Source organism: Chiloscyllium punctatum, chromosome 19, assembly GCF_047496795.1.
Source record: "Chiloscyllium punctatum isolate Juve2018m chromosome 19, sChiPun1.3, whole genome shotgun sequence".
Classification (NCBI taxonomy): domain Eukaryota; kingdom Metazoa; phylum Chordata; class Chondrichthyes; order Orectolobiformes; family Hemiscylliidae; genus Chiloscyllium; species Chiloscyllium punctatum.
Genome location: NC_092757.1, coordinates 46,902,688 through 47,024,583, shown reverse-complemented (window position 1 = coordinate 47,024,583; position 121,896 = coordinate 46,902,688). Strand labels below are relative to the sequence as shown.

General features: G+C 42.7%; 3 protein-coding genes across 5 annotated transcripts in view; 2 read left to right on the top strand and 1 right to left on the bottom strand.

The window, feature by feature from the left end:
• Positions 1-422: 422 nt before the first annotated feature.
• ankfy1 (ankyrin repeat and FYVE domain containing 1) lies at positions 423-75,501 on the top strand. Its single transcript, XM_072589326.1, has 25 exons — positions 423-441; positions 6,041-6,233; positions 12,867-12,985; positions 15,468-15,603; positions 24,983-25,106; positions 28,284-28,433; positions 29,225-29,390; positions 40,484-40,688; positions 41,162-41,230; positions 41,334-41,530; positions 45,206-45,303; positions 48,447-48,669; positions 49,410-49,508; positions 49,922-50,075; positions 50,255-50,423; positions 59,314-59,432; positions 60,209-60,365; positions 61,549-61,749; positions 63,529-63,705; positions 65,101-65,248; positions 66,919-67,009; positions 67,658-67,782; positions 69,277-69,423; positions 72,213-72,303; positions 73,740-75,501. The coding sequence occupies exons 1-25, from the start codon at positions 432-434 to the stop codon at positions 73,870-73,872; spliced, it is 3,501 nt and encodes a 1,166-aa protein (XP_072445427.1). The 5' UTR covers positions 423-431; the 3' UTR covers positions 73,873-75,501.
• Positions 75,502-81,932: 6,431 nt separating this feature from the next.
• cyb5d2 (cytochrome b5 domain containing 2) lies at positions 81,933-95,633 on the bottom strand. Its single transcript, XM_072589325.1, has 4 exons — positions 95,326-95,633; positions 87,352-87,492; positions 83,860-84,046; positions 81,933-82,610 (listed from the first exon to the last, which is right to left on the bottom strand). The coding sequence occupies exons 1-4, from the start codon at positions 95,603-95,605 to the stop codon at positions 82,400-82,402; spliced, it is 819 nt and encodes a 272-aa protein (XP_072445426.1). The 5' UTR covers positions 95,606-95,633; the 3' UTR covers positions 81,933-82,399.
• An 11,983-nt stretch (positions 95,634-107,616) lies between these two features.
• The window catches only part of zzef1 (zinc finger, ZZ-type with EF hand domain 1), a 244,983-nt gene continuing 230,703 nt past the window's right edge, over positions 107,617-121,896 (top strand). For all 3 annotated transcript variants that reach the window (XM_072589324.1, XM_072589320.1, XM_072589323.1), the window contains exon 1: positions 107,617-108,118. In XM_072589324.1, coding sequence (XP_072445425.1) covers positions 107,711-108,118 — 408 coding nt within the window. In that variant the 5' untranslated portion in view covers positions 107,617-107,710. The remainder of the gene's footprint in view (positions 108,119-121,896) is intronic.

The window sequence follows — 121,896 nt, the reverse complement described above, 5'->3', positions numbered from 1 at the left end:
ATTTGATGGATTTTGTAATATCCAGTAATGTATGATTCTACTTCTGGCGTTGAATACTTTAATTTTATCCATTAGCAACACAATGAATAAAATAGCATTCTAAAAATTCTCAAAAGAGTTATGTTTGACTGGAAACGTTAACCTTGTTTCTCTAAAACATTCAATTTTATTGTGAACTACTATTTTCAACTGTACAATTTATAATCCTCACTTCATGAATGCAGTGTTTAAAATACAAACAAAAGTGTTAACAAGTTTTATGAGATTAGAAGTGAACAGGAGATGAGCTGCATGGATTAAGGGTGAGAGACTATATTAAGTCAGGGGCAGTCCCGCTTTAAGAGAGGCCCCGCCCCTGACACGGGCGCTACCATTATTACAGGGGGAGGGGGAGGCAGGGGTTGGTTATCGCGAGAGCGGCCGGGGCCAACATGGCGGAAGGTAGGAGCTGTCAGCGCCGCGGCGGCTTCAGGCGGGGACGCGGGTCCTGTGTTGGGCGGCGGGGAGCCAGGGGCCGAGAGATGTAGCCTCTGTGCCCGGACACACCCGAGCGCCCGTGGTCACCGGGCCCGCTCTGCAGCCCCCCCCCCCCCCCCCCCGAGCCGGACCGGAGAGCGACCCCACCCGCAGCCAGTGCCGACCCCCGTTCCCCAGATTCACCCCCAACACCCCCCCCCCCCCCACACACACACACACTGCCCCTCCTCCTCCTCCCCCTCCCCCCTCCTCCCCCTCCTCCCCCTCCCCCCTCCTCCCCCTCCCCTCTCTCCACCTTCTCCCCCCCCCCCACACACACACTGCCCCATCCCCCTCCTCCCCCTCCCCCCTCCTCCCCCTCCCCCCTCCTCCCCCTCCCCTCTCTCCACCTTCCCCCCCCCCCCCCCCCATACACACACACACACACACTGCCCCATCCCCTCCCCACCTCTCCCTTCTTTCTCTCTTTCCCCCCCCCCCCCTCTCTTCCCCCCCCCTCCTCCCCCTGGGGTCATCACCATTGCCCCCCACCATGTGGTAATCTGTGTTTCCTCTCTGTGCCTCTTGCTTGAGGTGAGATGGTTACTACCTGTTGGGCCATTGAGATTGTTGAGTAGGAGGGGGTAATTTAGATTAGATTCTCCACAGTGTGGAAATAAGTCACTGTGTGTCACCCTCCCCGCCCCCGCCCCCACTGTCCACACCAACCCTCCGAAGAGTAACCCACCCAAACCCATTCCCCTACTTTATATTTATCTCTGACTAGCGCACCTAACACTATGGGCAATTTAGCATGGTCAGTTCACCTGGCCTGCACATCTTTGGATTATGGGAGGAAACTGGAGCGAAACTGGAGCAAACCCACGCAGACACTGGGAGAATGGGCAAACTCCACACAGACAGTCACTGGAGGCTGGAATTGATCCCGGATCCCTGGTGCTGTGAGGCAGCAGTGCTAACCACTGAGCCACCATGCCACCCTTTCATCCAAAGGGATGGGTCTGACCTCTATCGTTCTGAGACCGGGGTGAATTATTAGTGTGATTGAGGAGGATTGAAACTAAATTTAGAGGGAGGCTGGGAACCAACAGGTAGAAAAGAGGAATAAGATGCATAAAATGGGAATGTGGTGTTGTAGTATAGAAGGGAACAGTACCATATTAGAAAGGAGCAGACTCGAAAGGGACTCAGGAATACATAAAACAAGGTTAGTGATCTACAAGCGCAAAAAAACGTGGGCATCTGATAAAGTAGCAAAAGCAGAAACATGGTTTTAAAAAATGATTATGTACATCAAGGAGACAGTGTTCATAAATGAGAAAAGGGAGATGGAGTGGGAGTATTGATTATAACATTAGAAAAAATGACTTCCTTTGAAGCATTAGAGTCTGAATCCATCTGTTTAGAGCTGAGAAAAACAAAGGCTATGATCATGCTTCATCCCTGAGTGAGAGGAATAAGGTTGCAGGAAAATCTGATGGAGGGAAAAGGGAACTTTTTAATTACCCAAGTGTTAACTAGGGTTTTGTTGGAGTAAAGGGAAAAGGTTGGGGAGGGATCTCTGAAATGGTTCATCTCAGTCAGAGCAGAAGTGTTTATGGGTGACTGTGAACTGAGGTAGCCAGCAGTCTGTAAGGAGCACTTTGGCATGCATGATCTTTGTAAGGTTCAGGTGAATAATGGTGAGGATGGAAAAACATGAAGTAAACATTTAAATTGGCAATGGGGTGATGTTGTTGGGTGATGTTGGTAGAAGACATTGGTTGACTTGAGGAAAAATGACCAAGAACTAACAGAAAATATGGCCACCTCTTCTGGAGATGTTATAGGTAAGGTACATTCTAATGAAATGGAAAAAGGAGGGAACCAAGTTCAAGGCCATTTACATTGCAAAGGAAATGGCAAATAGAGTAACGAATAGGCTATTTCCCCTCTTGAACTTGTGCAGTCAAGTTGATTAGGAAAGAGATCAACATTACTTTGTTATTGTGCCAGAATTTTGAACTCCTTTCTCAGTGACACTGTGGGTGCAAGGCATATTTTGTTTTGAGGCTCTAGAAGACTCTTGGCCATTTTCTCAAAGGTAGTTCAAGGTGAGCAACAAATATTGGCCCTTGGTGGTGTGCCCTCCCAAGATTGCATATGAAACACACAGGCTCTGACTGATCTCTCATCACTGGTTGTTCTTTCTCTTGCATCAGTAGTGGTGACTAATGACAACAGATTGGAATTTTAACTATCATTGTGTATTTGATTGTATAAACTTACACATACCAGCTATTTGACCAACTGGTCTGTGCTGATAGTGCATTTACATGAGTCTGTGCCCATCTTTTTTCCATCTTACTATCAGCATATCCAAGGGAGAAAGAAAAGGAGGATATCTGGCTTCCCCTTAAGTGCATCTGTACCCTTCACTTCAGCCACTCTCAATGGGTGAAACAAATGTGCCTAAATTCATCATGTAACGAGTGCCTTATCTTTGTAGACCTTAACTTTGGGTTGTGGGTGTTGCCTTGCTGCAATGAAACTTTTAGATAGTGCTCCCTGCTGCCTCATGCACAGTGCGAGGCCAGTAAATGTTTTGAAGTGACAGTTGCGTGTTGATCAAATGGGCTTCTTTGTTCTGAGTCAAGCTTATTGTGGTGTTGGAGCTGTACATATCAGTGCCGATGTCGAATCCATCACACCCTGACCTGTGCCTTGTACATGGTGAATAGGCTTTGGAAATTCTGGACATTGGTTATTTGCTGTGGAATTTCAGCCTCTGACCTGTCCTTGAGCCACAAAACTTATACGGCTAGTCAAATTCAATTCTGGTCAATGGTGACTTCCAGAGAATGGTTAATGGGTGATTGTATTGGGAATGCCATGAATGTCAAAAAATAAGTTTCTTGTTGGAATGGTCACTGTCTCACGCTTGCATTGTAAAGATTACTTGCCACTTATTAGCCCCCAACATGAATGTTGTCCAGACCTTGCAATGTTAAGGAGTGTTTCTGACTCCTTGAGCACAAACTGTACATGTCCACTTCTGCTTCTGACCTTCTGGTGCAGGATAGATAACTGAAGCAGTTGAGGATGATTAGGCTTAGGGCACTATCCTGTGCAGTTCCTGCAGAGATGGAGCTGAAATGATTGACCCTAAACAACCACAACCATCTTCCTATGTGCCAGGTACAGCTCTAACAATGAGTGTTTGTCTCCTAATTCCCATTGACCCTAGTTTTACTAGGACTCCTTGATGCGACACTGTTAAATACACCCGTACTGGTCAAGGGCATTCACGCTTGCCTCCCTTCTGGAATTTGACTGTGTGGTCCATATTCAGACCAAGGTTGTAATGAGGGTCAGGAGCCGAGTGATCTTGGCAGAACTCAACTGGAGTGTCAGTGGGAATGGTCAAAGTTTCACCTGCACATCCACTCTTTTCATTTATTGTATCCGTTGCTCCCGATGCGGTCTCCTCTACATTGGGGAGACTGGGCGCCTCCTAGCAGAGCGCTTTAGGGAGCATCTCCAGGACACCCGCACCAATCAACCACACCGCCCCGTGGCCCAACATTTCAACACCCCCTCCCACTCTGCCGAGGGCATGGAGGTCCTGGGCCTCCTTCACCGCCGCTCCCTCACCACCAGACGCCTGGAGGAAGAACGCCTCATCTTCCGCCTCGGAACCCTTCAACCCCAGGGCATCAATGTGGACTTCAACAGTTTCCTCATTTCCCCTTCCCACACCTCACCCTAGTTCTAAACTTCCAGCTCAGCACTGTCTCCATGACTTGTCTGGACTTGTCCAACCTGCCTATCTCCTTTTCCACCTATCCACTCCACCCTCTCTTCCTTGACCTATCACTTTCATCTCCTCCCCCACTCACCCATTGTACTCATGCTACTCTCTCCCCACCCCCACCCTCCTCTATCTTATCTCTCCATACTTCAGGCTCGTTGCCTTTATTCCTGATGAAGGGCTTTTGCCCGAAACATCGATTTCGAAGCTCCTTGGATGCTGCCTGAACTGCTGTGCTCTTCCAGCACCACTAATCCAGAATCTGGTTTCCAGCATCTGCGATCATTGTTTTTACCTATATGAATAGAAAGAGTTTAGAGGGCAATGTGCTAGCAAATGTGATTAGATTAGGTTAGGATATCTGGTCGGCATGGGCGAGTTGAACTGAAGGGTCTGTTTCTGTGCTGTACATCTCTATGACTCTTACTGTAAATATCTGCTTCTGGGGTTGTGTGAGATGGTGCCTGCTGTCCCTGTGAGAGTCGGAATGCTCATGGGATTTCTGACTCTATAGTGTCCATGTTTGGTTGACTTTTTAATATTGTTTGTCCCAGGGTAGATGTACAGCACCTCTGCTCTGGTTTTGGCATCAAATGGGAATATTAATGAGTGGTTCCATTAATTATTTTCTTACTGGTTCAGCTGCAATAAATGGGTGGTAGGATTAAACATGGTATTCACTGCTCCACTGCAGCCATGAGCAAATCACTGAGCAACAAGCTGAGGGTGCTGAAAATCTTCAACAAACACCATGCTGAAGAAGCTCAGCAGGTCTGGCAGCATCAGTGGAGAGAAAAACCATTTCTCCAGTATTGCCTGTATTTGTGAGTGAATCACCGGCACTAATCTAATCAGTCCCTTGTATGTGGAGGCTGGTGGAGTGGGTGTCATTATACCTGTGGTGTGCTGCATCTCTGATTTCTGCTCTTGAAGCTGAGTGTGGTGTAATGGGGGTGAGTGTACCATTTTCACTCAGTGGTTAGACAGGCTGCCCTCTCTATGATGATAGGATTGTAGAAGCAGGAGGAGTGCAGGCAAAAGAAAATTGACTAAGGTATTGTATCTGAGCAATTATATTACTATATGCTTGGCTTTGTCCATCTGCATTCCCTCCACTCCTGTCAGGATTTTCTAAAACGGTGTGTGTCTCAAGGAGGGCAGTGTGAGTATTCTGTGACAGCCAAGCAGTTTTGTGAATTTCTCCACACCTTGGTATGGACACTTCTATATCTCAGGAGTCCAGTTTTTAAAAAAAAATAAACAGCCAGGCAGGATAAGGGAGTTCACTGGGTAGGATTTGGGTTTGAGGAGGCCATGGGGATTTTGGTAAAAGTCTTTGACTCAGTGAGCAGTAACAATTCCAAATAGACCAGGTTTTTGGTGGGAGAGTTGGGGTAGTGGGGGGGCTTGTAACTGGACTTCCTGTGCTAATTCCTTCTTTAAATTTGCTCATGGGATTAGACTGATAGGATCAACCTAACAAATTAGGGGGCAGATGCTGATTTATGTGGAAACCTCATTCCCTCTATGCCAAAGATTAAAAACCTTTTTACTGACCCTAGGCCCTGGATAGTCTGTAGCAGTAGCGCAACAAATTGGGTATTTTTTAACTTTTTGCAGAATAAACAAAAAAACTGACAATTTGTGAAATGCACGTTAAAACAATTTAGCAAAGGCTTTAAGTTTACTTAGCACTAGGGTCTGAGAGTTACTTGTCACTTATTGTTTTTTGAGTGTTTCATTGTCTGACTGTTCTTGTGTTATTTGATACAGAGGAGGTTGCTAAGCTGCAGAAACACCTGGCACTTCTCCGCCAGGAGTATGTGAAAATGCAACAGAAGCTGGCACAGACGGAGAAGAGATGTACCATGCTTGCAGCCACATCCAACCTAGAGAATTCCAGTGACTCCTTCGTTTGCCGACTGCTGTCTATTGTGTCTGAGCTTTACCAGCAAGAACAGTACAGGTAAATCTTAATGCATTGACTGTGTTAAGAGATTGGATGTTGGGACATAACCAGGTCTGTTAAACTGATAGAAACTACAGACATTATGTTAACTGGTACCTAGGGGAACAGGGAATGTGCAGGTTGATCAAATATTCCAGTTGATCGAGGTCCATGAAATCAATATAAAAGCACACATTAAGTAATAGAAATGTAATGCAAGGGGTATGCACATTGCTATAGTACTTATTTACAGCATAAATCACTTAATAATGCAACTTTACTTGCTTGCAGAGAGTCTTCTCACTCTCTCTCTTACTACAGAGATCCTGATGAAGGGCTCCTGCACAAAATAATATTGGTTTCTTTTTCCTGCTCAGATGCTGCCTGACCTGCTGTGCTTTTCCAGCACCACTCTAGTCTTTACTCTGAGATCGAGATGATAATAGGTAAACATCTGGTATGAGGTGTATAACTTTTGCCAGTTTGAGTGCTGGCTGATAAGATACTGGTTAAAACAAAATTTGCTTTACTATTATAATTGAGCTGTCGACCAGATTTCTTTTTCCATAAAAATTGCAAGTTGATCATTGATGTCAGAATATATGTACTCAAGCAATGGTGCTCTAATCATGTGCCATAAATTAACCTTGAGTGCCTCTTCAGCTTGTCTGCTCTAGTGCCAACCAGTCTGAATGGGACTTCCTGTCTTTTCAGCACACAGCACTTTTACTGAGATGCATCCTTTTTCAGACTGATCCCACAAAATGAACTGCATAATGTGTACTTATTCCTGGATGGCATAGTGATTAAATATTTTTGATTGTAAATGCTTGGATTATGCATTATAATCATGGATTCTAAAAATTGTCTGCATATTTCCTGTGTACCTTTTTAATCATTGCAGTTAGTTTCTACTTAATAGATCAGTCTTCTGTGTTTATAAGGGGACCGTAGGAATGTCCATTTTCTAGGCTGGGAGCAACAGAATGAAGAGAATGCTTTTATCTGTTTTGCGCTGATTTTTCTCATATAGCTTGAAGTAAGATTGGTCAGCAGCTTTTCTATTCTCCTGAATGTGCACTCTGCCAGGAGTCATCAGGCAGCAGTAGTAATACTAGCTTTTTGTTTTAAGATTATTTTACGAACAAAGATTCCGGTTTGGTTTACTAGGTTGTTTTGATTAGATCTATGTTCACAGTTAATATGGAAGACCCCTGACTTGTGAAATAAGTGTTGTCCTGTTACTGCAATGTAGAAAGAGCTTTTTTCTTCTGGATTTAGAAATTCATCATTCATGGCATAATGTTGATTTCAGGAAAAATACATCACCATTGGCTGAAGTGAATGCATAAAGTGGAGTTCCAAACTGGCTGTAGACCAGAATGCCACCTATAATGCACTTTCGCCATACCTGTTTACACTTGCAAACACCTTCACTCTATTAGGTTCTGTCTTTCAGGAAATGGATCCTTAAGTATAGTTGTTTTGTATGATTTAAAAACATGCGCTTTCATTTTACATCTAGCTCTTTACAGCAGAAGTTTTAATTTTGATTTTTGAGGTGTTGATTGCACTGTGTTAGATATGCAGCAATCTAGTTCATCTTTTAATAATTCATAGAATTTCAAGTGTGGAATGAGGCCATTCAGCCCATCAAGTCTGCAGTGACCCAAGGGTGCTTATGATAGGGATTTTTAACTTTCCAAGCATCGACTGGGACTGCCATAGTGTTAAGGGTTTAGTTGGAAAGGAAACTGTTAAGTGTGTACAAGAGAACTTCTTGATTCAGTATGTGGATGAACCTACTAGAAAAGGTGCAAAATCTGACCTACTCTTGGGGAAATAAGGCAGGGCAGGTGACTGAGGTGTCAGTGGGGGAGCACTTTGGGGCCAGTGACCATAATTCTATTAGTTTTAAAATAGTGATGGAAAAGGATGGACCTAATTGTTGAAGTTCTAAATTGGAGAAAGGCCAATTTTGACGGTATTAGGCAAGAACTTTCAAAAGTTGATTGGTGCAGAGGTTTGCAGGTAAAGGGACGGCTGGAAAATGGGAGGATTTGGTTAAGAAGGAAGCATATGTAAGATATAGACAGGATATATAGAGTGAATCCTTGGAGTATAAAGGCAATAGGAGTGTACTTAAGAGGGAAGTCAGGAGGGGGAAGAAAAGGGGACATGCGATAGCTTTGGCAAATACAGTTAAGGAGAATCCAAAGATTTTTTCCAAATAGATTAAGGACAAAAGGGTAACTAGGGAGAGAATAGGGCCCGCTCAAAGATCACAAGGCGTCCTTTGTGTGGAGCTGCAGGAAATGGGGGAGATTTCAGACAAGTATTTTGCATCAGTATTTACTGTGGGAAAGGATATGGAAGATATGGAATGTAGGGAAATAGATGGTGATATCTTGCAAAATGTCCATATTACAGAGGAGAAAGTGCTGGATGTCTTGAAATAGGCGAAGGTGGATAAATCCCCAGGAATACTCTAGGACTCTGTGGGAATCTAGATAAGTATTTGCTGGGCCTCTTGCTGAGATATTTGTATCATTGATAGTCACAGGTGAGATGCCGGAAGACTGGAGGTTGGCTAACATGGTGCCACTGTTTAAGAAGGGCGGTAAGGACAAGCCAGGGAACTGTAGACCGGTGAGCCTGACCTCGGTGGTGGGCAAGTTGTTGGAGGGAATCCTGAAGGACAGGATGTACATGTATTTGGAAAGGCAAGGACTGATCAGGGATAGTCAGCATGGCTTTGTGCGTGGGAAATCATGTCTCTCAAACTCGATTGAGTTTTTTTTTTGATGAAGTAACAAAGAGGATTGAGGGCAGAGCGGTAGATGTGATCAAATGGACTTAAGGCATTCGGCAAGGTTCCCCATGGGAGACTGATTGGCAAGGTTGGATCTCACGGAATACAGGAGCGCTAGACAATTGGATACAGAACTGGCTCCAAGGTAGAAAACAGGGCGGTGGTGGTGGGTTGCTTTTCAGACTGGAGGCCTGTGACCAGTGGAATGCCACAAGAATCAGTGCTGGGTCATCCACTTTGTCATTTACATAAATGATTTGGATGTGAGCATAAGAAGTACAGTTAGTAAGTTTGCAGATGACACCAAAATTGGAGGTGTAGTGGACAGCAAAGAGGGTTACCTCAGATTACAGTGGGATTTTGACCAGATGGGCCAATGGGCTGAGAAGTGGCAGATGGAGGTTAATTTAGATAAATGTGAGGTGCTGCATTTTGGGAAAGCAAATCTTAGCAGGACTTACACACCTTAATGGTAATGTCCTAGAGAGTGTTGCTGAACAAAGAGACCTTGCAGTGCAGGTTCATAGCTTCATGCAAGTGGAGTTGCAGGTGGATAGGATAGTGAAGGTGGCGTTTGGTATGCTTTCCTTTTATTATTGGTCAGAGTATTGAGTACAGGAGTTGGGAGGTCATATTGTGGCTGTACAGGACGTTGGTTAGGCCACTGTTGGAATATTGCATGCAATTCTGGTCTCCTTCCTATCGGAAAGATGTGAAACTTGAAAGGGTTCAGAAAAGATTTACAAGGATGTTGCCAGGATTTGAGCTATAGGGCGAGGCTGAACAAGTTGGGGCTGTTTTCCCTGGAGCATCGGAGGCTGAGGGGTGACCTTGTAGAGGTTTTATAAAATTATGAGGGGCCTAGATAGGATAAATAGGCAAAGTCTTTTCCCTGGGTTGGGGAGTCCAGAATGAGAGGGCATAGATTTAGTGTGAGGGGAAAGATATAAAAGAGACCTAAGGGGCAATGTTTTCACACAGGGTGGTACGTGTATAGAATGAGCTGCCAGAGGAAGTGGTGGAGGCTGGTACAATTGCAACATTTTATAAGGCATTTGGATGGGTATATGAATAGGAACGGTTTGGAGGGGTATGGGGCATGTGCTAGCAGGTGGGACTAGATTGGGTTGGGATATCTGGTCGGCATGAGCAAGTTGGACTGAAGGGTCTGTTTCTGCTCTACATCTCTCTGACTATATAAACAATAAAAAGCTGAAGAGAGTATAAAGTAAAGTCATAACTAACAGAACCCCAGACTTTTATAAATTCAAGCAATGAAAGTGACTACTGGACTAATGTAGGATCATAAAGGAAATTATCAAGAATTAACAAAGGGCATCAATCGGGGCCAAAATTAATTCCTGGGACATATATACTCTACATGAATCTGAGCTTTGTTTTATTTATTAAAGGCTTTTCCTGTTTGTTTCACCTGATTGTGTCTATTTGAAATAATGGGCAACTCATGAGGGTGGTATAGAACAAAGAAAATTACAGCACAGAAACAGGTTCTTTGGCCCACCAAGCCTGTGCTGATCCAGATCCTTTCTCTAAACCTATCAGCTATTTTTGAATGTGTATCCCTTTGCTTGCTGCTCATTCATTTATCCATCTAAATTATGCTCTTGTGCCTGCCTCTACCACATGAGTATTTGGAAGAGAAGTTTAGTCTCTGGGGAAAGCTTTTAATAGGATGAAGTGAATATCTCTAAGAAGTGGGATATGGGTTTTATGCTTTACAAGCCTTGACTTTCCTCTCTCCGGTCATGTAACTGGTGCACATCCAGGACTACTCTTAGATGGATTTAATAGCAGTGGCTCATTTTAAATAAGAGGACAATTGCACTGAAAAATTCTTTTTTTTTTTTTAAAGCCTACATTTTGGAAAACAAATGCTGATTCTGAGCATCTTGGCAATTTTAATACCACTTGATGCCAGAGAAGATGTCCTTGATGAGGTGGTTTACAGTAAGGAGGAGGAAGTCTAATTCTGAGCCAGTGTATAGGGCAGGAAGTTTGACTCATGAGCCTGTCATTATTAATGTGTAATGACTGATGTTTGCACACCACTGAAGTGGCTAAATCCTGCAGAGCCTTTATAATCATTGTGAAACTTTCCAGTTGGGAATTTACTAGTGATTTTGGCTTCAGAAGTTTCAGGCAACTTAAATTGCTTCACACTTATTAAGTATAGCAACAGCTTGGAAGCTAGGAAATGTTAATAAAATGTAACATGGATTTTGTATACATGTGAAATACTGTATGTTGGAAGAGTGAATAAAATGACAATATGAAGTCAGCAACATTTGGAAGATCCAAGAATTTTATTGGTCTGCATTGCAGTCTGTATTCAACAAAGGAAACAAGATGCTGAGTAGCTTTCTAGTTCATGCTTCAGTTGTTCATTGTTAGGATCGGATCGCATCTTGAATACTATGTCCAGTTCTAGTCATTCAGGAACTAAGGGATTGCCCGTGAGAGGAGGTTGTGCAGTACAAGGCCAGGCCTAGTCTTAGAACATAGAACATTACAGCACAATCCAGGCCCTTTGGCCCTCAATGTTGCACTGAGCTGTGGAAACAATCTGAAGCCTATCTAACCTACACTTTTCCATTCTCATCCATATGCCTATCCAATGACCATTTAAATGCCTTTTAAAGTTGGTGAGTCTACTACTGTTGCAGGCAGTGCGTTCCATGCCCCTAATACTGAGTAAAGAAACTACCTTTTGATATTTAAAGCTATATCCCCTTGTGCTAGCCATAGTCATCCAAGGAAAAAGGCTCTGTCCACCCAGTCTAACCCTCTGATTATCTTTTCTCTACATACCTTACATTATCTTTATATGTTAAGTCAGAGTTAACAGGAAGGAAGGATGCAGTAGCCTGGAAAGAAGGTGTCTCCGATATCATCTAGGGTTGCTAACATTGATAAAGATCTAGAATCCTTTGTTAAGAAGGTGAATGTAATGAGCCTGTGAAAGAAACTTAGGATTGATGGCTGTGTATTCACAGTGATCAGTATATTAAGTTAAGTTTTGTGCCAGTATTGCTCCATTAGAAGTGGAATTGCTTGGGATGCAGTTGGGTGCTGCGACTAGCTGGGAGAGGCAAGACAAAGTAAAGACTGATTTTTAACCTTGTGATCTTTTTAGTTGTTTTACTGCAGTGAATCAAAAGGTTTAACTTCTGCTTTGAGATGTTCTGAGTCAGTTGCTTTAACCTATGTGCATCTTTAATAAATTGTCATCTCAACAGTGGGCATGAGTCCACTCCCAGTGGGTCAGTTTTTTTTTTGTTTCTATAACGCTTTGCTGGAGAACCCATTAAGTTAACAGCATGATCCCTGCGAAGCTTTGGTATTTTTCAGTTGATCAATTCTGCATCTAAAACAGTCCGTTTGAATGTTAGATGAACTTATTTCTCATTTAATTTGGTCATTTGCCCTAATTTATTCTTTGGTTTTTTTTGTTGTTGTTGCAATGTCCCCTCCATGTTTGAAGCAACTTCATGCCTTGATTTTCCTAAACCGCTTGGATTGCATCCAGCCCCTCAATTTTGCCATTGTTCATTCTCAATGTTTTCCAACATCTCGTCCTGCTTAGCAGTTTTCAAATAGGGGTTTCTTTACAATCGCTCGTCTTTCTGCAGGAGAAAGTGTGGACTGTCCCAGCCCACGTGCCTCATTCCTGATGAAGGGCTTTTGCCTGAAACGTCGATTCTTCTGTTCCTTGGATGCTGCCTGACCCGCTGTACTTATTTAGCACCACGTGCTTGGCTCATTGCTCTGTAGGCCAGTTTCTGACAAAATGACTAACACCTTTTTTTTTTATCTTGCAGTGACCTGAAAGTGAAGGTTGGAGAAAGATACATCAATGTTCACAAATTTGTGTTGGCAGCACGCAGTGATACCTGGAGCCTGGCAAATCTTGCTTCTGTCAGTGAACTTGACCTGTCAGGTTGGTGTGCAGGATGGATTCAGAAAGTGGTTTTTGGTCTCTTACTCATACTGCATTACTATCCAATTGCTTTCAACATCCTTGATTTTATGTTACAGACTTATAATCTATACCAAGTCTTCATCTTTATGCTTCTAGAACTGCGCCCACTAGTCAAGACTCTTCAAGTATCATCTCTATTATCCTGTCCATGACTCTGGATTCGCTTTATTGTTCAAAAATTCTATTAATCCAACCATAAATATGAGCGCTGAGCAACTGGGACCCTGTGGAGTCATGAATTTGAGTTTCCTGAGCATTTGGGAGAAGGAATTTCTCCTCATTGTCAGCCCCAAACAGATGACCCCTTATCCTGAGATGACCCTTAGCTCTACTCTTTTTTTTTTAGTCCAGAGGAGCAACCTCTTAGGATCTCCCTTGTCAAGCCACCTCAGTATTTTAGTTGCTTCATCTCGTTCTCCTGAAGTCCAGAGAATGTAGGAGAAAGTGAGGACTGCAGAAGCTGGAAATTAGAATAGAGAGTGTGGCGCTGGAAAAGCGCGGTGGGTCAGCCCACATCTGAGGAGCAGGAAAATCAATGTTTCGGGCAAAAGCTTTTGAAGGGCTTTTGCCAGAAATGTTGATTTTTTTTTTTCCTGCTCCTTGGATGCTGCCTGACCTGCTGTGCTTTTCTAGCACCACACTCTTGACTCCAAAGAATATAGGCCCATTTTATTGATTCTGTTTTAAAATGAGTAAACTAACTGAGCTTCATTTCTAGCTGACCTCGTCCATTCAATATCTCTCTTTTTTTTTTTTTCCTTAAATTATAGCACTGATTTTTGGAGTGTTTGTTGAAAAAGTAATCTGTGCTGTTGCAGCTTGGTTAAACAACTATACAAGGAGTGTTTTATATTAAGCACAGCCTGTTCAAATAACTAATCCATAGAGGCCTTAATGTACTGGTTTACTAAAAGAATTGATATTGAGGCATGCCATAAGCATGTGTGGTTTTGAGGAATCCTAGCTAAACTGGAGTCAGTGGGACTCGGTAGAAACGCTCTCCAATGGTTGGAGTCATACCCAGCACAAAAGGAAGATGGTTGTGGTTGTTGGTCAGTCTCTAGGACTTCTCTGCAGGAGTTCCTCAGGATAGTGTCCAAGGCCCAACCAACTGCTCCATCAATGGCCTTCCTTCCATCATAAGTACTGATGGATTGGGGATGTTTGCTCATGACTGCAACACTTAATGAAGATGCTGGCATCAATCTTCATGAGTGTCAGCTGGCAGCCTAATGATGTGGCCACCCATTTGTTTTTAGCAATAATCTGAACTAAGTTTGGGCCTGAGACCTGGGCGATTATGTGTACATCTGTGGCTTGAAGTTCTGACAGCATCTGGCAATGTCACGTTATCTATTGCTGAATTTCTGGCATTTCTTTTTCATGATGCCCAAAGCATGAGTAAGTACCAAACTTGGGTTCTCCTCTGTTTTTACAGGCAAATACCTAAAATATGGGAAGGGTCTATCTCTGGCCACCTTGCAGTTCTAGCCATTAGTTTAGGCAAACTTTAATGCATCTACAAGTTGATGGACCTCTGATCTAATGGTCCACATTAGTTTTTTTTCAAAAATGCAAGTGGTGAATGCTTTTGTCTTGATTTTTGAGAATTCCCTTAATTCTGGAATGATCCCCCATGACAGGAGAAAATGTAAACAGCCATGTTAATATTTGAATGGTGTCGTTATACACAAATTGAAAAAAGTTAACTTGCAAGTTCAACAAGTGGTTTATAAGGCAGCTACTATGTCACAGTTATTGAAAAGCTGTTGAAGTACAAAGATAAAGAATTCATGTTACACTAATACAGGGTTTCAGTGAGACTGTATCTGGAATACTGTGTGCCTTTTTTCTCTTGCCCAAAAGCAGGGCATACCTATCTGAGAGGGTACGACAGAAGTTCACTAGACTGATTATTCTGAAGTAAGAGGGCTGACCTCTGAATAAAGTAGGCCTATATCCTGTGGACTTTAGGAAATGACTGGTTATGTTGGAAGTGACATTTTTAGCTGACGGTAGACTTCACGTGACTAAGAAGCAGGGCTTTGGAAGCTTGTGATTTCAAATAAACCTGTTGGACTATAATCTGGTGTTGTGACTTCCAACTTAATAGAGTAGATGCGAGGAAACTGTTTCCTCTGCCTAAAAGGTAAAGGTCATAGGGCAAGGGGGTCATGCAGTTGGGACTGAAATGAAAAATTTGTTTGGAGGTGTTGGCTTTGGAGTTCTGTCACCCCAGTGGACTGTGGAATGTTTATTTGATGTGTCTGCTCAGGACTGTAATTGATAGACTTTTGGGCCAAGGGTTCGGAGGATAGAACAGAAAAATATTGTTAATGGAAAGGTTCAGTCATGGCCTTGTTGAATGACAGCTTGTCATCCTCATACCTATTACATTCTCTCATTGTATATTGATTTTTTTTTTCTTTCACCTTGTCAGATGCAGATCCAGAAGTAACCATGGCGATGCTCCGATGGATTTACACAGATGAACTTGAACTGAAGGAGGATGATGTATTTCTCACTGAGCTAATGAAATTAGCTAATAGATTTCAGCTATATCTCCTCCGAGAGCGGTAAGATGTTGGGCACTTTTTCACTTGAATAAGGAGATCTTAAAGTTTGTGTCCGGCTTGATGAATATCTATAAATAAACTACACAGATTTTAAATTGATGAAAATCTAATTGCAGCTCAAGTAGAATTTCAATTTGGTTACTACTTTTTGGTATTTGGAGATTTTGGTTTGAACTTGGGATGACAAAGAAACGAGTTTTTTTTTTGCTAAGTGGTTATAAGTGGGGTGAATATGAATCTGGAGAATTTGTTAATCATAAATTTGTGAGATTATGTAGCATTCGTGATTACTGCTTTACTACAACCGTGCACTAATTACAGATGAAGGCCATTTATCCAACCAGGAAGAGCTAATGCTTTGTAGTACTTAATTATAGAGTCATAGGGTCTGTTTCTGTGCTGCACATCTCTATCGATCCAACATGTCCATGCCGACCAGTTATCCCAATCCAATTTAGTCCCACCTGCCAGCTCCTGGCCCATATCCCTCCAAACCCTTCCTATTCATATACCCATCCGAATGGCTTTTAAATGTTGCAATTGTACCAGCCTCCACCACTTGCTCTGGCAGCTCATTCTATACATGCACCACCCTCTGCGTGAAAACGTTGCCCCTTCAATCTCTTTTATATCTTTTCCCTCTCACTCTAAACCTATCCCCTATAGTTCTAGACTCCCTCACCCCAGGGAAAAGACCTTACCATTTAAGTGTCTAAGTCCTGCTAAGATTTGTTTTCCCAAAATGCAGTACCTCGCATTTATCTGAATTAAACTCCATCTGCCACTTAGCCCATTGGCCCATCTGATCAAGATCCTGGTGTAATCTGAGGTAACCTTCTTCACTGTCCACTACACCTCCAATTTTGTTGTCATCTGCAAACTTACTAACTGTACCTCTTGTGCTCGCATCCAAATCATTTATATAAATGACGACAAGTAGTGGACCCAGCACCGATCCTTGTGGCACTCCACTGGTCACAGGCCTCCAGTCTGAAAAACAACCCTTCACCACCATCCTCTGTCTTCTACCTTTGAGCCTGTTCTCCCTGTATTCCATGAGATCTAACCTTGCTCACCAGTCTCTCATGGGGAACCTTGTCGAACACCTTACTGAAGTCCATATAGATCACATCTACTGCTCTGCCCTCATCAATCCTCTTTGTTACTACTTCAAAAAATGCAAACACGTTCCTGAGACATGATTTCCCATGCACAAAGCCATGTTGACTCTCCCTAATCAGTCCTCACCTTTCCAAATACATGTACATCCTGTCCCTCAGGATTCCCTCCAACAACTTGCTCGCCACTGATGTTAGGCTTACTGGTCTATAGTTTCCTGGCTTGTCCTTACCACTACCCTGAAAAGATGGCATCACATTAGCCAACCTCCAGTTTTCCGGCACCTCACCTGTGAATATCGGTGATACAAGTATCTCAGTAAGAGGCCCTGCAATCACTTCCCTAGCTTCCCACAGAGGTCTAGGGTACATCCTGGGGATCAGGTCCTGGGGATTTATCCATCTTTATGCGTTTCAAGACATCCAATACTTCCTCCTCTGTAATATGGACATTTTGCAAGGTGTTACCATCTATTTCTTTTCCACAATAAATGCTGATGCAAAATACTCGTTTAGTATCTCCCCATCTCCTGTGGCTCCACACAAAGGCTGCCTTGCTGATCTTTGAGGGGCCCTACTCTCTCCCTAGTTACCCTTTTGTCCTTAATGTATTTGTAAAAACCCTTTGGCTTCTCCTTTTAATTCTATTTGCCAAAGCTATCTCATGTCCCTGTTTTGCCTTCCTGATTTCCCTCTTCAGTAAACTCCTCCTGCCTTTTATACTCTTCTAAGGATTCACTCGATCTATCCTGTCTATACCTGACATATGCTTCCTTCCTTCTTTTTCTTAACCCAACCCTTAATTTCTTTAGTCATCCAGCATTCCCTACACCTACCGAATTGTTGACTATCCTGCTCCTTTGGAGAAAGTGAGGACTGCAGATGCTGGAGATCAGAGCTGAAAAATGTGTTGCTGGAAAAGCACAGCAGGTCAGGTAGCAACAAAGGAGCAGGAGAGTCAACATTTCGGGCATGAGCCCTACTTCAGGAATGCGGCTCATTCCTGAAGAAGGGCTTATGCCCGAAACATCGATTCTCTTGCTCCTTTGCTGCCTGACCTGCTGTGCTTTTCCAGCAACACATTTTTCAGTCCTATCCTGCTCCTTTGGCCTGTTCCAACAAGCAGCTCCTTCTACACTGATTCCATTTAGCTTCATTTGATATCCCTGATACCCTTTACCAGGAGAAATCTTGCTCTGTTAACTATCTAGTACCCAGTTTCTATTAGTAGAAAAATTCCATATTTCAACAAGTCAGTCCTCCCAGACAAGAAGGGCTTCCTGACTTCACTCTGAACTGGCTTGCCTCTAATCTTAAGATTGTGCTATCTTGTTCTGGATTCTCCTTCCTATCCATCTATTGATTTACTGTGAGGAAGGGTTTGTTTGTTTTTGAGCTATTTGACTCGCTCACATTACAATTATTGGCTTTACGTTACTTTAGTTATCTTTGCTTGGAGTGTGTAATGAATAGCTGGGAAGTATTTTAGCTTCAACTGTTTGGATATTTAACTTATACCTTCATCTGTGGTATGATTTTTTTCAAAATTTATTTATGTCAGGTTTTCAATATTACTACTATTTTCCTGATTGAGACTTAGTTCATATATTGGGCTGTGATTTGAATTCCAGATAATTGTTAAACGTGATGGTGTGGTCACACCTCCAATGTATTTCCATTCCTTCTGCAATGTCAATTTCATGAAGAGAAACTAAGCAAAGTTAAGCAATTCTTCTTGCTATTTCCTGGCTCATGAAGCAGTTTGCGTGGTGTTTATGACTGACTGCGGTCAACAGTAATATGTAGTTATACCTCATCTCTGCAGATTTAGAAATCTGCCTGGATGGGTTTAAACTAGTCTCTGCATAAAATGGCTTCATAACTGCAGTATAACAACAGGACGTCTTCTGCCAGATTTAATAAACATGGAGGGCATGCTGTGTAAAATTCAAATGTGGCCAGATATTTCACTAGCTGTGGTTTTGAATCTAATGTAAAAGTTCTGGTTGTAAATCTGTTGCACCTTAAGGTCTGCAGGTGTCATGTGGGTGAGTTCTGTCTCTTGATGAATTTGATAAAATGCTTGTTTTTTGAAGTTAGGGAGGGCATCTTGAGTATAATGCCCCCGTTTTAATTTTTTTCCTGATGTGACTAAGTTTTATACAGGAGCAAGCTATTTTCCTCAACAGGCCTCTGCAAATGTTGTTCTGTCTTGCTTCAACTTGCCCTGTTATCAAATCCTGGTTTTCTTGTTACTACACATTTTGAACTCAACTGCTTTCTGCATTCAACCTGAGGAGTTTCTGGATTTATCAGTTACTAGAACTATTTGTTTAGTTTTGGAATCTTGTTGCTGAGTGTCCACCCTGAATCATATCTGCAATTTTTGATATACTCCTTCAACTCCAGTTCAAACAAACCATTTGTGTAAATAATGAACAACAGTGCAGATCACCTCTGCCCCAGAAAAGGTCCCAATGATCTAAAAGGCTGAATCCCTGCCCCCATCTCACATCCCTGTAGAATGCTGCTACCTAAAAACCAGGGAGGCAATGGCCATTGGTATTTTTTATAACTAGAGTATTAACCCAGAAACTTAAAATATTTTGGACCAGCGTTCAAAACCTGTCATGGCAGATGGTGGAATTGGAATTCAATTTTTTAAAAAATCCTGGAATTAGAAGGAAGTCTGCCATCCTCACCTATTCTGGCCTGTATGACTCCAGACCCACAGTCAAGCTCAACAGGGTCTTCTTTACCCACTAATTCTGCCAGAGCAGTGTGATTGACTCTCAACTGCTCTCTGAAATGGCCTACCAAGTCATTCAGTCGTATCAATCGCTACAAAGAAATGAAGCCGGACAGATCACCTCGCCAACGTCCTGTATAACTGTAGCATAACTTCCCAACCTCCATATTCAGTGCCCTGACCGATTTGAAGGCCAGTGTGCCAAAAACCACCTTCACTGCCCTGTCTACCTGTGACTCCATTTTCAGAACTGAGAACCTGAGCTCCAAGGTCCCTCTGTTCCACTACACTCCTTAAAGCCCTATCATTCACCATGAAACTTCTACCTTGATTTGACTTTGCAAAATGCAAGACCTCACACTTAACTATATTAAACTCCACTTGCGTTTCCTGGACCACTTCCCAGCTATGTAATGGCTATAATATCCCAGTTCCATGTACCTATCCATGTCCTGAATTCATCAGTCTTGCCTGTTAGCCCTCTTGCATTGAGAGAGATGCAATTTAATCCAACAGGTAGTCTTTGCTCCCTGTCGTATTTCAGCCTGACCTGTCTTTTCACTTTTTTTTTCTGATGACTTTGCAACTCTGAAAGAAGATCTAGTACAGTGTGGTGCTGGAAAAGCGCAACAGGTCAGTCAGCATCCGAGGAGCAGGAAAATCGACGTTTCGGGCATAATTCCTGAAGAAGGGCTTATGCCCGAAATGTGGATTTTTTTTTTTCCCTGCTCCTCTGATGCTGTCTGACCTGCTGTGCTTTTCCAGCACCACACTTTTTCAACTCTGATCTCCAGCATCTGCAGTCCTCACTTTCTCCTAGTGTATCTTCTTTCAGCCTTGTACTTGCCTCCCTGCTGTTGAGGATCCCACCCCCTGTCAATCTAGTTTAAACTTCTCCTGTAGCACTATCAAACCTGGCTGCTAAGATAGTTCAGTTCAGATGCAACCTGTCCCTCTTGAACAGATCAGCTCTGCCTCAGAAAAGATCCCAATGATCTAAAAGGCTGAATCCCTGCCCCCCGCACTAATTCTTTAGCTATGTATTCATCTGTCATAGTCTCCTGTTCTTGCCCTCACTAGCATGTGACACTGCAGGTAATCTGGAGATTATCAGAGGTCCTGATTTCTAATTTTTTTCTTCCTTGCTCTATAATCATGCTACAGGACCTCAGGGGAAGTGGTGGAGGCTGATACAATTGCAACATTTAAGAGGCATGTGGATGGGTATATGAATAGGAAGGGTTTGGAGGGATATGGGCTGGGTGCTGGCAGGTGGGACTAGATTGGGTTGGGGTATCTGGCCGGCATGAATGGGTTGGACCGAAGGGTCTGTTTCTGTGCTGTACATCTCTATGACTCTATTTGTGCCAACATGCACAGTGACTTCTGACTGCTCACCTTCCCGCTTGAGAATGTTCTGCAGCCACTCATATCCTGGACCCTGGCACCTGGGTGGCCACACACACCATCCTGGATTCCCATTTGTGGCACAGAATCTGCAATTTGTCCCCTTAAGTACGGAGTCTCCTATCACTAAGGTTCTGTTTACCTTTACCCTTTCCTGCTGTGCCCCAGAGGCAGTCTTGTGGCCACTGACTACTGTTTTCCCCTGAACAGTCACTGTTTCTTTTCTTCCCCCTGCCCCCCCAAAATAAAGTATCCAAAATGGTATTGAGGGGGAATGGCCACATCCATCTGGTCAGGACCAGGAAATTTATCCACCTTCGTACATTTCTAATATATCCAACGCCACCTCCACTGTGATACGGACTGTCCCCAAAATAGGGGATTCCTGCACTGTCTGCCTACTCCCTTTCCTGGTGGCCACCCAGCTACACTGCCTGCACCTTAGGTGTGACCACCTCACTAAACGTCTTCTCTACAAAGTGCTCACCAGCTCTAATAATATCGAGTGCATGGAGCTGCAGCTGGATGTACTTTCTGCTAGTGTACTCATCAGAGACAACAGAAATCACCCTGAGCTCCAAAACACATGCGACTGCCCTAACTACCATTTCAACTGCTGTAAGACTAAAGAGGAAAGTTAAAAGGACTCTACCTGAGCTGATCTGGCCTTTTTGCTGAGCTGCTACTCTCTGAAGCCCCTCGAGTCAAAGTCTTACTACTTCTATACCAACAAATGTTGCAATAGCATGTCCTGTGATGGGTCCTTAAGCGTGCCTTGATACCAGGCGCATGACAATCCACTCTTCAGTGCAGGTGACTGCTTCCAGACTGTAATGTATGCTGCCAAACAAGATTGGCATGCAAACAGCATAAGCTGCAAGTGATAGAGCTAAGTGGTGCCACGACCAATGGATCTAAGTTGTGCAGTCCTGCCATACTGTTTGTGAATGGTGAACAATTAAACAACTCATTGGAGGAGGCTCCACAATTATCCCCATCCCTGATGTTGGAGAGCTTGGACATCGCTGCAAAAGATAAGGCTTTGTCTGTGTTCCTCAGCATTAGATATCAGCCTTCAGCCAATTCAGTTCATTTCAGGTGATATCAAGAAATGGTTGGAAACACTATAATGTAAAGGCTACAAACTCTAACAACAATATTAAAGTCTTGTACTCCAGAACTTGCTGCTCCCCCCTAGTCAAATTGTTCCAGTACACTGAACATTGGCATCTACCTGACAATGTGAAACATTGCCCAGCTGTGACCTTATGTTTAAAAAGACAAATTCAAACCAGCCAATTTAGTAAAGTGATGGATGGTATCATCAAGTGATGCAAGCAGCACCTGCTCAATGATGCTCAGTTTGGGTCCTGACCTTGTAACAGCCTTGGTTTAAACATGGACAAAAGTTGAATCCGAGAGGTTAGACTGACAGCCCTGGACGTCAAGCCTGCATTTGACTGTTTGGCATCAAGGAGTCCTAGCAAAACTGGAATCGGTGGGTATTGTCATAGAGAATCGCCAGGAGACGCAGAGAGTTCTTCAAGCAGTAGGTCTTTTATTTGCAAACAAAAAACAGTGACACCGGAGAAAGCAGATCCTTGAGTGCCCACGAACCTCCGGGTCCATGGCTTTTAAATTTTTTTTAACATGTTTCTGTTAGCTTATCAGCATGTCCAAGTATATTGATCAAAATACCTCACTCTAGCTACACAATAAATCAGTGTTAGTTCCCATTATCTCTTTAGTTGTGCATTCTACTTAATGTTATCCCAATGTCATAATTAGATATTTAGATCTAGCTCTTGCAGCGATGGTCTTTCATTCCAGACCCTACTTAATAAATATCTAATTGTGACATTAGGAAAATATTATCGCCTCTGCTCCAGTGATCCTCCATTCCAGACTAACCTGTCATGATAGGTATTTAGCTATTCCATCTATTACAATAGTCTCCTGTCTCAAGCTGACTCTACTAACTATTAATTAGATATTTTAATGTCATGTCCCAAATATTTATGGTCCCAATCTTGTCATAATGACACTTAACAATTTATTAGAGGTAGTTTCCCTGCTACCTCCTCTTGATTAAGTTACTTAATGTGAAAACAGGCCCTTCGGCCCAACAAGTCCACACCGACCTGCCGAAGTGCAACCCACCCATACCCCTACATCTACCCCTTACCTAACACTACAGGCAATTTAGCATGGCCAATTCACCTGACTCCCACATCTTTGGACTGTGGGAGGAAACCGGAGCACCCTGAGGAAACCCACGCAGACATGGGGAGAATGTGCAAACTCTATACAGTCAGTCGCCTCAGGCAGGAATTGAACCCGGGTCTCTGGCACTGTGAGGCAGCAGTGCCGCACCGTGCCGCCCACAAGATCACTCTTGCCATAGTGATCTTTCAGCCTTACTCTGCTAATTGGTTTAAGAGCAAGGTTATTCCACTATACTTATCCCATCCTGCATTCCACAGATTGCTAGTGGTCTTCATGCTTTAACCCTTCCCATGTTTTCACACTCTTTATTTTCCATAGTATCAAGGGGCAATCTCTCTGCTGGTTGGCGTTATACATTTAAGAAGATGGTTGTGGTTGCTGGAGGTGAGTCATGTCAGCTCCAGGAAACCTCTGCAGGAGTTCCTCAGGGTAGAGTTTGAAGCCCAGCCATCTTCAGCTGCCTCATTGATGATCTTCTCTCTATCCTAAGTCAAAAGTGGGATGTTCACCAATTGCACAACATTCAGCACCATTCACGCTGAATCAGATTCTGAAGCAGACCATGTTCAAATGCAGCAAGATCTAGACCGTATCCAAGCTTGGACTGACAAATGACAAGTTATACTCCTGTCTCACACATGCCACACTATGACCATCACCAATAAGAAACAATCTAACCACTGCCCTAAGACAGTCAATGATGATTCCATCACTGAATCCCCCATATCAGCATCTTGGGTTACCATTGACCAGAAAGTTACTGGACTCTCCACATAAACAGAGGCGACAAGAGCAGGTCCAAGGCTATGAATACATAATGAGTAATTCTCCTCCCGCTTTCTCCAAAGATTTGCATCATTAGCAAAGCACAGTTCAGGAGTGTGATGAAATAATCCCCACTTGCGTGGATGGGTGCATCTCGAACAACACTTGAAGCTTGACACCATCCAGGACAAAGCCCACTTGATTGGCACTACATCTACTCTTTCCACCAGCGCTCAGCAGCAGTGTACTATCTACTTGATGTACTGCAGAAATTCACTGGGGCTCCTCGGACAGTATATTCCAGGCTTGTGCCAACTTCAGTCTAGAAGGATCAGGGCAGCTGATCCAGGGGAACACGACCACCTTAAGGTTCCCCTCCAAATAACTCGCTATCTTGACTTGGAAACACTGTTGCCATTTCTTCACTGTCACGGAATCAAAATCCTGGAATTCCCTTCCTAAAGGCGTTGTGGATCTACGTACAGCAGCAGGTATTCTGCAGCAGTTCAAGAAGGCAGCTCAGCACCAACCCATGTAATAAGAGATGGATAAATGCTGGCCAGCCAGTGATGCTCTCACCTGACAAAATGAATAAAATCCTTCCTGTTGCTCATCCTGAGTAGTTACTGTTTTAATCCCAACAGTTTAGGTTTGTAATTAATTGACTTTAATTGTATTATTACTTGTCCTCTGACTCTGCATGTGCTGACCTTATGAGTCTACATACAGTTCCTTTTGGGCAAAAATACCTTGAGTTCCTGTATAATGCTTTGATTTCATTTTCTACTCTCATCTAGTCTTTCAACAACAACAAAAAATTATCCTTTTGGGAACCTTAATTGTGTTAGGAATTGCATATATTCTCTGACAGTGACTTTATTTTGTTCAAATGTAAAATGTTTTAGCTGGGCTAAGATGTTGCTATTTGGGGGACTAGGGCACTTTTGATAACTTACTCCTATCTAGTTGTGTACACAAATCCCTGTAACCAGGGGGTTGACCATGAGAATGCTAGCATCCTATTGCTGGTGATAATGCAGCATGTTGAAAGATTTTTGCTATGTATTATGTATGTGTATGATGTGTATTGATTGTTTGTGTTTCCCATTGACAGATGTGAAAAAGGAGTAATGTCATTGGTTAACGTTAGGAACTGTATTCGATTCTATCAGACTGCAGAGGAGCTAAGTGCTGTTACATTGTTGAACTATTGTTCTGAGATTATAGCCAGCCATTGGGTGAGTTACAATTACTTGTGATTATAATAGCAGCTTTTGTAGTGAAATATTCTAAGAACTTCAGAGTTGCATGTACATCAATGTTAACTCCGAGAACCTAAGCTATATTTCATACCACAGCTCTACATCATTATTTTCAAAACTTGCCGCAGGTATTTGACAAATCATGTTTACAGCAAACATTCCAGGTGACTTAGAAATGTTTGTCATTTTCCAAATTTGAGCTGACAGATCAGCTGTTCACTGGTATTGTTACTGCTTTACCTGATCAAGCTGTAGGGATCTGCACGAGGTACAACCAAGGAAGGAAGGATGTTCATTTTGAACGGTTTCTCACCTCCCTCCCCTCCCCCCAAAAAAACCTGAAATCAGATGGGGTCATTTATGGCACCAAAATTATTCCACCCAGGGTTTGACTCCAGCACAGATTGAAGGAACAAGTTCCTTGTTTGCACAACCCTGTAGTATCAAGTGGTCAGTGTGGCACAGGGATTTCCTGCAATTTGGTGTAATTGACTGGGGAAAACCCTGTGGTAAAGATGATCTGTTTTGAGAAAGGCGTTGTGCTGCAACGGAGCTGATCTAGTTAGAAGAAACCCCTGCAGTGTAACTAGTTTTCAGTGCTGTAGCTGAATCTTAGAGTGAAATTTGCCTTTCCTCAGTAGTGATATCACTAGATTTGCTGACTCAAATTCATCCAATACTCACTCTTGAAGTAAAGTTTGTATTTAAATTGTGATAGGTATAAAATGCTCATCTAGACTGTTTTTACCCTTGCTAGTTGGTATTGGAAGGATAATTCATTTTTCTCCCAGAATTAACCAACTACAGAATCCAAGGTGCACATTTAAAAATGGTATGAATGTTAGACATGTCATCGTGCACAGTCTGTGCTGGTTAAAGCGATCAGTAACTGGATCATATCTTTCCAAAGCATTCTTAGTTTGGTCTGCTGCAAGGGTGGATACAATTTTAGTTTCCATACCCCTTCAAGAAAAGGTCTTTTTGGATGGAACATAGAACAGAGATCCTCTCTGGCTATTCAGTCAAATGTTAAAGAGCTTTTGGTTTCTTTTTCAAGATACTCACTCAATATTTCTCCCTCAGCCAGCATCAAAAGGGTTTTATTTTCATGAGGATTGATTGCTTAAACCTGTGAAATGTGTCCCTCTGGTTTGAGCTGAAGAAAAAACTTGTTCTGTTAGCTATTTGCTTCTATTCCAAAAATACATTTTTGTACTCTTCTATAGCAATGCCTAATGGCATTGTGCTGTAACAGAGATGCATGTATTTTGAACATTAATTTGCAGGTCCAAATGCAAATTGATTACATGTCATAGGGTTTTTTTTACAGTCTCCAATCTCCAAGTGGCAGAATTTCAATTTTCATCTTTAGTAGCAATCAAGATACCAAGCATTGCAAAATTTATTTTAAGGAAGTTTCTTCTGAAGGTCTCCAATTTTATAATGTTTCTTTGAAAAAATGCATTTCTTTTATGCCTTTCACCATCACAGGATGCCTAAAAGTGTTTTACAAGCAATTAAAGCCTTTTTGAATTGAACTGTTGGAAGAATGCCTTATTTACAAGTGTAAAGCTGTAACCTACTGGCGCAACAATAACAGTGTAGTTGTGGTAATAGATCAGCAGTCAAGAGGTCTGGAGAATTCAATCAAAAGCATACATTTTAAATCCCACCATGGCTGCAGAAGGATTTAAATACAATTTATTACGGTTAATCTATAATAAAAGTTAGTATCCATATTGGTGGTGATGAAACTACTGAACTGCTATTTAAGTATCTATCTGGTTCACTAACATCCTTTTGGGAAGGGAACCTGTCACCTTTTTTAGTCTGGTGCAAATATGAGATTCCAGATACCGCAGTATGATTGCCTTGTGTCTAAAGTGGCCTGTGCAAACTACTTTGCCTTGAGTAACGTGGCTCCTCGCCATCCTTTGAGGACGGTTGGAGATCAGCAATTTTAAATTCTGATCTTGACAGGGATGCCTGTATCCAGTCAATGAATTTTCAAGTACATTATTTCTCATATCTTGGGCTGTCAACATGCTGTCTGTGCAGGCATTCATCAGATATCTGTCACCAACAGCAATGACACCATAAGAGACAGGGACAATCGTCAGTCATTCTGTGACTAAGTTAAACTCACGATAGCCATTTGATCTATCGAGTCGGTATCTGTCCTCGAAGCAATCCCATTCCCCCACCATCCCAGTATCTATCCTTGGAGCTCAGTAAGTTTGTTTCTGTTCAGTGCCCATCCAATTTATTCACTGTTTACCCTCACCTTTCAGGTCATACCACTCACTTTTTAAAAAAAAGTTACTTTTACGGATACTAACTTTTTATTATAGATTAACCGTAATAAATTGTATTTAAATCCTTCTGCAGCTGTGATGGGATTTAAATGTATGCTCTTGATTGAATTTTGCAAACCTCTTGACTGCTGATCTATTACCACAACTACACTGTTGTTGCGCCAGTAGGTTACAGCTTTACACTTGTAATTAAGGCATTCCTCCAACAGTTCAATTCAAAAAAGCTTTAATTGCACGTAAAACGCTTTTTTTTTTAGGCATCCTGTGGTTGTGAAAGGCATGAAAGAAATAGTTTTTCAAAGAAACATTAGAGACCTTCAGAAGAAACTTCCTTCAATTGTTTTGCAATGCTTGGTATCTTGATTGCTACTGAAGATGGAAATTGAAATTCTGCCACTTGGAGATTGGAGGCTGTCAAAAATGTAATCAATTTGCATTTGGACCTACAAATTATATTCAAAATACATGCACCTTTGTTCGAATGCATTGCTACAGAAGAGTATAAAAAGTTGTCTTTTGGAATAGAAACAAATGCTTTCACACCAACCATCCCATTTATGCTTGAATGTCTCCATTACAACGTGTCTCTTTGACTTTCTACTATATAGTTCTTCATTTATTAACCTTGTAAAATGTTAAAATATCTAATGCAATGAGGACTGTAGAAATGTAAATTATCTATAAGCTTTTTAAGCTATAGAGTGCTATAGAAATGTAAAAGCTGCTTACTTTTTCTATATATGCAAGTAGTGTATCAGCTGATATACAATGAAAATGATCCCTTTTTTTGGAATGATTATCTACTCACTTCACTTAAACACTGATGCTGTTTATCCAGGATGATCTGAGGAAAGATGATTTCAGTAGCATGACTGCTCCTTTGCTGTATAAAATGATTAAATCAAAGACTGAATACCCTTTGCATAAAGCTATCAAAGTGGAAAGAGAAGATGTTGTATTTCTCTACCTCATTGCGATGGACTCTCAGGTAGGTGTGTCATCCATTTAACTGAAGCAATGCACAGAAGGCCTGACTTCAGGGTTCCCCACTGTGTAATTCCTTTCAAATGTTTACATGTAACTTGGGAGAACCTTGTGCCTCATTCCTCCAGTATACCCTGGGCTCAAAGTACAACATTTGAGTTATAGCTTTTCACAAGAAACTTGCGATTTCAGGAAAACTGAGATTTTAAAATCCCCACAACAAATGGAAAGCATTGAAACAAAAACTGACTTGAAAACATTTTAACTAGGGATTAGGTTTTCTTTACCTTCATTGGTTTATTGTAGCCTCTGGAACTTCAGTCCAAGATCTGAAGTTTTAAATCTGTATACATGTACATATATCTGTTATTTTGCGCATATGTACATTAATTTTCTTTTCAATAATCTTGATTTCTTCTCTGCCCTGTCTAAAACTCTAAACTTTTTATTACTAAGACAAACTGGACAGGAACAGCAGATAGACTGGAGCTACCTGCTGGGCCCAATCATCAGGGGGTTCACAAACTCAGAACTATAGTTTGAGCACGTTCACCTATATCATTGGATCCTGTATGTTTGTTAACTATCTTTAACTGAAACTCTTCTCAAGACAGACCAACATTTCTGTCAAAAGGATTTACTGAGTGAAATAAGTTTGCAGTAATATCACCAGCTCTAATTTTCTAGATGGTTAGATTTAGTGCAATGATATAGCGTCTATTTTTCTTTCCTGTCTTCTAACATTTAATCATTTTTTCTTTGCTCTTGCTATTTGTTTATTACTACATTTTACAGTTGCCTGGTAAACTGAATGAACTTGATGATCATGGAGACCTGGCTTTGGATCTGGCACTGTCACGACAGCTGGAAAGTATTGCAACCACGTTGGTTAATAACAAGGCAGATGTTGACATGGTTGATAAGAATGGCTGGAGTTTACTTCACAAAGCTATCCAAAGAGGTAAAGTGGTGGCAAGGCTGTTAAGGTCAATATATTGGTAGCTAGAATAGCTTGCAAAATCGTGCACTTGTGTCTTCGGTGCAGACTCTAAAATGTAACAGTGGCTTGTCAGTATTGAATTATTTTGTTTAATGTAAAAATATTACACTTTTCTGGGAAATACCTATTTACTAAAGTCTGTATGATGCAAGTTAAAGAAGCAAATTTTTGGGAAGGTTTGAAATCTCAAACTGAAAATCTTGGGAATACTCAAGAGCTTAAGCGACATCTCTGGAGGAAAATGCATGGTTAACATTTCAGACGAATGGCTGACTTTATCAGAGCCGGGTAAAATTAGAGATCTGTCTGGTTTGGAGCAAGTATGGAGAATTTATACTCTTCAGGCAAAGTAGCCTGTTTGATTAACACCCTATCCACCATATTCAAAATTTACTACCACCTTGCAAGTTCTCTCTCAAACTAGACATGGTTGCAGTGGTTCAAGAAGGTAGCTTGTCATTACCACCAGCAGCAGGGCAATTAGCAGTAGGTGATCAATACTGTCAAAGGGTTCCTGAGCTAAAAGTTGTGCAGGGGTCCCCAGTTTCATGAATGTTTGATATCCAAAAGCTCATACTCCTTAAAATTTCACCCTATTGTGGGATAAAGACTCCACATACAAATACTCCCTCTTAAGGGCAGCTGATTTGTTGTCCCTCATTGGTTTTTCTTTCTAGAGTCTAGATACTCCTCACCCCACCTCCCAGGGGCTGGGTGTGGAAAGACGCCATTTAGCTCATCGAAGTTGCTCCAACCCTCCAAACAGCATCCCACTGGGATCCAGCCCATACCCTTTCCCATAATCCAGTATTTACCATATTTAATTCACTTCTCTGTTCAGAAGAGGAGGTAGAAATCTGATTATTTTTTTTTCTAACAATTGTTTTGGTAATACAACGTGAAGGAATTGATAGTTACAAAACTAGTAGATTGTGGAAACTGGGTATGAGCAGCCCTAAGATCTTGATACATTGTTCAATTGCTTAATTTGTGTGCATCGGTTTTTATAAAGTCTTTAAGATATTGAGTTCTTTTAATTTTGTGTTCTTCAAGTTTGGCAGAAGTATTAAAATTACACCATAAAGATTTCTCTGAACTCTGATCTTGTTATGTTTTACTTTTGCTGAGTTTTGTTTTATGTCAGAGTTTGGTTTTGAGTATGAATAGCTAAGTGAGAATTCTGTAAACTCCTTCTCCTGAACCTGGTTGTGGGAGACAAGCTGAAATGGCTTTGGGTAATGTTGGAAATCTGATCTTTTGAAAGATACTGTGGAAACCTGCTGTTGAAATTGCATTGCAACTTTTACCTTCAGTTAGGCTTGATGTTAAGCCTGAAACTTCTGGCTTTTTTTTTTAAACAGATTGCAGTGAAAGATTCTTTGCACTTTTTCTTTGCCTTCTCTTCCCTCCCAGATGCTAGTTACTTAATGCTGATGGTCTTTTATGCCAGTGAATATAATTTATGAAGGTGCACCATGTTTTTCGATTCCATGCGAAGTCTCCAATGTAGGTAGTCCTGAGGAAATGCTGCATTGAAGAACAGTGATAGTGAGGGAGTTTGGGGCAAACTCCTAGGTGATGGTGTCCCAAACATCTGTCCTGTCCTTTCTAGGTTGTAAGAGTTCTGGTTTGAAAGGTGTTGTCAGTTTTGTTTTGTGTTGTTTTGTCTGAGTCTGGTTTTGAGTATGAATAGCTAAGTGAGAATTCTGTAAACTCCTGCTGAATCTGGTTGTGGAGACAGTTGCATTGTGTAGATTCTACACACAGTGCCACTGTGCATTGCTGTTAGAGTGCCAGTCTAATGGGCTCTCTTGTCCTGGATGGTTTTAAGCTGCTTGAGTGCTGTTGGTGCCTTCTTGTAAGAAGAAAACTTTCCATGGAATGGCTATGTATAGCCTGCTTCTAAACACAGATTCTATTTGGCCTGTAAAGTCCACACTGACCACCTGAAGAGCATCCCACCCAGACCCACTTAGCCTGCAACCCTGTATTTCCCATGGCTAATCCATCTACCTTGCACATTCCTTGACATTATAGACAACTTAGCATGGCTAGTCCATCTGTCCTGCACATCGTTTGGACTTTGGGAGGAAACCCAGCCTGACAGGGAGAATGCGCAATCTCCACACAGTCACCCGAGGCCGGATTCAAACCCGGGTCCCTGGCACTGAGGCAGCAGTACTAACCACTGAGCCACCATGTTGCCTACACCACCTTTTGTCGTCAGGGTCAGCATTTGTGATTTTTGTCTTAATTAGTGCAGGCAGTTAATTGTAAACAACGTTTTTATGCATTTGGAGCCTGGTATAAGCTTGAGGCGGCACAGAATGCAGAATCCTTTTCCTAAAGGACGTGAGTTAGGTAGGCAAAAAGGGGACATGAGATAGCTTTGGCAAATAGAGTTAAGGAGAATCCAAAGGGCTTTTAAATACATTAAGGGCAAAAGAGTAACTAGAGAGACAATAGGGCACCTCAAACATCAGCAAGGCAGCCTTTGGAGCTGCAGGAGATGGGGCAGATACTAAACGAGTATTTTGCATCATTATTTACTGTGGCAAGGACATAAAAGATATAAGAATGTAGAGAAATAGAGGGCATCTTAAAAATGTCCATATTACGGAGGAGGAAGTACTGGATGTCTTAAAACACATATAAGTGGATAAATCCCCAGGACCTGATCAGATGTACCCTAGAACTCTGTAGGAAGCTAAAGAAGTGATTGGGCCTCTTGCGGAGATATTTGTATCATCAATAGTCACAGGTGAGGTGCCAGAAGACTGGAGGTTGGCTAATGTGATGCCACTATTTAAGAAGGGTGTAAGGACAAACCAAGGAACTATAGACCCAGTGAGTCTGATGTCAGTGGTGGGCAAGTTGTTGGAGAGAATCCTGAGGGACAGGATGTACATGTATTTGGAAAGGCAAGGACTGATTAGGGATAGTCAACATGGCTTTCTGCGTGGGAAATCATGTCTCAAACTTGACTGAGTTTTTTGAAGAAGTAACAAAGAAGATTTGAGGGTAGAGTGTAGATGTGATTTATATGGACTTCAGTAAGGCATTCGACATGGTTCCTCATGGGAGACTGGTGAGCAAGGTTAGATCTCACAGAATACAGGGAGAACACGGTGGCACAGTGGTTAGCACTGCTCCCTCACAGCGCCAGAGACCCGGGTTCAATTCCCGCCTCAGGCGACTGACTGTGTGGAGTTTGCACGTCCTCACCGTGTCTGCGTGGGTTTCCTCCGGGTGCTCCGGTTTCCTCCCACAGTCTAAAGATGTGCAGGTCAGGTGAATTGGCCATGCTAAAATTGCCCGCAGTGTTAGGTAAGGGGTAAATATAGGGTTATGGGGGTTGCGCTTCGGTGGGGTGGTGTGGACTTGTTGGGCCGAAGGGCCTGTTTCCACACTGTAAGTAGTCTAATCTAATCTAAATGCTCCATTTTGGATACAGAACTGGCTCAAAGGTAGGAGACAGGGTGGTGGTGGAGGGTTCTTTTTCAGTCTGAAGGCCTGTGACCAGTAGAGTGCCACAAGGATCTGTGCTGGGTCTTCTACTTTTCTTCATTCATATAAATGATTTGGATGCAAGCATAAGAGGTATAGTTAGTAAGTTTGCAGATGACACAAACATTGGAGATGTAGTGGACAATGGAGAAGGTTACATCAGATCCTGTTGTAATCTGGGCCAATGGGCTGAAGAGTGGCAGAAGGAGTTTAATTTAGATAAATGAGAGGTGCTGCATTTTGGGAAAGCAAATCTCAGCATGACTTATACACTGTAATGATAAGGTCCTCTGGAGTGTTGCTGAACAAAGAGACCTTGGAGTATAGGTTCATGGCTCCGTGCAAGTGGAGTCGCAGGTAGATAGGATCGTGAAGGCGACATTTAGTATGCTTTCCTTTTATTGGTCAGTATTGAGTACAGGAGTTGGGAGGTCATGTTGCAGCTGTACAGGACATTGGTTAGGTCTCTGTTAGAATATTGCCTGTAATTCTGGTCTCCTTCCTGAAGGAAAGATGTTGTGAAGCTTGAAAGGGTTCAGAAAAGATTTACAAGGATGTTGCCAGAGTTGGAGGATTTGAGTGACGGAGAGGTTGAATAGACTAGGGCTGTTTTCCCTGAAGTGTCTGAGGCTGAAGGGTGACTTTTTTTATAGAAGTTTATAAAATCATTAGGGGCATGGATAGGATAAATAGACAGTTTTTTTTTCTTTCTCTTGGGGGCGGGGGGGTGGGGGGGGAGGGGAGGAAAGGAGAAGGAGAAGGAGGAAGAGAGTCCAGAACTAGAGGGCGTCAGTTTTGGGCGAGCGGGGAAAGATATATAAAAGAGATCGAAGAGGCAACTACAGGGAGATGGTGGTGAGTGTATGGGATGAGCTGCCAGAGGAAATGCAGGCTAGTACAAATACAACATTTGAAAGGCACATGAATGGGTACATGGTTTTGGAGGGGTATGGGCCGGGTGCTGGTGGTTGGGATGTTTGGTTGGCATGGACAAGTTGGACCCAAGGGTCTGTTTCCGTGCTGAATGGCTCTATGACTCAGAATGAAACCGATGGATATTTATGACCATTCTCGGATTGCCATTGATAAGACTAACTTTATATTCCAGAATTATTGAATTCTGTTTATTAATCAGCTCCTATAGTGAGATTTGAACCAAAGTCCCCAGAGCGTTAGCTTGGGCTGCTGGATTATTCATCCATAATATTTCCACTACGCCACCATGTCCCTTAAAGCTATATTCATCCAGGTGCACATTGGTCTTTTGAACTTGACTTTCATTTGGGTGGTAGTGATCTAACGGCAAGTCATCTACTGATTCCTCCTGCCTCGCAGTTTTGTGCTTTCCTCGGTCTTAGTAGTTCATGATGTAAGAGATTGCACAGTTTTCTTTTTTGGGGGGCTATAAACTGAAATGGAGGTCTGGTTGCTATGACTAAGAAGGCTTTAATTTGACAATATAGCTGTGGACTTGTCTTTTTCTTTATCTTTTTTTATCCCTTTTTCTCACTCCCCTCACTTTTTTTTTCCTCGCTCCACTGCCCTTATGTCTTCTCCCCCCACCAGCCTCTGTTTCTGTTTCTCTTTCTCTTTTTTTCTGACACAAGTGAGGCATAATTATGACAAATCTTTCCAGTCCAGTTGTACCAGTATGAACTTCCCACATTCAGTTTTGATGAGTCATGTGATGAGGTCAAAGAACAATTGAAGTGGTTTCCTCTTTGTATCTGAAGGATACAGCAGTCCTTTTTTCCTCCCAAGGTTGAACCTTTCCAGCACCTGTTTTCTCTCCAATTCTGGCTCTGACACCAACTTAGACTTCACTGGTTCAATCCTTTGCCATGGCTTGTAACACTGAACCTGAAGTGTTTGACTGGGGCAATCCACAAAGAGGCTGGCATGATGACCTTTCTACTGCAAATGCACAGAAGGAAAGCAAAAGAGAATACCTTGAGAGAGCAACACTAGTTTGGTCAGAGAAGTTACCAAACAAAGTTTCTTTAAAGGAGTGAATGTTATATTGGAGTTTGATTACTGTGGGATACACAGTTACAAAGTATTTAAGCTGTTGGTTAATTGGCCAGGGCAGAGTGTGCTGGTTGAGGGATGGAGGTGGTCAGAGTCTGAGCAATGGAGATTTTGTGCTTTAGGATGTGTTGAGAGGGGGTTGCTATGGGTAGCAACTTTTTTTTTATATAGAGGCCTTTATTTTAAAAGGAGACATTCGAAGTAGGTGCCGGAGTAGGCCATTTGACCTCTTGCGCCTAGGCAAAATCATCTTTTGTTCTAAGCTTCAATGGATCCAGGCCTGTCTAATTTTTTTTTTCTCTCCAGTTTCTCCCCTTTCTCCCCCCCCCATTCCAAATATCAATCAAACGAACCTTCACTGAACCCCTGATACATTTATTCCCTGAGATAAGACCAGAAGTGTAAACAGTACTGCATATATGGTCTTGTACAACTGTGGCAAACATCCCTACTTTTTATATCCCATTCCCCTTGCAATAATTGATAACCCAGCTGCTTCAATCACTAGCTGTATTTGCATACAAACTTTTGAGATTCTGTCCCAGGGCATCCAGGTGCCTTTTGTACTGCAGAGTTCTGCAATGTCTCTATTTAAATAACATTGTTTCTATTCTTCCTGCCAAAACGGCCAAGTTTTGCTTTTTTTTTTCTCCTGACTAACTCATAATTCCTTTGCAAACCCCTTTTCACATCTTACTTTCCTACTGACCTTTGTGCCCTCAACCAACTTTTCCAAGTTTGTTAATATAAATATGTTGAGGCCCCAGCACTAATCTGTAGCACTCCACACATCAAATTTTGCCAACTGAAAATGGCCTATTTGTGCCAAACGTTTTTCTTTTTAACTAATCTTTTTGTTTGTTCTGTTTTACTGTCAACACCATGAGCTTTTGTGTAGTAGCCTTTTGATGTGGAGCCTTGTCAGATGGCTCTCAAAATCTTATTTAAATCAGTCAGAGTTCCCTATATCCACCGTGCTTGCTGCTACTACAAATAAATAAAAACCCAAATAAGTTATCAGACATGGTTTTTTTTTTCCTCTAAACCATGTTGACTATGCCTGATTTGTATTAAGACTTCCTAAGTCTATAGTTTCTGCTTTCTGTCCCTCTTCCTTGAATAAGAAAGTCCCCTTTACCATTTTCAAATCAAATGGACTTTTTCCAGAATTTAGGGAATTTTGGCAAATTTAGAACAAACACTGTTTCAGCAGCCACTTTTTAAAATTTATTTCAGCTTGAAGTTCCACTAGTATCCCATCTAGGGACTTGTCAGTTTCCAGTTCAAATTTTTTTTCCTCCATCCTGATTCGAATTATTTCTGGAATGTTATTCATCTTTTCTGCAAAGAAAACAGATGCAAAATATCTGCTCAGTTCATCTGTGATTTCCTCCTTTTCTTCTATTAATTACTCAGAAGACCGATGCTCACTCTATTCCTTATTTTCGTGCTTGCTCTCGCTCCCCTTTCCTTAAAATACCATTAGGAACATTTTTATGCTTCCTGTTAGATTTCCCGATGACTTTAATTTCTCTAACTTTCGTTCACCTTTTAGTCATCTCTTTTGCTGTACTACATATTGTCAAATCTACTGGTGTGCCACTCGACTTTGGAATTATTTGCTTTTTCTCTCAATTATATTTGTACCTTTTTTTTTGTTTCCTTTTTTAGCTATGGGTGGTGCATGCTTTCCTTGGAGTCTTTCATTTTCAATGCAGTGTACCACTTCTGAGTTTTCTGAAATAAATACATAAATATGTGCCACTATCTTTACTGGCCTATCCTGCAATTGAATGTTCCAGTCCATTTTCACGCTTGTCTTTCAGGCTGTCATTTTTTTCTAAAGTTTAAAACAGCAGTCTTGGATCCACTCTTCTCTCCCTCAAATTTGAATGCACAGGTGTGTTATGATCTTAGCTACATATTAATATTGTACCTTTACTATGAAGTAATTGGGTAGAAGATTTGATATCATATTTTAGCTTTAGTGCTCCTAACATTTTGGATGGCTTTCTTTATTTTAAAGGTACTATGTCAATGTAGGCAGGAATTGTGGCTCATCTTATTACTGGGCAATTAGTACACAAGCAACAGAAGAGTTAAGTGATCTATCCGTGTTGTCTAAGAACAGGAGTAGGCCATCTCACCCCTCAACCCTTGTGTTGGTGGCTGATGTCACTAAGGACAAAGTGGTTCTTGTCAGGGACTCATGAGGTTAAGTGGAAGGGGAGGAAGAGAAAACCACACTGAGGATGCTCCAGCCAAGAGTAGAACCAAGTAAGAGAGGCCCACATACCTGAAGAATGAATGTAAATATCAGAAAGGTGGGGTGCATTTATTCTGTAGGCCTGCAGCCAAAAAAAGTAGTTGCCTTTCGGGAACAAGAGTGTTACTCATGGGGTAGAGCTGAGAACTTAAGCCTGTGATTAAGTTGAGAGAAAGGCCAGTCTTCTTACTGACTAGTTAGAATTAATCTGGGTGACAAGCTCCCAACTCCCATGAGCTCCTTGCATTTGGAGAGTGGATAAAGGAGACCATTAGTGAAGAAAAGATGGCTTTGGCAGAGAGGTGAGTTGACCTGTTGGTACATCATTCAGGCCAGTCGCATTTGGTGGCTGACTGAACAAGTCTGCTTCAGATATATTCACCTTGGAACTAAAAGCTAATGTGGGAATCTTGTAATAGGAGTGGGAGAGGGCTGAGGATTAAATGAACAGATTTATAGGAGGTGATGGCATCACTGAACTGATAAGAAGCTTGGAAAAGTGAAGTATTGTGTATGGAGGGCTAGAGGCTTGGCATTTGGTTTGAAAATGTGGTTCGCCCACCAGTTTTGAGATTTTGGCTACTTAATGAGATTGATAGCAGACAAAAAAAAAATCTTTGTATCATTTGTCATTTGAACAGTTATATTATCTGCATGAGTCTCAGTTGTTTGGCATTAGTGCAAAATTAACTATTTGTGAAACAGCCTGAGGCTACTTTATATTGGGTGTATAACTTTTAATTGTATACAAGTGAAGGTTTTTGCATATGACTGCAAAGAATAAGCTTGCATTTAAATCTTAGAACACTTCGTTTTGCCAGCTGTATCCAGCGTTGCTTAAATAGCATATACAGATTGCCATCTTGTGGAGGGAAGAGGAGTTGGGATTGCTGTACAGTTTGTTTCTTGCAAGTTGGGCCTTGCATTTTGTTCTGACCTTGAGCCACTTGATGCTGTGGAATGTAGCACTAATTTGGATGTGGAGAAAAACCAGCTGTTGTAAATATTCAGGAATTAAGGCAACGTGTGGAGAGGGCATTGATGCACCAGATCAGTGACTTTCCATCATTAATTTCTTTCTGCTTTCAGAACCAACATTTGTTCTCCCATGCTTGGATGGTTATGCATTGGAAATTTCTAAATTGTAATGCCTGTCAACTGCCCCATCTTCGCACATAAATAGTTTTAACTGGCAACTCTGTAAAGTTGGATTTGTGTATTTTATTTTTAGAAAAAGTTTGCAGCTTGCTTTAAGCATCCCTCAGTTCCTCCTGGAAATGACAGCAATTCTTTGACAGCAGGGATTTACCTGCCAGTTAGGAATTGATACGAGGCAGTCTCCAGACTGTTTCCTACCTGCCCTCCCAGGGTCACTGACTCCATTCGTGTTTGTGCCCAACTGCTGTTTCAGTAACAACCTCCTACAGGAAGGCATGAAACCTTCAAATTTTGGAGGGAAAGTGTTTTCAGGCTGTTGAGGGAGCTCAGCAGAAAAATGCTATAATTGTTATCAAATGGTTTCCCTGGAGCGTCGAATGCTGAGGGGTGACCTTATAGAGGTTTACAAAATTGAGGGGCAGGGATAGGATAAATAGACAGTCTTTTCCCTGGGGTGGGAGTGTCCAGAATTAGAGGGCATAGGTTTAGGGTGAAATGGGAAAGATATAAAAGAGACTGAAGAGGCCTCTTTTTCACAGTGGTCCATGTATGGAATGAGTTGCCAGAGGAAGTGGTTGAGGCTGGTACAATTGCAACATTCAAAAGTCCTTTGGATGGGTATATGAATAGGAAGGGTATGGAGGGATATGGGCCAGGAGCTGGCAGGTGGGACTAGACTGGTTTGGGATATCGGGTCGGCATGGGCGGGTTAGACCGAAGGGTCTGTTTCCGTGCTGTACATCGCTATGACTCTATTTAGAGTATTTAAAACTACCTGCATAAATGGAAAAGCTGGAAAATTATGTGGAGAAAGGAGTGGGAAGCTATATTCGGATGTGATGGAAGTACTAGCATGGACTTATGGCACTTTCTTTTTGTACGTGTACTATACAGCATACCATAACAGCAATATCATTCTGTTCTCAGTAAACACAAGTGAAGGAGCATGATTCAATTGTTTGGATCAACTGATATTTAGTTTGATGTTTGTGGAGGTGTATGGAATCTGACACCAACATGTGAATTCTAAAACTTGTGCCAAGTGGGATTTAATTCTTTAACTTTGTAGTTAAATGCTAATCTTTAGAACTGGAGCAATTTTTCAAAGAATTGCAAACTTGGACCATTCTTCAGTATTCTGAACAAAAATCAGTTTGAATGTCAAACATCCCAGATTTGTTAAAATTTCAGTTTTGTTTGCAGTGGTGTTGATCCCTTTTTCCTAGGCACACATGGAACATTGAAGAGCCATTTGTTTCCCACTTGGCGTAAGATTTAGAATTCACATTGTTGGTGTCAGAATCCATACTCCTCCACAAACAACATCAAATTAAATATTAGTTGAGCCAAACAATTGGAAGCACGCTCCTAAACTTGTGTTTACTGAGAACAGAGTGATATTGCTGTCTTGGTGTGCTGTATTGGTTTGATTTGAGGGGAATAATGAAAGTATCTGTCGAGTGCTGAGAGGAAATTGGAATGTGCATGTTTTTAACTGGTGGAATTCTGTTCATGTATTGGAGTGGCTTTATTATGCCAAATGTATTTGTCTCAAACTAGTTTCCTGCAAAAGTAATATGCAATTCTGCCCTACTAAAGTAGAAAGTTGGGCTTAGACTAGTTCTGGGTTCTACCTACTAGTAGCCCATGCCTTCCTGATAATTAGGAATTTGTGTATTTGACTTTTTGAACCTGAAGTCATTTCACTGTGTAGATGAAACATTGATCTGGTTGTCTGCTTCAATTACAGCATCCACAGAAATATTTGGTGATAACAATGCTATGCTGCATACATTGGGTTTTGTACATGCAGTTCACATATGTAATCTTCCTACATTTTTACTAGATTTTATTTCCCTTTCATCAAACCAGGCTGCTTTGTAATCTATTCTTTTGATAGTCTGCTTCCCAGTTTGGACAGTATAGAACGCTACTGTGTTCCTTTATTTCCTTGTCAAGCTGTTTCAAGCTAATTGGAACATTGCAAACTATAGTATGTACATTTCTGCAAAATATCTTTTTTTTTCATAAGTTGTTATACAGCCTTATCACATTTAAATTTGAACCAAATATTTTTGGGAACCCTTTAATACAGGTGATGAATTTTCAGCTAGCTTCCTAATTCGCAATGGTGCTCGTGTGAATGCAGCTACATATGGACAGCAGGAGACACCTCTTCACCTCGTAGCCTCATACAGTCTGAAAAAGCACTCGGTAGAAGCAATGGCAGGAATGGCACGTATCGCACAAGCGCTTTTGGAAGCATCAGCCAATTCAAACATGCAGGATAGCAAAGGACGGTGAGCAGCAGTTGTCACTGTCCTCGCTCCTAACTAGCTTCCTATATTGTGATAAATTGGAACTAAGTGTGTGTTCTACCAGTATTTCTCCACTTGTGTGTTTTCACACTCCTTTCTTTTTCCTTGTCACTGCTATGCCTTCTGCTTGATTATTGTTGTGGAGCGCTGTCGGTCCATTTAAGTTGTACCGGCAGTTATTGTAGTAAATAGAAGTAGCAACACCGTCTAGTTGTCGTCCTACCTTTTTTGGAATTGGGGCCCTGACCTTAATCGTACAACCTGTCCAAATCCAACTGACCTTTTTGAAGGAGCCGCAAACAAACTGATTGCTTTAATCCTGTGAATGATGCATTGTTTAGTTGAAAATTTGCTAAAAACGTCTTTATTAGGTCAAATTGTGCAGCAGTACTGTTACAAAAGCTATGTATTGGTTGTTAACTCCTTCCACTGAGATCTCTTCCTTGTTTACACAGGACACCTTTACACACTTCTATACTGGCAGGCAATGAGTATGTTTTCACACAGCTACTGCAATGTAAACAGTACGTATGAATCACTAATTTCTTCATTGCTTCTTCTGAAAGCACTTCGCTTCTTGAAGTGAAATTGTTTTCTAAAATGTCTTTGGCAAATGTATTTTTGTAGAATTGACCTGGAGCTGAAGGACCATGAAGGAAGCACGGCGCTATGGTTAGCACTCCAGGATATAACAGTGGACTCCGATCAGTCGGTGAACCCATTTGATGACGTTCCAGTTGTGAATGGCACTTCATTTGATGAGAATAGTTTTGCAGCAAAACTAATTAAACGGGGTAGTAATCCAGATGCACCAGATGCAAAGGGTGAGAAACTAGCAAATACACCAGCAGGAAAATTTACACGTGTACAGACCAGTCCTCGCCTTTCAGTTGTACCATAACCAACAATGTGATGTGCACTGCAACAAGCTGGTTTTGCAGTGCAGAGAAAAATCAGGAACTGTTCGTTTGCAAGGTCTACAGGATAAACTGCAGTTTCTATAAGCTGGTGATGCGGGGGATGGCCATCAAACTTTTAGACTGGAGCCAGCCTTTGAATGTCGCTGCATCCATCCAGGGAAGTGATGCATGTATACAGTCATGAGCAGTAACTTGTCTGGATGCATACAGCAATTATCTATCTTCTAATCAAACCAAGTTAGCCAATACAATATGGTAAAAATTAGTGGTAAATCAGAGAACTAGGAACATTTTAAAAGCCCACAAAAATGACCTAAAAACAGAATAGCTTGAGGGGAAACTAGCAAGTAATGTCAAGGTGGACAATGTGTTTATTTAGAAACAAAGAATGGGGCCAGAGTGGACATAGGCTAGCGGCTGAGGAGATGAATAAATATTGGCCTCTACCATGAAGACTGAGGATTCCAAAAATAACATTCCAATCAATATCACTAGAGAAATGTACTTGGTGTACTAATGCGTCTAAAGATTGATGGGTTTTTATAGTAGGATTGTAAAGGAGGTAGCTCTAGTGATAGTGGTCTACTAGTAATCTTCCAAGAGTCCTTCGATTTTGGAAAAGTCAGAATTGGGACAACCAATGTCATTTGCTGTACAAATTTTTAAAAAAAACTAGGCCAGTCACCTTAACATCTGTTTATTCGGGTAATGTTAGTCTAAAAGATTTAATGGTAGAGCATGGAGAAATACATAATGTAGTCGAGTAGAGTCATATAGCATCTTGAAGCACAATCCTGATTGGCAAATTTATTACAGCTGTAATTGGCAGATTGCCACAGGGATCATTGCTGGGACCACAAGTATTTATAACATGTTCCTCAGTGGGATGAGAAAAATGAATGTACTATTGCCTAGTTTAAGGATCAAATGAAAATAGCTGAGCAGAGTGGTGATGAGGATGTCACCATCTACAAAGGGATGCACACCAGTTAAGAGTTGACAAAAGCTTGGCAGGTGGAATAGATGTTATGTACTTTAGCTGGAAGAGTAAAGGAGCTGAATAATATTTAAATGGGGAAAGACAGCAGAAAACTGCAGCGCCAAAGGATTGGAAGTTCTTGTGCATGAACTGCAAAAAGCTAGCACCCAAGTTCAGGTATTGAAAGGCAAATGGAATGCTGACCTTTATTTCAAAGGGAATGAAATATGAAAATAAGGAGGTCTTGCTAAAACAATTCTAAACTATACTAGTTTGATGACTTCTGAATACTGTGAGCACCCATTATCTAAGGACAGATACACCAGCATTGCAGGCAGTCCAGAAAAGATTCACTTGGCTGATCCTGGGTATGGAGCGACTGTTTTGAGGAGAGGTTGGGCTGGTACTCATTGGAGTTTTGAAAAATGAGTAGACGTTATTGAAAATATCAGGTTCTTAAGGGACTTGATAGGGTAAACGTGGAGAGGTGGTTATGCCTTGTGGGAGAGTCTAGGACCAAAGGACATATGAGTGGCACCTCATTCTGAAATTAAGGCAAAGGTGAGGATAGTGAATCTGGAATTCTTTAATGCAGAGAGCTGTAGAGACTTAGTAGTTAAATATACTCAAGATTGAAATAATTTTCCTAATCAGTAAGAGAAGCAAAGATTACATGGATAAAGGCACGAAAGTGAAGTTGAGGATTATCAGGTTGACCATGATCTCATTGAATGGTGGAGCAGACTTGATGGGCTGAATGGCCTACTATTTCTGCTCTGACCTCTCTGACTTTGTGATATCCAAAGGTGCTTTGGAGAAATTGGGAATGTGGTAGCTGATGTACAGCGCAGTACAGATTAGTGACTCATTTAGCTTATGCTGGTATAAGCTGGTAGATAAATGGAAGCCAGTGCACTGTAAAACTCAGTCCGTGCTTCAGTAAGATGATGGAGGATGTTTTATGTCCAGCTGAACGCACAATTTAACATCTCCTCCAAAGTGACATATTAAAAAGTGTCACCTTTAGCTTGCTATCCTTTGAGAGAAGTGGTTTAGTTTGTGCCTGATGACAGTCATAGCTGGTTGAGAACACATTTAATCATGTTTAGTGCTGGTCACACAGCTTCAGCGGAGAGAAGAAGTGTTAACATTTTGAGTTGGGTAACATTGAGACTCTAAAGGTTATTTAAGTTTCCCTCCTCTTATTGTGGCTTAATTATGGCTTTTGTTTCTCCAAAATTGAAGTGTATCTCTATAACCTAATGATTTGAAAGTGTTATGATTTCTTCTGGAAGCACACAAGTTGCTAATTCCTAAATGAAGAAACTATTGTAATTTTGGTTCCTGTTAAAGTTATATTGTAACTGAAGTATGAAGGTCAGTTTAAATTGTTGATAAATTTAAGCTCCTGCTGCACAACCACTGTATTCGCCTTCAGCATATTTATCATTGAATAATTCTGCTGTTCCACAATATGATGTTCTTTACTCGGGCACAGTAGGTTTGGTTAGGAGTCATTAGCTACTCTCATGAAGCTCGAATGTAGTATCATCAATGAGGGAAATTTCTGTGAACCTGTATTGTTTGAGCTGCCGCAGTTCTGATGTAGCTTTCCAAAGCAACCCACTGATAACACCCCAGTTCACTGTTTGTTTGGCCACTTCAGGGAAAACACCAACTCTTCTTTGTCTGAGTTATTCACACAACTTTCCAGAATATATCTCTGGTTGGTTGTTTTTAGCATGTTAATGTTTAAACACTTCTCACATCTGTGCCTGTGGTATGAAAGACATTTTTGGAATTATTTCCAAGAGCATTGCATCTGCATGTGCTGCCTGCAATTTTTCCAGTATAAATACCTATGATTACTAACAGCAACTCCGTTGTTTCAATTTATGAGGTACCCTGGTCTGGAAGAAACTCCTGAGTTGTAGAATCCCTACAGTCATGTTGTAATTGTCAGTGGTGTGAAGGGAGTTTTTGTGACAGTGGTAGTATCCCTACCTCTGATCGAGAAGATCAGGTTCCAGTCTTACCTCAGGACTTGAAGGCCTTGTAATGGGCATTTATAACACTGCCTTACAAGTTGATTATTAGCCTGCACTCATATGCCTAATGCAGGTGATAGAAGCAAGAGTCTCCTTTTTCATGTGGAGCTCTGGTAGCTGGAGTGTAACAGCCTCCCCATGGTAAAAGACTCCACATGCTGGTTCTTAACACTGGCTTTATTCTGTGACAAGTGTGAAACTCCTCTGTATTACAGATAATTCTGCAAACTTTCCAAAATTGTAACAAAGGGATACCATTTGACTAACAAGGTAAATTCTAGATATTCAGTTAATAATAGAATGTATGGCCTTAAAACAAATTCAGTCACCTTTTTAAATTATTCCTTAGCCTCTAACCTTCAGCTCAGTCTTGACTCAGCATGTAAATTGCTATAGAATGTTAACAATGTGTAAAACTTGTGATACTAGACGTTGAGTATAAATTGAGGTGTCAATTATCTAAATGTAAAGTAGTAATCAATGGGATATCTTTCCAACCTATTATACTCTTTAAAGGCTTCTAACATAGTGAACCACATTTCACTCTGCTAGGGAATTGTCTAATGCAAAGAGCATCGGAGACTGAAAATGAAGCTGCTGCGCTCTTCTTGGTTGCTCACGGGGCTAAGGTTAACCACACCAATCACTTGGTGAGTCTTTTGAAGTTAATATTTTAAGGAATTGTCTTTAACTTATGGAGGGAAAAAACATAATATCATTTATCCAAATACAGTACATTAATGGTTCACAACTTCTGTTGTGTATGGGCTGCGTTTGCTTTGTCTCTCAATTGATTACGTAGAACAGAGTTTAACATAGAGTAGCTGAAGTGGAGAATAAAACTGCTTTAAGTAGCTTTGCATATGCTCACAGAACAAGTGCACGTTTCCCTCCGTTAATGGGTGAATGTACCACTTAGCATGTTGACAAACCAGTCAGATAGAAGAACTCCAAAGATTTGGTATATGATAGCTTGTCTGAATTAGGGTGAAAGGAGAAATTGACCAAAAAACTTCTACCCTGTTTTGTTGTCCAGTCACTCTGAACATGTGGACAAGATTTGAATTGGGAAAGAGGGACTTGAACATCGAGTCTTAGCTACAGGCCTTCAACCTGTTGCTTGTAACGTGCTTTAGAAAGTAATTATTTGGGGCAAATAATATCTCCCTTTCCAGATATCTATGTATTTCTACACTTAGTTCCAATTGACCCTACTACAAAAAGTGCCACTATTTGATTGAATTGGAATTGAATGTAAGAGAAGGAAGATTATGCTTGAGTTATACAGGGCATTGGTGGGATTTCATCTGGTGGACTGTTGGGCAGCAAGAGCAAGGCAAACTAAAACAGTCTATCACTGATTTCACTGGTGTAAATCCCAAACATTCAAGACTCAAATTGCCCAATTTTTTCCTAACCAGACTCTAAGAAGAATAGATATTAGACGCCAAAGTTTTATAACTTAAATAGATATAGCAGTTTATTCTTAATATTGTAACTTTAACAGAGCAAAGCTAAGCACTAAGATAATCTAATTTAATGTTCATGATTTAAACCCAACTACATAACCCTAAATCTGACCCAGTTAAGGGATAAATTAAAAAGAAAATGAGTTGTAACTGGCCAGTTCAATAACATTTCAACACTTGAGTATCTGGTCTTTGTGGAACCCTGAGTGCTGCATTTATATTGCAGCGACAAAAGATTGTGTCTTATTCAAATTCCCAAGTCACTGGTTAATGCAAACAACTTCCAGCTGGATCTAATGAACATTCACCTTTTATTTCTTATAAACTGATTATTTTCTCCGGAAGTTCCACAATTTTTGTAATTGCATAGAAAACTCGAGAGTAAAACTAGAGTACAGCCTTGCAGTCCAGCAGCTTCCGAGCACACAGCCTTCTACCCCAAAAACCAAGTCAAAACTAATCGGTCTATGGCTTACCTTTTTCCCCACATTGAGATTGCCTGGCCAGCACTGGCCTCCCCTATAATGACCAATACTACATCCAACCAACTGCCAGTCCTTGAGTTTAAAATGTCCCGGTGCCGAAATATCTGTAGTCATTTTACAGTAATGAATGCATTATCATTCCAGGCCAGTTCTCACATATGCAAACCTCAGTTGGTTTGCATTTTCCTCCTTTTCAAAATAAGCTGCTGCTCAAAGTTCAAAGTTGTTTTTGATTCTCAACTACAGTTTGTAGTCCCAAATCAAAAATGAGAAAAATAAAGAAAAACATTGGCCTCAACAGTATACAGTGTGGTCACCACACTTGCAGAAGGATGTTAATGCATTGGAAGCAGTTCAGAGAAGATTCACTAACCCAGTTTGCTGGGACCTGGTTTGCAATGTAGAGAGGTTCTAACAACATTAGTTCAACTCCAACACAACTGGAGATTACCATGAAGGACCTTCCTTCTCAACCCCTCCCTTCGTCTGAGCTATGATGACCCCCCCAGGTTATGCCACTGCCAGTTGTCCGTCTCGCCCTTTTGCTCTCAAGATTGAGAACAGCCCTGTAGTTGAGTGGGACTGTGAGATCTTGAAGGTGCTTAACCAGGTGCATGTTGAAAGGATGTTCACTCTTCTGGGAGAATCCAGGACTCTGTGGTCATCGTTTAAAAACGAGGCACATTTGAGACCCCAACAAAAAACACTTTTTTTTTGTGTTGAGTCTTTTTAGAATTTCCTTCCTCAAAAAGTGGCAGTTACAGAATCTTTAAATATTTTTGTGGCAGAGGTCGAGATTTTTGCTTATCAAGCAGATGAAAGATTATTGGGGATATGCAGGAATGTAGAGTTGAGATTAAAGTTTAGATCAACTATGATTATGTTGAATGGTGAAGCAGACTTGAAGGGCCGAATGGCTGCTTCTTGTTCCTTGTTTGGATCATGATTGAACTCTTGCCCCCAACCCATACCTTCAGCTTTGACAAAATTAATGTGCAGTTTATGACCTGAATTTTTCAGAACTAGAGTTATCTGCAGAATAGGCCTTACTGTACCTATGTTGCATTGTCTCTCCCTCCACATCTTACAAAGGATCAGCATTGAAAGACTTCAGTTTAGTGAAGATGCAGCTGGAATTGGTGTATTCAGAGCAGACAAAAATTAAGGGGGAGGTTTAAAGAGATGCTCAAAATGATAGAGTAGATAGTGAGAAACTGTTGTTAAAGGTAGCAACATCAATAGCCAGAGTACAGTTTTGAGGGTATTGGCCAAACATTCTTGTGTAAGTGTAGCTATTTGATTTGGAAAGCATTGCTTCAAAGTGTATTGAGAGCAATATTTTAAGGATTTAGAAATGAAATTGGATAAAGTCAATTCCAGTTGTTCCTATTTTTGCCCTTCGTAAAGTCGCATAATAAGGAAATTAATTGTGGGGATATGGGAAAAGTGTAGGAAAGTGGGCAATTTGTATAGCTCTTTCTAAGCTATCCAAATAAGGATGCAAGCTGATTAGCTGCCTTGTTTCATTCCAGTTAATTTCTGTTTTGGGCGCAAAGATTGTCGATTTGGTACCAATGGTCCTTTTCTTATATTTGTTACAAAATATACATTGAGATTAGCAGGTGAAGAAAATTATTTTCCATATCAAATGCTAACCTGTCATAGAGCCTGAAAGGCTGCATACATTGACTATTCCTCAATGAGCAGCTTTGTGTAGCACAAATTCAGACTTTTTTTTTTCTCAAAAATTAATTTGCATTCCATGGTAAAATCTATGACTGCACTGTTCTTCATTTCCCTGTCCTTCTCTCCCTCCCCTTTTGCTGTGCTTTTATCTAGGGTGAAACTCCCCTGCACACAGCATGTCGTCGTGGCTTGGCAAATCTCACGGTAGAACTACTACAGCATGGAGCGAATCCCAACATTCAAACCAAGCGACCGCTTTCTGTCGGTACAGGTTTGTCGCAAGACACCCAGGATGGTCTCTCCCTGCAGACACCACTTCACATGGCAATAGCACATAACCATCCTGACGTGGTGTCGGTGATATTGGAGCAGAAAGGTAGGGTTACTCCTCCCTCACTAATCTTAACCACCTTGGTATCAATTATCATTCCTAATTGTGAGGGAATGGTAACTTGTCTGCAGACAGTTGAGCATTGCTTGGCCACATTGAGAGGCAAACTTAAGGTTTTGATTTGGATCTCCAGACTCTCCCTTTTTATTTCAGGCTCTCCTTCCCACCCCAAAAGAGTTTTTGTTGGGGATTTGCCTAGTCATAACTTTAAAAGTTTTATTCTTGATAAAACTTTGATACTCTATGAAATAAGATCAATTTGCACCATCACAATGTGGGTCTTATAGCAAGTTGGTAGTGTCCCTCCCTCTGGGCCAGGAGATTGGGTATGAATTTCCACCCGCTCCAGAAGTATATAATAAAATTCCCCAAACAGATTGATTTTAAAATAACTATTGTCGATGACTTTGTTTCTGTGGTTTGAAATATTGTGATGTATTTTAAAGCATTGCCATAGAAATACAAAACCGTTAATATTTCAGAAGTAATTTAAATTTCCAAAGCATGTCTGTATAAACATTTATGTAAAATATTTTGGGACATAGCTTTGTAACATGCTTACAAAGTTGGCGAGATTTGATCACTTCAAGACCTGACAGTTAAATAGTTGCTTTTGAACTCTTGCTTCGGTCCAATCATTTTATGCCAATCACAATTGAAACTGGCTTTTTGATCTGAAAACTGAGAGGTGAAGAAGACTAATTTTTTTTTATTATTCAACTCAGCAAATGCGCTTCATGCTACCAGTAACCTACAAATCATTCCTGACTTCAGTCTCAAAGATTCAAGAGATCAAACAGTCCTTGGGCTGGCTCTATGGACAGGTACCTATGAATGCACATTGTGTTAAACTCCTTTCCTTTTATCCTTGTGACTGACTTTTTGGAAATTCTTTAAATATTTGTTTCAGTGCAGTGGGTGTTCTTGTAACATGGGGTAATCCTGATGTGAAGGGACAGGAAGATATCTATAAACTGTCATGATCAGATTTGGTGTTGTTGGAGATAGTGATTTGATAAGTTGGTAGGTTACTTTGCAGTCAAAATACATTGCCCTATATCTTTTTTGCGAAATATGGCTCCGCTTAATCCACATCAGTCAATTTAAAAGATCTCTGGGGGTGACTAAGAATTTTTTGGGAAAGCAATCGCAAGTTGCATTTTAAATAATCCCATGACTTCTCTGCAATGTGAAGTCTAAAGGTTTAACCACTGGACTAACTGCACTCTCCCTGCAGGCATGCATACAATCGCAGCTCAGCTGCTGGGTTCAGGGGCTGCCATTAATGACTGCATGTCAGATGGTCAGACTCTGCTGCACATGGCAATTCAGAGGCAAGACAGCAAGAGTGCCCTCTTCCTCCTTGAACACCAAGCTGATATAAATATTCGGTAAGTAAGTTACTGCATAATACATTGTGCAGAAGGAAATTGTAGAGCGTAATCTATATCTTTTTGCACAATTAATCAGCTTATTCTAATTCTGTTTTCATTACTAACCTTTTCCCCATAATAAATGTTTCTTAATCGTTTCTCTTTTTTTGTCTTGATGTTTGTTTTATTTTTGTCAGAACCCGTGACAGTGAGACAGCTCTTCAGTTGGCCATCAAGAACCAGTTACCACTTGTGGTTGATGCTCTTTGTACCCGTGGTGCAGATATGTCTGTATCAGATGAGAAGGGAAATGCACCATTGTGGCTCGCCCTGGAGAGTGGGCTTGAGGACATTGCCTCCACCTTGGTAAGTGCACTTGATGCTGGGCTGAACCCTTTTCATAGTATCAAGTACTCCAGGTTCATGCAGTAAAGATTGAAAATACAATTTAATTTTTGCTGTAAAACATCCCAACCTTTTGGATGTTAAAATAGTAGTGTCAAGCCAGTAACCTCCCCCTGTCAGGAACATGAAACCCATTGTTAATTCAAGTTTTCTCAGTCCCACAAAGCATCACGAAATGTATTCTGCTTGCTTAAAAATATTGTGCTTTGATAGGCTGAACAGCTAGTTTGTACACTGCAAACCTCATCTAGTTAATGCCTGTTAAACCTCTACACACATTCCCTTGTATTCTATTCATCTTGCTTGTTGACGTAGTCTTCTAAGGGTGGCATGGTGGCTCAGTGGTTAGCACTGCTGTCTCACAGCACTAGGGACCCAGGTTTGATTCCAGCCTATGACAACTGTCCGTGTGGAATTTGCACATTCTCCCTGTGTCTGTGTGGGTTTCCTCAGAGTGCTCCGGTTTCCTCCCACAATCCAAAGATGTGCAGGTTAGGTGAATTAGCCATGCTAAATTGCCTGTAGTAATTGGGTGCATTAGTCAGGAGTAAATGTAGGGTAGGGGAATGGGTCTGGGTGGGTTACTCTTTGGAGGGTCATTGTGGACTTGTTGGGTCACAGGGCTTGTTTCCATAATGTAGGGGATCAAATCTAATCCCTTTCACCTCAAGCTATTGACCTCCCTTTTTAATTACATCCGTTCACTTCGCCTACTCCGTGAGATAACGAGTCCTGCATTTTAACATTTTGTAAAGAGGTTTGTGTTGAATTTTAGAGTTTCATGTTTTACTGGTGACTTATGATCCTAGTCTGAGATGTACTCCTCCCTCCCTCCCTTCCAACTCAAGTGGAAATAATTTCTTTATTTTTAAACCAATTGAACCCCTTAATAATTCAAGACAGCTTTCGGGTCGTCATCTGCCTCTCTTTCTGGTCATCTGCCTATTTCTTGAGGAAGAGTGGTAGTGATAGAATAAAGAAAATTTACAGCCTAGGAGCAGGCCCTTCACCCCTCCAAGCCTGAGCCGATCCAAAAGTACTGTCTAAACCTGTCGGTCAATTCCTAAGTATCTGTATTCCCCCTCCTCCCTACCTACTCATGCATTTATCCAGACTCCTGTTAAATGAGTCTACCGTGCCTGCCTCTACCACCTCTGCTGGCAACATGTTCCAAACACTCACTACCCTGTGTGTAAAGTACTTGCTGTGTGTATCCCCCTTAAACTTTCCACCTCTAACCTTGAAAGCGTGACCTCTCGTTATTGAATCCTTTATCTTGGGTACAAGCTTGTCTCTATCCACCCTGTCTGTACCCTTCATGATTTTATAAACCTCAATCCAGTCCCCCTGAATCTTTTTTTTTTCTCTCTCTATTGAAAATAAACCTAACCTACTCAACCTCTCTTCATAGCTAGCATATTCCATTCCAGGCAACATCTTCGTAAACCTTCTCTGCACCCTCTCCAAAGCGTCCACGTCCTTTTGGTAATGTGGTGACCAGAACTGTACGCAGTATTCTAAATGTGGCCGAACCAGTGTCTTGTACAATGTTAACATGACTTGCCAGCTCTTATACTCAATACCCCATGAAGGCAAGCATACTATATGCCTTCTTGACCACCCTATCCACCTGTTCAGTAACTTTCAGGGTACAATGGACCTGCACTCCCAGATCTCTCTGCTCATCATCTTTTCCCAAGGCTCTTCCCTTCATTGTATAATTCGCTCTAGAATTAAACTTGCCTAAGTGCATCACCTCACATTCATCTGGGTGAAATCCATCTGCCACTTTTCCACCCAACTCTCCAGTCTATGTATATCCTCCTGCATTCTCTGACAGTCCCTTATGCTTTCTGCTAATCCACCAACCTTAGTGTCATCTGCAAACTTGCTGATCAGACCAACAGTGCCCTCTTCCAGATCATTTATGTATATCACAAACAACAGTGGCCCCAACACTGACCCCTATGGAACACCACTGGTCACCTTTCTCCATTTCGAGAAACTCCCTTCGACTACTACTGTCTCCTGTTGCTCAACCAGTTCTTTACCCACCTCGCTAGAACACCCTGCACACCATGTGACTTCACTTTCTCAATTAGTCTACCAAAGTCCAGGTACTTACTAAAGTCCAGGTATGACATCAACAGCCCTTCCTTCATCTATCAACTTGGTCACTTCCTTGAAGAACTCTATCAAGTTGGTAAGGCACTATCTCCCCCGCACAAAACCATCGCTGATTAGCCCATTCTTTTCTAAATATAAATAGATCCTATCCCTCCATACCTTCTCCAGCAACTTTCCCACCACTGACGTCAGGCTCACTGGTCAATAGTTACCCAGAATATCCCTACTACCCTTCTTGTGCAGGGGGACAACATGAGCAACCCTCCAGTCCTCCGGCACCTCACCTGTATTTAAGGATGCCACAAAGATATGTCAGGGCCCCAGCTATTTCCTCTCACTTCCCTCAGCAACCTGGGATAGATTCCATCTGGTCCTAGGGATTTGTCCACCTTAACCTCTAGCCTACCCAATACCTCTCCCTTACTTATGTCAACGTGATCCAGACTAATCCAAACCTCTATCTCTGATCTCAAGATTCATGTTCCTCTGCGTGAACACTGCAAAGTAATCATTCAGAATCTCACCCATTCTCTCAGATTTGACACACCGCCTTCCTTCGTTATCCTTTAGTGGACCAATCTTTTCTCTAGTTACCCGCTTGCTTTTTATAAGAATAAAATGCTTTGGTATTCTCCATAATTCTGCTTGCTAAAGCTATTTCATGACCCCTTTTTACCCACTTGATTCCTTGTTTAAGACTTGTCCTACTCTTCTGATATTCTTCCAGGGCCCATTCTGTTCTGAGCTGCCTAGGCCTTATGTACGCTTCCCTTTTCCTCTTGGCTAGTTGTACAATTTCTCCTGTCATCCATGGTTCACGAATCTTGCCCTTTTCAATCCTCTGCCTTCAACAGGACATGCCTATCCTGCACTGTCTTTAACCTATCTTTTGAAAGCCTCCCACATATCAAATGTGGACTTCCCTTCAAATAGCGGTGTCTAATCCATGTTTCTGAGCTCCTGCCTAATTTTGATACAATTGGCCTTGGCCCAGTTTAGTGCTCTTCCCTTAGCACCACTCATCTTTATCTACGAGTATTAAGGGCGGCACGGTGGCACAGTGGTTAGCACTGCTGCCTCACAGCGCCAGAGACCTGGGTTCAATTCCCGCCTCAGGCGACTGACTGTGTGGAGTTTGCACGTTCTCCCCATGTCTGTGTGGGTTTCCTCCAGGTGCTCCGGTTTCCTCCCACAGTCCAAAGATGTGCAGATCAGGTGAATTGGCAATGCTAAATTGCCCGTAGTGTTAGGTAAGGGGTAAATGTAGGGGTATGGGTGGGTGGTGGGTCGGTGTGGACTTGTTGGGCCGAAGGGCTTGTTTCCACACTAAGTAATCTAATCTAATCTAAAACTTACAGAATTGTGGTCACTGTTCCCAAAGAAATCCCCACCATAACTACTTCTACCTGGCCTGACTCGTTCCCAGTGCCAGGCCCCTTTCCTCATCAGACTATTGACATACTGCTCTAGAAAACTCTCCTAGACGCTTCTTACAAATTCTATCCCACCCAGACCTCTGACGTTACGTGTATCCCAGTCAATGTTGGGGAAAATTAAAATCTCCCATCGCCACTACCCTATTGCCTCTACATCTATTCATAATCTATTTGCCTATTTGTTCTTCTACCTCACGCTCACTGTTGGGAGGTCTGTAATACAGCCCCAACAGTGTGACTGCAACCTTATTTCTCAGCTCCACCCATAATGCCTTGGTCCCCATTGACATGCATAGTGTCCTCCTTTAGCACAGCTGTGATATCGTCATGTGATGTTGGAAAGTTTTTGCATATGGACACCAGACTTATAGATTTTGATCAGCTTTCTCTTCTTTCGGTTTGCTTCTGACGGTATAATTTCTTTAACACTAGAGTAGATGATCAACCAAAAAAAACCTTGTACGGGGTTTGCCTTTTCTGACCCCAACGATTCATCATACCAAATCCACCATTATGCTAGCTGCTGATGATTTCTAATGTGGTGCATTTTGGATAGTTCTGATCTCCCATGGATACTAAGCTTTGCTTTAAATGTCTTTCTTATTTACTTTTCTTGTCCTTGTTCACGTTGCATGTTGAGGAGGATTGCAAGTTCACAGCCTGTTGTGTTGAATTACATATAAACCAATTCTGAGATCATTAATTGAAATTGAATATGCCAGATTTGTAAGCCTTCATTGTTCAAATTACTTTGCTAACAGCAAATGGAATGTGGGTTAAGTGTTACATTATAATAAGAACCATTTGAGCAACTGTTTGGTAACACTTCCCTGTAACTAATGTCACCAAGTTACTGGAGGGTAGTACCTGTCATATTGGTGCCAGTGGAGATGGGGACTGGGAAAGAGGCAATGCAAAATGCTCTATAGCTCACTCCTTCTGGTAATGTGAATTATAGTGATTTGGACCAGGTGAATACTGTTGACTACAAGGCCCTTGATAGGTTGTTAACCCGGAAAGTCCTGGCTGACCAATGTAACCAGGTGATTTTTAATCTCCTCTGTTCAAGTGACTGACTGTGAGCTGGCTGACCACAGCCAGTGTCCTGTGCACCAGTAAATAAAGGGTGACTTGGTGATAGGATACGGGTCTCTGTGCAGTCATTTCATGAGCCCTTGACACTGAAATTGCAACAACAATGAATCCAAAAGAGTTCAATAAGAAACTTCTAACCTGACCAGCATTTTGGACTTGGACTCTGTTTCTTTAAAAAAAACATACCCACGATGATAAATCACACCCATTGTAGACCTTTTTGGAAATAAGAGTTAGATTCTGGATGTGTATAAACACACCCACTCTGTTGTTTTCTTGCCTGAGAAAAGAAAATCACTTTGTGTTTGTGCTGGAATAGGCTCTGGTGATTTTTTTTTTAATCAAACGCTGTGCTTCTAAAACTGTAAAAGCATGTTGGTATATGTGGCCCCACTAATTTTCTACATAATTTTGTTGTACCATGCTCTCTCCCCTGATGCGAGCAGCCTCTCCTTTTTTAGCTGCACTAGAGAGTCTAAAAGCAGAAATCTTGCTTTACTGTACTTCATCAGGTGAAAGTTATGTCCAAAGCCCACTAGTCTTAACTTGTCTAACTTGAATTAAATCATTGTCACACTAAAATTGCAATTTCTGTGCCAAGATGAGACACTATAGAAAAATTTGTAATCTGGCTTGCATCAGGATTGGGTGGTGTCACATTTAATTTTAAAAATGATGATGACAATATGAATTGAATGAAAACATGCCTTGACATACTGTAATTTTCAGAAGCTTTGAGCCTTCCACCTTGTGAATTGCCTCACTGTAAACACTGAAGGGAAAATTTACTTTTAACTGTTTAGACCTTTTGCGATGACTTCCAACTGAGAGCATTGGTAGTTTGTGTAGTAACTGTGATGCTTGATGGGTATATTGGAGCACTCCAATTGAAAGGATGCTGCATAATTTTACTGTGTTTGGGTTGTCACAAATGGTGTCAAGTAATGTGGTCTATGCAGAAAAAATTCAGCCAGAATGCCACTACTGATGGCACTGCTATTGATACCTTTTTTAAAACCGTAACCAATTTAGACTTGTGAACAGTGAGCAGTTGTGTGTAGGAACTATTGATATCCATTTGTTGTGGCTCAGTAATGCACTCTTACTTCTCTGTTACAAGGCTGCGGGTTCAAGTCCCTTTACAGAGACTTGGGCATCATCTTTAAGTTGGGAGAGCTGCACTTTGAGGTCCCATCTGCCCTCTCCAGATTTAAGATTCCATTGTATTAATGGAAGAGAACAGATCACCGTGACTTGGCTAATATTTACTCCCCTATCAGTTATTACCAAAACAGATTGCCTGACTGTGTGTGGGATTTGTGCAAGTTATCATCTCTTTTGTTTGTTTCTTCATAACACTTCAAAATAATTTCTGTAACATTCAAACACTTGGAGCTTCCTATGATCGTTAAACTGCATTTACATAATACATTTTATTTTACCTGCCAGATAAACCTTTGGAAGATTAGAAGAGGCTTTTAAATTTAAAAAGGTTGTGTGATTCATTGTCACAATATATTTATTATTTTCCTTGTTTAAGAACTGTCATTATATGGAAGTGCAGGGATCCTGCAGATTTTAGTCTGCGCTTAACTTCAGTTAAAAATGTATATTACACATCCATGGAGGGATGTATTTTTTTTTGATTTGGGCTATGCTTCCACCTGACCAATGCCTTCAATCACTTTGTGTGCTTGGGGTATTACTTCTCTACGATTTTGCAGGTAAGGTTAAGTACATGAAGAGTAAGACAGTAACTGGGTAGGGTAGGGCCCCTTAAAGATCAAAATGGCTGTCTTTGTGCTGAAACCCAGGAGATGGGAGTGATATTTCACATCATCTTGTGGAGGAAGAAACGGAGGCTAGAGAAGTTGGGGAAGTAAACCATTGATGTTTCAACCTCTTCATGTTATCAGGGAGAAAGTTCTGCAGGCCTTGGAGAATATAAAGGTGGAAAAATCTCTGGGTTCTGATCTAATGTAGACCAGAACACACTAGGAAGTTAGAGGAAATTTGAGGCCCCTTGCAGAAATATTTGTAATATCTATAACTATGGATGAGATGTCTGATGACTGGAGGGTGGCTAATGTGCCTTTTTTTTTTAAGAAGGGTTCAAAGGAGAAACTAGGGAACTGTAGACCTGTGAGTCTGACTTCAACTGTGGGTAAGTTGTCAGTGATTCTAAAAGGATAGGGTCTCGCAACATTTCAGAGGGCCACAAAACGTTTAGGGATAGTCAGCATGGTTTCATGTGAAGAAAATTGTCAAATTGAGTTTTTTGAGGAAGTTAACGAAAAGATGGAGGGCAAAGCTATAGTTTACTTGGACTTTACTAAAGCCTTTGACAAGGTTCAGCCTGATAGACTAATGAAGTTGGGTCAGTGGGATTCCGGGTGAGCTTGCCAATTGGATACATAACTGGTTTAACAGCAGGTGTTAGGTGGTGGAGGGTTGTTTTTTGGACTGGAGGTCTGTCATGAGCAGTGTTCCACAGGATTGGTTCTGGGTCCTCTTTGAATCATTTTATATAAATGGTAAACTATGAAATATAGGCATGGCTAGTATGTTTGGTGGCATAATAGACAGTGAAGAATGTTTTAAGATTACAAAAGGATCTTGATCAAGTGGGTCAAGGGCTGAATAATGGCAGGAGGAGTTCAATTTGGACAAATGTGAGGTATTGCGTTTTTGTACAATAGATAAGGACAAGACTTGCACAATTGATGTAGGACCTTGGATGGTATTGTAGAACAGAGGGGCCTAGGGGTTCAGGTACATAATTCTTTGAAGTTTGTGTCACATTTAGAGTGGCTAAAAAGGTGTGAACTACCTGGCGGAGGAGAAAGTGAGGACTGCTTTGAAGGGCTTATGCCTGAAACATCGATTCTCCTGCTCTTCGGATGCTGCCTGACCTGCTGTGCTTTTCCAGTGCTACACTCCTGACTCTGAAGGAGCAGTGCTCTGAAAGCTAGTACTTCCAAATAAACCTGTTGGACTATAACTTTGGTGTTGTGATTTTGAGCTTTGTACACCCCAGTCCAACACTGGCTCCTCCACATCTTGTCTTGATTGCTCTGTCCTTTTGAGCATAGGAGTTGGGAAGTCATGTTGAGGTTGTTTAGGACATTGGTAAGGCCTCTTCTGGAGTACTGTGTCCAATTCTGGTCACCCTGTCATAGGACGGATATTATTAAGCTGGTGAGGATTCAGAAAAGATTTACCAGGATGTTGCCAGGTATGGAATGTTTGAGCTATAAAAGAGATGCTGGCACCTTGTTTACTAGAGCACAGGAGATTGTGAGGTGATCTTTTTAGAGATTTACAAAACTGAGGTGTAGATAGGGTTAATGGTAGGTGCCTCTTCCCAAGGATGGGGGATTTCAAGACTAAAGGGCATATTTTTAAGGTGAGAGGAGAAAGATTTAAAGACATGAGGGGCAAATATTTTACAGAAGGTAGTTTGCATATGGACTGAATTTCCTGGGGAAGTGTGGATGCAGGTACAATTCCAGTGTTTAAAAGACATTTGGGTAAGTGCGTGAATAGGTAAGGTTTGGAGAATATGGGGCCAGACACAGACAGGGTGAGTTTAGTTTAGGATTATGTTCAGCTTGGACTGGACCAAAGAGTCTGTTTCCATGCTGAGTGAATCTGACTCTGTGATCTACCTAAACTTCCAAGTGGCATTTCACCAAGTTCCAGATGAGCAGCTTGAACTGATCTCAAAGCTGTAATGACCAAATCCTGACTTGTGGTTGGATCAAGCTGCACCATAACACTGCATTTGCACTGGCCTCTGAGAAAAACACAATCTGACATTTTGTCTATATAAAGTTTCTTATTGGAACACAACTTCAAGCAGAAGTGGGAGGGTAGAAGGGGAGAAGCCATTTTTGCTAGTTAAGTTGAGCACTAGGGTTTATAGAAGCAATCCTTAAGGAGTGAAGCCTGGAAGTGGTTCTTCAGAGAACCTTCAGAATGCTCTTGGTCAAAAGGCAATTGGTGCTGGATCAATTATTTTTAAAAATGATTGGTTGATGAATAAAAACGAAGGTGTTAAAGGATACAAAGCAAAGATGGATATATCAGTTATCAGCTCCTTTAATAGTGAAGGAGCTTGAGGGACTAATTAGTCTACTCCTATTCCAACAAGGCAAACTTCACTTTTAACTGGAACCTCTGTTTAATTTCAGGTCAGACATGGCTGTGATGCAACATGTTGGGGTCCTGGACCTGGGGGATGTCTGCAGACTCTGTTACATCGTGCTATTGATGAAAATAATGAAAACTCTGGCTGCTTCCTTATTCGCAGGTGTAGATTGTGATGTTAAAACTGCTGTATTAATTATTATTTACAAAACTGCAATATAGTCCTTCAGATCTCTTCCTAACGGTCTACTTTTGTAGAATAAATTTTTTGAAGCAAAGCATAAAATAAAATTCCAACTAGTCATTCCAAATGTTATAAGTCCTTAAGTTTTCTGATTATTAGTGACTTCTCCGATTCTCTGAGCCATCCAGCTTGTAACATTGGGAGGGAAGGTACTGTGCACACCAGCTGTTCAGATGTTTCTTGAGTAAATTCATTGTTTTGAAGTTGGTCACTTTGACAGAATGGTTAGTGACGTAGCCTTTGCTTTCATTTTTTTGGGAATTTCTGATAACTGGTGTTCATGATCTGTAAATGAGAGCAATGAGTTAACCCTGACCCCCTCCCTCGTGTTGTGTTTTGTGAATGAGCTTCTCTTCTGAAGATTAAGACAAAAGGGCAGACGGTCTAGAGTTCCTGAAAACAGGCTCAAACAACTGTTTAAATATCCGTGTCCGATTCTGGAACTGTACTTTTTTTTAAAAAAAATCCTGCAAATTGTACAAGGTTTTTACAATTTAAATAAAATCCAATAACGCCATGATATTTCAAAATGTGGTGCAAATAATGCGCATTTGATGGCTAGATATTGATCCCTGTGGATGAGGAAGAATGATTCAGTATTTTTTCACTGCTAAATCAATTAGAAAGCTTAGCCATAACACTCGAGTCAGTGGATAGACCTGTAGAGCCATAACAACTTTCTGTTTCACTTCCAGCGGGTGTGATGGAAACAGTCCAAGGCGACCAGGTCCCAATGGTGAAGGTGATGAGGAGGCACATGATGGACAGACACCGTTACACATGGCAGCAAGCTGGGGCCTTGAAGAAATAGTGCAGTGCCTTCTGGAGTTTGGTGCCAATGTAAATACGCAGGTCAGTGATTTGTATACGAGAGACTATTCAATTCCAACATATTGTGGCTGGTTGTACTTACTGGGCATGCTGAGCTAGGTTTAACCATAAAAGAAATTTTACTGTCTCTGTCCTTGCACTATTGCTGCGATGACCCACTTTTAAGCAATGGATGAATCGCCCTGAAGTATTTTGACCTTTTCCTTGTATAAAACTGTGGTTTCGGGAAAGATTATTAAAGGGTACTGGTCACAGAAAATGGGGGAAATGTGAAGAATGGAATGAGAAAGTAACAGAAGACTGATGCTTATTTGTTTCTGAATACAACTCGAACCAAGTGCTCTCATTTTTACATTGACGGTTGAAATTATTGTGCCTCAAGCCCTGAATTGCATCTTTTTTAGAAATATCTGTTGTCCAAATTCTGATGAAAAAGCACATTGAGTTAAAGGTGACCTCTTATAACAGAAATACACAGAAACCTGAAGGATTATTCAGCATAAATTAGTGTTAGGTACCTGGGCTAAAGAGACTACTGCTGATTCCTTTGCAGAGTGGGTGAGTGTGCCTGCGCAGCCAGGTAAAGATGCAATGGAGTTCTGAACTAAGTGAAGTTTCATTTCTGTCAGTGGAGAGATTATGTTCATGTTTCATATCAATGACCTTTCGTTGCAATTTCTAGTTCTGGTGAAAGGTCAGCAACCTGAAACATTAACTTTGTTCTTCTCCACAGAAGCTGTCTGACTAGAGTCTGTTCCAGCACTTTCTGGGCTCTGAATTTTTAGCAATATGACATTCACCAAAATGATACTTGAGTTGTTTGTGTCCCCCTCCTAACTGGGTTTTAATGTTGTGTTGCTGATGGTCGCTTTCCCAACTCTTATTCAAATGGCTGCTTGAGCAACGTAACAGGTGGCAACTAAAGAATTGCCGACATTAGACATTGTTTTCGAAAAGACACAATGCTAACTTGGTTAGTTTCAGAAACTACTTTACCCTGATCCTGAATATTTTACTTGCCCATAAATTAAGTATCAACAGGAATCAACAGTAGAATTTCTGTTGTATAATATGTCTTAATGTTGCAACCTGGTAGGTTATATAAAGTTGGTAGAGCAGATCATATTGTGAATGTTAATCTTAGTGTTAATGCCTTTGACCAATTATGGTCAGATAACAAGCTTTCCTTTTTTAAATTTTCAAGGATGCTGAGGGAAGGACTCCGATCCATGTTGCTATTAGCAACCAGCACAGTGTAATCATTCAGCTTCTGATCTCTCATCCTGATATCCGGTTAAATGTAAGGGATCGGCAGGGTCTCACGCCATTTGCCTGTGCTATGACCTACAAGAACAACAAGGCCGCAGAGTCTATCCTCAAACGGGAGCCAGGGGCAGCTGAACAGGCAAGAGTGACATTTACCACACTACATTTTTTTTTGATTTGTGGTATTTCACATTTTGATTGAAAGAAGTTGACTGGTCTGGCGGCTGCAGGGTTACTGAGTGTTGAGGTCTGAGTTGGAAACTTGGAATAACTAGGTCCAAACTGAAAAAGATCAGCTTGCATATTTTAAAATTATTCAGCTTGCTGCTTGATGCTGTTATCTCTCTAAGCTAGTTATTTCTAGCTAGGTAGTAAAAATACTACATTTGACGCAGCTATGATTTTAAAAGTGAATGTGGATATGATTGTATATTAGCACGGTACTTTAATCTCTCTAACCTATGTTTGAATCAGCTGGGTTCCCTGAATAGGTGTCTTTGACTGACATCAGGTTCTGTACTGGAAACTGCCCTTAAATGTGTTGTAGTTTGACACACAGTTGGTAGCCTGGACTGACATGAGTAGTTGGAATAGAGACTGTGTTTCTAAAATGTTCTCCTGGAATGAGAGATTTTGTGAATATTTTAGATTCTGTTCCCTGAAGTGTGGGGAAGAATAAATCCATTGACAATCAGTGTATTGTAGCCCCCAGAGTATCAAATGAGGAATTCAGCAGGAATACCTCTTTACTTTGTCTAACTTCAATTCAATCCCTACCAGTACTGAAAGTGAATAGAATAGATGCATTTAATAAGAAGCTGGATAAGTATATGCAGGGAAAGGAAGCAAAAGGATGAGCAAGGGAGAAGGTGCATGGCCTCGGCTTGGTATCCTTTTATAACGTTCTGTTCAAAGATCAACTGTGTTGTTTTTGTGTTGATTCTAACTGATCTTCTAAGACCAGTGAAATCCCAGATGGAAACCTCACTTAATAAATCCTGTTTAGGTTCATTTTCATTCTAATGGATTAGTCTGTCACTGGAATGTGAGCATGCAATGTTGCAGATATTGTTTTAACAAAAAATTATTAACAAAACAAATTTAAAAGACGACAAACCAAATGATTTTACTTATAAATTCCAAGATTAAGCACACAGTAGCCTTAACTTGATAAGTTTAAGTCACTTAGAACTTTAATGTATTGAGTGGCGCATGGGCTTTAATTTAGACAAATGTGAGATGCTGCATTTTGGAAAGGCAAATCAGGATAGGACTTTTCACACCTTGTTCAGCAACACTCCCAGGAGTGTTGCTGAACAAAGCAACCTTGGAGTGCAGGCTCAGCTCCTTGAAAATGGAGTCACAGGTCGACAGGAGAATGAAGAAGGCATTTGGTATGCTTACCTTTATTGGTCAGTGCATTGAGTATAGGAAATGAGGACATGTTGCACTATTGGAATAATGTGTGCAATTCTGATTTCCCTGCTTTGGAAGAATGTTGTGAAATTTGAAAGGGTTCAGAAAAGATGTACAAGGATGTCGTTAGGATTGGAGGGTTTGAGCTAGAAGGCTGAGTAGACTGGAGCTATTTTCCCTTAAACATGGGAGGCTCTTTATAAAATCATTAGGGACATGATAGGGTAAATAGCCAGGGTCTTTTTCTCTGGGGTAGGGGAATCAAAAACTGGAGGGCATTGGTTTAGGATGAGGGGAGGAATATTTTAGAAGGGACCTAAAGGGACAACATTTTCACACAGGGGGGTGCATGTATGGATTGAGTGACCAGAGGAAGTGGTGGAGGCTGGTACAATTACAACATTTTTAAAAAAGGCATCTGGATGGGTATATGGGCCTGTACAGGACATTGGTTAGACCACTATTGGAATAATGTGTGCAATTCTGATCTCCCTGCTAACAGGTTGATAACAAGGGACGAAACTTTCTTCACATTGCTGTACAGAACTCTGACATTGAGAGTGTGCTATTCCTGATTAGCGTGCAGGCTAACGTGAACTCCCGAGTGCAGGATGCATCCAAGCTTACACCACTGCACCTTGCAGTACAAGCGGGCTCTGAGATAATAGTCCGTAATCTGGTAAGCACAATGTGATGGTACACTGAGATTTCTAGAAGTGCTTATTGCCTTCCCCTGATGTACTGTAACTCAAATATTATGGTAGAATAAGGTAATGAACTTTGCAGCAATGTTTAAGGTTTGGGGCTAAGACCTCCTTTAGACCAGACCAATTGAGAGAGCATTGCTGATAGTGGAATAAGTCTGAAGATGACCTGCAATTGTTTAACTTTGCTAGAGTAGAGACTGAATTGCTGAGGTGGCAAGGGGTGGGGGTCTCTCCCTCCCCCTCGCCGTCCCTCTAGTGGCATGAGGGCAGTCTTATAATTCCAAGACTCTGACTCGACCAGTCAAACTCTAATACATGGTGCACGTAGCAGGAATCAAGGAGGCAATGTGTTGTTTGCGGAGTGCGGCTGAATGAGACAGCAAAAGGAGCTGGAGAGGTGAAGATACCAATATCATGGTTAAAACTGGCACCAGAGATAAACCAACTATATCGAGTTTTATTTGTAGATGCAATGCATTGAAAAGTACTGAAGTTGTTATAGTAAACTTTTGTAGAACCTTGGTCAATGCTTGACTGTGCACCTTTGTAACAGTTGGATTGAATCTAAGAAAGTCATGCAAATGTAAATGGCCATTTTTATTAGATATTGCATAGGAATAGAAGCTATAAAGTAAAGAATCATTTTAAGCTTATTTTGTTGCTGGCTGCAAGACCATGATAGTTCTGTGCCCTGATTTATATTCTAGTATTTGTTTTGTCACCATGAATAAATTGAGGTTTCACACCATTCTTGCAAATGAGTCTTTGGAAACATTTTGCTTATACGGTCTCCGTTATTCCGTTTCTCCTGCCTATTCCTTGTCCTATCCCTGTCAATGTAATGTTTGAACTCTGCAAACTGAGAGTGTAAGCCTTTGACATAGATGAGCTTAGATTATCTGTACGTTACAACTCATTCTTGTTTTGTGTTGCACTAAACCTATTGATGATTATACCATGTGGTCCAAGACTCCAAAACAAATTACTCCTGTCAGAGATGCTTTACGTTGCTAGGTTTTTATTCCTCAATTATATATCCCTGTTTTCTGTTAAGCTTTATGTAACTTGCTTTAGTTTTTCCCTTTTTTTTTGTCTTGCTGCTGTCAAATGAAAGTGCTGTTTAGTTTTGATTGTTTGTGGAGAAAGTGAGGACTGCAGATGCTGGAGATCAGAGCTGAAAATGTGTTGCTGGAAAAGCGCAGCAGGTCAGGCACCATCCAAGGAGCAGGAGAATCAACGTTTCGGGTGAATCAACAAAACATTGATTCTCCTGCTCCTTGGATGCTGCCTGACCTGCGCTTTTCCAGCAACACATTTTCAGCTTTTTGTGATCCATATTACCCCAGTGAGTATTTCCTGTGTTTCAGCTGCTTGCAGGGGCCAAGGTGAATGAGCTTACAAAACACCGTCAGAATGCTCTCCATCTGGCAGCTCAACAGGACCTGCCAACTATCTGTTCGGTACTTCTGGAGAATGGTGTGGAATTTTCTGCTGTTGATGAGAATGGGAACAACGGTAGGAGATTTTTGCATGAAATGACTAAACAGCTGCGACCACTCCTTGTTAAACATGCTTTTTGAAACCACTTTCTGAACTGCACCATAAGAAACTTTTTATGACCTTTTTTAATGCAAGACATCACAAGACATCATCTAGGAAGTTTGAATTTTACACTATAGCCAGAGAAGGCAATTTTAGGAACAGTCTGGGCAAGACATTATTTGATTAGATATATTGCAGAAATTACAATATGCAGTTCCAGAACTTGGTACGTATTCAGCTAAAGGCTTAGCTGCCAGTTAAGCAATTGAATTGAGGATTCATGAGGACAGAAATGGACTAAGAAGGAAGATATCTTTTGCATAATGGCTGTCTCCATAATACATGTTTTGTAACCTTATCCATTTGCCCACAGTTGGCCTCATTTTTGGGTATTTCAATCTGGGAGCATTTTGTTATTTAACCCTTGCCTTCAATAATGTGAGGCCAGGGCCATGTAAGTGGTTGATTTCCATAACACCTTTGACAGCTGAGCTTGGACCTCGAATAGTCAGCCTTGGAGGTTGGATATGGTGCTGTGTATGGAGCAGATAAAGAGCATTTGCGATTCTAAATGGTAGATCTATAAGAGTAAATGAATAGAGGATCATGGAGAGTGCTGCTGAATTAAGATATGTAAAATGAGAGTCTGAGGTTGGTGTCACATTAGTCAGGATGTTGATAGTGAGCTGATTATCAGTGGACCCAAAACCAAAGTGTTCCCCGGCAACAGCTGATCTGTATTTGAGGGGAAACGCGGAGTCTTTTGGGATCCTTGCAGCACAGTGCCCTTATCCCTCCCTCCTGAGTTCAACTCCCACCTGCTGCAAAGGTGTTTTGTAATACATCTGAGCAGGTTGACTAAAATCGCTTTTTGTAGAGTCTGAACCAAAGGTAGTTATCCTTGGCTTACGATTCAGTCAGACTTGTACAATTACTTTTTGCTGCAACATGAACAGATTTTAAAATTATCACTTTTTTTTTGCTGGCTGTCGGTGAGATATGGTGCTCGACAGAATGAGGACCATTGTAAGAGAATGGAATATATCTCAAGAGTAAAGTAAAAGCTCCCTTCCTTCCCTGTAGATCAATGCTGCTATGTCTTAACACAGAGTCCTGAATGCTGGAAATCTGACATACCAAAAACAAAGCGAGGAAAAAGTTCGGCTGGTCTGGCAGGGTCTGGAGAGGGAGAGAGGGAGAGAGGATGTCTCTTCTGTGGTTTCTGGTCCAGTTTAAGTCACTGCCAGATTTGTTATGCCCCCGTCCCTGCCCCACCCCCCACACCAACTCTTGTTTGCTTACCGTTAACTAAGGAAGCTAGCTTTGAAGTTACTGAATTTGGTACAGACAAGCTAGTATGACTTGGATAACTGATCTGTGACTCTGGTGCTGTTCAATGTTTTGCTTTTGTGTTCAATCATTCATTTGTATCAATTGTTATATAGGATTTAAAATCTGGTCAGGTGTGGATTGGGGGGGTGGAGAAAGAAGTGAAACACTATCTCTGGAATACTCAAAGAACCATATTCACAATTTGGGTTTTATTTACACACCAACCGCAACATAGGCTGAGCAACATCTTGGTGTATCTGTTTTCTGTTAGCCGAAATGAATCACTGATCTTTTAACTGTCGTTTTGGCAGCTCTTCACTTGGCAGTTATGCACGGCCGCCTGAACGTCGTGCGTGTCCTTCTAACCGAATGTAGTGTTGATGCTGAAGTCTTCAATCTGAGGTATGACCGTCCAAGACTGAAGGAAGCTTATATGAGATCTAAAGTTTCCAGTTCAGTGTGTCTGTGTAGAAAATGTGTGTGGTGCTCCAATGACTAATAAGGGTATGTTGCCTGATTTATTAGATTAGATTACTTAGTGTGTAAACAGGCCCTTTGGCCCAACAAGTCCACACCGCCCCGCTGAAGCGCAACCCACCCATACCCCTACATTTACCCCTTACCTAACACTACGGGCAATTTAGCATGGCCAATTCACCTGACCTGCACATCTTTGACTGTGGGAGGAAACCCACGCAGACACGGGGAGAATGTGCAAACTCCACACAGTCAGTCGCCTGAGGCGGGAATTGAACCCGGGTCTCTGGCGCTGAGGCAGCAGTGCTGACCACTGTGCCGCCCTATGAAGAGAGATTGAAATGAATACACTAACTTTTTGGAATTACAGTTGGTATTAGTGATGAGCCAGTTTTCACTTCACTTTTTTAAGGTTTTTGATCCAATTAAACAGCAAACAAATGTTCCACCGAATCATTGCCTGCAATGAATGCTCAGAGGCTAATGCTAACATAAAGGCTGCTTGTTTCTGTACCTAGACTCAAATCAGCGATGGTTGGTGATATTCTGATTGTTCGTTTGCCCTGTTCATAGGGGGCAGTCACCTATGCATGTCTTGGGACATTATGGGAAGGAAAATGCAGCGACCATCTTTGAACTTTTCTTGGAATGTATGCCTGACTACCCATTGGATAAGCCAGATTCTGAAGGCAACACAGGTAAGTGTTCAATTGATTGGCAAAATCAGCTCCTCAGAAGTGTAGTAGTATTTAAAAATCTATTGCGTATAGTGCTTACGACATTATTTTTCAAGTCTGTGGTTATTGCTACTTGAGACAACTTGACACCACTCCGATTTTAATTTTCCCCTGATAATCCAAAATTAACGAATTATGAATTGTACTGGCTGGTCTCAGATGCATGCTTCTCAATATGGAGCAGAACTACACTGGGATTTTAGTGCGAAGATATCCAGGAGGTGGAAACCACACATTTAATCCTCTTATTGCAGATAGTGACTACATAGGAAGACTCCAAATCTGTTCAGTATGCCAAGAAGAGTATGATCTGCATCCGTGCAGGATGAAACGGTTAGAATTTGGAAGAATCCTTAAACCACAGCTGTAAAATGCTGTTGTATAACTAGGCAAATGTTGGAACATGTACTGGAGGTGACGTGAACTTGGGGAGAGACAGAATGGAGTGAGCACCATCTAGTGATTTTTTTTTTTTTTTGGGTCAGTGCCTCCCATACCAGATTCAGTGACCATATCCCCAGTGTAGTGTTATATTTTGCACGTCTCACCTGCCTATCTTTCAGCTGATACACTAGCAATATGATGCTGTACGTGTTTCACTGGTGTGGATTTGTCTCATGTTTGTTTTATGCAATCTGAGTGTGAGATGTGCAGGTAATCCCATGAAATCGAAACAGGAATAGATTATTGGGGCTGTTGAGCAGCAGCTCTGTTTCTTAAAACATTACCTGTTGGTCTTAGATTTTAATTATTTTTAATTTTTGAATTTCCTTAGCCTAGCCTAAAGGAAAGCAGCAATAATCCCAGAGGAGCATGGTAATGTCACTGGACTAGTAATGCTCTGGGGGGTTCAAATCTCTCAATGACAGCTGGTGGAATTTAAGTTCCATTTTATAAAATCTGAGATGTTGAATTTTTCTTTTATCTTTAAGAAATCCATCTTATTCACTAATGGCCTTTTTAGGGAGGAAATCTGAGGTTGTTAACCGATCAGTGACTCTGGATCCACAATAACATGGTTGACTCTTTAGATGCCCACTGACATGGCCTGGCAAGCCACTCCGTTCAAGTGGCAATTAAGGATGGGTGAGAACTAACTGATTACCAGTGATTTCTACATCTCATTGAAGAATTTTTTAAAAAATGATGAGCAGAAGCTCTGTTTCACAAATAGTTAATTATTTGCATTAACTGCTGCCTGTGAAGCAGTCCCCTCTCCTAAAGTCACAAGTGTCTGAGAGCTCATTAAAACAATCTAAGCATTACATGATGTGGAATGAGATGCTGATCTGTTGAAATGGTAGAAGTTGGGTCAAATGTTGACTGTTGTACTCCTTGCATTAAAACTCAAGCTAAAGGTAATGTTTGAATTAATAGAAATTGCGCTTCTGAGTTTGTGTAGTGCAGTGTGTTGTCAGTATTTCTGGTTTAACATGTGACCTGTCTTGCTGGCAGTCCTGCTTTTGGCTTACATGAAGGGCAATGCCAACCTGTGTCGGGCCATTGTTCGAGCTGGAGCACGTCTGGGGGTCAACAACAATCAAGGGACCAACATCTTTAATTACCAGGTGGCTACCAAACAGCTGCTCTTCAGGCTTCTAGGTAATGTTTAAAATCATCACAATTTATTCACCAGGTCCCTTTACAGTAACAAAAATTAATAAGCTGCCCTTTAACACATGCAATCCCTTACAAATGTTTTGTTTAGTACTTGAATGGAGAGTCACTTAGTTACCAATACATGAAGTGTTTAAATTCCAGTATTGCAATTGGCATCTGAAATAGTTGTCATCAAACATGAATCGTTTATTAACAGGAGGTGAAAGCAATATTCTATTCTTTATCATGGTGGGAGAGTCAAAACTGAAGACTTACAGTGAGATGGTAACATGAAAAGGTAACTTTTCATGCAGTTGGTGGTATGTGTATGGGACGAGCTGCCAGAGGAAATGGTGGAGGTGGGTATAATTACAACACTGAAAAGACATCCTGATGGGCAGCTGAATAGCAAGGGTTTGGAGGGATGTGGGCTAAATGCTGGCAAATGGGACGAGGTCCAATTTGGGAAGTGTGGTTGGTGTGGACGAGTTAGACCGCAGGGTCTGTTCCTTTGCTGTATGGTTTGATGACTTCTGACTCTATAAACTGTGATTCAGGTCTTTGGGTAAATTTTTCTAGCTTTGTAAGACAGTGTAATACTTGCCTAGCTCAAACTGAATTTCTGCTCCAAAATTAAGCGCAGGAACCTCAGTTGACCACTGTTTTTTGTTTTAGGATGTATAAAATGCAAGTGTTTAAACTTAATTTTCTTTAAAATGCAATTTTTCCTTAGTTCTGACAGTGTTGCCTTTTAGGGAGGGAGTTGTTGATGTCACAACTGATCAAAAGACATAGGAGCAGAAGTTAGGTCATTCAGCCCAATGTGTCTGCTCCACCATTCAGTCATGGCTGATAAGTGTCTCAAACCCATTTTCCTGCTTGCTCCTGTAACCTTCGATTACCCCTTAACAATCAAGAATCTCTGTTTTAAGTATACTCAATGACCTGGCCTCCACAGCCTTCTGTGGCAATGAATTCTACAGATTCACCATTTTCTGGTGGAAGTTTTCCTTTTATCTCCATTCTAAAAGGTCTTCCCTTTACTTTAAAGCTGTGCCCTCTGGGTCCTAGTCTCCTCTTCCCATGGTCCTCTCTGTTCAGTATTTTGTAAGTTTCAATCCAATCTCTTTCTCCTCCACCCCCCCCCCCCCCCCCCCCCCCCCCCAATCCTTCTAAACGCCTTCAAGGACAGACCCAGAGTCCTCCAACATTCCTCATATGATAAGCCTTTCGTTTCTGGGATCGCTCTCATAAGCCTCCTCTGCACTTGCTCCAGGCCCAGTACATCCTTCCTGAGGTATGGGGCCCAAGATTGCTCAATACTCCAAATGTGGTCTGATCAGAATCTTTGAAAGCCGCAATGACATCCATGTTTTTATATTCTAGTCCCCTCAAAATAAATACCAACATTTGTATTTACCTTCCCAGCTACTGACTCAACCTGCAACTTTATCTTGAGAATCTTGAAATAGGACTCCAATTCCTTTTGCGATTCAGATTCTGAATTTTCTCCCCATTTAGAAAATAGTCCATGCCTTTCTTCCTCCTACCAAAAGTGCATGATCTCCTTTTCCCACATTTTTTCCATCTGCCACTTCCTTTGCCCATTCTCCTAAGCTGTCCAAACACCACTACAGCACCTTTGCCGCCTCAATGCCACCTGCCCCTCCACCTATCTTTGTGTCATCTGCAAGTTTAGCCAGAATGCCTTCAGTGCCTTCACCTCGATCATGAATGTATAAAGTGAAAACCTGTGGTCCCAATGCTGGCCCTTGTGGAACACCACTAGTCACCGGCTGCCATCGTGAGAAGGACCCTTTTATCCCCACTCTCTGCCAGACAGCCAAGCTTCTATCCGTGCCAGTAGCTTGCCTCTGACACCATGGGACCTTATCTTACTCCGACTCCTCCTGTGCCACATGTTGTCAGAGGCCTTCTGGAAATCCAAGCAGATAACCTCCATTGGCTCTCCTTGTTATCACCTCAAAAAATTCGAACTGATTTGTCAGGCACGACCTCCCCTTGATGAAACCATGCTGACTCTACCCTACTTTACCATGCAGTCCTAAGTATTGAGAAATCTCATCCTTCACAATGAGCTTCCAAATCTTACCAATAATCGAGGTCAGGCTAGTTGGCCTGTAACTTCCTGTTTTATGCCTTAATCCCTTTTTTAAACAGTGAGATTACATTAGTGATTTTCCAGTCCTCTGTTACCCTCCCTGACACCAGTGATTCCTGGAAGGTCACTACTAATATCTCCACTATCTTTTCAGTTATTCAACTATATCGCTCAAACTGTTCATGTAAGGTCATATATAAATTTTTTTTTTCACCGATATGTGAAGGAAACACTGATTGTTTAAACTCTGTATTCTGCAGTCTTTGTTTAATCAGACTCTGTTTATATGTGCAATGGAATGCTGGGCTTTTGATAACACCTTGCAGTATGTCCCTTATCCCTTTTCAATAGGACTCCACTTTCTTCCTGTCATTTTGTCTGAAGGCTCAAGCCTCTTTAGTGTTTGTATGCTATTCCTGTGTGTGTGTGTGTGTGTGTGTGTGTGTGTGTGTGTGTGTGTGTCGTGACTTAGCCATGATTTTAACTTCCTTGCTCATTGCCCTCTGAAAGGAGGCTGGAGATTTCTTTCGTCAATGAATCACTGCATCCTGAGAATCTGATACGGCATGGAAACAATTTTGTGTTCAGTGCATTTTATTTCTGGGAAAAGAGATGGAGACATAAAAATTATCTGACAACTTCCAAAATATTTAATTGTTGCTGTTTTCAGACATGCTGTCCAAGGAGCCGCCATGGTGTGAGGGCTCGAATTGCTTTGAGTGTATTTCCAAGTTTGGAGTTACCATGCGAAAACATCATTGGTGAGTTACCCATGACTTTTTTTTAAAATCACTGGTAGGATGTGGGTGTTGCTAACTGGGCCAGCACTTGTTGCCTATCCTTAGTTGCCCTTGACCAATATGTTTTGCATCCTTTTTTTTTAAAATGAAAAACCTCATGTTTAAACTGAATTTTCTTTTTTAAAGATGCATTAACCCCCAAATAATGGAGATTGATTTCCTCAGTTGGCTGGGAGGCTGTTTTGCAATACAGAATGATGCTAACAGTGTAGGTTCGATTCCCACACTGGCTGAGGTTATTTTCAAGGGGCAATTTCCCCCAAACATCTCTTCCTCTTGACAGAGGCATGGTGACCCTCAGGTTAAACCCCAACCAGTTGTCATGTTCTACCCTGTGCTCTTTCCCCCCCCCCCCCCCCCCCCGTTTATTTAATTAGCTGTTAACAGGCTTTTTAAAAAAAACAAATTGCAGGAGAAACTCAGCAGATCTGGGGGTATCTGTGGCAAGATGCTCCATAAGATGGAGGGGCAGAATTAGGCCATTCGGCCCACCGAGTCTGCTTTACCATTCAATTGTAGCTGCTGTGTTTCTTAACCCTGTTCTCTTGCCTTGTCCCTTTGGCTGAAGAAATTCCTCCTCTGTTCTGAAGGGTTGTACCTTCACTGAGTCTGTGCCTTCTGGTGCTAGCCTCTCCTGTCGTGAAACCATCTTCTCGAAGTCCAGTTATCCAGGCACTCCGTATTCAGTAAGTTTCAATGAGATTTCCCTCTCATCCTTCTTAACTCGATTGAGGACAGAGCCAGTGTCCTCAAGGCTGCTCATGTCAAGCCCTTTGTCTCGAATTGTTCTTGTAAACCACCTCTTGACCTCCTCCAAGACCAGCACATCCTCCTTCTAGAATCAGTGCCCTAAAACCACACTCAATATTGCAAAAGTGGTCTGACCAGACCCTTACCCAGACTCCGCAGTAAATTCTTGCTCTTGTATTCTAGTCTTCGTGAAATAAATGCTAAGATTCCATTTGCCTTCCTGATTGCGACTGAACCTGCATATTAACCTTAGGAGACATAGTTGAAGATTCTCTTAAGTCCCTTCATGCTTCAGATTTCCCAAATGTTTCCCCATTTAGAAAATAGTTTATGCTGCCTCTTCCACCAAAGTGCATAACCTCGCACGTTCCCTTATTGTTTTCCAGACTTATTCCAGCACAATAACGTTTCTCTTTCCACAGATGCTGCCTCAGTTTCTCCAGTAATTTCTGCTTTTGTTTCTGATCTCTAGTATCTGCAGTTTCACTTTGAGTACAAGTGAATTATTCTGTTCAATAAATACTGTTAATGTTAAATGCAACTCTGCTAATTTTTAATGGCAGAGTATGGGTAATTGAGAGAAATAACATTGCTGTGTTTCCAGGAACTGTGATCTGTGTTGATAAATGTCCTCTCTGTCCTCACAGCCGCCATTGTGGACGACTGCTCTGTCACAAGTGCTCAACAAAGGAAATTCCCATCATCAAGTTTGATCTGAACAAGCCTGTGAGGGTGTGCGACATTTGCTTTGATGTGCTGACCCTGGGTGGGGTTTCTTAGTCCTTGTTGGAGTTGCCATTATAATTAGTGTTTTAGCAGCACTACACAGCGTCTTCCCAGCAGTGGGGAACTCGCATTGGACTGGCACCTTTTTTGAAGAGAAGCCCGAACACTTGAGGGACTGCATTACGTTACTCGGATTGAAATTATGCTGTCTGATTCTCCAGTATATTAATGGACTCTGACGTGAATGGATGGATGTATAGCCATGTGAATCAATCAGAATTGACTGCTGGTGCTTATGGCTGAGGTTGGGTTTGACCCTATTCTGATTTAGGGTAGTATGGTAGAAATATTCAGGACCTTTCATATTAACACTCTCCAGCTTCTGATCTCACTCGTACTTTCTTTTAATCCAGTTCATTGATTATAGATAACACTTTTCCCATTCCCATTCCCAATAGTTATTGTCCAATGTCATCTTGATCCAGTAAAAGATGTCAAAGCGTGACACAGTATAAACGAGTTGGTTTGGGGCTGGGGGTGAAGGCAAGTAACAACTTGAGGGAATTGCCTGTCTGTTTTTTTTTCTTGTGTAGACTCTACCTGGTAACTGTGTCTGTTTGGTTGTCAAGTTTCTGATCTGCATAGATCATCTGATCATAGATGACAGCAGCTGAATGTATAAATCCTTGGTTTGCATCTCTGCAAGAACAAACTTAGTAACACTAGAGCAATGTTTTATTACCAATAGATGTGTTTGTGCATTTAAAAAGGGAAGTGCTGCCTATTTAGACCAAATGTGTGGTCATGTACATGATTGAATATAGTCTCCTTTTTAAACTGGAACGAGAGAGAACAAGTTTTAAAAATCTTCATAGAGCCTTTGGCAATCTTGCTGTACAAACAGTACTTAACAATGGTTGATAAACCTCCCCAGTTTTAGTTCAGTTTGCCTGAATGTCCATTATATGGAGCAGCACATGCAGCACTAACTCAGTTTGCAAATTGTCCCAATGTCTCACAGTATCCTGGAGGGGACGGCTACTGCTCACTGCAGGCCCTCCGGAAAACCAAAACCGGTTGGAGCTGCTTCTCTAACTAGCTGGTGCTGGGTGCCTTCATCAAGGGTCTGTGTGTCTAAAATAGACTAGGAAGGCCTTTTTGGTTATGCTGTGTAAGTTGACCTTGCTTGAAGGGGAAAGGGTTAAATTTGGACCACCGTTCTAATTTGTGTTGTCACACTGATTAAAGCACTATTCTAAGGATTGCCACTTGACAGTCGTCAAATTTGTGTGAAATATTTTCAGACTACCAATTCCTGTATTTTATGCATTTTGTACTGTGCTAGATAATGCTTCAAGATATTTTGGTAATGTTCAGCTATATTGCATTGATCTGTTCAGGTGTAAAGCCTGTTGCTGCAAGTGAATGTGTGACCAGCTGAAATTCTGCATTTACATCCACTGTCTAATTCTGTGCTGTGAGTATGTTTATTGCTTGTTTCTGCTCCAGTGAATGGGATGAAGGCTAAATCCAACCTTTTTGGAAAGAGTTCTAGTTTCCATTCTTGGAGGTCAGCAGTTGTTGAGAACACATTCTCCATGTATTCTGATGTTGGTGCATTTGTGAGCAGAGCTAAATAATGTAATGAAGCAGATCTGAATAAACTTTCAGGTGTTTCGGTGATTTACTGCTCTGAACCAAAACTGTTGTCAGAGGCCATTTGTGGTCATGTTGGTGGATTTATTCTAAAGGGACATTTTTTAATCACACTCTGGGCCAGATTTCAAGCCATTCTCCTTTTTTTTTAAAATGTATATTGTGACTGCACCAGTGTATCCGGGTACTGTGAACGCAGCATTAGAGTTGACTTTACAGCATCAAGTCACCAATCATTATTTCCACCAGGGATTTAGCAGCAGATAAATCCAGAGACTTTCAGTTCTTAGAAAACCTGGATAGTGTAGACATTTAAGAATTGTAAGAGATCCTGTTTTTGTACACCTACTGGCCTTCAAGTAGATCATTTTTCCAATTTGCCCTGCACTTTAGCAATTAATGTTCGTATATTTTGACTAACAGCATTGAGAAACAATAAGTGAAGGGGTTCATAGCAGAGAGATCTCCTCCTTTTGTATCGCTATATTTTTTAAATAAGTATTTAATGTCTTTAAAATGTAATTCCAGCCAGCATTTCTTTCTTCATCTGTCCCATTGAAGATGGTCAGGTTAAGCTTTCTTTAAATTGTGATTTATTAGAACAGCTTGTCTCCAGTTCTTTTTTAAAGTGAACTTGAAAGGGCTGTGATCCTTCAGCCAATATTGGTGTACATAGTGGAAGTGGTTTTCAGGCTGCTTTATGCCAACTCCCTCATTCCCCTTTACCCCAGCAGGCCGATTTTAATTACAATCCCCGAGGCCTGTAATAACTTGCAGTGAATCAAGTTGCACCAAAAGCACCAACATCTTATGCCATCTCCTCTCGCTGTTGCCTGTGCCCTTGTATTTGAGTCTGCTCCTGTGTAATGTGATTTTTAACCCATTGAGCTGTTTCTGATATCCAGGTATTGATTCTAGAACAGGGCAAGGGAGTGCTTTTTGAACAAAATGACGACTAAAATTGTAGTTCAACTTCCCAATAAAAACCAAATTAATTTAGTGAGACCTGTTTAGTTTTAGTAGCAAGCACTCAATGGGTTAAAATTCATTCCAGACCTTAACCCCATTTAATCCATTATTCAGTATTAGAAAAATTGTTTTAGTGATACCTAAGTTTTTGCACTAACATTGAACCTATTGCACAGAATTGTCTTAAGGTGTATGTATACTTATGTTTACAGTGTATAGGTGAGGTAAGTCTGTACAGCAATGTCATTGAACAGTACCCAAGATATTGCTGGCAGTGATGCTTTAGAAAAATGATTATCAATATCATTCTCTTTGGTAACCAGCTCTGACTGTGTGCACTTGTACAGTTGCTAGGGTTAAAGTCTGTAATCGCCAAAGGTGAATCGCACATAAATGAGGCTTAGGCCAGAGATGTGTTACTTTAATGGCAGCTGCCTGTGCCCCTGTGAAATGAGTGTATTGGAAACCACCATGTACCTAGGCAGCCACAGTGAGGGATGCAGCTGTACTGATAGACATTACAATACAATGGTAAAACTCAGTGCCTGTGTGTGGTTCTTTTTTTATAAGCTCTCTCAGATGTAGGAGCTTGTGTATTTGAAGTTTCACATGATATAATGGAGACTGCGATTTAGATTTCCAGCATGTGTGCAAGAAGAGCAAGCACTCTTCTTTCTGGCCAAGCACATTCTGTATGAAGCTCACACGTGGCTGGTTGTCAGATTGTGATGGTATCTCTGAGGCTAGGATCAGTGGATGGCCTTCTCTTGGCTGATAAGCAGTGCGTTGTCAAACCTGAAACCTGGTATATAGAAATCGCAACTAGCAACAAATCAAGACCATTCACCTAAATTGCGCTTGTGCAGCCTTGCTGTGTTTAGATTGAGTATTTTCCTATTGGTTGCTGGTTGCACATCAGGTCGTTTAGATTACTTACAGTGCGGAAACAGGCCCTTCGGCCCAACAAGTCCACACCGCCCCGCCGAAGCGCAACCCACCCATACCCCTACATCTACCCCTTACCTAACACTGCGGGCAATTTAGCATGGCCAATTCACCTGACCTGCACATCTTTGGACTGTGGGAGGAAACCAGAGCACCCGGAGGAAACCCACGCAGACACTGGGAGAATGTGCAAACTCCACACAGTCAGTCACCTAAGGCGGGAATTGAACCCAGGTCTCTGGTGCTGTGAGGCAGCAGTGCTAACCACTGTGCCACCGTGTCGCCCAAGTGTAATCTTAAGGTGAATGGAGATTTAGATTCTAAAGCAAATTCTGATTCTTTTGGGTGCATCTCCATTTAAGGACCACTTAGAGTCAGATGTGCAGCACAGAAGCCGACCCTTCGGTCCAACCATGTCAACCAGTTATCTTAAATTAATCTAGTCCCATTTACCAGCACTTGGCCCCTTCCTGTTCATATACACCTATCCAATGTTGTAATTGTACCAGCTCCACCACTTCCTCTGGCAGCTCATTCCATACACGCACCAAGGGACTCTTGATATGCTTTCTGCTCTCCTGTAGTTCCCGGTGAGTGTAACAGAACGCTGACCGTGTTTTCTAACAACCTTCACAATCCAAATTACATCTTGTAGAACCTTTCTATCAGGATGGACTTCATTTGGAGCATCAGAGTAGTGTGCTGATGTCTAATTAATCTACCAACCTACTGATCAGTCCCCATGTGGACATTTCAGTTTGGAGGGAGAATTCCCTCCCTGGCTCACATAACGCTGACACTAACACTATCACATGACCAGAAACAGCAGATAGTTTAAATGCAAGCCCAGTGTCTGCATTTGACAAAGAGCGGTTTCATTTTTATAATTAACCAGACTTCAATTTTGTTCAGGTTCTGAGTAGTGCTATTAGCCAGCATAACTTGCTCATTTGGTCCCCTCATTATAGCCTTGGTTTAAACATTCACCTCCAGGCATTGGTTTGTCAAAGTGCCCGCCCTAAACAAGGTGCATTTGACCAATATGGCAATAAGGAGGCTTAACGAAACTAGAGTTGATGGAAATTGCAGTGATGGTGGAGGGAGAGGAACTATCTTCCACCGGTTGGAGTCCTCCCTGGCACAAAGGAAGATTGTCATGTTATCGATGGTCAGTCATCCTAGCCAGTGCATCTTTGCAGCAGTTGCTCAGGGTCATGGCTGAGGCTCAATCAGCTTCCACCAGGTGTTGTCTGATGCTTAAACAGCGACCAGTGCCATTTGTGAGATTTTAGGTATTGAAGCAGTCCATGTCCAAATGCAACAAGATTGGATAATATTCAGGCCTGGTCTGAAAAGTGACAAATGTTTATGCCACCGCTCCAATTCAAGAGCAAACCATACAGTGAACGCAAAGGTCCTAGTGAAAACTGATGTAGAGAGATCTGGATGTTCAGGTCCATTGTTCCTTGAAGGTGGCAACACAGGTGAGTGGTCAGGAAAGCATATGGTATGCGTTCCTTCATCAGACGGGGTATTGAGTACAAGAGTTGGCAGGTCATGATACAGTTGTGTAAGACTTTGGTTTGGCCCCATTTACAATATTGCGTACAGTTCTGGTCACCACGTTACCAAAAGGATGTGGATGTTTTGGAGAAGGTGCGGAGGAGGTTCACCAGGGTGTTACATGGTATGGAGGGCACTAGCTATAAGGTTGTGTTGAATTATGATTACTTTCATTGGAAAGGCTGAGGTTGAAGGGGGACCTGATTGAGACCTATAATATAATGAGGTGTAGACAGGGTGGATAGTGAGACAGGAAACGTTTATGGGAGATATGTATGGAAAGTTCTTCATGCAGAGGGTGGTGGGTGCCTGGAATGAGTTGGCAGCAGAGGTGATGGGGTGAGAATGATTAGCGTGACTTAGGATATCTTGACAGATACATATAGGAAAAGGACGAATAGGCTAGGACTGTTTTCCCTGGAGTGTTGGAGGCTGAGGGGTGACCTTTTATAGAGGTGTACAAAATTGAGGGGCATGGATAGGGTAAATAGGCAGTCTTTTTCCTGGGCTTGGGGAGTTGAGAGCTAGAGGGCATAGGTTTAGGGTGAGAGGGGAAAGATATGAGCCCTAAGGGGCAATGTTTTCACACATGGTGGTATGGGTATGGAATGAGCTGTCAGAGGAAGTGGTGGAGGCTGGTACATTTGTAACAATAAAACTGCATTTGAATGGGGATATGAATAGGAAGGGTTTGGAGGGATATGGGTTGGGTGCTGGCAGGTGGGACTAAATTGGGTTGGACTGAAGGCTCTGTTCTCGTGCTGTACATCTCATGCTGACTCTAACTCTAATAGGCAAGGAGCAAAGGCATTTGATAAGGTTCCCCACAGTAGACTATTGTACAAAATGTGGAGGAATGGGATTGTGGGAGATCTAGCTGTTTGGATCAGTAATTGTCTTGCTGAAAGAAGAGGGTGGTGGTTGATGGGAAATGTTCATCCTGGAGTCCACTTACCAGTGGTGTACCGCATGGGTCGGTGTTGGGTCCACTGCTGTTCGTCATTTTTATAAATGACCTGGATGAGGGCGTAGAAGGGTGGGTTAGTAAATTTGCAGATGACACTAAGGTCAGTAAAGTTGTGGATAGTGACAAAGGATGTTGTAGGTTATGGAGAGATATAGATAAGCTGCAGAGCTGGGCTGAGGGGTGACAAATGGAGTTTAATGTGGACAAGTGTGAGGTGATTCACTTTGGTCTGAATAACCAGAATGCAAAGTACTGGGCTCATGGTAAAATTCTTGGTAGTGTAGATGAGCAGAGAGATCTGTGTCCAGTTACACAGATCCTTGAAAGTTGCCACCCAGGTTGACAGTTGTTAAGAAGGCATAGTGTTTTAGCTTTTATTAATAGAGGGATAGAGGTCCGGAACCATGAGGTTATGCTCCAGCTGTACAAAACTCTGCGGCCGCAGTTGGAGTATTGTGTACAGTTCTGGCCACTGCATTGGAAGGAGAATGTGGAAGCTTTGGAAAGGATGCAGAGGAGATTTACTAGGATGTTGCCTGGTCTGGAGGGAAAGCCTTACGTGGAAAGGCTGAGGGACTTGAGGCTGTTTTCATTAGAGAGAAGGAGGTTGAGAGGTGACTTAATAGAGACATATAAGATTATCAGAGGGTCAGATAGGGTGGACAGGGAGAGCCGTTTTCCAAGTATGGTGACGGCGAGCACAAGGGGGCATTGCTTTAAATTGAGGGGTGATAGATATAGGACAGATGTCAGAGGTAGTTTCTTTACTCAGTAGTAAAAGAATGGAATACTTTGCCTGCAACGGTAGTAGATTCACCAACTTAACTTTAAGTACATTTTATCATTGGACAAGCATATGGACGTACATGGAATAGTGTAGTTAGATTGGCTTCAGATTGGTATGACAGGTCGGCGCAACATCAAGGGCCGAAGGGCCTGTACTGTGCTGTAATGTTCTATGTAGATCCTTTAGAAAATGGGTGACTGGTTTAGATAGAGGATTTGGACCAGCACAGGCTTGGAGGGCTGAAGGGCCTGTTCCTGTGCTGTAATTTTTGTTCTTTCCTCACAGGAGTATGAGGCAAAGACTATTCCTATAACAGTCTGTCCATTCCTATCTTGACATTTTGGTGGCATTACCATTTGCTGAGTGAACTGCTCGACAGCCAACACTCAACAAGTTACCATTGACCAGAAACTGAACGAACTTACCATTATACATACAGTGGCTGCAAAAGCACATTAATGCTTGGAATTTTGCAGTGAGTAACTCACCTCCTTACTCCCCAAAGTCTGTATCACTGAGTATTTAAAGTTGCGTCCGTCTGCTAGCCATCACCATCCCAGGACAAAAGCTCACTGTCCATCCCCTCTAACCCTCCGATTATCGTACGTCTCAATTAAGTCGCCGTAATGCTAGCTCTTGACTTTTTTTCATTGCCACCCAAATATAACCTTTTCCTGTTTCTGATCGTAATGGTGCTGGAAAAGCACAGCCGTTTCAGGCATAAGCCCTTCATCAGCTTATCCCTGCTCTCTGACCTGCTGTGCTTTTCTAGCATCTGCAGTCCTCACTTTCTCCTGCTAATTGACTGCTATCTTTATGAACAGAGCATCTTATAATACTAGGAGCATCTTTCTCCTCATTCGATTTTTGTAAATTGAAACTTCCTGTATTCTGAGACACTGATTCCAGCTGGATAACCCTGTGCCATGCTGGGACAAGTAGAACTTGAGACATAAAGTGAGGGGCTGTATATTGTGCCACGAGAGCCACCTTTTAGTTCAAAGTGAGGAATAGTAACAGCCCTATTCTGGCTGGACAAGAATGAGACAGCCACATTCACTGTCCATACACGTATACTGCGTACAAGGTTTTGGAGGAGTGATGTGTGAATTGGTCTCACCCAAAAAGCAACCTGATAACCAGTTGAACCAATTCCAAAACTAGTTTTCACCAAAATGCATAATTCTGATAACTTAGAAATCAAAAGGTGCAGGCTTAGAAAGAAGGTTATTAGCAGAATGTTTATTTAATACACTGATGCAGCAAGTGATTAGAAAGCCAAGATCACTATTAATGGCACTCTGGGACTGGTGTTACACGTGGGGCACAGTAACACACACCCTTCCCTGATGGATGGGAGTGAACCTGTTGGATTTTTACAACAATCTTGGTCACTTCTGGCCACTGTTAACTCATACGTGATCAGATTTATGGATTGTCCCAGATGGGATGGGGACTGAAGGAATTGGAAACTAATAAATCTAGGCAGGCTGGCTGGCTTCCTCTCTCTCTCCAAAAAACAAATTAACTTCACACTCATTTTTAATTTATCCATCCATAGTCGCATTTATCCTGTTAAAATATTCATTTATTCATGCAAAAAAAATACAGTGACTGCTTTATTTTAGACCATGCTGAAGCAATGATGATTTTCAGCCTCTGAAATGGCGCCTGTGATCTGTCAGGCTGTTTAGTTAAGTGTCTGGAAGGGCACATGAATCAGAGAAGCTGTGGCATCCTGCATATTCCTGGAGATTGGGATTGTCGAGATCTCCCCTGTTTTGGGCAGAATTGGGCTGGTTAGATGGGGGCCCAGTTGGCCGCACACAAACACAGCGATGGCTCTTTGATCCAGGTTTGTATAGTTTCCGTGGGACTCCGACCCAACTCCTTTCTACTCCTCCACTGGAAACAACAATAAAAGTCACATTTCTTTACACGTTTTGCTTATTTTGATTTTAGTTTATTACTTTCTGTGCCCAATTCACCGGGTGAAAGGGTTTACTGGAGTAATCATTGACCCTATCACTCATTCTTAACCTCCAGGCTGGGGAAGGAGGCCATACCTGGCCTAACTCTTCACCCATTTGTTTCCTTCCCTTTTTTTTTGTTTTCCCTCCCGTATGCCACACTTTCAAGGAGACTTTGTACTGTAGGATAGTTTATATTTGTATTATGGGTTAATTTATAAGAACTAGTTTCATTAATGAGAAATTATGGAGTTTGCTGAAATTGGGCTGACTGTAGAGATGCCATGAGAACAGTGTCTGGGTCTTTAACCAATATAACTAGGCAGGTTTGATGATGGTGAACTCCATCCCAATCCCAGTCACTTGAATTCTGGCTATTGAGGGAGTGCAGCGTAGGTTCACAAGGTCAATTCCTGAAATGGAGGGATTACCTTACGCTGAAAGACTGGAGCGACTGGGCTTGTATACCCTTGAGTTTAGAAGACTGAGAGGGGATCTGATTGAGACATATAAGATTATGAAAGGATTGGACACTCTGGAGGCAGGAAACATATTTCTGCTGATGGGTGAGTGCCAAACCAGAGGACACAGCTTAAAAATACGGGGTAGACCATTTAGGACAGAGATGAGGAGAAACTTTTTCACCCAGAGAGTGGTGGCTGTGTGGAATGCTCTGCCCCAGAGGGCAGTGGAAGCCCAGGCTCTGGATTCATTTAAGAAAGAGTTGAACAGAGCTCTCAAGGATAGTGGAATCAAGGGTTATGGAGATAAAGCAGGAACAGGATACTGACTAAGGATGATCAGCCATGATCATATTGAATGGTGGTGCAGGCTCGAAGGACAGAATGGCCTACTCCTGCACCTATTGTCTATTGAATTAGGGTCAGGAGACACTTTGTGCTTCTGCAGCCAAGGTCCAGCTATTGTGCAGAAATAACTCATAAAAATCACTCAGACCATAGTTTCCACTCGATCTTCAGGCATTGACTGTTGTATAACTATCAACCAGATGAAGTCAGGACTTTGGCCCCAACCCCACAGTCAGGTCCTCACTCTACCCTTGCATATGTGGAATCCACACTTGGATGGGCAGGGCTGGGTGGTCAGACATAGAAGAGACACTGCCTTCAGGCTAGAGGAGGCATTGGAGAAGGAGAAAGTGATTTAAAAGCAACATAACAAACCTGTGAGATGAACACCAGACTCTGCCTCCTTTGGCTGAGCTCCATTCAGAATTGCAGGGAGGAAAGAGATTGTTTTCTAACTCGGATTCTGCTTTCAGCTTTCTGCCCTGCATCACAGCCAACTCCACGTCAGACAGCGCTTGCTTGGGTTCACCATTGTGGTCATAATACATTCCAATTAATTTACCTTGCAAGAGGCAAAAATAAGTAAAACACTGAGATTTGGAGAAACCTTGCAGTTTGACAGAGATGTCGAGGTTTAAACTAAGATGTAGACAATTAACAGGCAAACGCAACTTGCAAAACTAAACTAGCACACTATACAAAGAAAACATTGTGTTCTAAAGTGTGCAGCTTAGTACCTCATACAGACACAGTGGATTTAATGTCTGCCTTCTTTGTTGTTTCAGTGGTGCCTAGTGTGACTCTGACCAGCGGACAGTTTCCCCCGATTCCCATTGGCCTCAGGATTGATAAGACTCCTTGATGGCCTACATGTGACTCCTTAACTACAGCTTTGTGGTTGGCTCCTAACTGGTCTCTGAAATGGTCCAGCAAGCCATTCAATTGTACCAATTGCTACAAAGTCTCAAAGAAATGAAACCAGACAGATAACCTGGCCTTGACCAAAGCACTGGAAACGACAGTGGCAACCCTGCAAAGTCCTCCTTTCTAACACCGGTCTAGCACCAAAAGTGGGAGAGTTGTCTTAGAGACCAGTCAAGCAACCGCCTGACACAGTCATTGACATGGAATCAGACCTTACAATGTCCCAGACACCACCATCACTGTCCCTGGATTCCCACTGATAGGACAGATACAGCAGAAGGGGACAGCACAGGGCGATACAGTCAGGAGGAAGTTGCTCTGGGAGTCCTCAACATTGACTCTGGACCCTGTGAAGTCTCATGGCTTCAGGTTAAACAAGGAAACCTCCTGCTGCCGTATCGATACTCCTCGATGTTGAGCGACACTTGAAGGAAGCTCCGAGGATGGCAAAGGTACAGAATGTCCTCTGGCTGCGGGATTTCAATGTCCACCACCAAGAGTGGCTCAGTAGCAGGACCACTGATCGAGCTGGTCGGCTCCGAAAGGATCTGCAGCAGGTGGTGAGGGAACGAGGGAAAAACATCCTTGCCAATCTGCCAGCTGCAGATGCATCTGCCGTGACTCTATCGACTGTATGAGGAGAAACTTCTTCACCCAGAGAGTGGTGGCTGTGTGGAATGCTCTGCCCCAGAGGACAGTGGAGGCCCAGTCTCTGGATTCATTTAAGAAAGAGTTGGATAGAGCTCTCAAGGATTGTGGAATCAAGGGTTATGGAGATAAGGCAGGAACAGGATACTGATTAAGGATGATCAGCCATGATCATATTGAATGGTGGTGCAGGCTTGAAGGGCAGAATGGCCTACTCCTGCACCTATTGTCTATTGATAAGAGTGACCACTGCACTGTCCTTGTGGAGACCAAGTCCCAACTTCACATTGAGAATAGCATCCAGTGTGTTGTGTGGCACCATCACCGCATTAAATAAGACAGACTTTGAGTAGATCTAGCAACTCAAGCCTGGACATCCCACGAGGTGCTGTGGGCCACTAACAGGAGTGAATTCTACTCCAGCACAATCTGTAACCTCATGGCCGGGCATATTCCCCACTCAATCATTACCATCAAGCCAGGGGATTAATCCTGGCTCAATGGAGAGGGCAGGAGGGCATGCCAGGAGCAGCACCCAGCAGACCTCAAAATAAGGTGCCAACCTGGTGAAGTAGCAAAGAGGAACAGTACTTGCGTGCCAAACAGCGTAAGTAGCAAGTGATAGAGCTAAGTGATCACACAAGCGATCTAAGCTCTGTCCTCTTACCACAACCCTGATGGTGGTGGACAATAAACAACTCATTGGAGGAGGAGGCTCCACAATTATCCCCATCCTCAATGATGGAAGAGCCCAGCACATCAGTGCAAAAGATAAGGCTGAAGTTTTTGCAGCAATCTTCAGCCAGATGTGCCAAGTGGATGATCATTGACCAGAAACTCAACTGGATTCACCAAATAAACACAGTGCCTACAAGAGCAGGTCAGATGCTATGAATACTGTGGCAAGTAACTCAATTCTGACCCCACAAAACCTATCCATCATCTACAAGGCTCAAGTGAGGACTGTGATGGAATACTCCTCACTTCCTGGATAAGTGTAGCCCCACCGACGCTCAAGAAACTTGACACCATCCAAGACAAAGCAGCCCCCACTTGATTGGTACCCTACCAACAAACACCCACTCCCTCCCCTACAGGCAGTCTGTAGCAGCAGTGTGTACTATCTACCAGATGCACTGCAGCAATTCACCAAAGCTCCTTTGACAGCACCTGCCAAATCCATGACTACTTCCATCTAGAAGGACAGACAGTTGCTACACGGGAACACCTGCAAGTTCCCCTCCAAGCCACTCACCACCCTCACTTGGAAATATATCACCATTCCTTCACTGTCACTGGGTCGAACTCCTGGAATTCCTTCCGTAAGGGGATTGTGGGTCAACACTCAGCAGGTGGACTGCACTGGTTCAAGAAGGCAGATCACCCCCACCTTCTCAAGGGGCAACTAGGGACAGGCAATAAATGCCCACGCACCATGAATGAATAAAAAAAATGGATTTAAACAATGAGCAGCAGAGGGAGGCACTTTAACAGATCCAGTGAAAGTGGAAGTCAGATTAGAGTGCCAGATAACTAGGTTGCCAGGGTAAGTGGTGGGGTATTGAGGGTGGGTTCAAGGGCCAGGATGGGTGGTGTGCTTCTGGCAAGGGGCTGCGTTTTGAAGGGGACAGGGGGTGTAAGGGGTCTGGGAAAGTGTAGTTGGGGTCAGCTGGGTGGGTGAATGCTGAGGTGGGGGTGGGGGATGGGTGCAGATTGAACATCTAGCCAGGAGTTAAACTAGGTTTTCAATCTTCTAACTTTTCATGGCTAAGTATTAACTGCAGTGGAACCCTGCACATTCTCTGACTTTAATCAATACATTTGAAAATTACCAAACACAGGGGAATAGCCCAGTGTGTTCATCAATTCCAGGCAATTCCCCCAGAGTCTGTCAGGGATTCCATGGGGTCCCACCTACACGGCAGAAATGACTGACTGGCATTCGCAAGATCCAGATCATTATCTCTCTCATAGTGCATCCTGTTTATCCAGAGGCTAGGCCGAACCTGGGAGGTTCCAAGTGAGATCTCCTTTGGACATTGTAATTGCCTGCAGTGGATGAGGCTGTCATTCATTTTCTGCTGGGGGCTCTGTGCAGCCAGTCAGAGAGGAGAATAAATTGGAACTTGGATGAGGATTTCAAGTGGAATTACTGCCAAAAGGACGTTTCAATGAATTGTTTCAGATCAGGAGACCCAGGCTGTGAGCACATTCCTCACTGCTATTTCCACATGATTTCAGGTCAGGTTTAGGGATTGCATTTTCGCATAAGGTGCCTCCAAATGAGACTCTTACCCTTAAAAATGTACTCTTTCTTGTAGAAATCAAGCCATTCATGGACAGCAAGTATTTCAGAGGGCGAGAGTCCAGACACATCCTCCACAAGACCACTCTCTGTAAAATCTCCACTCACAAAGGCTCGAGCTGCATCTCGACCTGCATTTGACAACAGAACAAGTTCATGTCTGAGGACAGAGGCTCTGCATACTGACACGCTGCAGCAACGTGGACCCAGATGAAAGTAGAACGAGCAGGTCGGTCAAGAACCATTCAGAGAAAACTTGAGTGAAGAAATTGTGTCCTTGAAATCCATTTGCTGTGCAGCCAACGTTTTACATGTTAAAACAATTGGAAGCAACAGATGCAGATAACATCAATGAAAATAAAACAAAGAACTGTGGGTACTGGGGAATCGGAAACAAAAGCAGAAATTGCTGGAGAAACTCAGCAGGTCTCGCAGCATCTGACATCAGTTCAGGAGCTGAATTGTTCTTACAATCCCAGAATGGAACCGTACAGAAAATCTGATGAAAACTTCATAATGATCTGAACTCTGGGACTGAATTTTCCAGTCCATTCAGGCTATTAGGATCTCAATTTATAAAGGCAGGATTTGATTAGGAATAGTCAGCATAGCTTTGTGTGTGGGAGATCATGCCTCACAAATTTGTTGAGTTCTTTGATGAAGTGACCAGGAAGGTTGACAAGGGTTGGGTGGTAGATGTAGTCTGTATAGATTTCAGTAAGGCTTTTGATAAAGTTCCACATGGGAGGCTGCTCTAGAAGGTTAGATTGCATGGAATCCAGGGTGAGCTGGCAAAATGGATACAAAATTGGCTAGTTGGTAGGAAGGAGAAGGAAATAGTGGAAGGATGCTTATCAGACTGGAGGCCTGTGACTAGTGAAGTACCTCAGTGGTTGGTGCTGGGCCCATTGCTGTTTGTTATCGATATCAATGATTTGGATGAGAATGTACAAAACGTGATTAGTAAGTTTGCAGATGACACTAAAATAGGCAGCATCGTGGACAGTGAGGAAGGTTCTCAGAAATTGCAGCAGGACTTTGATCAACTGGGGAAGTGGGGCTGAGAAATGGCAAATGGAGTTTAATATAGATAAAGTGTGAGGTCTTGCATTTTGGAAAGTAAAATCAGGGTGGGAGTTTCATGATGAATGGTAGGGCCTTAAGGAGTGTAGTGGAACAGAGGGATCTTAGAGTTCAGGTGCACAGTTCTCTGAAAGTGGAGTCACAAATAGGCAGAGCCTTCAGTCAGGGCATTGAGTACTGGAAAAGCACAGCCGGTCAGGCAGCATCCGAGGAGCAGGAGAATCGATGTTTCGAGCATAAGCCCTTCTTCAGGAAGTTGAGAAGTTATGTTGCAATTGTACAGGACGTTGGTGAGGCTGCACTGTGTTCAGTTTTGTGTTCAGTATGGTGTTCAGTTTTGGTCACCCTGCTATGGGAAGGATGTTATTAAACTGGAAAGAGTGCAGAAGAAATTTACAAGAATGGTGTCAGGACTCAAGGGTCTGAGTTATAGGGAGAGGTTGGACAAGCTGGACATTTTTCTTTACAGTGTAGGAGACTGAGGGGGGTGGGGGGGAAATCTTATTGAAGTGAATAAGATCATGAAGGGCATGGATAAGGTGAATGCACTCAATCTTTTTCCCAGGGTTGGGGAATCGAGGACTAGCAGGCATCAGTTTAATGTTAGAGGGGAAAGAATAAAATGGAACCTGAGGGGCAATGTTTTTTACACAGAGGTACGCATATGGAATGAGCTGCCAGCGGAGGTGGTTGAGGCGTACATTAACAACATTTAAAAGGCAATTGGACAAATACATGGATAAGAAAGGGTTAGAAGGATCTGGGCCAAGTGCAGGGACATGGGGCTAGTATGGATGGACATTTTGGTCAGCATGGACCAGTTTGGGCCAAATGGCCTCTCTCCATGCTGTAGGACTTGATGACTCTAATTATTTATTTACCACGTGAAAGAGGCATTTTGGAAATGCAATGTTCCAAATTTGTAAAGCTGAATGCAGACATTAGCAGAGGGGATAGGGGAGGTGACAGAACAGTCAAAGCAAGACATTCATTGATATGGTGCCTCATGGAGTCATACAGTATGGAAACTGACCCATTGGTCCAACCAGTCTATGCCAAACATAATCCCTAACAAAATTAGTCCCACTTGTTATTCCTGGCCCATATCCCTCCAAATCTTTCCTATTCATGTTCTTATCCAAATGTTTTTTCAATGTTGTAATTGTACTCGCATCCACCACTTCCTCAAGAAGTAAATTCCACACAGGCACCACCCTCTGTGTAAAAGAAATTGCACACCCTGTCCTTTTTTAAAATCTCTCCTCTCACCTTAGGTTTGTTCCCCCCCCCCCCCAACTCTCAAAATCCCCCATTCTACAGCAATGACAACTACCATTAACTCCATCTATACCTCTCTTTAGTTTATAAACTGTTATAAGGTCACTTCTCAACCTCCAAGGTGTCAAGTGCTTGGCAACTATTAAAGATTTTTGAAATGTGCTCACTGTTGTAATTTAGATAAATATGTACCTATATGGCGGAGGCTCCCATGAACAACTTTATAATAAACCAAGGTGATGTTTTTGTGGGTTAAGTGCAAAATATTGGCTAAGGAGGACGTTTCTGCTCTTCAAAATTGTGCCATAGCATCTTTAAAGTTCCTTTTCTGTCTTCTCCAATTCTATGGTCAAGGTGTTTGACACAGAAGTGAAACCTTGGTAAGTGTGAAGGGGAAAAAGAAAGGACCCCAGTTAGGAAAGGCAGCCTCTCGGTTCTGGTTTCATTCCAGCACCTCCGTACCCTTTTCATATTATGGAGTCCTCTGGGACAGTACACTGTACTCTGTCTGGGGTCGAAATAGTTTAATACAACTTCTTTTCCATTCTCTCCCTCTAGAAAGGAATCAGAGTGATCTTTTCCTCTCTCTTTTTCTGTGTCCTTTTTAGTTGATATCAGCACTGGTAATGGTTTGAGTATCTATACCCCTCAGATCTCTCTGCTCCTCCACTCCATTTTGAACCCCTGGTCTGAATTTTTCTCTCCTGGGTTAGCTGCACAGAGTCCGAACAGTTCGCAGCCCTGTAGTCCTGACCCGAAAAGGCCCTGAAGTTTAGATTTTAATCGTAGGGTTGGGGGGAAGAGCACCCAGAGAATTTGGAGACGCTAACAGAAAAGGTCACTTTGCTGAAAGCACGAAGAAATAAAGTGAAGACACAGCCCTCAACCCCCATGATTTGACAGTTGCTATGGTCACCACATATGACTAGCTTGCATTTACATTTTATTTTTAAATTAGCTGAATTCAAATTCCACCAACTTGCAGGATTGGATTGGAACCAATGTCCCTAGTACATCAGCCTGGGCTTCTGACCTACTGGTGAACGTTACCCCAATACCACCATCTCTCCCTGCAAAGTTTAATTTCAAAAGAACCAAAAGGAATCTTATAATCTAAACCACATGGTTAAGAGTGCCTTTTAGACTCTCTACATACATTATCTAACAGGGGCTAAAGGTCCTTAGCACACAGCAGGGATCATATTTGCCTCTCTGGAACCACTCTGCATAGACCACAGCCCAAATGACAGGCAGGCATTGCCCTCTCTCTCCTCCTGCCCTTGGGCTGTTCTCTCAAGTACAGAGTTAAAGAGAGTGGGCTGGAAAAGCACAGCCAGTCAGGCAGCATCCGAGGAGCAAAAGAATCGACGATTTGAGCATAAGCTCTTCAATAGGAAATGATCGAATCCTGATGAAGAGCTTATGCTTGAAACGTCGATCCTCCTGCTCCTCAGATGCTGCCTGACCGGCTGTGCTTTTCCAGCAACACACTCTTTGACTCTGCATCTGCAATCCTCACTTTCTCCCTGTTCTCTCAAACAGGCTGCTGCTGCTGCTGTCAATAAAGTCAGTAATCACGACTGGGAGGTGGGGAAAGAGTGAAAGTTCTTTGGGAATGCCTGGGGAGTGGGTTGTCACTGGAGACAGAACCTCAGCCAAGAACTAGAGCTGTGATTACAGGTTCTAGTAAGTGCATAATTAAATCAAGGGCAGAACAACAATGAACAGCACACAAATGAGCAGGACTTGTAGGGCAGAGAACAGGAGGCGAGTCAAGTACTGAAAATGACAGAGAAACACATAATGAGTGCCTGACAGAACTGACACATTGGAAGGTTAACATTTTATCAAAGTCAAGGCAAAATCCTGCAGATGCTGGAAATTTGTTGGCAAAACTTAGGTTTAGCAGAATCTGTGGAGAGAGAAATAGATTAATGCTTTAGGTCCAGTACGACTCTTCAGGTTAAACTTTAAATTTTATTAAATCGGTTTAGATTTGTTGAGCCAGTAAGCTCTTTTATAGAACTGAACAAAAATTGGGGTATTAGAATGCCCCTTTACAATGTCACTTTACGATGTTTTCAGTCTGTGACCATCTTCTCCAGAACTCCACATTTGTAACCCTCCTGTTAATCGGGTTTCTACCCTGCTACACTACTGAGATGCTGCTTACCAAAGTCATGACAGACACCTTATTTGATAAAGACCACAATGTGCTAGATTGACACCATCAATCACACCATCCCCCACCAACCTCACTCCTCTATTATCCAACTGGGAGGACTGCACTTTCCTCAGTTCCAATCTTATCCATCCTGTGATAGTTAATAGGAACATCAGGAGTAAAAGAGGATCTTAGGGATCAGGATCGTCATTAGCACCATTGACAGTGTTTCCCACTCCTGCACAATTGCCTGTGGTTCTCGATCCAGGATACTATAGAGCAGACAGGGAGTGGGAATGGGTGACTAGGCTGACTTTACAGGGGGTTGGTAGCGGCAAATGCTGAGAACACTATCACTTCATTTGTGCTCTAAGCCAAAACTGGTCCCTGCACATTGAGACACCAATCTAGCTGTGGGTGTCTGCACATACACTGGACACATCCTGGGACTGAGGCAATTTGTACCAAGGCCAGTCCACTTAACCTGCACATCCTTGGACTGTGTACAGTTATAGAACATGGAAACAGATACTTTGGTCCAAATAGTCCACACTGACTATGTCCCCAAACCAAACTAGTCCCACCTTCCTGTGCTTGGCCATTATCTCTCCAAACATTTCCTATTCATCTACTTATCTAAATATATTTTAAATATTATAACTATACGTGCACTGAACACTTCCTCTGGCATTCATTCTGTGGATGAACCACCCTGTGTAAAAATGTTGCCCCCATGTCCTTTTTAAAACTTTCTCCTTTCACCTTAAAATATGCCTCCGAGTTTTGAACTGCCCCATCCTATGGAAAAGCCTCTTGTCATTTATCTTATCCATGTCCCTCATGATTTTATAAAGCTCAATAAGGTCACCCCTCAACCTCCTACACTCCATGGAAAAAGTCTTAGCCTGTCCAGCAAACCCTCCATTCCCAGCAACATCTTTTCTGAACCCTCTCCAACTTAATAATCCTTCCTATAACAGGGAGACCAAGACTGGGCACAGAACTGCAGAAGAGGCCTCACCAATGTCCTGTATAATCTCAACACGACTTCCCAACTCTATACTCAAAGGTCTGAGCAATGAAGGCAAGTGTGTTAAGCCCCTGTTTACCTGTGATACAAATTTCAAAGAATCATGTACCTGAACCCCTAGGTGGAAACCTGAGCACTGGCAGAACCCCAAGCAGACATGGGAGAACTCGTAAACTCTACACGGTCAGCCAAGAATGGAAATGAGGCTGGATCTGGTGCTGTGAGGGAGCAGTGCTAATCACTGTACCCACTCTCCCTCCACCAGATAAAATATTTAAGTCACTGCCTTTGGCTCCTGCCACCATTCCCCAACCAGTGTCTCCATTCCTCATCCTTAGCTCAGTCTGAGGTTGGATTGGCCTGTTCATTGCCTCAGTGATATATTTTACCACATCGTTGCATCTATACCCACAATTATGACCGACAAAGTCCAACTCTATCCCAGTTGTTGGGAGTGCCCTGTGCTTAATGACCACAGGTCAGCTCTGCTGTTGCTAAAACTCTCATCCATGTTCTCATTATCTCTACACTTTACTCTTCAAAGGTTCTCCCTTGAACAAAAGTCTGGCTTCCACCAAATGTTCACAGTCCAAAGCTCTGCTTTCATACCCTAGTCTCATTCGTTCAAGCTTGGTGACTTACACGGGGTTCTGTTTAAGCAATGTCTTAATATCAACATATTCTTCCCTATTTAGCTCTCCTTCAGGCCCAGACCTCCATGATCTGTCTTCCTCTAATTCAGGCCTCTTACTCACTCCAAGGTTTCATTGCTGTCCTGCTGCTGACTGTATCCGAAGGTCTGGAATTCCTCTTGTAATCTTCCCCGTCATCCACCTGAAGGATACTCCTCAAAATCTTTTTTACCAACCTGAATGGCTCCTTATGTAGCTAAGTCTCAAATTTCTTCAATGCCTCAGGATTCCATGGTATTAAAAATGGTGCAATGTAAGTGACAGTTGTTGTTGGGCTGTGACCCGAGACAGTGGTTAGTGAGGGAGAGGTTTCTAAACATCCATTCACTGGAACAACCTTTGTGTCCTAAAGGCTAAGATGAAGTCCTCTATAAATGCAGTCTTTCTTGCAAAGCTGAGATTCACCAGATGACAACCTTTTGGAGGAAGGTTAGGTGAGGTTACACAGGTGCAAGTATAACCTCTGCATTTTGGAAGTTAGAAGGCAGACAAAAAACACCATCAAACATGCAAGGTTTGTAGCTCAGGTTGAGGTTTAGGGTGTAGGTTTGCTCGCTGAGCTGTAGGTTTGATATCCAGACGTTTCATTACCTGGCTAGGTAACATCATCAGTGGGGACCTCCAAGTGAAGTGAAGCTGTTGTCTCCTGCTTTCTATTTATGTGTTTGTCCTGGATGGGGTTCCTGGGGTTTGTGGTGATGTCATTTCCTGTTCGTTTTCTGAGGGTTTGATAGATGGTATCTAGATCTGTGTGTTTGTTTATGGTGTTGTGGTTGGAGTGCCAGGCCTCTAGGAATTCTCTGGCATGTCTTTGCTTAGCCTGTCCCAGGATAGGTGTGTTGTTCCAGTCGAATTGGTGGTTTTTTTCATCCGTGTGTAGGGCTACGAGGGAGACAGTGTCGTGTCTTTTTGTCAAACCTCTTGACAGCTGCTTGAGAGCCAGGCCAATGCCATGTCTGTTGTATGTGTACCCTGTCTTTAAGGGACTGTGTACATATGCTGTTGTGATGCTGCCTAACAGGCAGACAGTCTGGCTGTGATGCACTCTGGTGTAATGTCTTTGTTACTTAGAATGTGTTTCACTGTTTTAAATAAACTAACCCACAGAGTTAATCGATCTCTGGCAACCAGCTGATGAATAAGTCTGTCACTGCAGCATTTTCTGAACTGAAAATCCTTCCATACCTTGAAACCAGTTGCAAGACCCATCCTGAAGGATGGTGGGGAAAGCCAAGCCCTGTTGGTAAAGGGGGAGGGGAGAGTGACTCAGAGTCATTGCTGCCTCCTTCCCCCAACAGGTCAGCTCACCAGCCCAGGTTTGGGAAGGGCTTGGTTAGAGAGGAGCATGTTGAAACATTACCTGTGAAGGAGGATGGTAAGCACAGGGCACTCAAACCAACTGGGATACTCATGATCTGTAGCCAAGGTGAATGTTATTCCCTGGTAATGGACAACACTGCTTCCCAGGAGCCAAGCCCAGGGACCAGTGTAGGATGTTGGGATGCACCTCAACTATACATACTGTACTGTGTGCATACTGTGTATGTCCTGTGTTTATACTGTGCGTCCTGTGTTCATATTGTACTGGTCCTGTGTTTATACTGCGCGTGTCCCATGTTCATACTGTACCGGTCCTGTGTTTATACTGTGTGTGTCCCACGTTCACATTGTACCGGTCCTGTGTTTATACTGTACCGGTCCTGTGTTTATACTGTACCTGCGAAGAAGCTGTAGGCGCCTCCTGGACCGTATTGTTTTTTCCCTTTGTTCACATCGAACACTTGCCCGAGGATGGCCAGGAAGAGCCCGGGACTGCCCTTCTCTCCGGTGTATCGGCTCAGCTCGGATTTAGTGAAGAGGTGGCTCGGTGGAGGTTCCGCCTCTGGATTCCAGAGCGATCCCGTAAACCAGCGGCTCCACCGAGCCCAGACCTCAGCGGGGATCAGCACCACCAGCACCGAGCCGCACACCGCACACACCAGCAGCGAGCGCAGCATCGCGGCTCCCGGTGCCCCCCCCACTGGCTCCCAGTCACACACCCCCCCCCCCCCCCCCCCAAGCTCCAGGTCACCCCTCCCCGGTCACACCCCCCCCCCTGGCTCCCGGTCACAGCCCCCTCCCGGTCCCCCCCCCCCTCCCCCCCCCTCCCAACACTGAGCACTGTCCCGGACAGAGATCTTCCTGATCGCCCGGATCAGTCTCAAAGTAACAAAATATCAGCACAGGCTCCTCTTAAAGGGGCAGTGCCAGCAGCACAGGCTCCTCTTAAAGGGACAGTCCAGCTTCACAGGCTCCTCTTAAAGGGACAGTGCCAGCAGCACAGGTTCCTCTTAAAGGGACAGTCCAGCAACACAGGTTCCTCTTAAAGGGGCAGTGCCAGCAGCACAGGCTCCTCTTAAAGGGGCAGTGCCAGCATCACAGGTTCCTCTTAAAGGGGCAGTGCCAGCAACACAGGTTCCTCTTAAATGGACAGTGCCAGCAACAAAGGCTCCTCTTAAAGGGACAGTGCGGGTAACACAGGTTCCTGTTAAAGGGACAGTGCCAGCAACACAGGCTCCTCTTAAAAGGACAATGCGGGTAACACAGGTTCCTGTTAAAGGGACAGTGCCAGCAACACAGGCTCCTCTTAAAGGGACAGTGCCAGTTACACAGGCTCCTTTTAAATTGAACATGTCAATATCACAAGCTCTACTTGAAGTGACAATTTCATAAGGACAGCCACTTCTTAAAGTGATAGTGTTGCTAACACGGACCCCTCTTAAAATTACAGCAGAGGTTCATTTAAAGTGACATTACTGATGACAGCCACTGTTAAAGTTCCACGATCAGTCAAAGTGACTCCTCTTAAAGTGATATTGCCTTTAACAAGTTACTCTTAAAATAACATTGTTAGTAGCACAGGTTCCTTCAAACATCAGTTGTAAAGATCTTTCCTTAATATGTGTTAGTGATACAAGTTCCTCTTAAAGTGACAGTACCAGTCATAGGATCCTCTTGAAGTCACAATGTTAGCAACAGACTTTTTAGTGTCAGAACCAGTAGCAGACAACTCTTCAAGTGACAACATTCAGCAACATAGATTTCTTTTAAACTGACATAATTGGTAACTGCTTCAGGCAGAACTTCGGAGTTTGAGACAGAGTTAGGGTTAGGGTTAGGTTTAGAGTTAAGGTTAGGGTTACTGTTAGTGTTAGGGTTAGTGTAAGTATTAGAGTTAGTGTTAGGGTTAGGGTTTGAATTTGGATTAGAGTTAGAGCTAGAGTTAGGTTTAGGATTAGGGTTAGAGTTAGGGTTAGGGATAGCGTTGGGTTGGATTAGGGCTAGGGTTAGAATTAGCGTTAGGGCTAGAGTTAGGGTTAGGGTTAGCGTTAAGGTAAGGGTTAGAGTTAAGGATAGGATTAGGGTTAAGTTTAGTGTTAGGGTTAGGATTAGAGCTAAAGAAGGGTTAGGGTTTGTGTTAAGGTTAGGGTCAGTGTAAATGTTCGAGTTTGTGTTAGGGTTAGGTTTAGAGTTAGAGTTATGGTTAGAGTTATAGTTATAGTTATAGTTAGTGTTAGAGTTAGGGTTGGGGTTAGAGTTAGGGTTAGGCTAAGGGCTAGAGTTAGGGTTTGGGTTAGTGTTAGAGTTAGGGTTAGGATTATGGTTGGGGCCAGGGTAAAGTTTAAGATTAGGGTTAAGGTTAGGTTTAGGGTCAGAGTTAGGCTTAGGTTTAGTGTTAGGGTTAGGATTAGGGTTAGGTTGAGAGGTAGTGTTAGTGTTAGAGTAAGTGTTAGAGTTAGGCGTACGTTTAGGTTTGGTTAAGGTTAGGGTTAGGGCTTGTGTTAGAGTTAGGGTTAGACTTAGGTTGAGAGTTAGAGTTAGTGTTAGAGTTAGGGTTAGAGTTAAGGTTAGATCTAACATTAGGGTTAAAGTTAAGATTAGTGTTAGGTTAGGGTTAGAGTTAGGATTAGGGTTAGAATTAGGTTTAGGGATGGTGTTAGAGCTAGGGTTAAGCTTAGGGTGAGAGTTAATGCAAGTGTTATAGTTAGAGTTAGTGTTAGAGTTAGGTTTAGGTATAGGGTTAGTGTGAGAGTTAAGATTAGGGTTAGGGTTAGGATTAGGGTCAGAGTTACGGTTAGAATTAGAGTTAGTGTTAGAATTAGGGTTAGTGTTAGAGTTGGGGTTAGGGTTAGAGTTAGTGTTAGGGTTAGTGTTAAAGATAGGGTTAGGGTTAGAGTGAAGATTAAGAATAGGGTTAGGATTAGGGTTAGGATTAATGTTAGGGTTAGGGCTAGAGCTAGAGTTAGTGTTAGAGTTAGGGTGAGGGTTAGGGTTAGATCCTGGGTTAGGATTAGGATTAGTGTTAGGTTTAGGGTTAGTGTTTGAGTTAGGGTTAGGGTCAGAGTTAGGGTTAGTGTTAGTGTTAGGGTTACGGTTTGGGTTAGGTGTAGAGTTAGGGTTAGGATAAGGGCTCGTATTAGAGTTAGGGTTAGGATTATGGTTGGGGTTAGGGTTAGGTTTGAGGTTAGGGTTAAGGTTAGGTTTCGGGTTAAAGTTAGACTTAGGGTCAGTGTTAGAGTTAGGGTTAGGATTAGGGTTAGAGTTAGAGGTAGGGTAAGTGTTCATGTTAGAGTTAGTGTTACAGTTTAGGGTTAGGTTTAGGGTTAAAGTTAAGGTGAGGGCTAGTGTTAGTGACAGTGTTAGGGTAGGGTCAGGTTAGCGTTAGAGTTAGGCTTGTATTTAAGGTTAGGGCTAAAGTTATGTTAGGGTTAGGATTATTGGTAGGGTTAGGGTTAGAGGTAGGTTAGAGTTAGGGTTAGGGTTTAGGGTAAGTGTTAGAGTTAGTGTTAGTTAGGGTTAGGTTAAGGTTACTGTTACAGTTAGAGTTAGAGTTAAGGTTAGGGTTAGGGCTAAGGTTAGGATTAGGGTTAGAGTAAGTGCTACAGTTAGAGTTAGGGTGAGATTTAGATATAGGGTTAGGGTTAGAGTTAGGTTTAGGGATAGAGTACAGGTTAAGGTTAGGGTTAGGGTTAGGATTAGTGTTAGAGTTAGGGTTACGGTTTGGGTTAGGTTTAGAGTTTGGGTTAAAGTAAAGGCTAGAGTTAGGTTTACGGTTAGTGTTAGAGTTAGGGTTAGGATTAGGGTTAGTTTTAGAGGTGGGGTTAGTGTTCGTGTTAGGGTTAGGGTAAGTGTTAGATTTAGGATTAGGGTTAGGGTAAGTATTAGAGTTAGTGTTAGATTTAGAGTTAGGTTAAGGGTTAGGGTTAAAGTTAGGGTTAGGGCTAGTGTTAGTGATAGTGTTAGGGTAGGGATATGGCTAATATTAGAGTTAGTGTTAATGTTAGAGTTAGAATTAGAGTTAGGGTTAGAGTTAGGCTTGGAGTTAAGGTTAGGGCTAAAGTTAGGTTAGGGTTAGGATTATTGGTAAGGTTAGGGTTAGAGCTAGGGTTAGGGTTCGGGTTAGCATTAGTGTTAGGCTTAGGGTTAGTGTTAGGGTTAGAGTAAGGACTAGAGTTAGCGTTAGCGTGAGATTTAGGGTTAGGGTTAGGGTTAGAGTTAGGGTTAGGGATAGAGTTAGATTACAGGTTAGGGTTATTGTTGCGGTTTGGGTTAGGTTTAGAGTTAGGTTAAAGGTTAGGGTAAGGGCTAGATTTTGGATTAGGGTTAGTGTTAGAGTTGGGGTTAGGATTATGGTTGGGGTTAGGGTTAGGTTTAAGGTTAGGGTTCAGGTTAGGTTTAGGGTTAGAGTTAGGCTTAGGGTTAGTGTTAGAGTTAGGTTTTGGGTTAGGGTTAGAGGTAGGCTATGTGTTTGTGTTAAGGTTAGGTTTAGGGTAAGTGTAAGAGTTAGAGTTAGGGTGAGGGTAAAAGTTAGGGTTAGGGCTAGTGTTAGTGATAGAGTTATAGGGTAGGGTTAGGGTTAGAGTTAGGGTTAGTGTTAGAGTTAATGTTAGAGTTAGACTTAGGGTTACGGTTAGGGTTAGAGTTAGACTTGTCATTAAAGTTAGGGCTAAAGATAGGTTTGGGTTAGGATCAGGGTTAGAGCTAGGGTTAGGGTTAGGGTTAGGATTAGTGTAAGTGTTAGAGTTCGAGTTAGTGTCAGAGTTAGGGTTAGGTTTAGGGTTAGGGTTACTGTTACAGTTAGGGTTAGAGTTAGGGTTAGAATTAAGGTTACAGTTAAGTTACAGTTCGTGTTAAGGTTGGGGTTAGGGTTAGATTTAGCGTTATGGTTAGAGTAAGGGTGAGAGTTAGAAGAAGGGTGAGGGTTAGAGATAGGGTTCGGGTTAGGGTTTGATTAAGGGCTAGAGTTTTGGTTAGAGTTAGGATTAGGGGTAGAGTTGGAGTATGGGTTTGGGTTAGGGATAGGGTTAGGTTTAGACTTAGTGTTAGAGTTAGAGTTAGGGTTAGTGTTAGAGTGAATGTTAGAGTTAGAGTTAAAGAGTCAGGGTCAGGAATAGGATTAGTGTTATAGTTAGGATTAGGGTTAGACTTAAATTTAGGATTAGAGTTACGGATAGAGTTAGAGTTAGAGTTAGGGCTAGGGTTTGGGTTAGGGTTAGAGATAGAGTCAGATTTAGGGTTAGGTTTAGATTTAGGGTTAGGGTTAGATTTAGGATTACACTTAGTGTTAAGGTTGGGGTTTGTGTTAGTGTTAGAGTTATGGTTAGAGTAAGGGTGAGAGTCAGAGTTGGATGTCGAGTTAGTTTTAGAGTTAGGGTTATGCTGAGGGTTAGGGTTAGGGTTAGGGTTAATGTTAGGGTTACAGTTGGAGTTAGGGTTAGGGTTAGAGTGACAGTTAGGGTTAGGGTTAATGTTAGGGTTATAGTTGGAGTTAGGGTTAGGGTTAGAGTGACGGTTCGGGTTAGGGTTAGAGTGAGGTTTAGGGTTAGGGATACTTTCAGTGTTAGAGTTATGGCTAGGGTTAGGGTTAGTGTTAGAGTTAGGGGTGGGTTAGTGTGAGGATTAGGGTTTGGGTAAGGTATAGGATTAGTGTTCGAGTTAAAATTAGGGTTAGATTTAGACTTAGGGTTAGGATTAGACTTAGGGTTACAGTTAGCGTTAAGGTTAGAGTTAGAGTTATGGTTAGATTAAGGGTGATATGGTTAGAGTAATGGTGATAGGGTTAGGGTTAGGGTTAGACGTATGGTTACAGTTCACGTTAAGGTTGGGGTTAGGCTTAGAGTTAGATGTATGGTTAGAGTAAGGGTGAGAGTTAGAATTGGATGTAGGGTTAGGGTTAGAGTTAGGGTAAGGGAAAGGGTTATGGTTAGGGTTAGAGATAGGGATAGGCTTAGGGATGGGTTAGAGTTAGGTTTTGAATTAAAGCTAGGGTTATAATTAGGGTTAGCATTAGGGTTAGAGGTAGAGTTAAGGTTAGTGTTAGATTGAAGTTTACGGTGGGGGTTAGAGTTAGGGTTAGGGTTATGGTTAGAGTTAGGGTTTGGGGAAGATTTGAAGTTAGGCTTAGGGTTAGGGTTAGAGTTATGGTTAGAGTAAGTGCTAGAGTTCTAGTCAGGGTTAGGTTTAGAGTTAGGGTTAGCTTCAGAGTTAGGGTTGGGGTAGAGTTGGAGGACAGGTATGGGTTAGGGTTAGATTTAGGGATAGGGTTAGAGTTAGGGTTAGGTTTTGTGTTCGTGTTAGGATTAGTGTTAGAGTTAGACTTAGGGTTAGGGTTAGAATTAGGTATAGAATTAGAGTTAGGGTTAGAGGCAGAGTTAGGGTTAGGGTTCGATTGAGGTTTAGGGTGAAGGTTAGTGTTAGGAATAGGTTTAGCACTCGGGTTAGAGTTAGAGTTAGGTTTAGGGTTAGGGATGGAGTAGAGTTAGAGTTAGTCTTACGGTTAGGTTTAGAGTTAGTGTTAGGGGTAGAGTTGGAATATGGGTTAGGGTAGGGTTAGAGTTAGGATCAGTGTTATAGTTAGGGTTAGGTTAGTGTTATTGTTAGAGTTCGAGTCAGGTTTAGGTTTGGGGGAAGGGTTCGATTTAGGGTTAGGTTTAGGGTTGGGGTTAGCATTTGGGTTAGAGTTAGCGTTAGGTTTAGGGTTAGAGTTAGGCTTAAGGTTAGGGTTAATGGTACAGTTAAGGTTAGGCTTAAGGTAAGCGTGAGGGTTAGTGTTAGTATAAGGGTTAGAGTTAGTGTTCGAGTTAGGGTTAGAGTGAGAGTTAGAGTAGGGTCAGGTTTATGTTTAGGGTAAGGATTCAAGGTTAGGTTTAGGGTTAGAGTTAGGGTTAGGCTTAAGGTTAGGGTTAATGTCAGTTAGGTTGTGGCTTATGGTTAGAGATAGTGTTAGTGTTAGGATTAGGGTTAGAGTTAGAGTTAGAGTTAGGGTTAGAGTTAGAGTTAGGGTTAGAGTTAGAGTTAGAGTTAGAGTTAGAGTTAGAGTTAGAGTGCCCATATTCTTCGAAACCCTTCCTATTCATATACCCACCCAGATGCCTCTTAAATGCTGTAATTGTACCAGCCTCCACCACTTAGAAACATCGATTCTCCTGTTCCTTTGATGCTGCCTGACCTGCTGCGCTTTTCCAGCAACACATTTTTAAGCTCTGATCCACAGCATCTGCAGTCCTCACTTTCTCTCACTTAGAGTTAGGGTCAGGTTTAAGCTTAGGGTAAGGGTTCGATTTAGGGTTAGTGTTAGGGTTGGAGTTAGCGTTAGGTATAGGGTTAGAGTTAGTGTTAGGCTTAAGGTTAGGGTTAATACTAGTTAGGTTTAGGCTTGGCATTAAGGTTAGAGTTAGGGATGAAGTTAGCATTAGGTTTAGGGTTAGAGTTAGGGTTCAGCTTAAGGTTAGGGTTAATGTTAGTTAGATTTAGGCTTAGGGTTAGAGTTAGGGTTAGTGTTAATGTAAGGGTTAGGGTTGGAGTTAGGATTAGTGTTAGTGTTCGAGTTAGGTTTAGTATTAGTGTTAGAATTAGGGTTAGGGTTAGAGTTAGAATTAGGGTTAGCGTTAGGGTTAGGTCTAGTGTTAGGGTTAGGGCAAGATTTAGGGTAAGATTTAGGGTGCCCATATCCTTCTAAACCCTTCCTATTCATATACCCATCCAGATGCCTCTTAAATGCTGTAATTGTACCAGCCTCCACCACTTTCTCTGACAGCTCATTCCTCACACGCAGCACCCTCTGCATGAAAAAGCTGCCCCTTAAATCCCTTTTATATCTTTCCCCTGTCATCTTAAACCTATATGTCCTCTAGTACTGGACTCCCCCACCCCAGGGAAAACACCTTGTCTATTTACCCTATCCATCCCCCTCATGATCTTTTAAACCTCTATAACGTCACCCCGTCCAGCTCCAACGCTCCAGAGAAAACAACCCCAGCCTATTCAGCCTCTCCCTCAAACCCTGGCAATATTCTTGTAAATCTTTCCTGAACCCTTTCAAGTTTCACAATATCTTTCCTATAGCAGGGAGACCCAGATTTGCACACAGTACTCCAACAGTGGCCTCACCAATGTCCTGTACAGCTGCAACATGACCTCCCAACTCCTGTACTCAATGCACTGACCAATAAAGGAAAGCATACCAAACGCCTTCTTCACTATCCTATCAACCAGCGACTCCACTTTCAGGGAACTCTGAACCTGCACCCCAACGTCTCCATGTTTGCTTAACAAAGTGAGCTGAATGGCTTCTGTGTTGTCACCATTCTGTATTTCTCTGACACCCACAATGGCAACAATTCTAGCTTTTTGAGTCTCCCAACTCCTTGCCTTTTGAAGATGCCATTTAAAATCTACCTCTTCGACCAAGATTTTCATGATATGTTCTAATGGTTTTGTATCAAATTTTGCTTTATAATGTTCCTGTGAATTGTTTCAAATTGTTTTGATATGTTAAACATTCTTTAAAGTTCCTGTCACACAGTATTGTGATTTTTCAATCTTTCATGCTCTCTCTGACGCAGTAGTGGAAATTGATTTTATAGAAGCTTTAACAATCTGAATCATAAAATCCCTGCACTGCAGAAGAGGCCCTTCAGTCCACCAAATCCACACCAACCGTCTGAAGAGTGTCTTGTCTGAGCATCCCACCTCTCATCCTGTAACCCTGCATTTCCTGTGGCCAATCCACCTAATCTTTGGACACTGGGAGGAAACTGGAGCACCTGGTAGAAACCCATGTAGACTCGGGGAGAATGTGTAAAATCCAAGTAGACAGTCGCCCGAGAGTGGAATTGAAATCAAACTCAGGTCCCTGGTACCCTGAATATACTCAGACCACGTGGGAATTACTTGATGAGAAATATAAACAGAGTCAGAGAGTGGAAATAATTAGTTCCACATGGAACTAATTAAATCTTTAAGGATTTGATGCAGCACAATGGGTCGATGACCTCATGAGACCATAAGAAATAAGTATGGAAGGCCAATCGGCCCCTCTACTCCACAAACAGTACAGAATGACCTCACAAATTCTGTGAATCTACAGGACTGCTTGAGGTCGGTGGACTGGTCATGAACTCAGCAGCCAACGTAAATATGTATGCCACTACTGTTACAGGCATCGTGAGTAAGACTGCATGCCGAAGAAGTTAATCCGAACATTCCCGAACCGAAACCATAGATGAACCAGAAGATCCACTCTCTATTGAAATCTAGGTCTGAGGTCTACCAGTTGGGCTATACTGGAAATCCAGGTATGACCTTCGTAAGGCCATCAGAGATGCCAAGAGGCAATACCAAACTAAGCTTGACACCTAGACTAACCACGTGGACACCCGCTGTTTATGGCAAAGCTTATACGACATAACAAGGCACAAAGGAAAGTTGAGCAGAATTACGGCTAACTGTATTTCCTTACCCGTTGAGCTCAATGCATTCGATGCTCGTTTTGAACAGAAACGCAGTGAATCGATGTCACCCACCCCATCAGCCTCGGGTGCACCTGCACCCTCAGTCACCGCTGTTAGATGTTAGATCAACCTTCTTGAGAGTGAACCCATTAAAAGCAACTGGCCTGGACAGAAGACTCGGTTGCACACTCAGATCCTGTGCGGATCAACTGGCGGGAATATTCATTGACATCTTCAACCTCTCCTTACTACGATCTCAAGTCCCCACTTGCTTCAAGCAGACCACCATCATCCCAGTGCCAAAGAAAAATCATGCAGCGTGCCTCAATGACTATTGCCCAGTGGCTCTGATCTCCATCATTACAAAGTGTTTTGAGAGGTTAGTCATAGCTACATCAACCACTGCCTCCCAGATTGTCTTGATCCCTTGCAATTCACCTACTGATGCAACAGGTTCACCCTGGCCTCACAGAATCCCTACAGTGTACAAGTCCACACCATGGAACATCTGGATAACAAGGATACCTATGTCAGGCGCCGATCCGTTGACTACAGTTTCACCTTCAACACCATAGTTTTAAACAAACTCATCGCCAAACTCCGAGACCTAGATCTCAGCTCCCCGCTCTGAAACTGGATCATTGATGTCTTGACCCGCAGACTGCAATCAGTAAGAATAGGCAAAAACACCTCCTCCACGATAATCCTCAATGCCAGTGCCCAACAAGGCTATGTACTCAGCTGCCTGTTGTATTCCTTACACTTTCACGACTGGGTGGGCAAATTCCACACCAACAACGCCACAGTTATCGGTCAAATCTCAAACGATGACACACCGGAGTACAGGAAGGAGATAGAGTGTTTAGTGGCATGGCATAAACCTCTCTCTCTCTGTCGACAGCATTTTGAAACAGATTGTACAGGGGACCCCCCAGCTTCTGCTGCAACACTACAGATTTCTTACAGAAACTCAGCACCCACGGACTAGGGTTCGTGAATCGAGAAAATCCCTCGTCACAATGGATGTTTCAGCACTCTACACCAGCACCCCCCACGATGATGGCATCAATGCAACAACCTCAGTACTCAACACCACAATCTCCAAGCACCATCCTACAACTCATCCACTTCACCCTCAACCACAACATTTGACTACCAGTTCTACATCTGGACACATAGAACAGCCATTGGGACCAAATCTGCACCCTAATATACCGACATTTACACTTGAACAAGACTTCTTTGCTGCACAGGACCTCCAACCGACATTATACACCAGATACATTGACGAGATTTTCTTCCTCTGGACCCATAGCGAGGAGTCACTGAAACAAATACATAATGATATCAACACATTCAATTCAACCATCAGAATTACCATGAACCACTCTTTAGTACCTACCTCATTTCTGGACACACACATCTCCATCAAGGATGGAGACCTCAGTACCTCACTCTACCGCAAACCCACGGAACCCCTCATGATGCTGCACTTTCCAGCTTCTCCCCTAAACATATTAAAACAGCCATCCCCTACAGACTACCCTACGCATACACAGGATCTCATCAGATGAGGAGGAATGTGACAGACAGCTGAAGGAGCTGAAGGATGCTCTCAGAAGAACATGATACAATGCTCAATTCATCGATTGCCAGTTCTGACATGCCACAGTGACAAACCATGGTGACCTCCTCAGGAGACAGACATGGGATACGACTGATAGGGTACCCTTTGTTGACCAGTACTTCCCAGGAGCGTAAAAAACTACACCATGTTCTTCACTGCCTGCAACACATGATCAATGAGGATGAGCACCTCGCCAAGACCTTCCCTACACCTCTACTTCTCGCCTTTAAACAATCACCAATCTTTAAACAGACCACAAGCAGACGGCCCAGCCTTCAGGACAACGTTAACCACAACACCACACAACCCTGTCATGGCAACCACTGCAAGATGTGTCAGAGTGTTGATGTGGATACCACCGTTATACATGGGGGACACCACCCACTGTGTACAGGGCAGGTATGCATGTGACTCGGCCAATGTTGTCTCTCTCATATACTGCAGGCAAAGATGCCCTGTGGCAAGGTATACTGGCGAGACCAGGCAGACACTACAACAACAGATGAATGCACACCGCATAAAAATTGCCAGTCAGGAGTGTTGCATCCCAGTCGCAGAATACGTCGGTGGTCAGGGATATTCGGCCTTATATCTTCGGGTGACCATCATCCAAGGTGGACTTTGGGATATGCAAGAACAGAGTGACCAAGCAGAGGCTGATAGCCAAGTTTAGTACCCATGAGGATGGCCTCAACTGGGACCTTGGGTTCATGTCACACTCCAGGTGACTCCATTGCACAATACACTTTCTCAAACACACACTCTTACATAACCATGCATACCCTGTCTCATACACACACACCCCTCACAGACATATACTCCATCACTCACACACGCAAACACACTCTTTCAGGCATATTCACACTGACATGTGGACATTCACACTCTCTCTCATGCACACATACACACACATACATAAGTCTATGGGGTGAATTTGCATTTGCAGAATTATATTTGCAGACACACTTTATTTTGCTCAAAAAGCGCACAATCTGCAGGCAGCCAATCCACGTGACATTTTATAAATTCCTCCTTTGGAAACAGAACCAGTCTGACTTAAGATTGGGACACAGGCAGACTCTAACATCAGCGCATTGTTTGAGCTGAGATGTCATTTTTAAAAATAAAACCTAAAGTTACCTTGAGAACGTGACTTGAAAGAAGTTCTGGGATTTACATGTTAATGAATGGAAATCAACAGCCCATTCTAAAAGATGAAAAACTTGAACAGCAATTTAGGTTTGTTCAACATATTGTTTCAGTTGCATGACATAGGGATCATTTACTCTAAAATCTGTGTTCTATGATCCTGCTCCTCTAACCACCTGATGAAGGGGCAGCGCTCTGAAAGCCAGTGCCTCCATATCGACCTGCTCGACTGGAACCTGGTGCTGTCTGGGTTTAACTTCCGGTCCCAAGGCTGAGGTCGTTAAGCTACTCCAGAATCCGGCAGTGTCGTGAAGCGTTCCCAGAATCCGGCAGTGTCGTGCCGGGAAAACCAGGTGAAACCGGAAGTGTGTCGTGCTGGGACGCTGGAATGCGGCAGTGTGTCGTGAGGTTGGGTTGGGGGGGTGGGCCAGGCAGTGTCGTGAAGCGGCGCCGGAAGCCGGCAGTGTCGTGAAGCGGACCCGGTAGTGGAGGAGCCGGGAGCCGGTGTGTGAGGGAAAGGGAGAGCGCGGAGCGGGACAGCGGCCAGGCCGGGCATGGGCAACACGGAGAGCGCGGGCGCCGGGCAGCCCGACTGCGCCGAGGACGAGGAGGAGGATGAGGAGCAGCCGCAGGACAGTGAGCGGGGCTCGGCCAAGGCCGGCTTCCCGGCGCCAGGCCCGGACGGAGGGCCCGAGCCGGCGGAGGGAGGAGGCCCCGGCCCCGGCCCCGGCCCCGGACTCAGCTGCGGGCCCAGCGCCGACATGTTGTTGCAGCACCAGCGGCTGCGGGAGGCGGCCGCCAAGGTGCGGGATGAAGTGTGTGAGAATGTGGTGCAGCAGCATCATAGTCACCTGATCCGCTGGTTAGAGGAGCGCCTGGCCCGAGGAGAGGACACCATCAGGATGGCACAGCTCTGTGAGCTCCTCACAACCAGGTTCGCCATCAAGGAGGAGTGTGAGGAGGTGAGGGCGGGGCGAGGGGGGAGGGGAGGGGGCACGGGGGGGGGGGGGAGGGGGCACGGGGGGGGGGGGGGAGCGGCCGGACAAGGGCTCACAGAGCGGGATGTCAATATACACCCCCCCCCCCCCACACTCACCCCTCCCCCCCCCACCACACTCACCCCTTCCCCCCCCCCCCCCACACTCACTCACCCCTCGCCCCCCACTCACTCACCCCTCCCCCCCCACTCACTCACCCCTCCCCCCCCCACTCACTCACCCCTCCCCCCCCCACTCACTCACCCTCCCCCCCCCACTCACTCACCCTCCCCCCCCCCCCACTCACTCACCCCTCCCCCCCCAACCACACTCACCCCTCCCCCCCCACTCACTCACCCCTCCCCCCCCACTCACTCACCCCTCCCCCCCCACTCACTCACCCCTCCCCCCCCACTCACTCACCCCTCCCCCCCCACCACACTCACCCCTCCCCCCCCACCACACTCACCCCTCCCCCCCCAACCACACTCACCCCTCCCCCCCCAACCACACTCACCCCTCCCCCCCCAACCACACTCACCCCTCCCCCCCCACCACACTCACCCCTCCCCCCCACCACACTCACCCCTCCCCCCCCACCACACTCACCCCTCCCCCCCCACACTCACCCCTCCCCTTCCCCCCCCACACTCACTCACCCCTCCCCCCCCACACACACTCACCCCTCACCCCCCCCCCCACACTCACCCCTCCCCCCCACCACACTCACTCCTTCTCCCCCCCCCCCCCCACCACACTCACTCACCCCTCCCCCCCCACCACACTCACCCCTCCCCTCCAACACACTCACCCCTCCCCCCCACAAACACCCTACCCTACCCTAATTGTTCTGTTCGCCGAGCTGGGAATTTGTGTTGCAGACGTTTCGTCTCCTGTCTAGGTGACATCCTCAGTGTTTGGGAGCCTCCTGTGAAGCACTTCTGTGATCTTTCCTCCGGCATTTGTAATGGTTTGTCTCTGCCGCTTCTGGCTGAACATGCTGAGCAGCATCGATGTACACCAACTAGCCACGAAACGACATGACCAGCTATCCTTAGTAGCCACACACACACACGCAGATGACAAGCAACATGAATTCGACTGGGACAACACTACTATTATAGGACAAGCCAGACAGAGAACAGCCAGGGAATTCCTAGAGGCATGGCACTCATCCACAGATTCAATCAATAAGCACATCGACCTGGATCCAATATACCGACCACTGCAACGGACAGCTGGAACTGACAACCGGAAGTGGCAGATTCAAACCACTATAAATGCCGGAGGAAACATCACAGAAGCGCTTCACAGAAGGCTCCCAAGCACTAAGGATGTCACCTAGACAGGGGACAAAACGTCTGCAACACAAATTCCCAGCTCAGCCAACAGAACCACAACAACAGATGAGTAATTTGTTATCAGAGCTAGCAGATGTAATCTAATTCCAATGCAATACTGATTTAAGTGCCCTGCTTTAGATGATTGATTGGTTGGTACAGTTCTGTGAACGTTGATTTAAATCCCACCAGGGCAGCTGATGGAATTTAAATTCAATGAACAAATCTGGAGCTGAAAGTGAGTCTCGGGTGGCTGTGACCATGAAACTACCATCGATTGTTGGAAAAACCCATCTTGTTACTCATATCCTTTAGGGAAGGAAATCTGCCAGACTGACTTGATCGAGCTTCATGTGACTCCAAATGCACAGCGAGGTGGTTAACTCTGAAATGACCCAACAACCCAACTCATTCTGGGCAATTAGTGTGTGTGATATATGTTGGCCTTGCCAGTGACACCCACGTTCCCTGGAAAAATAACAAAAAAACCAGGAAGGACTGTACAGAGCAGGGTGTGTTGACCTACCTCCATACCTTTAGAGACAGGCCAGTCATGTAGCCATCATGTCAGTCTCTAATAACATGTTATATTCAAGGACTGACCTGCCTCCAGAGGTGCTTGTGAAAACTGTTTTGATGTGTCGAATCCCAGCGTGAGTTTACCTATTGTACTGCCATTGAAATGAGTGCTCAATTTTCTACATTGAGTAGTTCACCAATATATAAAAGAAGTACTAGAAATTTGAAAGAAGGTCAGAAAATGTTTAATTCTTAGATCTGGCAGCATCTATGAAGTTTGTGATGAGAGATTATTCAATTGAAAAATTCTGTTTCTCCACAAATTCTACTGTAAGTGTTTAGTATTTACAGTTTTTACTACAGTTAATATGCTTTGAGTCCTTGTGATTCTTTACTCAAAGGCATGTAGTCAGTGCAAGGCTGGGCCAATGTTTATTATCCATTCCTAATTGCCCTTCAGATGGTGGTGAGCTACCTTGGTGAACCCACACTACAGAGAGGGAGGAAATTCCAGGATTCTGACCCAGTGATACTAAAGGAATAGTGATACATTTCTAAGGCAGGATGGTGTGACTTGGAGGGGAACTTGCATGTGGGAGTGTTCCCATGTGCCTGCTGCTCTTGTCCTTCCAGATGGCTGTGGATTTGTAATGACACTATTGAAGGAGTCTCTGTGAATTGCTTTTAAGTACAGTCTAAAGGGTCAGAATGTCATCATAACATTGACTTGGCTTCTCATGACATGTATTTAACTGTTCCCATCTTGTAATGATGCAAACGATTTGTGTTTGTCACTTTGCAACTTGATATCACAGTTTGCTAACTGTGTTTCTGTTCATGGATGCTGCCTAACCTGTTGAGTATTTCCAGCATTTTTTGTTTGTTTGTCCAGTTTCCAGTATCTGCTGCATTTTGCTTTTGTGTTCCTGTGAAGTGCCTTTGCACGTTTAAAGGCATTATTTCGAACAAGTTTGTAGTAAAGCGAAACTAATAACTATTGCTGTAGATTAGTGCAGTAACAAAGTATTTTAAAGTGGTTACTAGCAAAGAGGTTTCCTATGTTCTCTTAGAGTAGCTACTGTTTGAAGAGCTAATGTACAAGGCAGTAGTGCAAGGCTGAAGAAATGTAGTGGGTCAGCTAGCATCTGCAAAAACTGAGGTACTGATAATGAGTGTGTCCCTTTTCATTTGACACTCATCTTTAGAAATTCAGTGTCTTCTGATCCTGCCCCATGAGTTACCTGATGGAGTAGCACTAGGTGAGTGTTTCCAAATAAACCTGGTGTTGTGTAGTTTGTCCACCCCAGTCCAACACCGACACTTCCACATCATGCTTTCATTTGCAACAGTGCTGTGTTCAGATGATCACCTTTCGCTCCCTTTGATTGAGAAGTCGTATTAGTTTAGTTCCACAGTCCTACATGTTTATCTATTGTGACATTTAGCAATTTTAATTACTGTTTGTGCCAACACTCTAAGACAGGGACGTCTTTGAGAGTCCTGTACAATTTTGGATTGAGGCTTTGGAAATTGAGCAAAGTGCTCATATGCTTTCAGTCACATGCTGTTTGGGTATTAAGAGCTATTGCTATGTAATTAAAGCTTGATTGCAGATTCGGGTACAAAGTATCAAAGTACTGCACCAGTTGATTACTCCCTTCCTGTGTTCCTTTCTGGTAATAACTGTCTATTGGGTGCTTGGCTCTGGAGGTAGATTACAGCAACAAATGACTCGGCAATTCAATGGGAGAGGTTTTCTCTTGAGTAATAGGGTTTTGATTTCAATGTATAGGTAGTACAAAGGTTCAGCAAAAATACTGTATGTAACACCTTTGTTAAATTGTGGACAAAGGGTGTTGTTGAATGCAATATTATCTGAGGCTTCTGGGTACTCTGACCAGCCCTGTTGTGGAATGATTGGAAGAAAAAGAGCGAACGTTGATTTGTCCCTTCCTTCAGTTATTTTTCCCTGTAATCTCAGGGTGTTGTGATAATCTTTAACTCTGTAAATTGCCCACAAATGACTGACTGGAAAGAGGAATTACTTTCAGAACAGCCTATCTAGTTCCCTACCAAAGTTGTTATTATATGGTAACAGGACCTGTGAGTAGGCTGGCACTGAACAAAACATTGATTGCATTGACAATGATTAGATTTCAGTTGCTAAGCTAGTGTTGTTTTGGCCAGTGGTTTCGGTGAGGTGGTCAGCTGACCTATCCATTGGCATATCGCATACATATTTTGAGCCAGCAGCGATTGGAAGGTGATACGTGAGCTTGATAACTTGTGAAAACATATTTACATGTCTTGTTTTGATGAACCTCCAAAGGCTGGAGTCAGCAGTGGTGCCAGCTCTCTCTCTCTATTGGTACTTTCCCAAGTGTAATGATGGCTTAAGTTGTTTACAAAGAGAATCTAGAAGCAGCAATAGGCCATTCGGCCTTTGAACCTGTTCTGTCATTCAATATAATCATGGTTGACCATTCCACTCGGTCCCCTGTTATCACTTTCTCCCTATACTCAGTCCAAAGAGCGATATTTAACTCCTTGTAAGCATTCAATATTTTGACCTCAAATGCTTTCTGTGGCAGAGAATTCTGGGTGAATGATTTTCTCCTTATCTCAGTCCTCTATCCTGTGTTCTTAAACTGTGACCCTCATTCTAGACTCCCCAGTCTCCTGTAACAAAAGATTGTGTTTAGCCTGCCTAATCCTGTTAGAATTTTAATACATTTCCAAGAGATCCACCCATTTTATTCTTCTAAACTCCAGTGAACAGTTCTAACCAGCCCAGTTTCTCTTCATGCATCAGTCCCACCATCCCAGGAATCAGTGTGATAAACCTTTGTTGTACTCCCTGCATCCAGAACATCCATCCTCAGATAAGGAGGCCAAAACTGCACATAATTCTCCAGGTGTGGTCTCACCAATTCCTTGTACCATTGCAGTAAGACGTCTCTGCTCCTGTACATGAATCCTCAGGCTATTGAGGCCAACACACCTTTTGCCACGTTCACTGCTGCACCTGCATGCTTACTTTCCAATAACTGGTGTACAAGGAGCCCAGGTTTTGTTGCACCTCCCTCTTTCCTTGTCTGTCACAATTCGGGTAATCTGTGCTTCCAAAGTGGATAACCTCATTTGCCCTCTTGCTCCTGTCCAAATCACTGAACCATCTCTGCACCCTTTTGACTCAGTATCCCACCTGGATTTATGTCATTTGCAAACTTGGATTACATTTAGTTCCTTCTTATAAGTCATTTGTATATTGAAAATAGCTGGGGTCCAAGCATTGATACCACTGGTAGCTCAGAAAAAGACCCATTTATTCTTACTGTTTGTTTTCTGTCTGCCAACCATTTCTATCTTCATACTAGTTCACTCCTTCTAATCTCACGCACTTTAATTTTACATATGTTTAGTTTCCCTTGAAAATATTGCAGGCTTAATTCTGATCCAGAAAATTGACAGGAGACATGAGACTTGCGGTATTTCCAAAGTTTCCAACTCCTGAGATTTTCGGGATGACAACTTTTGGAACCATTCATTGTTGAGACAGTGGTCTTGCTGGCAAGGTTAATGATTCTTCCCCATCTCTCATTCCCTTTCATACAGCAGTTTGGGGTGGGGGTGGGAGTTGTGGGGGGCAAGTTTGCAACACAAAAGGAAACCACTTGTTTCACTGTTTCACTTCTTTACTCTCCCCTTTCATGACGTACTGGCATCTGTTTCAACCACTCTGACAAAGCATCTCATTGCCTCAACCAAGGCTGTATAAAGAAAATAGTTTCACAGGAACCTTCTCAGTGGCTCCTTCTCAATGATTCCGTAACCAGGTAAGGATCCTTATCCATCCTGCTGTTCAGGTCAATGTGCTTGGTGATTGAATCCATGGATGAGTGCCAAGTTTGTAGGAATTCTCTGGCTGTCCTCTGTTTAGTTTGTCCATTTATAGCCAGTGAGAAGCATGGCACTCATCTGCAGACTCTACCAACAAGCACGTTGACCAGGACCCAATATACCAGCCATTACAATGAACAACTGGAAGCAGCAGGAACAGAACCAAATAAATTCCAGATGAGACAGTACAGCGGCGCTTCACAGGAAGCTACAAAGCACTGAAGATGTCACTGAGACAGGGCAGGAAACATCAGCAAATCAACTTCCCAGCTCGGGGAACATATCCACAACCATGTCAACTTGCACCTGAGCTACAAATCTTTACACAAACCTTGAACACATATCCTTGTTTTTAATGTGTGTTCTTATAAGGGGAAGGACAAGGAGGAAAAGTGAGCAAATTGGAGTTGAGCTACAGATTTATTAGACTACTTGATCATATTCAAGAATGAATTGCCTCCTGTTTTTGTTTTCACTTGTGAACAGAATACAAATCCAATAATGCCTTGAAATAATCATCCTAAAGATCAAGCTAAACACATTGTTCTACCAGAGTAACCCTCTGACTCATTCCTAGGGTGGCTCAGTGGTTAGCACTGCTGTCTCTCAGCACCAGGGACCTGGGTTCAGTTCCACCCTCAGTCTACTGTCTGTGTGGAGTTTGTGTTCTCCCCGTGTCTGCATGGGTTTCCTCCCACAGGCAAAAGATTAGATGGATTGGCCATGTCGAGGGGGTGGATTAACCATGGTAATATGTAGGGGTTACAGAGATAGGGTGAGGTGCTGGGTTTGGGTGGGATGCTCTTCAGAGGGTCAGCGTGGACTTGATGGGCCAAACAGCCTCTTTCCACACTGTAAGGATTCTATGATTCTGTTTCATGCAAAAGGAAAAGAACAAGCTTGCATTTAGAACCTGCCTTTCACAAATACAGGCTGTGCCAAAGCTTGTTTTAGCCCATTGAATACTTTGGAAGTGTACTCATTGTTGCTGTAAGAAACCCATCAAACAGAAAGAAATGTCTGATAATCACCAGGCTGTCTGTATTTAGCCTTTAGTTGAATGATAAACATGAGCCCAGATGCCAGAGTTCCCCAAGTTTTAAAAAAAAGGGTCATTGGGATCTTTCGCCTCTGTGGATAGCCTCTCTAAATTTTTTTTAGTGCATACACATCTGAGGTCTGTAACAGTAGTGACTTCTGAAACTGAAAGGCAGTGCATCAGCACACCAATAAGTATGTGAATTCTCAGAGCACTTGTTCAGCTGTGAACCTTCGCAGAAACACTGGCATCCACTTGAGAGAATAACAGAGCAGCCATTTAATGTCTGATCCAAAAGCTGACCCTCTGGTAATGTAGCACTCTCTCAGTACTGCAGCTTATGTGCTCAGGTCACTGGAACCCTAGTTCACGATTCACTGACTGAGGTGATAGTGATTACTGCTGTCACCCAAAAGCTAAAGGCCAGGGATCTTTACATCTGTAAATAGTGCTTCAGGTGGTTGGATAGCCACAAAGTGAGTTGAGCTGCACTTCATCTTTCCTACCTACATTTTAATTTTTAGCTGTTTGATTCATTGAGTCATTGTTTATTTGCGGAGAGGGAGAATGGACTACCTAGTGGGGTTTGTATGAAGGAGATGGTTCTGGGCATGAACAGTGCTTCAAGTAGTATTCATGTAGGATTTTAAAAAAACACTATTTTGTAATAAAAAAGATATAATTTAGACAGGTCTTAACATTAACAGTGAAAAGAATTCAGTCTTTTTCCCAGCAATATCTCTTTCAGTCATTCCACCCAAGTGAAGTATCATTACTTCTATCTTACATCTTTTTAATATCTCACTGAACTGATGGGGTTGCAGATGTTTTCTTTGTGTTTTTTTATGCATTCACCAGCTGTGATTCTCTCTCTTACTGTTTCTGTCTGAGATACGCACATACCAGCTATTCCCTGCTTCCTAACTGGATTTTATAAAAGTCCCTGTCTATATAACCTGCTAAAACCAATAAAGCTCTGAAAGACCAGACTGCCACAAACCCCTCGTATAAAGCTGTTCTTTCCTTATATCATAAAAGATCAACTTTGTGAACATTTGATCAATGAACTCTCCAGATAGACATGTATCTCTATATTTCACGTATCTAGTCATTTAGCTTCAACCACATGCTCACTTGAAAATGGTGTTTGAACTTGGTGTTCAAAAATGATTTTCTCACTTAGAGAAATCGCCAACACAGAACTGAAAACCAAAACCTTTTTTCCTCCAAAATCAAATCCAAGTTCCCAAATGATAATATTATACATCTTTATCACAGAACTATGTGTGATGAGGTGAATAATGAAGGCAACCCATGTTTACTTTGTTGTTCTCTTCAGTTTTGCTGGCCATGCGTTTGTCTCATACAACACTTGTTCCAACCTGCACAAAAGATGGAATAATGATTTAACTTGTAAGTGACCAGAGGGTAAATTCTTCAACTCTGTTTGTTTATCTCATAGAGTCATAGAGATAAACAACATGTAAACAGACCTTTTGGTCCAACTCGTCCATGCTGACCACATATCCTATATGAATCTACTCCCACCTGCCAGCACCCGGCCCATATCCCTCCCAACCCATCCTATTCATAAACCTCCAGATGCCTTTTAAATGTTGTAATTGGACCAGCCTCCAATGCTACCTCTGGCAGCTCATTCCGCACATGCACCAGCCACTGTGTGAAAAAGTTGCCCCTTAAGTCCGTTTTAAAACTTTCCCGTCTCACCCTAAACCTATGCCGTCTAGGACTCCCCACCCCAGGAAAAAGTCTTTGTCTATGTATCCTGTCCATGCCCCTTTGGATTTTAGAAGCTTCTATAAGATCACCCGTCAGCCTCAGATTTTCCAGAGAAAATAGCTCTAGTCTATTCAGCCTCTCCCTATAGCTCAAATCCTCCAACCCAGATAACATCCTTGTAAATCTTTTGTGAATCCTTTCACATTTCACATCCTTCTTGGAGTAAGGAGACCAGAATTGCAAGCAATATTCCAATACTGACCTAACCAAAGTCCTGTACAGCTGCAACATGACCTGCCAACTCCTATACTCAATGCTCTGTCCAATAAAGACAAGCATACCAAGTGTCGCCTTCACTATCCTATTCACCTGGAGACTCCACATTCAAGGAACTATGAACGTGCGCTCCAAGGTCTCTGTTGAGCAGTATTCCCCCGGACCTTCCCATTAAGACAGTCCTGCTGGGATTTGCCTTTCCAAAATGCAGTACCTCACATTTATGGGTGATAGCTATCTCGATTTGTCCTCCTGGTTTATTGTTTGTTTCACATGCTATATGAATTAAGATAACCTGAAATTTTGCTCTCTAGTTTTATCCAATCCACTCTTAGATCTGTATTCTCTGTTCCTTTCTGTTAGTGTTGACATATTTCACATTAATTCTTTCCTCTTGCCCACCTCCCCTGCCCCAACTCGCCCTCTCCAGTTCACCACAACTTCCCAAATTTAGGACACTGTCCCCACTATCTAGTTTTAAACCTGCTCTACTTCATAAGAATGCCAATCCCAGTGCAGTTGGAGTGTAGATCATTCCAACGGTGGAGTTTACCTTCCCCAGGATTTGTGTCAGTGTTCCACTGGTCAGACAGAATGTTTGCCACATCTTTGTTCTTTTGTTTTACATTTGGGCATAGCTGGCAAAGCTCATGTGTTGCCCGTTGCCAATTGCTCCCAACGAGCTGAGTGGCCTGTTGGGAGTGGAATCAATTGTAGCCCAGGCCAGAGGAGGGTGGCAAATTTCCTTCACAAAGGCCACTTTTACAATAATCTACGTCATAGTTACAAATCCAGATTTATTATTTGAATTCAAATACCACCAGCTGCCATGATGCATTTTGAACCCTGTCGCCAAAGTAGAAGCCTGGATCTGTGGTTTACAGGTGAGGTGACATCGGCACTCCACCATCTTCCCTATAAATAGCTAAAAGAAACAGCTCATTGTGTTCTCACAATGTGTACATAATATGTTCACTACACCAACAGTTGTCCCTCATGCTGGATACGACAGACCATCAGAATTCAACAGCAGAGAGAACCAGGCAGGCACACCAGACCCCTCCAACAGGGTGGCCTTAAACACATTCATTGAAAACTTTGCAAACAGGCCACTGCCAAACACAACAGAGAACTTTGTATTCAACTATACAGGTTGCGGTGTTAAGCAGGAGATTTTCAATCAACTCCTGACAGAACATCAGATCGCACAAAGCAGTGATTCAGAGAAACCAGTGGTTAGTTCAGTTACTCTAGGTTTTAGATAAACTAGTCAATCTAAATTAATATGAACTATTTGTGTGAATATTTGAACAATGATTGTGTGCCATCAGCCAGTGAGTAGCTTCAAAGTCGGTAAAGCCTTCACCCAGAGACTTAAATTAAGTTGGCATTCCCTTTCAGAATGGAAGCACTGTTTGCCCTGAAAGGTTGGTAAGTGATATTGTAAAGTGGAATGCGTTCCACCATGGGAGATATACGTAGCTGAAATGAACAAACACAAAATGCTGGAGAAACTCAGCAGGTCTGGCAGCATTTGTGGAGAGTGAAACAGAATCAATATTTCGAGTCCATTATGGCTCTTGTTATTGATATTCAACTCCGATCTGAATTTTTGGCACAAACATTTGGGATTGAAGAACCACAAAAACCCACTCACCTCTCAAAACCCTAATCTTTCCCATTGCCCAAGCATTAGTTAGACAGGTGTGTATGAGCTCAAAAGAGAGAATTAAAGCTCATCTAGAATGACTGTGTAATGATGGAGCAGGAGGTATAATTTTCATTTTTATTCCAAACCTAACTGTCAGTAAAATGTTTTGTGCAGTGTCTGTAGGGATCCATTATAAAACATTTCATACTCTGATACAAATGGAATGAGTAGTAGGGAAGGCACTTTAAGTCTTCATTATGTACTTATGCCTGGAGATATGTTATAAGTGGATTTGCCACTTCCATGCTCTTGTACAGCCAAACAGATCAACTGGCAAAGTGATTGCAGTCAAGTGTTACATTAATGAGGATTCATTAAAGCTTGGGTAATCTGAAGCTGCAAGTGTTGCACTTACATTATAAATACTTTGTGTCATCCTTTTGATTTTTAAAGTTCTATGTCTATCATGTAGATCGTCAAGTTTCTGGCAGTAAGCCCCACTGCACACATCAATTGTCATGCTATTGCATGACGTCTGCTTTCAGGAGCAGCATAGCTAGGGAAAGATGGATAGGCAGTGCCAGTTTTTTTCACCCTGGTTGAGTTTGATCTCTTTGGGCTATCGTTGCAGGGTAAAGTATATTTTGTGGTGGCAATGCAAGCAAATAGAGGAGAAAGATACTAGGAGCTGATGAGTGAAGCCAGTGCGTGACAGCATGAGAAACCAGGAAGGCTATTCAGCCAACAGTGTCTGTGCAGGCTCTCTCTAAGAACAGCTCAGCCAGTCCCATTCCTCTGACCGTCCTCTGTAGACCTGCAGCATCTGTCTTCAGCTGCTTACCCAATGGGTCCATGCAGGATGAAGAAAGATGACAGGGAACGGGTGCTATCTGATATGTGGGTATTGCAACATGAGCAGGAGCCCTTGAAACAAATGGCAACCACTGTGACCCCTCGTGCCTCCAGCAACATCTGGGTGTTCCAGAGATATGGATCCAGTGACAGAGCTGCATCATGGCCAGCAACCGAGATTTCTCAACCTACAAGGCGAAGCTGGAATCATGTCAGGTGAATCTGGACCATCTAAAAGGCATCCTGAAATAGAATGGGAAAATGAATTTCTGGTCCCATCTGTAAAAGATAAAAGCATTTGCCTTGTGTGTCACCAAAATATGTGGATAAGTGAAAAGGGGAGTTGGGTATGACACCACGTGGCAGTAAATTCAAAGACTGTTTTCCCTTGAGCAGCATGCTTTGGACAAAGAAAGTTGATGAGCCGAAGGCAGTTCTGAAAGCTCAATGGTCAGATTTTCCTAATGGAGCACCAAAAGGTACAGCCTGCACAGAAGCATGATTTTACATTTGCCATCTTCTGGCAAAGCACAAGACAAATTAATTTACGAAGCAATGTCTGTGGCTGCTAATTCCTTATTCAAGACTTTATGAACACAAAATTAATGGCAATTCAGAACATGTCACTTAATGCTTCCACACAAGCAAGATGAGTGGAATCTTAGTCTGAAGATATCTTTCATTCAAATTCAACAGTAACTATGAGAAGTTTGTTCCCAGCGGCTCCTTCCAGGGTAGAAAGTGTCTTGGTGCAATCTGAGATCTGGCTGCTGGCACCAACTTGACCTGGTAATCAGAAGTTGAGATCTGTTAGAAGCTTTCGGTCAGTTCTTTTCCTCTAAACAGGAACAAAGATTAGTTTGGCGCACACCTTGCAGAAATCATTGTGATCATTGAAACAAAGAATGCAGCTCATCTAGTTTGCAATCTGCTTCCTAAACCTAAAGGATGTGGCAATCATCTGCTATCTAAGGTAGTTGTGTAGAAGATGATGGAAAGTACTGTGCCAACAAGTATTGGACCAAACCGTGGAAATAAATATGAATGACAGTGGTAACCTTGGTATAATGCACTTGGCTGCATCATCACCAGGTTTACTCCTTTGCATCTGAGAAAGTATTCACTGACTGGAACAGACAAATGGCTTCGTGGTAGTGCAGTACGCTAATCTATGTACTAGACTTTGTGCCTGTGCTTGATAATCTTCTGCAGCTACCTGCCATGTATGAACTTGATGTTGAACCCTATTGACTACCAGAGGAAGTGGTGGTGGCTGGTACTATTCAACATTTAAAAGGCATTTGGATGGGTATATGAATAGGAAGGGTTTGGAGGGATATGGGCTGGATGCTGGCAGGTAGGACTAGATTGGGTTGGGATATCTGGTCAGCATGGATGGGTTGGAGCGACGGGTCTGTTTCTGTGCTGTACATCTCTATGACTTGAAGTCAGAAAGACCCTAGCAGCTAGAAAATAGCCAGAAAGGATGGGCACCACCTAGTTACTTGAATATGGAAAGCCTCACTGACTGCTGTAACTGTGATCTCGATTACCTCTGCTGGAGAGAAAGCTCTATCCAACAGGGTACACCTGATACAAATATCATGTTCATGAAAGAGATTCCAACAACATCAGGAGCACCCTACTCCTCACTGTCACTGGGAAGACCGATGCCCGAGTCAGTCTATCAAGACTCCACAACAACTAGCAACATAACCAGTGGCAAAATATGTTTTCAGCACAAGCAGATCCTCTTCTGACAGCTTGAAGAGAAATGCAGAGAGCAGCAACCTTATTAGAGCTTGTTCTTGTCAATCTTATTAAAGCATTTGAGACAGTGTGCAGGGTAGGCTCCTGCTGGATACTTGAGAAAGTCTGCTGTCCTCCTAAACTTTGCAGTCTCTCACAATCTTTCCTTCTGTGATAGCGTGTGTGGCTCCACTCAATTGGATAGCTGACAGGTCTGAGATCAGGGATAGGGTGAAACAGTACAGAAACTCCTCAAACTTTCAAGACTAAAAAACCAAGACATCAATGTGGTATGACTAGTCTGGGAACTTCAGTGTACTGATGAATCTGTAAAAGATCAGCTCCAAAGACTTGTGCATAATTTGTCACGTGCTTGTGTCCTGTTCCCCCTCACCATCACGGTTAAGAAAACCGGGACAGGCTGCTCTGCCGCTGCCTGTAATCAGATTCAACAACATGCCACGAGAAGCAGTTAGTAAATTTTGTGACCTTCCATTCACCGTGACAATCTGCTACTTAAGAGCTCAGTGCATGCATTGAAATGGCACCACCAGAGTGAGTGAATAAATCATCTGAGTATGGAAAATATCACAAACTGACCCACAGGATCAAGAATCTTTAGAAGATCTATATTTGTAACAAGGCCTGAACAAGGTACTCCTACTTTAAAAAAAATGCTCAATAACTTCCATCTCTG

Excerpts from the sequence above, each read along its gene's own strand:
- cyb5d2 (XM_072589325.1), bottom strand. The coding sequence starts at position 95,605 with ATGCTGCGCTCGCTGCTGGTGTGTGCGGTGTGCGGCTCGGTGCTGGTG. Across the intron at positions 87,493-95,325 it reads CGCCTACAGCTTCTTCGCAG|GTCGAGATGCAGCTCGAGCC; the intron begins GTACAGTATAAA and ends TGTCAAATGCAG. Across the intron at positions 84,047-87,351 it reads GAAAGAGTACATTTTTAAGG|GTAAATTAATTGGAATGTAT; the intron begins GTAAGAGTCTCA and ends GCCTCTTGCAAG.
- ankfy1 (XM_072589326.1), top strand. Across the intron at positions 28,434-29,224 it reads TCATTGCGATGGACTCTCAG|TTGCCTGGTAAACTGAATGA; the intron begins GTAGGTGTGTCA and ends TACATTTTACAG. Across the intron at positions 63,706-65,100 it reads AGATAATAGTCCGTAATCTG|CTGCTTGCAGGGGCCAAGGT; the intron begins GTAAGCACAATG and ends CCTGTGTTTCAG.